General features: G+C 38.7%; 2 protein-coding genes and 2 long non-coding RNA genes across 11 annotated transcripts in view; 2 read left to right on the top strand and 2 right to left on the bottom strand.

Annotated features, from left to right (window-relative positions):
• Positions 1–43,784: 43,784 nt before the first annotated feature.
• On the bottom strand, positions 43,785–94,451 carry mettl15 (methyltransferase 15, mitochondrial 12S rRNA N4-cytidine). Of its 6 annotated transcripts, none has more exons than XM_005466931.4 (7): positions 94,342–94,451; positions 93,013–93,091; positions 92,198–92,446; positions 64,756–64,892; positions 52,786–52,977; positions 50,404–50,582; positions 43,785–44,550 (listed from the first exon to the last, which is right to left on the bottom strand). In XM_005466931.4, the coding sequence occupies exons 3-7, from the start codon at positions 92,435–92,437 to the stop codon at positions 44,129–44,131; spliced, it is 1,170 nt and encodes a 389-aa protein (XP_005466988.1). In that variant the 5' UTR covers positions 92,438–92,446; positions 93,013–93,091; positions 94,342–94,451; the 3' UTR covers positions 43,785–44,128. The 6 variants fall into 6 exon arrangements, with proteins under 6 accessions (XP_005466988.1, XP_005466987.1, XP_005466990.1 ...); XM_005466930.4 differs by having other exon boundaries at positions 93,013–93,096; positions 94,342–94,420; XM_005466933.4 differs by lacking the exon at positions 94,342–94,451 and adding an exon at positions 94,217–94,328 and having other exon boundaries at positions 93,013–93,096.
• On the bottom strand, positions 72,973–79,610 carry LOC112846428 (uncharacterized). The gene is made up of 3 exons (XR_003219369.1): positions 79,300–79,610; positions 78,534–78,608; positions 72,973–73,109 (listed from the first exon to the last, which is right to left on the bottom strand). It is a non-coding gene; the product is annotated as an uncharacterized LOC112846428 (long non-coding RNA).
• Positions 94,452–94,459: 8 nt separating the features above from the next.
• Positions 94,460–130,135, top strand: kif18a (kinesin family member 18A). 2 transcript variants are annotated; one of them, XM_005466937.4, is made up of 19 exons: positions 94,460–94,597; positions 95,130–95,168; positions 97,511–97,836; positions 102,559–102,716; positions 103,050–103,154; positions 104,173–104,283; positions 104,458–104,655; positions 111,864–112,040; positions 112,167–112,241; positions 112,348–112,448; positions 117,198–117,360; positions 117,821–117,985; positions 118,865–118,986; positions 119,084–119,373; positions 121,034–121,084; positions 126,247–126,613; positions 128,696–128,788; positions 128,967–129,055; positions 129,374–130,135. In XM_005466937.4, exons 3-19 carry the CDS (start codon positions 97,521–97,523, stop codon positions 129,505–129,507), a joined length of 2,715 nt encoding a protein of 904 aa, XP_005466994.1. In that variant the 5' UTR covers positions 94,460–94,597; positions 95,130–95,168; positions 97,511–97,520; the 3' UTR covers positions 129,508–130,135. The 2 variants fall into 2 exon arrangements, with proteins under 2 accessions (XP_005466994.1, XP_005466993.1); XM_005466936.4 differs by having other exon boundaries at positions 128,964–129,055.
• Positions 130,136–139,131: 8,996 nt separating this feature from the next.
• The window catches only part of LOC112846393 (uncharacterized), a 9,105-nt gene continuing 4,057 nt past the window's right edge, over positions 139,132–144,179 (top strand). For both annotated transcript variants that reach the window (XR_003219325.1, XR_003219326.1), the window contains exon 1: positions 139,132–139,256. This is a non-coding gene — a long non-coding RNA (uncharacterized LOC112846393). The remainder of the gene's footprint in view (positions 139,257–144,179) is intronic.

The following is a 144,179-nucleotide window of genomic DNA, read 5'->3' as shown; positions in this document are numbered from 1 at the left end:
CAGCAGTGTGAAAGAGACTTCGCATCAGATTGGCGCAGAGCACAACACAATGCACAGTTTGTGATTCTGTAACTTTGCAGCAATGCCTCATTCAGTGCACAGTAAACAAAAGCATAATGAAAATGTGACACTTCCAGCTGATTTTAAACCAAAAGTATGAACACATAACCTGCTCCGGATCAGGATAGTTACTATGGTAATCTATGTAGAAAGGTAAAAACACAATTAAAACTCAGACTTTAAAACTTTGACTTTCAGGTCATTGTACCTTCCTAGCCTAATAATCTTGCTTCCTAATAGTTTAGGATTTAGAAGTGGTCAACAGGAGATGATTTTACTCCTTGTGCCCTTTCCCATATTAACTAAAAAACAGATGCTGTGATCAAATTATATCTTTTTATGTCTCTGGTGATTCATAAAATGCGTGCCTTCAAAACCATTTACTTTCAGTTTAAAGTCTGTTTCACTGATCCGTCCATCTACTTTGTCTCCGAAGACATTGCTCTAATGTTGCCTGACCTTGGCTTCATAAATATAGCTGTCAAATCATCTTTTCTCCTCAAGGCGAACATATATGAATATATCTTCAGGCCACTTGATGAATTCCTCCTGTTTTTTTTTTAACTCCGGTTTGGTCTCTACCGACGTTTTAAAAAAATATCTGGGTCCCCAGGAAATGCCAGTTTCTATCTCATAGACAAGAATCTGAAAATAACATAGAATCACGTCATGAGCCCGCTGAGTAAACATATTTCATAAAGACTTATTGAGACCTATGACGCCAGTGCGACGTAAACAGAGGGTGTGTCTCTTGTGAGAGACACTTTGATTCTGGGAACACCTCTGGCTCCTCACATCTTTGCGTCTCAGTTATGATCTGAGTAACATAATCAACAGCCCCAAAATAGCAGCTCCCACCTCTTTCCAGGGTTTTCTGGAGCACTGATCCAACAACCTGCTTTAGCAGGATTTAGATACATTATTCTTCACGTCATCTGTGTGCTATGTTCAGCATATCTTTGCCGCAGGGAAACTGCACCTAACAGGTCGTCTCTTCCTCACACAAGACACTGACAAAGATCTTTTGGGCGCATAAACAGGAGCAGTTTATAATCAATTTGCTTCTACCTTTTGCAGTGACGTACCCATTTCATTATAAGGTGTGTGCAGTAAAGTAATCTTGTAGTCCGACGACGGAGAGTGAGTGCTGCTCTCTGTAATAAGGCAGTGGGGATGAGTCATCAGCGGAAGTGAAGCTGGGAAATAAGGAATGTGAAGACTGCGGCCTCTGGCTGAGATGAAAACCTCTGGTTCTAAAAGACAGACACACTTTACTCCTGTGCAGCAAATGTGACCCACAAAGTCCATATCAGTGAATCTCTATTCACTTACAATAAGTCGATACAGTTAAAAGTCCACATGGGTCCGACAGTGTGTTCACTGTCGGACCCATTTTAAATCATGGATGCAGAAGTGCAGATGACACTTTACTGACACTTATTTTCGCTGTTCATTGATAGGCTCTGTATGCTGTGTAGTTTTCAAAAGTATAAATGGAAATAAAAACTGCCAGCACAGCTGATGTGAAGTGAAATTCTTTGTTATATTTTCCACTGTATGTATCTTTTTTTTACCATTAGAAATTATTTTGATTGAACTCAAGGTGACAGCTACTATAATAAAGAAAATGAAACTGTGTAACAAATAAAATGTCACTTTATGAAGATGGCCATCTTACATTTGAAGAAGCAAAACCAAATAAACTTGGATTCAGAATATAAAAAAAATAAAATAAAATCAGGGCTAAAATTTTCATTTTACTAAAAAAAATGTCCCATAACTGAAACTGTATATACAGCTGACTTTCAGTTAAATTCTTTTAAAACAGTGGTTTGCACCAGATAGCATTGCCATCCATCTCAAATGGCAATAACTGCATGTAGACAGAAGCAGGTTTGTATCGATGTTATAAAATATTTACAAAGCAAGTAAATCATTAACTAAATAAGCAGTCTCTAAAACTGCAGAATATGTTTGTATAATCTGCATCTTTGTCTCCATTTTTGATCCTTGTATTATCCTGTTTAACTAATAGCCTTAAAAATAGTCTGAATAGTAGTTTGAGAAGTTTGACAAAAGCTGAAGTAACTACACCAATGAAAAGGTACAGCTGTTCATCCAGAAGTGAAGCTTGACCTTAGGATTAGACCTTACGACCTTAAGCATAAAAATCACATTATTCTTTCCCCTTATCCTTGTTGTGGGTTAGGGTCCTCACTTATATACAAAGGCTTTCACTAATAAATTAGAATTTGCAGTACATACATAGACTTTCCCTCTAAAGCATTTTTGTGCACAGACATACCAGTTCTCTGACAAAATGTTGCTCCATTCATTCTCAATAGTGTGACGTCAGTCTCTAAACATGCCTGTGCTCTGTCTCAGAGTTACTTCAGTCGACACCACAGCCCCGGCGAATATAAATAAAATTGAACTGGTTCTTTTCATACATCATGCTTGGAGTATCCATACTATGCACAGTATTTTGCCAATGAACAGGCTCCAAGTCCTGTGAATGTCATTTATAAGAAGAGAGTGAAATGATAAACAATGAGTGGCCGGGGGTTCGCCCTCCAACCTTTCAACATGACGATCAAGGTAATGTGATAAAGGTTTACTATGAGGATAGAGGGCCTGGTGAGTCATAGGTCAGCAGTAGGTGAGAACATCGCAAAGCCTCGGGCGTTTAGGGAGATAATGAGGCCTCATGCATCTCCCAGCTGACCAACATTAAGAGTTATTACTTCCTATCCTGCTGTAGCTTCAAGCCTCTCGTTTCATTCACCGTCTTGGTGCAACTGCTCTAATTGCATACACGTGTGCAAAACGTGCATGTCATCAAAATCAAACACAAATGCACCAGGCTACACACACAACCTGCTAAAACAGCCTGTAGTATTTACTTTGGTCTAATTTGATAAAGGGATTATTATTTTGTAACGTCAGTTCACTAAATCGCTCATGTCTCACGTTTATAAGCTTTATCCAAATGCAGGTCAAAGCAAAGCATGCTCTCGCGTTTCACAATCTGCCCTTCAGCCTGTTCGTTTTCACAGCTCCATGTGCTGCGAATAGTGTTTTAAAAAGATCTGAGCCAGAACAACCTTCTGCTTATCCGTATCTGACATTATACCAGCAATTAAAGAAACATAGAAGACCAGTCAGTACATACGTCATTACTCTGATGTAAGTTGCATCCAAGGCCATCTTTGCAATGAGGTGGTCCTTTAAAGGCGTCAGTGCACCACCCACTATTTCTTTGCTTCTGCTGCACTGCTTTAGCTCATATCATTTAGCATTTTATGAATATCACTTTTGTCTCATTTAGGAATACTGAGTTTTGTTTTGTGTTTTGTTTTTCATGATATCAGTGTCCTTACAGTGTTTTAGTAGATTAGTGTTTTAGTTGTAGTGTTTAGATTACAGTCTTTTACAGTAAAGGTCAAAGGCTGGTTAAAGTTAAATCAATTTAATTAATTATATTATAATGTTACATTTATCCATACTTTTGGAAATAATATTAATTTCTCTGTCCCTCTCTGTCTGTCTTTCTCTGTCTTTTTTATACTATGTATATTCATTGGAATTTTGTATTTATAGTGTAACTGAATGTTGTAAATCTTGTTTGTGTATTGTGAATGTAAGAACCCAACAAGGGACAAGGGTTGAAGTTCAACAATAATTATAACCTCTATGAATTACATTTAACAGTTTCACGCGCCACATCAGAACTGTGTTGAAATTCATTGTCCCTTTTAAATAATTAAATCTAAATTTAAATTTAAATTTGACCTTTTTGTCAGCTTGATCCGTTCACTAGACAATTTGGGATATCTAAAAAGGGTGGAGTGATACATTAATCAGCTAATGCTGGCTTGCATGGTCAGAAAGGTGCATCCAGCAGGTAAATGGGTGCACCACACTGAGTTGTGCAGACACAGATGCTTGCTCATAAGAATCTATGTAACAGAAATAGATGAATTTCACTCACCAAAACTAGTGCGCAAACTGCAAAAGGCACCAACACCACAAACATGGTCAAATAGTCCAGTTCAGCGACTCATATTAGCTGAAGTCAGCACTCACATAACACTCATAATATCCTGCATAACTTTAAGCACAAATACAAATAAATTGAGTGAGTAACATTAGATTTTCTGAACTGTGCAGCTGCAGTTCATGATTGTTGTTTCTTCTACCAGGTTGCAAATGTGTTTATTTCTCCTTTTAAAGTGGGCAATGTAGCATGGGGGCCAGCGTTGTGTGACTCACTTTTGCAGCCAGCCTCAAGTGGCGCCTCCAGAGCACTGCAGTTCACTTCTGCCTTGGCTTCATTTTCTAGCCTGCTGCTTAAAGACATCACAAAGAAACAGCAGAAAAATACCACAAAAGAAATATGACCAGCAGTCGTAGGATGAGCACGCAGTCTTAGGTGGGAGTGGGTGTGCTTGACATTTAGTGAGGCTTGTAAAACAAAAAAAAAAGTTACTGGAAAGTCCTTACTTACTGAAACTCGTCTGGCTTACAGTTTTATTGAAGTCAGTGAAATGCTCCACCGAGCACGCTCCGCTGTGATGTGTCCTTTTGACCCCGCTGATGTAAGATATTTATGTGAGAGTCACACGGAGATATGTTTCCAACAATCAAAATATGTAAACTGCCGTTTGCCATTGGTTTTGACTCCTGTTCCCACAGCAGTTCCTGACAAGTTTCAATATTTACATTTTTCTATGGCGTCAAAATGCAGCAGACTGAACAAAGGGAGGATGAATACGGTGCAGAGCTCTTGCTTTGTTCTTCAAAGGGAAACTGTTCCTCATCCCCAAAATATCTGAAGTGCTGTCACATGGACTCAATGGAATTTGAAGCATTTACAGGCTCCATCTTGTAACTGTCAAAACGCTAAGTGTTGAGGGTAAGTGTCGTTATTGTTTTGGAATGCCTGTTCTGCTATCATTGTCTCTTCCTGTATTTTCAGTTATGTAAAAAGTTAAATAAAATAAATTCAGGTGAATGGTGCTGCTCAACTGATCTAATTTCATATCCACTCATTTAATTCAAAGCCTTCTGAAGGTGTATTTGAATAACTGTTTGGTGCCTGTCCTGGTTTGGTGAAAAATAAAGCATCTTAGTTGATCTTAATAGAAAAACAGAGTCTGGTGGCACTTGGGGGACTATTCAAGTGGCTACAGGAAAAAAAAAAGAAAAAAAATGCCTTGAAAAAAAATAAATACAAAATAATAATATTTTTTTTCAGCATATATGAAGCAGACTTGCCTGCAGGGAAACTGGATATCGTGGGTCACAGAGAATTGTGTAATACTGGTGACAGGCTGAAGCAAAAGTTCTCGTGATTTCAAAATTGGTCTTACTTGATGGATGGTTGATAAATATTTAAGCAAGGGGCTTGTCTTTCCTCCTTTTGTAAGGCATACCCTCCCACAAATATTATATTTCCCAGGTCTTTCTCCAATTTTTGTAAAGTGTATCCACAGCCGGGAACTTCAGTCTTTTAGTAACAACTGTCACAACGACAGCGCAACTTTGTATATGTCACCACTTTTTTTGTTGCTGGTCTTGTTATTATTATTATTGCTATTATTATTATTATTATTATTATTATTATTAAAAGATGTTATTTAAAAGCAGGCATGAATAAAACATTCTGTGAGGGATTTAAAAGACACAGTTTAATAAACCTCAGTATTCTTTTTTAACTTTGAATCATTTACTAATAAAAATGGGTTAAGATTATATTTACCTACACCCACTTTATGCTGCATATGCACACAGATGTTTTCACCCCCAAACCACCACCATTTGCAAGCTACATGAAAAGCCAGCGGGGTCGCTCGGGTATAGCTGTGTGACTTCATCATTCCATTACTTCATCACATCATATCACACCTAAAGTAATACAGACATTTTTTTTCCTTAGTTGCTGCAGAGGGCCAAAGTGAAAGCAGGACTATGTAAAAGTTTTAGACCCGCTAGATGTTTTGGGTTTTTTGCACAGTACCATCAGGGAGGTCTGTGTGGTTCCAGATTAATTCTGCAGCATGACAACTACCCCAGAAACACACCGCCAAAGTCATAAAAAACTGTCTTCATCCACAAGGAAAACAAATAGTCCTGCAGCAGATGGTATGGCCCCAAAGAGCCCTGATTCTGAACATCACTGAGTGAGCCTGGGCTTGCATTAAGAGATAGAAATCCACAGAACAACAGTGGCTAGTTGTCTTAATATTTTTTGAAGAACTTGTGTGCAGATTATATTGAAAACTGTGTGCAAATGTATTTTATATAACTTATTTTATGTGGGATTTTTTTTTTCTGTTTACTACCTATTGTATTATGTTAATAGATAAATAAAAACAATTGAAACTATTAGTTTTCAAATCACACCAAGACTAAGTTCCAGAAAGATTTTTAAAAATCCATAAAACACAAAACTTGGAACAAACATGTTTTACTCTTCAGTTGTGTGGAAAGCAACTAATACCTAACTCTAGATTTGTTTCCCTCTCCGTGCTTTGTTTTGATTAGTTGTGAATTTCCGTGCCTTGTGGGTGTCCTGGTGGATGCTGATTCCTGGAGTGAAGTTTCAACAAGAAACAGACCATGAGTGGAATCATGTCCAAAGGCTGAGGATCACATCCTCTTGCTACAGGGAGGTATGACCTAATCTCTGTGGGTTTACTGCAGAGAAATTCCTCGGGGGGTGGGGGGGCAGGACAGCAGAGACGAGATGAGGTTCAGATATGAAGTTTGAGACACTGAAGGACTATTGTTGCATTAGAAATGTTAACTACACTTCCAGTTAAATTTTCAAACACTAAAAGAGAGTTTTGTTATAATATCCCCAGGGGAAGAATGAATCAAACAACTCTCAATAAATAAACTCAAATAATAGTCTTGGTGCAAGTTGCTGAAAAAAGAAAACACACCCACACCCACCACGGAGGGTTAATTTACCTGAAGCCAACTACAACATGATAAATGTACTAAGAACAGAGTGATAACAGAAGCATGTTAAAATCACCAGTTTGCTCTGTGTCTTACTTCAGTCATTTATCCTTTCTTCATCTCCTGATCAATTCTAAGTTACCATTCACAAGACTCAACACTTAAAAGCCTGTAAGTGAAATTTGATATGAAAATTGAGACAAATCGAGATTAACACTGTAATTAAATGGTTTGCACTGGTGTTGTCAGCCTCTGGGGTTTCAGTTGTTTTTCACCTGTTTCACTCAGTGTGAGAAAAAAACTCCATCTATCTATTCTAAGATACATTTAAAATTAATGAAATTATTAACATGAATTAAATTAGATCATATATATATATAATCATAATAAAAAAACTCATAATAAATAAAAACTTAATTAATAAAAAGATGGATAAATGATTTTTATGTTCTGTAAATTTATTTAAACAAAACATTTTTAAATAAATTAGTGTTGTGTTCATAAGTGAAATAGAATTTTTAATCCGCTCATTAATTTGCAGAATACAAATGTAAAAATAAATGACTGGTAATTCATCAATAAAATATGTTGTAATGATCCCTTTGGCATAACTCGGTCTCCATCACTAAAACTACATTTTATGTTGTGAAAAACATGTTATGTGATTAGATGTGTTGTGACTTTGTAAGCGAGGAGTTGTGTCGTGTGACGTGAATGAAAACCTTCCCTGATCTGTGTCACTGTTCCAATCAGTCTGTCTTTGCGTCATCTCTTTTCCAGCTCCACTCACAGCTTTATTCACTATTCTGTAGTATGTATTAAAAGTACCCAAATATTTTCTTTAATTAGTACCTCATTATCAGTCCACAGTTATTCATCCAGCAATTGAAAACATTTGTTTTTGTGGTAATAAAGAGTCAGTGTGTTAATGTGCCCTCCTACCATTCTAGACTATGACTCATATCTAATCCTCACTGCAGAGAGTTATATGTGAGGTGAATACTTATGAAGGCAACAATCCTAAACTTGTTTCTACACTTCAGCCTTGTAAATCTGTATGTCAGCAGCACGTAATGTTTGCCTTTCATATGTATATGAGCAAATGCGCATAATGCTACATATAACAGTTTAACGACACTGTCTTTAAAAGAAAAAAAATCTGTTTACAGAGAAATGAAACGGTTATTGGAAATGCTTTTTTTGGTCATGTCCATTTGGTTCTTATTTTTGCTGCATTCAAAATTGTATATTTACATAACTCCTTATGCACGGCAGGATTGTTAATATGAGGAACCATATTACATATTAATCTTATGTGTTTCTTGTTTGCTAAGAAATATCTTAATGCTTTATTCTTCTTTAAGCCTAAAAGTTATTGAGTGTGTTTTGAGAGGGGAGGGGGACTGTTAACTGACCAACTGAAATAACTGTTGTTTGACGTCATGATTTTATTTTTAGAAGGTAATATATGGGTGTGGAAGTGCCTTTTCATGTTAGAATGAAAATACAAACACGTAACATACACACGCTGATGTACCCATGTGCAGAGGGCAGACAGTGTGTGTGTGTGTGTGTGTGTGTGTGTGTGTGTGTGTGTGTGTGTGTGTGTATGCATTTGGATGAGAGTTTTGCTGCTAATACCAGAAATATGTATTCACACCTGCTGATGAGCTATATTTGTTTGCACATGTACTGGTCTGCACTGTCTCAAAGGGTGTTTGTGCTGTGTTTATTTGCGTAAGCCATGTCGAAAAAATATAAGACCTAAAACTCTGCAGAAACTTTGAAATGCATCAGATGAGGAAGGATTTCAGTTTAGTTTTTTTGCCTCTCACCTGAAATATCCTCACAGTGGGTGAAAGTATTAACTTGGATTATTCAGGATGATTCCTGGTTTGCCACTGATATCCAGATCTCTGTGCTCACTTGGACATGTGCAACATGGTAAAAAAAACAAAACAAACAAACAGTAAAGGTAAAGTGTGTGCAACAAGAACAACAACAACAAAAAAAATGTGGATGAAGGTGGACAGAATAATATTGGACAATTACTATAACTGTATAAAAATTTAAATCAGCAAAATCAAAATAGGGTATATATAAATGAGTAGAGTCAATAGAAGAAAAAATGAAAATATACCTATCAATAAGGCTACATATGAAATTCCAAATAGTTTATTTTAATTTATTTACTTTTTAAGCTGTTTCTTTGACAATTCAAGACATTTTTCATTGTTTCTTATGCAACCGGCATTTAGGATTTGATCAAATTGCCTTTCATTGAATGCTTTGAAGTAAGATATCTCAAGAATGCGTTCTGAAATTTTAAAGATTTTTTTAAATGACACAGTCATAAAAAGAAGTCGGTAAAATAAAAATTTAAAAAACTGTGTCCACAGACACAAGAAGGAAACTGAGAAAATCCACAATGTTAGATTATTATTAGCTTTACTTGGTTTTAAACTGTAAGGTTTTTGGAACTGTTCAGTCTGGGAATATTCATAACCTTATGACCAGCAGTCGTAGGATAATTTGAATGTATTTAATAAAACCCTAAGATAATATAGTCACTTTGGTTTACAGTCATTTATAGCTGAGTTTATTGGTTAAGAAACCATTTAAGATAAAAAAACAAAAAAAAAAAACAAGGACCCTTTAAATATATATTCTTGTTGTTGTTGTTGTTGTACATTAAATTAATATTAATATTAAATCATGCAATATCCTCACCCACTGTGAGGATATTGCCTCGTATCTTCAGACTTATCCAAAATGCCATTAAGTTGTTTGTACTCTAAAATGAAGTTAAATGTAATTACATTATCTGTGGTCATTCTGAATAGACATGATAGTTAAAGTCTTTCCTTAAGGTCAGACATGAGCTGATACACAGGCTGATTAAATATTACATAAGTTTGCATCCAGCATGGAAGCCCAGGACTGTCAGCATAAACTACTTGTTTTTTGAACGATATACAAGAAATTTAAATTTACAAATGTGACTATTTTTCAAATTGCATCAGTTTCCCCATAAATGTTTAGGTAGTCATAGGCCTTTAAAATAAATTTTTTTTTTAAAAAAAGTAAAGTAAGAAATAATTAGAATAAAAGATTTTGTAATGCTCTAAAGCTAAAATTTTAACAAAACTTATATACATCAACTTTAAAATGTTTTGTTTTTCTCTACAGTAAAGTAACATTTGTAAAGTAGGCTGCTTGACAGAATACCAAAATTAAGTTTCTATAAAGTATGTAGTCAGAAGATGTTTATATTTGGAACTTGGTCCAATTAAACTTTCATCCCTACAAAGAAAAGCTTGTCAGGTTAATAGTTCTAAATTAAGACCTCAAATAGTTGGAGTGAGTAACTAGAAAAAGTTAGTAGGATAAACCTACTTTTTGTTCCAGCACCTGCATTACTTAGCTACAAGCATGCTAGCAAGTCTAAAACTGTCCTAAAAACTGCAGCACCTAAATAAGCTAAATAAAATCTTGCTAGCATCCTGCCTGTTTCTGCTCCTCAGTTCGCTTGTCACCTGCCTGTTCCTGCCTCTGTCTTGGATAACCACAGGCCTGCTTGCAATGATCCTGACAGCCTTTAGCGACTTCTTTTCCTGAGTGAACTAGCCTCGTGCCTGGTTCCACCCTCAACGACTCCCACCCATCAACTATCCCAGGAACCCTGCTAGCACTTAAAATGACTCTCAGAGCATCTGAATGACATTGAAGGTCTTGCTTTCTCCTGCTGTCTGTCATCTAGCTCCTGGTCCTTTTTTGAGCTCTTGATGCATTTAGCTTCCAGCTAACCAGTACTCGCAATCTGTTGGTCTGTCTGTCTGTCTCCAGCCTGAATCAGTTTCTATGCCAGACAGGATGCTTCTCTCTGGTTGGCCAGTGCAATAGCACACAATCAGTGAACTTCCTGGTCCACCTATGGGGTTCCTTTCAGAGTAGCCCTCCAGAAGGTTATATAGCTTCCAGACTATAATCTGTTCAGATCCTCATTGATACTAGTCCCTAATGTCAAGGAAATCAGTCTGCTCAACACAAAAGCCAATGGTGTGGCTAGTGGCCCAGTCCATGTCTGGTTCATGCTTCCTGATCAAAAGTCTGCTGTCTCTCTTAAACTCATTTGCCCTGGTACCATGTTAGTGTCTGGATGCTTTGCACTGTGCTGCATGCTTTTTTGCTTATGGGCCGTTGTCTTTAGCTGCCTCATTGTCAACACAGCCTCTGGGTTGCTCTCTTGAGCAGTCCTGGCCAGGGACCAGAGGGTTTTCGGCCCGCACTTTCCCAGACTGTTGATCCTGCTTACTTGGTTCTTGCTGATGTTTCAGAACAGAAAAAGCATAATTACTAAAACCAATATTTGTCATGTCTTTGTTTTTCATTAAAAGCATCATGTCTGATAAAGACAAAACAAAAAGAAATTATGAACCCATTTAATCCCAAAATTTTTCCTTCCAAATTAAATGAATGCATTTTACTCCTTAGACTTCCCCTAAACACAATATGTTTAATTTTGTTAATGTAATAGGGGGTTAAAATGGCAACAATTGTTGCCAGTGGGGTTAAATGGGTTAATAAAGAAATTTTTAGTTAAAAAGTGCAAATCTGCATGAATGCTGGTCTTTGGAAGCATGTGAATCTATGTGAATTTCCTCTGAAAATATCAGAGCTTTTCAGTCAGCAGGGGGAGAAAACACTTCATCCCACTCTCAGTATTTCAATTCTTGGTCTCACTCTCTCTCTCTCTCTCTCTGCCGACTGAATCTCCCTCCCCCACTGTAGGCAACACCATGAGTCAGAGAATGGCACACTGGCATGAGTGCCATGGCCAGCTTCAAATATACTCAAAGATACACCTTGGACTTTTTTTCATTGTCCACATCCTGTGAAAATATGTTCTTCTTAAGCCTAAGTTATCTACTGAACAAACCTCCAGAACCCACCATAACTCAAAAACAGATTTATTGTTTGCAAGCAAAACCTGGATGCCATCAAAGTCTACGACAACAGCCTCAGGGACTTGATCAAGGCCACAAACTGAAAGATTTTCAGGTCAGATGAGCAATGTTTTGATTCTTTTGTTAAGTACTAAGAATCAAACAAGGGTCATATAGGTCACAGAGCTTACACACGTTTTCTTCTGAGTCTATTTACATCTGTGTGGACACAGCAAAGTGACATATTACACAGATTACTGACTAAAATTAGTTGCAACAGTGAAACGGGGATGGTTTGTCAAATAATTAAAGGTCGGGCTTAGTTAAAAGTCAGCTGAAAGTGAATATAATTAATTCTGACTAACTAACTATGCGTCACTCCAAATATATTTTATTCATGGGAAGAAATGTGCTAAATTCTAAAATAGTTATTCTGGATGCACCTGAACCTAATTACATGCCAAGCTCTGAATAGTTTGGAACCAATTTCTAAACTGCTGCTGCAACTTCTGTGCAGTACTAACATGTTGCAAAAGAAATAATACTATACAACATAATTTCTAGGTGATAATTAACACAAACCTGCTTTAAATTAATTTATCACTTGCAACTCCTGATCTGACTAAGGTATGGAGCATCACATTTAAACTCTATAGATATATATTTTTGTATATTATATACACTTCATCTCATTATTCCTATTGTAAGCCTGTTCTCTTTTAAATAAAGGTTAGTCCCAGATTCTAACCATAATATATAACATGCTCTTACCCCTCTCGAAGAGAATTCAGAAGTATCCTGGGAGGTCCAAAGGCTAAAGGCCAGGATGCAGCAACTGGCAAAGACATTGCTGAGGTCAGGTTAGGTCAGTGGCAGGCCAGCACGCAGGGTAAAAAGGGAAAACAGAGGACACGCTTGGCAAGTTAATGAAGTCAACATTCATATTGATTTGATGGTTCAAGGGTTTGCACTCATTAAAAAAACCTAAAACATTTAGCAGTACATGTCAGTTTTTTAATTTGTCATTTGTCATGCCCAGAAGTGATAGCTATGGTTGCTGCTGTCATTTGATATGTGTTAGTTTAGGGGTTTTTTGTTTTGTTTTTTTTTGTGGTTGTTCTTGGTCCCCCAGTGGGCCAGAGGCCATCACTAAGAGCTCTCCAGGCACATCCATCATGGACTAGTGTCTCTAGCTGTCCTCAGATATTCACAAATGTACATAGGATGTGCTAGAAATCCATCATGAGCATCATCGGTATAGTTTATCATCACCAGCAGTTGTTTTAGTCACTGCCAAATGTCTTGATGCTGTAAATGATCTCAGGCCACCAAATCTGAATAACATTAAAGAGGAAGGTACTGAGGAAATTATAGATTTTCTCGCCAATCTGAACTGTAATGTCGAGCAGTGTTAAGCACACTGACAAAAAATCTGCTTTACCTCCTTTTGCCTGCCTTGCTAATAGCTGGATATTTCATTGGCCATGCAGCCATTCATCACAGTGCTAGCGCTTTGCTTGGTACAATGCACGAAACTGGAAATAACAGGCGTCATAGTGCAAGGGTGCTGTTACTGTGTCCAATCTGAAAGAGTCTTTAGATGTTCAAAGTTCTCTGTCCTGTTAGTGCTTTACCTGAAGATAATGAAGACTGGTGATAGTGATCAATGGGGGCTCGCTCTTCCCCATGTGGATGTTGAGGTCAAAGACTGCTGAAGTTTTGGCTCATTGAATTACAAGCAGAAAAATATTGCAATCTTTAAAGCATTTTGGAGTAACGAGAACAGTTTTAAAGAATTCTGGGAAGTATCCTCATTTGCTTTATTGTTGTCTAAATATGAAACTACTGTTAGCATTTTACTTAGCTTAGTTTAGCATAAAGATGGCCTGTATTTATATAGCGCTTTTCTAGTCCCTAAGGACCCCAAAGCGCTTTACATATCCAGTCATTCACCCATTCACGCACACATTCACACACTGGTGATGGCAAGCTATGTTGTAGCCACAGCCACCCTGGGGCGCACTGACAGAGGTGAGGCTGCCGGACACTGGCGCCACCGGGCCCTCTGACCACCACCAGTAGGCAACGGGTGAAGTGTCTTGCCCAAGGACACAACGACCGAGACTGTCCGAGCCGGGGCTCGAACCTGCAACCTTCCGATTACAAGGCGAACTCCCAACTCTTAAGCCACGATCGCCCCTAGAGATGGGTGAACAACTGTTCAAAAGTAACAAAATCTTCTTAGCAGCACCCAGCGGTGACTCCAGGGTTTGTTGGGTCCCTTGGCAAAAAATTCCAAGAGGCGTCTCCAGCAGGTATTCATCATAATTACATTATAAATAATCTGACACCAACAAAAAAATTGGGTATTCAACTTACATCATGGCTAGCAGAGCTTGACACTTTGCTTGGTAGGTTACTTAATGTTAAACATGAACATAAACAACAGAATATAGAATACAGATTAAAAAATGGCATTATATTTAGCCATTTTTTAATATTCTCCACCCACCACTGTCTAGCTTTTTTTCTTATTTTCACTCCCACTGTGATATGTCCTCTATATTTTTGTGGATGGCTTCTTTTGTTGTCATTACATTTCTTTAAACTGAACCATGCTGACAGTTACTGTACGAGTGAATGGAGTCAGGTGGTCAGGACCCTGTAAAGAGGTCAGGTCACTCCTTGGGGCTTGGGGCCCCAAAGAGTTTCCTCCTTTGCCTGGTGGCAAGTGATGCCTCTGCCAGCACCACTCACTGATTAATACGTTAGAAGTAATATGTTTAATTTGTATTATAGACATTTTTTTCATCACTGCAGGTCAAAAAATTATGTTTGGGGTTGGGTTTTTTAGTTTATTGTTTGGTTTGGACTAAAGATTGGTAAAAACTGGCAAACTTTACAAATGCTGAGAGAAATAGGAAAGGAAATTCTTGATGCCAGAATAGCAGTCTAACCTAACCTGCCGCCTACAGCTGCATAATTACGCTACAGATTTCCACATCTCCCTCTATAGATCTACCTATTAACAACATGGGATATAAAAAGTGGAAGATTTTATACAGACACACTAACATATAGATAAAATGAGAAAAAATTAATAAGGTAAGGAGTAGTTTAATATTTTTTAAATAGTAATACCAATAGATAGATATAAGGAGTGAAACATTTAAAAATCAACAAGGCAAATGTTAATTTTAAAAAGTAATGAAAGGCAATACATACAATAAAACATATGTTACAAAATGTTATGTTATGTTCACTTATTATCAATATATAATCAGCTTATTTTTAGGACTACAGTGACTTCTTTTTTCTCTATCTATAATACACAAAGGCACAGAAAGAGACACTTTCCAGATGAAGACCTGATCTTAACATCTGGGATCTGTGCATAGTATGCTGAGCATGTTTGCTGTGATTAGTTATTTGGTCAATAAGAATGAATATTAACGACAGCACAAGCTTACCAGATCGTTTGACTTTTTTATGATAAATAAATGTATGAAACTAAAGTTCCCTTCTGCTTTACTCTTATCGATAGCTGTTTGTTTTTTGTGATTTACATGAATTCAAAAACATAACAAAAATGGGAATATTGTTAGCATTGGGGAACAGCAATAAATGAAAGAGAAATGAGGCAGTTCTCATGTTAAAGAATGATAGATGGGATGAATACAATAGCTGAATGCACCTCATAACCAATAAGAAAGAAAGGGCAGATGAGTCGGATTTTTTTAAAGAAATGAGTCACGATTTGTATTCCTGTCTTCGCCGTATATTGGGAAATGCATCCTAAATAACATAGAAGCTATATATAGCAAATGTGTAAATGGCATCACACGCAGATACACACACACAGACAGACACGTTGTGCATTTTAATTGTCTCACCGTTTGAAGTAACTCAAAGTGAATATGTGATTTGTCAATTGATTCTTTTTCTCCCAGGCTATGAATAAAATGCTTTAATTATTGATGTACTGACGTCAGATGTTCGCTTGAATGTTGTATGTGGTGCAGACCTCTTTCTCCGGGCAAGCTACTTCCCCCCACCCTGTTCTCAACCCAACAGCACCCCACCACCACCTCTGCCACCACCCCTCCCCGAGCAGACACCCTCATGCTCCCCCTAGCTGATGCCTCTACCTGGCAAGAGTGAAACTTGAACACGTTGCAGGCAGCTCGCAGACAGGTGTCAACCAATACAAAAAATTAAGTCAGCATCTCTATATCTGCCAGCCCTCCCCTGAATCTACTGCAGTCTTACCCACGAGAGGTTTGTGTGTGTGTGTGTGTGTGTGTGTGTGTGTGTGTGTGTGTGTGTGTGTGTGTGTGTGTGTGTGTGCCATGCAATCGGAGCACTGCTGCTCTGTAGAGCAACTGGTATATCTGGAAAACTGCATCCAAAAAGTGGAGGTGGACATGTGTGGAAATGCGAGGTGGAGAGGCTTAAAAAAGGTATTGTAAAAGTTAAAAATAAGTAAATACATAAATAGATCCAGATGAAATTCTGACAGTTGCTGATGTCAGAAATTAAGATCTCCGGCCCTTTTCAGAGTGTTTTTTCCTTCAGCAAAGAAAGTCCAATGATTTAACTCGGCTGGTTTTCCACACACCATGGAAAAAAATAAACAGCAGTAGCTGTATCAATATTTTTTTCTTTTCTGTCCTACAGTGTCAGGTGTATTTGTTTTTAAAAAACAGTAAGTATACAGGCAAAATGTACACCCTTTAATTAAGAATAATTTATTTAAGGTGATTGTTGTGAACAAATGAAAGGGATTAGAGTTGAAACTATTTTTTTCTTCATCAAATAAATTATCTGATTTAGTAAACATAAGAAAAAGATATCCCATCATGCCTGAATTGACATCTTCAAAATAACAAAGTCCATATAAACAAAAAAAACTGTATTAGATGAAAAAAAAAACTAGAACTAGAATGTCTGTCATTTTATAATTTATTGATTATTGATTAATTGACTGAGAGTTTTAGCTTTGTTGTGACCTGTTACCTTTCTATGCTTCCCTGTTAAATAAAAGCAGCCATTGGAAAACACAATTGCTATGGCAATACAAGCATTGTCATTTGTACTCATTTACAGACATTTATTTATTCTACAATATTATTTTTGCTGTTAGCTTTCATATTGTGACCTTTACATGTAATAGCTAACATGCCATTTAATGTCAGAGAAAGGTTCTAGCTTAAATGCTACTGAAGTGAGCCTAGAGGCATTAATGGTCTAATGTCTTGATGCATGCTCAATCATCCAGGTAAGTAAAGCCCCAAAAGTTGATTCTGTTCATATGGACGTAGCGTTTTCAGTGGGAGAATAATGATCTAATGTTTTGGGGGGGGGGTTTGTTTAAATCTATTTTTTACATTTATTCTTACATTTTACCTCCACTCAGCGATCCCTCACCAACTACTGTTAAGAAAAGGCTCGAGAGGTTTGTATCTTTGTATCTGAGCAGTTCAACGAAAATATTTTAAGTGTTTTTCTGCAAGTGATGGGTGAATCATCCCAGCTCTGATGTGGCAGCTCCTGTTCATCACAAACAGTTTTTTTTCTGCATTAATGAACTCCTTATAAGCATAAACCTTCACTGCAGAGCTACAGAAGCATTTGCTCTCTTAACCTGAACACTGTTAGGTCTGAAAGATATTACAGGCTGCTGGCCTCTTGTGCTGTTCTTTGTCTAGCAGTGCAGAGAAAAGGTGTGACTCACTGCGTTTCCACCACCAAACTGTGCTATTGTCTGAATATTATCAATACAAAGATATCACTTTCACATTGTCAAGATATGTAAAAGAAAAAGCAAATCCCTTTGTATCCAGCACAGGATGACAAACCCTGGAACTTCTCTTGAACGTCAACTCTTTTATTTATTATCCTGCATTTTTGACTATATATTTTTTTTTAAAAGCTTTTATCATAATTAGAAATAAAACATTTCATGCTTGATGAGCACCCACCCCAAAGGTGTGGAGAGAGACAAAGACAGACAAGCATAGCTAGGACTGGCGTATGCCATGGATGTGAAGAGATCCTCTTGAGGAGGCGGAGGGATGGAGGGAGGCAGAGGCACATTGAAGCAGATGCAGAGAAATGTGAGAGGGTGTCAGTGAGACTGGTGATGACGCGCTCATGGCTGCGGAGAGCTGGCGAGGCCGCGGCCCTGGCTCTGACTCACCTCATCCCCACGGGGCCTCCTGGTTGACGTCACTCAGTGTGCGCTGTGGCATTTCTCTGCTTCAACTTCTTTGTGTGCAGCAGCCACACTTGAGCCTTTCTCACATCTGAGAGACTCTGAAAATCTGCATTTGTCTGTGTTTACAGCATCATTTATCTATCTATTTATCTAGCTATCTATCTCTCTATCACTCCATCTGTCTGTCTGTCTGTCTGTCTGTCTATCTCTTTATCTATCTAAATACTCTACAAAAGCTTTTTATTTTGGGCAGTTTATTCTCCGTTAGTAAAGCTGAAAAACAGTAGCACACTTTATTAGCACTATTGATACTGCTACTTTTTACATATACTAGAAATATTCAAGAGGCATCATAGGATTGTTGATATAACAGAAAGTCCTATTGGTAATCTCTTCCTACAATCTACGAACCATATTAGTGTTCCTGGATACATACTGCAGTGTTTTTACTTTGAAAAGAATAAAAAAGAAAAAAAAAATCCTCACTAGGAGGAAGGTGGGGTGATGGAGACAACACTTGCTGTTTACTTTTGTTTTCACCTGCTGTTTGTGTATGATTAGACACAAAAATGACTTGGTTAAAACAATTTGACGACATGTCAGAAAGGAAATTGTTAAGGTTACTAATGTGCTGATTACAGCCCCAATAATGTGGACCACACTCTACATGCACTGATTAACATGCGCGTTAAACATCCCTTTACTTTAAAAAATAAGTATGGGCTATAATAACAGCATTTGTTTTATACAAACATCCATGTTTGCTCACTCCGGTCCTCCAGCATCGATCTGCCTTTTTTCAACCCCCCTTATTAATCTCTCTCACTCTCTTTCTTACCTTTTAATAGTGGCATGGCCATCCTCTGGTTCGCACACTCTGCCGACTGACACACCTGCAACCAATCTCCACTCAGCTCCTGCTCTTAAGCACCAGCTCATCCTCTTGTTCTCCATCACATCGTTCCATCTACTTGTGTGAAAATCTCACTCACACTCACAGTTACACTTAGTAAAACTCTAGTTCTTGTTACCTTAATGATCCTGCCTCAGACTTACCTTTGTCTCTCTCTCTCTTTTCACTGTTGCAGAGCCTCCCCTTATATTTGAGCCGGCATCTCAGTTCTCAAAGGTGGCTTTTTGGAGTCACTCTCACATACCTGTAAAGTGCTTACCTGAGTGCCGTTTTTGGATGCTTACCGCATATATGCCTTAATACATCTGCACTTTATATGCTAATTGTTTTCCGGTTGTCACATTCTCCTTTAAGGACAAAAACAAATAAGTGACAAGAAGAAATTAAGCTAAAAGTGTGGGGCAAGCAACGTGGCCTCTGAGTTGCTTTCAGACTTGGCTAGGTTTCACTACTACTGTGTGAATATTGAGTTTCATTCTGTTAAGAAGAGTACACTGAATGCTCTTCTGAACCAGTTTTATGCATCCAAGTGAAACTATAGCAGCAGCATGAGCTTCAAGCTGATTTATTAAATGAATGAGCCTCAATTAAGCTGCATATGCTGTTGCCCTGAAGACAGAACAACAGCACCTTGGGTTTGTACAGCCACAGTGCTAAATTGCCTTGTGTCATTTTAACCATGTACAGTATAACAAGCAGGAAATTTTTTATTTAAACCAAATATATAGATAGTTATCATCGGCATAGCAAGGGTATGTATTTTCCTGAAGACTTTGTGGCCAAATCTGTACATTAAAACAAGACGTGCAATTTTGGGGCTGTTACTCAACAAACTTGTATCCTAATGAGAACACACAAGATCTTTCTTTTAGTGTTTAAATTTTAATACAAAGCCGACAACACAAAGCACAGTTTAAAACCAGCCCAAAGGTACCTCAAAGGGATCGCCACACAGATTCTACTGTAGAAACATTTACAGGTAGAATTGGATGCTACAAATCACAGCTTTTGTCTCCTGCTATATATCGAGCTCTGGCTGATGGGCTCGGGTTGGTATACACTTAGGTTTAACATCACTCTAGGCTCTTAGCTAGTTTCGTGTTATTGTTGCATGTTGTTTGTGCAGATGTGTTAACTTTATAATGCAGTTGTTTCTGTCCTGGCCACAATTTGCACTTTTCCATTTAACTCTTGTTCTTTCCTGCAATAAAAATAAAAATAATGCCCATATATCCACTCCTCAAAACTTCTAGACCACGCTGCTGTTTTACTCCTCTCTACATATGAACTGAAATCAGCTGATTGTAGTCTAAGCGTGCAAGAAAAAAAATGCATGTTTGATGTTTTTTCTTTCTTACTGTCCTTATCTTGCAGATAAAGAAGCTTTGTTTGTAACTGTAATGTAGTTACGGTAATTAGTACACGAATACATTACATCACTGGATTACCAAAAAATGTGAAGTGATTTAGAAAATGTTACATCCAACACTGGGCATTAGTCAAATGAAGCATCAGCCCTTGTTATACAAGAACATGTTTTTCCCCCAACAGTTCCCCTGGCAACCATGTTTTTACTGCTTTAAAGGTGCACAAGATAAAATCGTTGAAGGTGGGTGATGTGATTTCAAAATTGCCATTAGGTCCAAACAAATTTTTTTTCAGCCATGTTGATGTTGTGATAAATGACAAGTTTTTTTACTTGACCTGAGCTTTTGACTTTTCAGTGCACATACAACTACTGCTGAATATTCACAGTTGATACAAATTGCACTCATGTCCTTGTTCATACAAACAGATGTAAAGTTGACACAGTAATATGAGACTTACAGCATGTTTGATTTGAAGGTAAGGAAAAGCTTTATTTTTTTTTATTGTATGTAAGATTAAATTGATCCTGATAAGTGAATAATGTATTGCAGCTTTTCAGGCATGAGGCCACATAAGAATGAATAATTATGATGTCTTTAAGATACTGGAGCAGGTTATAGTGATAATTAATGTCAACATGTAGAGGTTGAACCTTTAGCTACAAATGTTGCACAAAACTAAATGTCATCCAGACAATTTGAAAAAGAAGAACACTGCAAGAGTCATTTCAGCAAGTGCTCCAAAACTATATGTATTTATGTTCAAATACAAAGGGAGAAGGAAGAGTCAGCATGGGTCAAATACATGACTTTAAAATGACCTTCTTTCATAACTTTAAACTTTTACAGGTAGTTCACTAACCTTTGTGTATAGAGATTTTTAGCTTTTTTCATTTATGTATTGCTGATTCTTTGGTGGTTTTTGTTTATTTGTTCACATGAAGGAAGTGTTTTAAATCTGACATCATTAGTAATTTCTGGGTCCAGATGCTACTTTGGTTTCCAAAATCAAAGAAACAAAAAAGCACCACTGAGAGTCCTGATTATTTCAGCTCCAATAAAAAGATCCACGAAAAAGAGGATTTACTAGGTTTAGCTGAGTTGGAAATTAGCAGGAGGTTAGCTCGCTAGTGTTAAAAACAAAAAAAAAACAAAAAATGAACTTAAAACTTTTTGTCAGAGTTTCTACCAGAAAATGTGGCTGAAAGCTCCAGAAAAAAAATATTTAAATTTTATTCACCAGTCTGTGGGAGGGCTAAGACAGAAAGACATACAACCATTCATGCTTACATTCACATTTTGAGCCAGTTTAGAATCACCAGTTAACTTAACGTGCTTGTCTTCGAACGGCAGGAGGAAGCTGGAGTACCCAGTGATAACCAATGCAAAAGCTCCAGCCCAGATTCAAACCCAACACCTACTTGTTGTGAGGCAACAGTGCTAATCACCACATCACTGTGCTACCAGTACTAATAGTTGTGATATAAAATTAACTGTCATGCTCAACCTTACATAGGACTTATAATTGTTTTGTAATTGTTGGTATTTTCTGTAGGGAAATTGACTTCAATAAATGAACTGAGTTAATTGTTAGCAGCATGAAGTGTTCCATATTAAAGTATTGGCACACTGAAGGTTGAGATACTGAACCCCAAGTTGCCCCCAATATATCCATTGAAGCGTGAGAACATATGTGAATGTTAGATCAAGTGCTCTATGAATGAGTGGATGAGGTTTGTATGAAAGCGCTCTATAAGTACCAGTATTTATCATTTAAATTACCAAAATGTAATGAACCCTGAATTAACAAAGTGCTGTGTTTACATTGCTACAGCAGCACACTGATGATGTACCCATAAAAAATTGGAGGACACCCATTAAAGGCCTGAGTGAAGGTGTCCTGTGTTATGGAGTAATTTACACTTGCACAAACTCCATCATTTTAACCCCAGGGTGACTGTTCAGCGCGTGGCCTCGGTTTCTCTGTCAGTGTAGAAAGTGGTGCCTCAATAAGAGCCAAATGGACAACTGCTGGGAATATTGCAGGCTTGTAACCAGACAGGCAATTTTCCCTACGGTGGGATAATGGCAGAAAATGGGGGGGTGGAAAGATTTAGTCATATACTGTACACCTACTTGGAGGGTGGTGATTTTATTCCGCTGCCACCATCCAATATATCGCCTCATTGGTGTTGATTACAGACAGTTCCTGGTTTCTAGGTTTTGCCATCTCACCTCCTACAACCTGATTTAAAGGTAGTTGGGTTTTTTTGTTTTTTCCTTGCAGTGTGATTTTACCTCAGTCTTATTTTGTTATTTTACGGCAGTACAGAAAAAATGGCAGTTATTTTGCTGGAATGAAACACATTTCGGTGACAAGGTATGATCTAAATTTAGGACAAAGTGAACCATGTGTCAGAGCTTTATAACGAATATAGATTCAAGTCAAGTTGATTCTACACATAAAAAAAAAAAAAAAAAATCATTCTCGTATCACATCTTCGCTGGCATTCAGAGATGTAGCCATCATAAGATGTGCTCTGCATCTGGTTTTACTGTGTCTATAACAAAATCTGGTCTTGGGTCTTTGTATTCACACGTGGTGCTAATATGCATACACATTATCTCTGTTCTCTCCGCACTGTGACTCAACATGTAAATTAGACCGGCAGAACTGGCAGTGTTATTAGCAAACATAGAGCATGAAGGTCAACTTAACTGATGTGGGACAATCTTGAGGGACTATAATGGCCTGCAAGGGCGGGTGCCATGTGACAGACAGAGAGACAGCTGAAATCATCCCAAAACCACTTTTCAATTTGCTAAAGTTACTAATCCTGAAACAAGGTGATCAATGGTTTGTTTGCACCAAAGTTAAATGTCCTCCAGAGTGTCAGCTGCACAAAAGACGAAGCATAATGAAATATCTGTTAAACCTATCCTAAAAATCTCTATGATCCCTGGAATTGGTTATGTTCGGAGTCTTCTTAATTACTATATTTGAGTTTGACTTTGGTTTTTTTTCCCCCCCTTTTATTCCAGTGTTTATAATTTAGATTTCTGTGTTATTTTATTTATCTCTCTGTGTTTGGTTGGTTTCTTTTTGCAGTTTCCTGCAAACGCTAGCTGTCACTTGTGCTTTACTTCCTCCCCTGTGATTGTCTGGATTACCTGAGTCTTGTTTCCCCAGCTGCCTTCACTTCTCTAACCCTACTAGTACACACCCATGCTACTTTGTTAATTGGCCTGTTTAGGTGGTTGGCCATGAAAATAAAATGATACAATGATTTGATAAAATGTTATAGATTCACGGGGTTTGCTAGAAAACATGATGTCATAATATATGATATAGATTTTTTTTTAAACCTGAAAAGGCCTAAAATATACTTGAGGGCCATATTTGGTTCCTCCTTATTGTGTATCAGGAGTTGGCAAACAAAGAAACAAACACACAGATAGACAAATGTGTATAAATAGTCCAATCCTTTTTCTCAGTCTTTGTCATACCGTCTGTGTACTTCCTCCATGTGCTCCTCATTTTATCTTGCTCCCTGTGAGATTTTTTTTTAGGTATCTGTTGCTCTCCATGTTGGTCTTTACTCTTTGACTCTGTATTCAGACTAAATAAAGTTTTTTTGTTTTGCTGCAATCCCGCAATTTGGATCAATCACTTTACAACATAACAGAAATTTACATAATACCAAATAAATCACAATCATTATTATTATTATTGTCAGGTTTGCTGTAAGACTGCTGCACTGAAATATCAAAACAGATAATAGAAATGAGGTATGTCTGTGAAGGTTCTCAGTCATTCAGGTCTAGTGACAGTTTTTAGTTTTTTAGTGATCTAAAAAGAGCCGGAAATCCCATCACTATAACGCTAGAAATGTGTTTTGGAGTTTGTACGTGCTTTTTGGAATTTGTACATGCTTTTTGAAGTTTGTACGTGTTTTGTCTCTAGGGGCCACCACATATATTTATATATAAACATATATAAATAAAACCACTTTTTTTTTTTAACATTAGTAATTCCTTTTGTGCATAATTTTATATTATTGTTAATAATAAATTAATTAAAGCAACAAAACAACCTGAAGAGCCAGTTCGGAGCCGAAAGAGCCGGCTCTTTTTAGTGAGCCGAGCCGAAAGAGCCGGTTCTCTAAAAAGAGCCGGAAATCCCATCACTATGTGCTACTGCAAGTGTAACTACCGCCCCTCCCCCCTCTTCCCAGCGCAAAGCAAGTGCGGGTGAGAGAAAGAAAAAAAAAAAAAACACGGCTCGCGATAAGGAGCCGGCTTGCGTCGTTCACTTCAAAGATCCGGCTCTAAGAGCCGTTTCGTTCGCAACCGACACATCACTATTCAGGTCATCGTAGTCTAAGGAGCATGGAAGGAAAAGCGTCTGGACTTCTTTACGTTTCCTTGAAGATGTTTCACCTCTTAACCCGAGAAACTTCTTCAGTTCTAAGAGCAACTGGTGGAGAGTCCCAGATTTTAAGCCCTATGGGAGTGTCCCCCAAGAGGGTCATGGACCCTCTATTGATCCTCTACCTAATCACGCGAGCCAAGGTGTAAAAACGGGTGTGGGTCACAATCAGCCAAGGTTTCTGGTGAACCCATCGTGAAACCTAGCCCGACCTTATCATGTGATTTACTGAGGTCAAATGGCCCAGGATGTGAGTGGGCGTTAAGGCATCTGGGAAGGGATCTCAAAACTGGATTACAGTTACACTGAGGTGGCTCTTCTATGTTTTGCCATTAAGTAGCCGTTTGGTCTCGCCAGTGTAGAGGTCTGAGCATTCCTCACCACACTGTAAAGGATACACTAAGTTGTTAACCCTATAATGCCCTTTCTATCATATTTGATACATGAGTTTCCGAGACCTCTGTCTCATTCAACATGATCAATACTTGCCATAATTTCAAAATGTTATGGACAAAATGCTTTTTTTTTTTGTCTAAAATGAACATTGTTGTTAACAAAAAGTAGCCAAAAATGCCCAATTTATCAAATGTGATACAAAAAATATATAATAAATATTTATATAAAAAAATATCATACACAACATGATATAGCATTTTGTTAAAAGGGTTAATAAACATCTTAGTTCCAAAAAATCATAATTTTCTGGCTATTTTTTGATGGGTTGGGTGTTACAGGGTTTGTGTTTGTGAGTTTTGTCTTTGGGATGAACCAGTTTTTGTCTGAGTGTGTGGCTGGGTCTAAACTACACTGGGTTGTTGTGCTTGGAGAAGACTCTCCTGAGTTTCTCTGATAAACCTGCTACATAGGGGATGACAATATTTTAAGGTTTTTTTTTAATCTATTCAATTCAATTCAGTTCAGTTCAATTTTATTTATACAGCGCCAAATCACAACAAGAGTCGCCTCAAGGCACTTTATATTGTATGGTACAATAATACATACAGAGAAAAACCCAACAATCATATGACCCCCTATGAGCAAGCACTTTGGCGACAGTGGGAAGGAAAAACTCTCTTTTAACAGGACGAAAACTCCGGCTGAACCAGGCTCAGGGAAGGGTAGCAATATGCCGTGACCGGTTTAGGTGAGAGAAGGAAGACAGGACAAAAGACATGCTGTGCAAGAGAGCCAGACATTAATAACAAGTATGATTCAACGCAGAGAGGTCTATTAACACATAGTGAGCGAGAAACGTGACTGAAGAAAAAATACTCAATGCATCATGGGAATCCCCCAGCAGCCTGCACCTATTGCAGCATAACTAAGGGGGGATTCAGGGTCACCTGATCCAGCTCTAACTACAGTATCTCACAAAAGTGAGTACACCCCTCACATTTTTGTAAATATTTTATTAACTTCCATTTGAAGATGCACTGATGCTCAATAGGGTTTGAGTTTGGAGACATGCTTTGCAAGTCCAGTATATTTACCCTCAGTTTATTTAGCAAGGCACTGGTCTTTTTGGAGGTGTGTTTGGGGTTGTTATCACGTTGGAATATTGTCCTCTGGCCCAGTTTCTGAAGGGAGGGGATCATGCTCTGCTTTAGTATGTCACAGTATTTGTTGGCATTCATGGTTCCCTCAATTAACTGTAGCTCCCCAGTGCCAGCAGCACTCATGCAGCCCCAAACAATGACATCCCAACTCCATACTTGACTGTAGGCAAGACACACTTGTCTTTGTACTCCTCACCTGGCTGCTGCAACACACTCGTGACACCATCCGAACCAAATAAGTTTAATCTTGGTCTCATCAGACCACAGGTAATCCATGTCCTTAGTCTGCTTGTATTCAGCAAACTGTTTGTGGGCTTTCTTGTGCTTTATCTTTAGAAGAGGCTTCCTTCTAGGATGACAGCCATTCAGACCAATTTGATGCAGTAGGTGACTTACGGTCTGAGCACTGATGGGCTGACTCCCCACATCTTTAACCAATGCCAGCAATGCTGGCAGCACTCATACATCTATTTTCAAAAGACTACCTCTGGTTATGACGCTAAGCATGTGCAGTCAACTTCTTTGGTCGATCATGGCGAGGTTTGTTCTAAGTGGAACCTATCCTGTTAAACTCCTGTATGGTCTTGGCCACCATGTTGCAGCTCAGTTTCAGGGTGTTGGCAATATTTTTCAAAGCTTTGTTAGCTTCATGTCAAATAAGTTACAAACCGTAGGTAGATGTTGCGACTTTCTGTGCTTAGCCTTAAATAATCATCAGTGTTGGTTAGTTAACCTCTGAGTACAGGCTGTATGTAAAAGATGGGAGAGTTGTCCACAGTCTGGAGGTCCAGTTAATGTTTTGAATGAGTGGAGATGAGGATGGATGCACTGAGGGGGTGGACTTCAAAGAAGTATAATAAGAATGACTAATCAGTGTCTCCAGCAGACATCGAGGTTTTACAGTCCCACAGGCCTAGAGACCAGTTGGTGGGCACCTAGCACCAACGAAAGAAAAAATATTCCCAAACTGGTTGCAGTGTGGTTAGAGTGGGTTGGTTGCTGTCGCTAGGGGAAACTGGTCGCAAAGAGGTATATGGTGCTGCACCAAAATCCTTTTTGAGATTGCTTTTGTAGCTTGTAGACTGCTGATTTGTCTGCAAACACTCACCAACCTCACAGACCAATGGCCTTCAAAGAAAATTTGTGCCTTTTCAAATGTGTTGGTTTCAGTAGTAAGCCACAACTTTTACTTTGAAGGCAAACAGCTTACACTTCTGGTTTGTGTTTCCAGCCACTCAGTTAGCACTTGTCTTTAGACAGATTAGTGTCTTCCATGCAAACTACAGGCTACGACAGTTTTTGATGCCACATCTTCTTTGTGACCAGGTTCACCAAGTGACAGCCAACAACCTCCAGCACACCACTCGCCACACAGGTGGTGAATACTGGAGTTTATACTATCACTGAAGTTGCATTTTAACATGAGAGACTGTGGTGATAGATGCTCAAGAGAGTACGGACTAGCATTTTTATGTCGCTTTTCTAATCCTTCTGATCATGCAAAGCACTTTTAGACTCCAGGCCACACAGATCCATACAGTGCTTCATTTTCCACATTTTTATCTCTTTATCTACCTCACATCCATTTAGAGTCACCAATCACACTGCATGTCTTTGAACTGTGGGAAGAAACCCATGCAGGTACAGGGAGAACACACAATAAGACACTGTGTTGCTGCAAGGTGTCTAACCACTACACCATGGCCATGACGCGAAGTCTAGCTAAAATAAACTAATTGCTAAAAAAAACCTCGAAATTATTTAGATATTGATTAACATTATGCATGCTTTGCAAACATGTAAACATGTCAATTTGTTTTAAATATAAAAAGAACAAATGTATTTGTTGTATGTTACATATGCATTTGATGAATTTCATTTAAACTTTTCTTAGCAAACCTTTGTGATTAAGTTTTCCCTCAAGAAATTGAAGCCATAGCACACATACGGCTGAGGTTAAAAATCCTCTGTAACTATTATTATTACTATCAGCATTCACATCAGTCCTGAGAATGAGTCCTTACAGCATCTTATATGAGAAATTAATCAATCATGTAGTAAACTTTTAAAATGTGGCCCATCGATTTCAACCAAACATCTGTATTGTTTAAGACATGTTTAATCCCATTTAGGATGACAGAAGTAAAAATCATTATACTGTAAAATAATGGCAGGGTTTTTTTTATTATTATTATTTTTTAACATTAACAGGGACTTTGGACAGCACGACTGCGGCAGGGTTTGTTATAGCCAGACAGAAACGAGCAGGTGCAAAAATCCAATTGGCTGTTACAGGAGGCAAGAAAACTGGTGTTGTTGTCTCCTTCAGTTTGAGATTCTGGAGTATGTGAGCTGACATCAGGTCACTCTGTACACTACCTGACACAGCAAGTGGTAGTCTGGTGACGGGTGTAACATAATGAAGAGGCGGTGATCAGCTTAGGCTCATGGATGAACTACACACCCACCCAAAGGTGACAAATTTGAGTAAGTCTTAAAAAGGGTTTTTTTTTCAGTGCTGTGCAGAGTTCAAAACTGAACCTTAGTGGTTGGATCTCCTTCCCACGAGACCTTCAGGGATTGTGTCAATCATGAAAATGATTAAAACAGTTTTGACCTTAATATTTTGCCATAAGAAAAATCTTACAGTACATGGAGCAGCAAAGATGGGCATGCAGTGAGAGTAAGACAGAGGAGTAAAAATGTAAACAGAGGATTCTGAGACTGTCTTAGCCTCCAACACTGTGAAACACATACATTCTTCAGTCTGCCACACATGGAGCCACAGACCAGCTTATCTTTCTCCTCACACTGAAAGGTAATGGTCACAGGCCCAAGATTACTTCTCTCTGCCAGAGAAGGTGAAGAAACAAAAGCTACAATAAAAAAAAAGCTATTCTTTCAGTCTTCATATATTTAGCCTTGTCTCTTTTGATTATGCCCCTCACAAAGCTTCGGGCCACGGTGGCAGCCGTGTCTCTTCAAAGTTGTGAAAGCATGAATCTTCACTTTGACCTAGGAGACTCTCGCATTACAGGTGGTGCTAATGCAGATTAGTGTGGCACTAGTGACAGATCCTGGACACAAAATTTTAATATCCTGATTTATCTCTCTGACAATATCTTTTCAGCATCGGAATGTTTGATATGTGACTTAAGAAAAATGTGTCCATTATATAATGGATAGGACACTGAGGACCTGCTGTTAGAGTGCTACAGCGCCACTTAAGTGTATTTTTTACTTTTCAGGGTGAACTGATTACTGGATGGACTCAATGTCCCTTACACATGAAGTCAATGATTTTCATGCAATTTTTAAAAATTTGACACAAACGTTCACCTCAGCAAATTTGATGGTCTGAAGTTAAGGTCACATAGACCTCATATAGGAGTTTTTTTTCTCTATATTATGAAAATTCATGCTAAATTCCACACGAACATGATAAACTAATGCTATAATGTTACATTATGATAAGATTTATAAAATTTCTACCACTGAGCAGGCAGTCAGTCATGTCAGCTCCCAATTCAAGCATTTGAAATACTGCCACAACATTTCTGTTCAGCATCCCTTTGGGTGTATTTATAATGGATAAGATCCAACCAGCAAGTGTTGTTTATTCTTGTCAAATTACTTACTTTTTAATAAGCTATTAAAAATGTTTACAAGTTGTTGGGGTTTGGGGGGGTTTTCAGCATTAAATGAAAATAATTTGCTTTTATCTGTAAGTGGTACACTAACCCTTCATTGCTTCTCCGTCTTTTCTCCAACATTTTCTCTGTATTAACTGATTAATCCGTTATTTCAGCTAGACACAAAAAAGGTGTTGTACTGAAAACCCTCACAGGTGCACAAATCACAAAATAGAAATATTCAGTTTCAACAGACATATTCAAAGAACTTGCATATTGGCAAGACTAATGCATTTTAATGCTCAAACACTGACACTTTTCAAGATTAGAATAAAAATTATTATTAATAAATATTCTTCAACTATGTAGTTCCTCTAGAGGTTGGGTGTATCCACCTCAGACTGTGCGTCCACGTGCTTTTTTAAGTCCAGGCTCATATAGCTGCAATAAAGAGCACAGTAAATCTCATAGAACAGGCAATTTCTCATACTTTTCATCTTTATTCTGTTTTTTCTATACACACACTAAATTCACAAATTGGATATTTAAGGAAACCCTTAACTATTGGATTGATGGACCAAATACTGAAGTGTACCAACTTACATTCTGTAATTTGTTGAGAAAAAAATGACATAACAACACTAATGCGAAACCAAAATTGTCAGCCTTTTGAGGACTGGATTCAAATTCAGGCCAAAAATTAAAATTGAAATCAAAGACTGATCCAGCTACTGTTAAATCAAAATGGACTTCCTGTGCAGCATGTATGGGCTGCATGTACCGTCTCATGGTATGAGTAGTACCATGGACACTAGCAAATAGCAAAACTAGAGACCAATAGTTGTCTTCTTCTTTTCAAAATTTTATTAGGCCTCTTTAGTTTACGTGCACTCATCATGGGCATGAATGCCATGGTAATTTTTTGAACTGATCTTTTTCCAGTGTGGAATGATTGCACAGCGTGCTGGTTTTGTTTATCTAGCTCCCCTAGTTATATTTAGTATTCCTGATATGTAGTTCTTAGTTTTGTTATAGTACCTTCCCTGTGTTCTTGTGTCTCATTGTCTAAGTTATGTTTTCATGTCTGTGTCACCTGGGAACGCTGCTGAGCCATCTCATCCATCATTCTGCGCTGAGAGCTCAAGCAATTTGACCCGGCTGTTAGCTCAATCAGCTGCCCGGCCTGTAGCTCAGTCATTTACTCAACTCCACAACCGTCACTACAGTCAGCCACCCAGGCTTCTGCTCAATCACTCACTCAGCCTTTAGCTCAGTCTCCTGTTCAGTCGCTAGCTCAGCCCTCTGTTCAGCCATTAGCTAAGGCTTCTGTTCAGCCATCAGCTCAGGCATTAGCTCAGTTGCCAGTTCAGCCAGGGGTCTCCACACCTTCTGGCCCTGCATCTGCTCCCGCTGGAGGGTCCGAGGGGCCCGTTCAGCCATATTCTGTCCCTGCTGGAGGGTCCGAGGGGCCAGTTCAGCCGTCTGCCTCCGCTGGAGGGTCCGAGGGGGCCTTTCAGCCTTCTGTCTCTGCTGGAGGACCCGAGGAGCTGCTGTCGCCACTGCCGTCTTCCACAGGGCCGGACTCCGGACCTGCTCTGTCGCTGCCGCCGTCTTCCACGTGGCCAGCCTCTGGACCAGCTCTGTCGCCGCCGCCGTCCTCGCGGTCGGCCTCCTGAACTGCTTCGTCGCCGCCGTTGCCTTCCACGCGGTCGGCCTCCAGATCTGCTTCGTCTCTGTTGCTGGCCTCCGGGTCGGCTCGCTGATGCTCCGGTGCTGTAGCCCTCCTGGTCGACCCTGGAACTTCTGAACCGTGGACTGCTGGGCCGTTGGCCTCCAGGTTGGCCCCCAGGTTGGCCCCCTGAGCTGGTTATGAACTGTTTTCTGGGCCCAAGGGCCTTTCATGGACTTTGTGTTGGACTATTTCGTGGGTTCCAGTGTCTAATGGACTTTTTGTTTTGGACTCTGGGTCCTATTCCTGCCTGCCACACAGCTGTAACATGACACAGTTTGTGTTGTACCAGAAGTTTGTTGATGGTTACCAAAAAATATCAACTGTCGAGGTGACGCTTGCTAAGGGACATTTAAGTGAATATTAGTGAAAATGAAAATGTAGCTGCAACAGTACCTATGCAGTGGTACCTATGCAATGGTCATACATAAGGAAAGCTGGTCTGCCTGCATCCAAGAAACTACAACCTTTTGTTTTCCATCTCCACTAGCCCCCTTTGATCTGATAACCTCCACTAATTTTTCCATTGAGTGGTTTTCATTCTGCCCGTGACCCGAGAACTGAGATCACCAAATAAAAGCACAGTTCTTTTCTTTCCACCAAGTGTCTGTTTTCATTAAAAATAGTTTTGGTCTATTTAAAATGTCATCAAAAGGAGAAACAGAAATATCTGGGATGCCCTTTCATTAGTTGGTCTTTATGATACAGATTTTTTTAAAAGTACAAGGTTCAGTGCCGCCTAACAACAGTGGCAAGTGCCACTGTTTAAAATACTTTGTAAATGCAATAGTTGATAAAGTGTTCACTTCATACTGAAGAATAATTTATTTCATTAGAAGGATTTGTATTTAAAACATATTTAACTAAAACTATTGCAATGAAAATACACATGAAAGCAGAATGTGGACCTCAGAGAGTGTCATGTTGTTTATATTATCTAATGATGATGATGGAATAATGTATAAGTAGTATGTTACATTTTTGTCTTTCTGCCTACAACAACAGCTATTTATCTTTTTTTACTAATTTGCTTACTTTTTTTGTTTGTTTGTTTGTTTGTTTTTGGCCAAATCCTTGGTCAGCCTGGCTGTCATTTATGTTGTAACAACAAAGTAAATTCAATCGTAGAAATTACTGTGGGAAGGTGTGGCCAAGGATTACCTCTAATGTTAAGGTGTTGGTTGGCAATCACTGAAAGAATGATTCCAATTTTAAGGTAGAAACAAAGCAAAGCAAAAAGCTGCATGCGTTCAGCTATGACCAAAAATACAATATTCTGTTTATTTCTATTGCACCTTTTAAAAACAGTGTTACAAAGTATTTCACACATAGCAAACAAACAAAAACGGTGATACAAAATATAAAAATACTATGATAATGACAAAAATGAATGAAAGTACTCTTCATAAGTTAAGCGACTCAAATGTGATTAAAGAAGAAAAAGATGAAAGGTGATTTGGTGAGTTCAGGAAGATTATTCTAGGGTTTAGGTGTCACAGACACAGGAACAGCCAGGTTCTTCTTGCAGGCTGCTCTGAAGTAGGCTACATTCTGTAACATGGCCATTGAGGACTAAAATTAAAAAGTGGAATCTTAAAATCAATAATTTAACAAATCATTAGCCAGTGCAGTGATGCTATAAGTGGTGTGATCATTTTTAAACTCATTTATAACTTTACGAGTCCACCAGTAACCATACACAAGCTGGATTTGTTCCTGCAGCCTGCTGTCGTCACAGATTTCAAAGTTCTCTGTATTCACGTGTAACCATATGCACTGCAGATATGTATTCTCCTGTTAACATGTAACAATAAAGCCTAATAATGCAACACTATGCAGGATTGGGACTTAGGTGTAAAATCCTTGTCAGCACAGGTTTGTAAACAGGTAACTGTGTCCACCTGAGGCGTGATTCAATAACAGAAGCTATTAGATATCTACCTGACAGTCAATTTATAGAGTCCAAGTCTTTAATAACAGCATCATCTTACCATATATTTACTGTTATCTGAAGACACTGTTTCCATGGTAATGAAGAGTTTGCAGTCATAGATGACAGTAGTTTGTAATTAGTGCTCCTGTCTATCAGTCTCCTGCACTCAGTAATAAACACCTAGTGATGAATGTAACTTTAAAGAGTATTTTGTGCATTTATCTGCAATCACCCATCCTGAAACTGCTCACACTCAGTCTGAAAAAAAAAAAAAACCTCCATGAAAGTCCATGAAAACAGCAGATCTGAAATGATGAAAACTCACACTGTCTGAAGCATAAATTATAGGTTTGTGAATGATTGCAAAATAACAATGCAGAATATAGTTTTCTCTTATGTGAAACAACACATACACCCTAAAAATAGAAAACTTTGTCAGTGTCTAGTCTCAGTGTCCCTGCAAATTTTTATAAATAGCAAAGCCAACCTTACCCTGCGACAGATTGGCAACCTATCCAGGGTGTGCCCCACCTCTAACCCTATGGCAGCTGGGATTGCCTCCAGAGACCCTTATTTAATAAGCGGAAGGAAATGGATGGATTGGTGTGTGTGTGTGTGTGTGTGTGTGTGTGTGTGTGTGTGTGTGTGTGTGTGTGTGTGTGTGTGTGTGTGTGTGTGCGCAGCATGCACATGCAGATATCTGCTCATTAGACTTATGAAGTACTAGAATTTCACTCGCCAAACTAGAAGCACAAATTTCTTGGATGGTCAGATCATTTTATAAAATGCCGACATCATAGATTAAGAGATCACATGGAAGGCTGTGATGTTTAAATGCTGCTCAAAAACCACCACCACCACCAACATCCTGAACCACTGATAGCAGAGTCCATGCTCTGACCTTACCATTCAAATCATCAGACCAGGTGATTTTGTTCCAATCTTCTGTTGTCTCATTTTGGTGAGCCCTTTCAAACTGTTTCTTCAGTTTCCTGTTCTTATATAAGAGGAGTGGCACATGATGTGGCCTTGTGCTCCTGTAGCCCTTCTGCTTCAGGTTTGAGATGCTCTTCTGCATACCTCGGTTGTTACAAGTGCTTATTTGTGCTAATGTTGCATTCCTTTCAGCTCGAAGCAGTCTGGCTATTCTCCTCTGACCTCTAGGATCAACAATACTCAGACCAGGTTTGGCACCAACAACTATGCCACATTCAAAGTCACTTAAATCCCCTATCTTCCCCATTCTGATGCTCGGCTTGAACTTCAGCAGGTTGCCATGCCATGTGATTGGCTAGTTGGATATTTGCGTTAATGAACATTTACATATATTTACATGCTGCTAACGACCCCGCAAACTGCTAGTGAGTCCACATCTTTCATACTCCACACTTACATGATGTGTTTTCCCTTTTTTTCAAAACTGCAGCTTTAAAGTCAGTGTTAAATGTTGAGCTACTTATCAGACGAATTAGAAAATATTTCAAGTTCATCTTAATTTTAGTCATGCATCTATTTTCATTACTCTTGTAGCTAGACAACTTGTGGTGAGTATGATCCTCCAGTGATCTGTAGATGCAGAGCTAAGATTACAAATATGCTGAAAATAAGAACGCACACAATAACATGGCTCCATACTGGGTACAATGATAACAGAAGAAAAGACTGCTTTAAAAGGGGGGGGGAAAAAAAACACATCAGAAAAAGAGTACTATTATTACTGTTCAAGGAAGATGTTTACTCAGAAAAAAGTGCATCTCATCTCCCCTATCTGCTGCTTTCTTCATCCTTTTGCATTTATATGAACGCTGTCACGTGTCAGTGCGAAATGAAGTCGTGAGTCTAAGTTTCTTACCCGTGTTCACCTCCTGACACACGGTAAACAGTGTGATTCAGTAAAGAGTTTTTGGCCATAAAATAGAAACAAAGTATCCACGAGCTCAAATGTCAGGACATGTTCAGTCAGCAGGGATGGTGTTTTGACATTCACTGATGTCAAAAGGGAGGGACAATCAAACTCATGCAGCATCATTTCATATTAGATTAAAACAGCATATAATTTTAGACTCAGTTGAGTGTTACTTGCGCCATTTAGTTTCCAAGGTAACGAGAAGGGTATATTTAGAGAGCACTAAACTGAGACAGAAGAGAAAAAAAGTGTTAATAATCTTGACGGAGCAATTACAATTAGTCAAAGTCAAATAGTAAAGATCAAAACACCTCATCTGCTTACAGTTGAAGGTGAGAGAATGCTCAAGAACAACCACCCAGCTCATTCAGCACCACTTCTGACACTTGCGTCATTCAGTATTTTGTGGCGTTACTGATTCATGTGGTACAGTAGAGGTCTCACTCAGCCAGGGAGGTTCAGGGAAAATACAGACGTCAATGAGAGAAGGTGGGGTTTTTCTTTTTGTTTGTTTGTTTGTTTTATATGTTGAGCTACTTAGCTACGGTGACTATTTAACATGCTGTCAAACATGAGCAGTGTAAGAAAGTATATGCTAGATTAAAAAAAAAAATTGCCACAACATAAGACCTTCCTTCACTTCGAACACAGCATGGGATCATTACAGCACTGTTGAAATGAAAGGAATTAATCAATAAGGACAACAAATACAAAAACAGACAATAACTTTATTTGGGAATAAAACCTCAAAAATGGCCAGCTTCATACAAGTCTGTGCTCACTGTTTCATCTTCTATGTTAAGCACATTGAGTTTGTGTGTAATTAAACGTGTTGTTTATGTGCCATTGCCACTGTTGTAGCTTCTGTTTGATCTTGGTAAGAGGCCTGCACTAAGAAGTATCATTTAATCTTATCCAGGTATAACTTCAAGGTGAAACCTGGGGTTTTTGTATCACTTCTTACTGAGGTATACCAGTGGTAACTTATGCTACAGACCTAACCTGCACAGAGCAGGTTCAGGTATGGAATCATCACCTACTGACCAATAACATCTCTAGAATATGGCGTCACCATTCATGGAAGATTTTGCAGCATTGTTGCTGCAAAACTTATGCATAGGTTTTCAAAATTTACAATTTACATTTGCATTTGAAGTTATGAAAATGATTCGTTAAACATGTTTGTGGTTGTTACAGTAAAAATATAGCTTTTTCTACTAGGATGTTATGTTGTTTGTCTGATTTTAGATCAAATGTGTTAATACAGTATGCATTAAATGAAAAAATAAAGGAAAATTCAGACATGTGAGGTTGTGCTGAAAAGAATGATATAATATTGTAACTCAGTTACTAACTCAGTTACTTTTTCGAAGAGGTAACTAGTAACTATAACTAATTACTTTTTCAAAGTAACTTTCCCAAAACTGCTGGAACTGTTGTCCATTTTTGTTAACTTCCCTTGCCATCCATCCCCAAAAGTACTCAATTGGATTTATATCAGGGGAACACGCAGGATGGTCCAAACCAGGGCATTGTGTACTGCAGCATTGTCCTGTTGAAAAACCCAGTCGTTACCACACAGACGAGGGCCTTCAGTCATAATGAGGGATGCTCTCTGCAACATCTGGACATAGCCAGCGGCCGTTTGACGCCCCTGCACCTCCTGAAGCTCCATTGCTCCACTGAAGGAAAAAGCACCCCAGACCATTATGGCGTCCCCTCAGGTGGGATCTGCTTGTCATGCCAGTGACATTGGAAACCAGCGCCTTGAGGCAACTGTTGTTGTGATTTGGCGATGTATAAATAAAATTGAACTGAATTGAATTGAGTTCTTTTAACTCTAAGTATCAGAAAGTAATGTGGTAACATCTGGACTGATGTGTTTACAGACAGCGTTTTAATCACGAGTTTAAAGGCTGTAGGTTGCAGCCATTGCTCAAACACTGTATAAATGTAACAGGGCTCAGTGGCCGGTTATAATACTCTGAGCTGCTTCAAGCTTTATTTGTGAAGAGCACATAGGCTTACAAAAAAAACCTAGCTAGCTTGTACTGTAACGATGTAACATTTTCATAAGCTAAGATCGTCTTAAAATAACGGGGCTACATGCGGTGATTCTAGCGTTAGCTATGCTAGTACGTTAACTTGAACAGGTGGTCAGGCTGAGTCCCCAGGCCCACACTCGGAGCTTCAGCACTCCGTTTCACTGCAGAGCCCCTTCATTCTTCACATATCCGTGTCGGGCAGAATATAAATCCCGAGGCTGAATGGCCATTGTGCAAGCACACACACTACTTAGTGGCGCAAAGCTATGAGCACAAACAGCAGTATATAAAATTCCAGGCAGCCAGCCTGTGTCTGTCCAACCAATCAGGGAGCTCCTTACATTGCGCTTTGTGGCTAATTTGCATTGCTTCAGGATTTCGGAAATGAGATAGCTAATCTAATAGCTAATCTGACAGCTAATCCAGTAGTTAATCTCAAAGCTAATTCAACAGTAGAGTTAGGTGGATCAATCCAAATATCGATAGCATCGATACCAGCACTAGTATTGGTATCGGATAGATATTAGCACAATTGGATCGATACTTTGTTTTTATCCTTCAAGTTCAGTATGTAGCCCACTGTACTGTGTTAATTATATCTTTGGAAAAAACAAACATGCAGTATGAAAAATGTCTGAACCTTTTTGTGTGCTTTAGAGACAGAAAATTTTACACTCCAGGACTCCAAAAACCCAGTTTGAAAACACATGAAAAGCTAAAAGGTGTGTTTTATTGTGTTAACTAATTATTGTGGAAAGTAACAATCACAGTGATATAGTGGTGTTTAAAATGTGTTCAGAATTTGCAAATTGAATGAATGAATGTTGAACGTTTTTGTTGAAATGTCCAGGCAAGTATATACATGTTAAATGACAAGATATATGTGTTCAAATAGCGTCAATTAACATACAACTTCAGGTTTTTATTCCTATATAACAATTCTTCACAATTAAACAATAAGAATAAGCAGTCTGATATCCTGTAATCATTATGAAGGTATAATTTGAACTACAGTAACATATAAGTTCTTGTACAAAGTATTGGTATCGGATCAGTATCGTCGATACCAACCTGAATTTTACTTGGTATCGGATCAGAAAGGAAATCAGTGGTATCGCACATCACTATCCAATAGCTAATATAATAGCACATCCGTGAGCTAACAGGAAAGGAAAACTGAGAGAATGAGAAGTGGAATCGAGATTTTAAATTTCAAAAATAAATCTTTTATTTTTGAATCCATTTACTTATTTCTCTTTTTAAAATTGTGTTTAGAAAACAATGGTGAAAATCTCGTTTTTAATTTGGAATTCGTTTTGTTTTTTGAAATGAGGTTTTTATAGTTTAAAGCAGGAACTGCATACCTAATTCTTTTTTTGTGAAATTCATTTTCGATTTTAAGTATTTATTGATAGACTAATAATTCATTTTGAAAAATTGATTTAAAAATCATGTTTTTATTTTAAATAAAATTATTAAATAATAAATTACTTTGGTAATGTTTGAACAAATGAAATAACTCGTAAATGAATTTACAAATGCATTATTTATTGTACAATTCATTATTTAAGCACAGAGATGGGCAGTAACATGTAACTGTAATCCGATTATTTTTTTAAATAATGAGTAAAGTAAGGGATTACTATTGCAAAAAAAGTAATTAGATTACTGTTACTTTCCCATAAGCATGCTGCGTTACTGCGTTACTAAACTGTGATTTTGTTTGTGAAAGTGTCTCATGACCAGTGTGGTCAAGTTACTTGAAAATAGTAATTGGTTACTATTTCCTGATTACTTCTCCAAGAAAGTAATCCCATTACTTTACTGATTACTTATTTTCAAAAGTAATTAGTTACTTTTGAAAAACATGATGCACAACCTGAATACGTAATAAAGCAATAGACCTTTCAGCCTAATTCTATTTTTTCTGCATACCCAATTATATAAAATTAAATCAAATGAAATAGTCTCATTTTAAAACTTGTTTTGTTAGTTTTAATCTTTTAACTTTATGCAGATTGCATCAAGCGAAAATTTAATTATACGCAACATTCCCCCTGTCATGGTGGGGTATGCCACTGTGTTGTGAACAGGACCTAGAAGCAGATGCGGAGAGTGGAGTTGCAGGTAGAACAAAAAGCGAGCCTTTATTTGGCTGGAAGTCAGCAGTAAACATGAAACTAAGAAAACCTATGAACAACCATGACAACTATGAAACACAGTGTGAAACTACAACGAAGACTATGAAGACTGTGGAGATTGTGGTAAGTATAACAGATGACCTGACAACGAAACACAGAAAACAGAGGACTTAAATACACAGCAGGTGATCAGGAGAAGTGAGAACACATGGGGAAACAGCTGACTGAAATTAAACAATGAAGTCACAAGTGAAACTAAACACAATGACAAAAGAACACATGACTCTTTTAAAATAAAACCGGAAAACATGGAAACGTAGACATGATAACACCAGCTTGACAGACCTAAAATACTAACAAAAAAGAGTCAAAGGTACCAAATAAACTCAAAACGTTGGGTCAGAGACCCAGCCTGTGACACTCTGACTCTCTGATTGAAATTTGTTTAACATTTAAACCTATTTTCCGCATATTCCCCCCCAAAAAAAAAAAAGTGTTTACACTCTTTCAAATAGATGCAAATAAAGCACAGTGAAAAATAAATAAAATCAAAGATTCAGCAGCACTAAGTCCTGTCGCTCTTAAGTCTATTTTCACCTGTTTGGCAGGAACTTTGCCCGGTGCCACAGTGGTCAGGTTTCTCTTTTAATTTCACATTCCCAAGGTAGCGTGCCAGGTGCTTGCTCAGATTTGAAGTTTAATTTTTCACTGCAGAAAAAAGTTTTTTTCCCACACACAGTGTACAGCAAACGCTCATGTTTTTGTCACTTTTTACAGAATCAAACTACTACAAAGTACTTCCAAGCTTTAAACGCTGCACAGTCATATTCCCACACTCCACACACGTCTGAGCTACACACGTCTGTTGCTGCCACGGACGTCGTACGCTTGTATGTCATTGTTGTGAAACACTCTCACAGTAGTAATACAGTAACGCAGCGTGCTTATGGGAAAGTAACAGTAATTTAATTACTTTTTTTGCAATAGTTATCCCTTACTTTACTCGTTACTTGAAAAAAGTAATCGGATTACAATAATGCATTACTGCCCATCTCTGCCCATGACAATGACGTACGAGCGTGCAACATCTGTGGCAGCAACAGACGTTTATAGTACTGACCTTACTTTGAGTTCGATTCCATAAAAAGTGACAAAACCAGCGTCTGCTGTACACTGCGTGGGAAGAAAACTTCCTTCTACAGTGAAAAATTAAACTTCAAATCTGAGCAAGCAACCAGAACGCTGTAACAGGAATGTGAAATTCACACAGAAACCCCCAGATCCCCCGACTGACATGACCGCTGCGGTTACAACATCCACTTCCACCGGGCAAACCTCTGACAGACCCACTCCTGCTAAACAGGTGAAAATAGACTTAAGAGTGACAGGACTTAGTGCCGTTGAACCTTTAATTTTGTTTATTTTTTGCTGTGTTTTACTTGCATCTATTTGAAAGCGTGAGTGTAAACACGCACAAAAAAATTAATTTTAAAAAGAAACTAAGTAACTAATTACTTTTGAAAATAAGTAATCAGTAAGTAATGGGATTACTTTCTTGGAGAAGTAATCAGTAATTGGCAACTAATTTCTATTTCCAGGTAACTTGACCAACACAGTTTAAGCACAGAATTCTTTATTTCGATGTGTGTGGCTCTTGTGGTCCTCCATACTGACACGCATCTAATTAAAATTCTCTTGGCTGTTTCTCTATTCACACACAATCTTCTATTGTCCAGTATTGCAGAGCCCATGCACACTGTAGCTTCAGTTTCCTGTTTTTAGTTGACGGGAGTCATCTTCTGCTGCTGTGGCCCTTCTGCTTCAAGATTTGAGATGCTCTTCTGCACCTTGGGCCTTACACAGTGGGTGTAACGAGTGCTTATTTGTGTAAAGTTGCCTTCCTATCAGTTCAAAGCAGTCTCACTATTGTCCTCTGGCATCAACAATACTCAGACCAGTCTGTCTGACACCAACAATCATATCACGCTCGGTTTGAACTTCAGCCTATGTTTGAATTCTGTTTTTATATTTATTCTTTACTTGATGGATCCACTTTTTAAAAAAACACTGGGTACTCTTCCTAATGCAACGGTCCAGGATATTTGTGTCTATGATGAATGAAATCACAATCGCAATCAATCAGATTATCCTTTGTATTGAGAAATGGGAGAATATGATAGATTTCAAATGTTAGATGTGATTTTTGCAGGACTTCCTTGCTTCAAATAAACTAAAACATTATTAATATAGTAGGCATTTTTCATTTCCACAGACCAAGTGCTTTTACTATAGGCTACTGGTTTTCCTATAATAGACACTCAGCTGATTTCTCTGCAGAAGCTGGGTTGCTTTCAGCTTGTATTGCGTTTAACCTCTTCCTAATTTTTCTAATATTATAACTTTCTAATATTATAATAGCTTCATCCTCCTTTGTAAAATCATCTGATCTGCTGCCAGTAGACCTGTCCATGTTTCTGACTGTTCAGATGCTGACAACGCCGCCCGTTTCACATGAACCTCGACTGATAAACCCTGGATTAAATTTTGTGTGACCACCTGGCAATCAGGTTGACTGGGCTGACTGGTTAACACTGGCAGGGTAAGTGAAGCCAGATAACAGAAAGATATCCTGTTTATGCTGAACTTGCTTGGTAGTCTGTGTTGGGAAGGTTACTTTTAAAATGTATTCCACTATAGATCACAGAATACAAGCCCCCAAATGTATTTTGTAACGTATTCCGTTACGTTACTCAATGACAGTAACGTATGCTGAATACTTGGGATTATTTTATATATTATCAAGCTTTTAACCACTACATGAATGTACTATTGCTGTGTGATTTATTACTATTACTGAAGGATACTCGCCATACCAATACCAACTAGATTTTTAAATCTTAATATAAAATGAGTAACAGTAGGGTGGACATTAGGTAAGGCTGCACTTTTTGCAGCGATCTCGTATAGAAAATTATTCCGTGTGTATATAAAACAGGTCCGCGGCTCAGAACTGCAGTAAAGGGACCTCTGGCTAATATGGCGGGTTCCATGTCGGGCTCGTAGCCGAAAACTAGCTTTACTTTGTTGTCTGGGTCTTAATAGCTTACTTACAACTGGACTACACTGCCCTGCCCATGAGGCTACATTCTTTAGGGCTATGCCTGTAACACTCTGCCTATTGGCTTCATATTAAATAATTTTTTGAACAATAATTTTTTAAAATATTTTGTCACGTCATTATGTGGGCTGCAAGTAGGGGTGACATGGGCTGCGAGATTGAGACCCAGGCATTAGAGTGTCTTAATGCGTGTTTCCACCGGCGTGGAATTACCAAAAAAAGAAGGGACAGCCTAGCATATGAAACAGGAAAATACTGCCGTGTAATCCCTTTATTTCAACAAAGTAACTGTATTCGGAATACCACCTTTTTAAACGGTAACTGTAACAGAATACAGTTACTCATATTTTGTATTTTAAATATGTAACGGTGGTACATGTATTCTGTTACTCCCCAACACTGTTGGACACATGACTCCGGTAAGGCAGACTGAAGTAACAACAGTTGACTAAAATATAAAGGCTAAGCGCTTATCAAGTTCCCAACACACGGTTTACAAAGCGTCTTATTTTCCGCGACATCAAATGCGAAATGGCTCCATATGACTTCTCTTCCTCCCAAGCGTTGACATTTTGTCACATTTTCATGAGAAACAGAGAGCATGAGAAGCTAGCTGTACCATTTACCAAAAAAATCTCATCTTACTTCACAAGATTACTTTTGATTGGATCACTTCCCCTAACTCCTCCCACCTTCGTAACACGTTAATTCATTCTGATTGGACCTCGTCTCCCCAAAATATTTTCATCCATTTTTATTCATTTACCAAAATGTCACTACATTTCATCACAGTCTTTGTCCTCGTGCATTAGTTTTTCTTTACTTATCATCTTGTTTTTGTCAGGAAAAAAACAGATTGTTGACAACAACTAGGCCTATGAAATCAACACTGGTAAACATTTGTTCTATTTAATTCAAAATTTTAACTGTAAATGAGGTTTTTTTGTTCCTTACAAAGCAAATAGGAAACAGTACAATCACCTCATGTCTCAAGTCCACTTAGTAGCTTACAGTAACACACTGATCTCTGCTGAGCTCCTTTGTTACAAAGTGATACCAAATCTACTGAGATTTAACCCTGAGTCTTTGTAGAAGTTTAATTATGTTCAATGTAAAAAGCTTCAACTTTTTTTTTACAACTTCTATTGTCTTATATTTAATGTCCAATAGTTATCGTCTGAGTGCTGCCCTGAGTTTGGAGGAGCGTCCTCGAGGATTCTCCTTAACGTCGTCTTTTTCTGGGGTGATCACTTTTCTTCGCAGAGGAAGCCAACAGACACTTCCGTCTCTTTTTTCATGCGATAGGTTTTCCTTCTTGGTGCCTTGCTTCCTCTGGCTGAAGTGATCCAGATTAGATAAGTCATCTCCCCGCAGGAAACGTTTGACCAGTCTATCTTCTAGCGAATGAAAGGTGATAACACAGAGACGTCCGCTGGGTTTTAGCAACATCTGGGCAGCACACAGGCCAGCGTGAAGTTCATTCAGCTCGTCATTCACAAAGATACGCAAGGCCTGGAAAGTCTTAGTGGCCACGTGTGCAGGTCTGTTGAGCCGGTCTTTACGTGCATAGACAACTGCAGGAGGAAACGATCCTGGAAACAAGAATTGGTCAGAGTTAATCTTACAACTTTAATGGTCCAATAATGATTTATTATAGCATTATTGCATTTTAATTCCAAATAAAAACAGAACAAATTAAACTAATAGTTTTACTAACTTGGTGACAACTTAAAGGTAGAGTTACACTTCTATCCAGTCACAAATTTCACACATTTTTATGCAGTTGAGTCAACTCTTTTAGGAAATATTCCTGAAAGGTTATAACAATAAATGTTAAAAAAAAATAAAATAAAAAATTTATAATGACCAGTGGCAACCTTCAGAGCCATGCAGAAGTGGGGGGGAAAAAAAAAGCAGTTCCTCTGGGCCCCAATTGAGGCTACTTAGGCTACGTTCACACTGCAGGTCTTAATGCTCAATTCCAATTTTTTAATCAAATACAATTTTTTTGTCTGCTTGTTCACACTACAAATAAAATGAGACAGCAAACGCGCTCTAGTGTGAACCCTCAAAGCGGCCCGCATGCGCAAAAGGGTCTAAACACAACGCGCTCTGTTTAGACCCAGACCAAACAGTATTGTTTGACTGACGGCCCTTAATATAAAGACTTGTTTCGGACTTTACGTTTCCCAATTTAGCTTTAAGTTATAAAGTTATTTTGTTATTTACATATGGCCTAATAATTATCCTTACTGCTGTTTTAGAGAGGAGCGGTGCTTCAAAAGATAGTTGCAGATTTCTGTCAGAATCTGCAGATTATACAGTACAAATAAAATGTTCACGTTTCTCCAACGTTGTCTTCCAAACAGTTTCACTAACATCTACACGGCATGGCCAGGAAACGTTCACGATATCTTCTCCGGCGCTTCTCCGGCGCTGATAATTGGCGTCTGTCTTGTGTCAGTGACGTAAAAGACGGATTTAATGCGACATGACCATTCAAACAGCAGTCGCTTTCTAAAACATCAGATATGTATCAGATTCAGTACCACATACGAAAGTGACCCAGATCGGATTTGAAAATATCAGATTTGTGCTGTTCACACTGTCATACCATGATCAGATATGGGTCGCATAGGGTCAAAAAAGTCGGCACTTTCGCCTGCAGTGTGAACGTAGCCTTAGAGACTTACATGTCAAAGTGCCTAATTTTACTGCATAAAAAAAAAATCATACTGGTACAGATATAAAGAAAATATATATTTTAAACCAAAGGCACCCACGGTTGCCTTTGACGGTGCAAAACGTTTTGTCGACATTGTTGTGTTTGTTGGGGAGAAAACTTACAAACATACAGTACAGCACTTCAGAGTCACACTGCTAGCAATCGAAGATTTATGTAAATTTGACAAGCTGAATGCATTCTGTACTGTACAGGAGGCACGGCACGAGACTGATTGACAATGGTCTACAGCCAATCAGGAGGAAGGACAGAATGCGCTGTAAGAAAAATAAAAAGGATGCAAAATTGCACCAAAAAGAAACTGCGAAACAGCGAAGCGGCGAAAGGCGAACTGCGTTATAGCGAGGGACCACTGTATTTTATTAGTACACCACTAAGCACCAAAAAACCGTCTCTCTGTGTGGCACCCATATAGTATATGAATGCAGCTGCTGACCAGGCTAGCTAACATTAGCTGATAATTTGGCAGTACAGGTCAACAGTCTGGACTGACCAGACTGGACGACATGGTTTTGAAAATTTGTGAATGGTGCAAAACAGACGAGCAAAAAAATGCACATGGCAGCCAGTGCAACCCCACAGCCTCCAGGTTTGAAAATCATAGGCGTTTTTTATTCGTTCTGACGAATTATGCAACGTAATGCATAATCCACCAGAACTGACCATTTATCAGTACATATCCATACAGCGCTGTACACAACGGTAGACTAGTGCGTAATAAGCAAGCGAATAATACAGAAAACAGAGATTTGAGATGGGAAACTGTTCCTTAGTACACTGAGAGAGAGAAAGAGCTGTGCAGGAAGTGTGATTTTATCGTGGTGGAAGCAAAACAGCAAAAGTAAGCAGGAATTCATGACGATGTTTTTCAAACGTGGAGCATAGTTTTTATCTTCTTTTGCTGCTGTTTCAGTGAATTTTGGTTGGGGAGCGACAAAAGCTGCAGCATCAGAATCTGTGAGGTGTCGGCTTTCAGCCCCGACGGCATGTCTATGTACATGCTGTCGGGTGAACGATCGGCGCTTTGTGTTTGCATCTTTGTGTGGAATCCGTCTACCTGCTCTCATTTGCTGTTTTGTGGTTGTTGAAATAGTTTTGTGAACTTTAACCCGAGATTCTGGCATTTCTGGCAAAATATATTTAAAAATATATTCAGGATTTAATGAATCGACATTGTGTTATTTAAGCTAAAATCAGTTTGATTTGATTTGATATTTTAAACCCACCCTTACTAGTGACCAGTGGTTCTCAGTGGTCTTTAGGCCTGTGTGACTGGGAAGCTGAACAGACAAGAGAAATACTGACAGGTAAAGCAGATCAAGCATAGCATCTTAAAAAAAGACTGAGTTCATGCCATACTACTTATCTGCTAACACATTACCAATCTACACACTGATTGTTGTGACCTCAACAGCCCTCAGGCGTTATCCTTATGAGAATAACACTGAAAATGTTAAAATAACTCCCGGTATCCTCTCTCTTCAGGAAAATAAAAGAAACCCGTTGAATGAAAACATTTCCCAGAATAAAATAAATCAAGCTGCCTTAACATTTCTACACTCTTGAATAATTTGCACCTGACTTTCAGAGGAAGAAATCTTTTTCTTACAAAACTTCTTGCACCCCTTTAATTTATTTGAGCCTGCGGTCCGATAAAATGCATGTGCCGTAAACTGCAGACACTCACCAAATGTTTAAAGCTTCCAGAGCAACTGCACTTACCAAACTATGCACGAGTAACATACAGGGTGCAGAATGCACAGAGCTAATGTGCAAATCAGTCATGTTAAATCAATCAAATCATGTGGGTATTAAAGCAAAAACTAAAAACTGATTATTTGCTGCATATTAAAGTTTCAAAATCTTTCTTTTTGCATTAAAACAAGTGAAGAGCTTTTAGTGCCTCTGACCAACCACAACACAGAAGAGACAAGAACAATTAGACACTTACATAGACCAAAAAAGAAACCGCAATAAATAGAGAAGTGAGTGATGTGGCATTTCTCTCCTCCTGCACTGAACAGCCCAAGGTGTGACTCACACTGCAATCAATACAATGCCTGCACAGCAAGGACCAGCCCAGGGCTAGCCTCACCAAGCCATGTGCACCCTCTCTAATTCATCTTTCAAAAGGTCCTGAAGACAGATCCATTGAGAACAGAAGAGATTATGATGTGTACATGAAGGAGAATCAGGTAGTTAAGAATGAACCAAAGCAATGTTAATGTTTTGGCAGATTTTAAATCAAAAAATCAAAATGTGATTTAACTACAAATTATCGATTTCGATTTAAGAGGTTTATTAAAAGTATTGCATTAGGTAAAAAAATTATCATAGGCATTCTTATACACACTTTTATACACAGTGTTTTTTACAGTAAGCTGTTTATACAGTTTTGCAGCATTTGACTGAATCTGACCAGAGAGTGTAGCCCTCCACACACAGTTCATCCTGCCTCCTCTATCAGCAGTCACATCATCACTCGGTTTCATCGGCAGCCACACATGCCCGTGCTATAACATTGACTCCACCATGTTTGACAGATGATGTGATATGTTTCAGATCATGAGCTGCTCCTCTGGGAAACAAAGAATGGGAGCGATCACGCCCTGTAGCCATGTCGCAGCTCCAATACGACGCAGCCATGCCCGGTTTATTCCTGGGCTTTAAACGTCACTTAATGTTTCTTCTATCAGCTTGTGCCGCCTAATGGCCGATTTATGCTCATCACATTGGTCGTTTTGTGCACTGACACGATGCCATCACACAACCACATTTACACCTGTCATTACAGGAGCTTTGTCCATTTGCAATATTTTCTGGGAATCCCTGTGCTCTTACATACGTGTGGCATATCAATTCAATTCCATTCAACACAAATTAAATTTTAAATATACAGCACCAAATCACGACAACAGTTGCCTCAAGGTGCTTCATATTGTAAGGCAAAGACCCTACAATAATACAAAATGCCTGTACAGGTGGACTTTCTCACAAAGTCTTGGCTCCTGCTCTTCCGTTGTGAAAACACCTGTAGCAGCAAATGTGCAAGTTTACGAAAATCAAGAGGTTCATAACTGGCCAAGACGACACCAAAGGGTGGTCAGCAATGTGATGTCACTTTTGTCATGCGGCGCCATTCATGAGGGTGAGAACTGCAAGCATAAATGGGCCCCCCTATGTTTTTGACCCCCATTTTCCAGCCCCCCCGGTTTTGAGATTGTGCGCCCCCTACAGTTTTAGAGAGCATTTTTAAACATTTTTAAACCTCTGTCGTAAATACAACAACCAATCAACTCTTAGTCTAAAATTTAAAAAACAAAAAGCTTGTTGGAAAAATAAGGTTTGTAAATCAATTTATTAGTTAAAATAAATAAATTTCTAATTCAAAATTTATAAAGCTGAAAAGATCTTATGGTTCTGTTTGAAAAAGGAGGCACCCAACACACACACACACACACACACACACACACACACACACACGGATATGTTCACTTTGTTGATATATGTTTTAATTCAAACTTTGAAGCATTTTCTGTGTTTGAAAAAGTTCTATGCAAATAAAGTTATTATTATTATGCTTTTATTCAGTCATCCTATTTTCTTTTTATTTGTTTAATATTTATTTTTATGCAACTCAAAAATTGGACTTTTAGGGCATTTTTTGTTTGATTTTTTGATCTGTGTGGTTAAGCATTGGTCTTAAATGCTTCATCTATTGTAGATCATTTCTATTTGGACCCATTGGACCCATTAATGGATACAGATCCCAAATCCTGGTTCTTTATTTACCTATTGCTATAAAATTTCAGTAAATTAATGACTGAAAACAAATGAAAGTTAAAAACATTCTGCAGAACTTTTTTGTTGTGTCCATGTAAAAAAAAAAAACTTTAAATATATTTGTGTATTGCTGAGTAATGTCTCACATTACCCCTTCAAGAAGAAAAGCATAAGCCCCTTGTCATGTATTCTGAAAATGATGCCGAGTATCACTGTCACAACTGGTCATAGAGCTCCCCCTGGAACTTTCTTAAAAAACCAGACCTCTTAGATTGTTCCCAATAAACACTGGTGGCAGCTCGCTTTGCTCTTCAAAAAGCATCAAACAGCTGCTCTTACTCACACCTGTTCTCCCAGGGTGACACTGACGCACATACTGCTCTGTGCAATAACTGTTGCAACGACATCTCTCCCATTCAGCATCTCAAATGTGGAGTCATAAGGCTTAAGAGAAAAAAAAAAGGAAAAAAAACAATCATCGAAGACAAATAATCTAACCCCGGTTGTATGCAACTCGTGTGTCGTTTGTGAGTGCATGTGGGTGTTTGCATTTGTGTCAGGTGTATGTCTGTATTTGTGAGCAAAGAAAAGACGGGGAAAAAAGAGGGGGAAAGGAAACAAAAAAGGTAGGCAGTGTGGAAGGAGAGAGATGGGCTCCTGCGTGTGAGTTAGGCATACATTTTATTCCAGCCATCTACAACTCAGATTCTGCCTCATCTTTATCTCTCCAAGGATGGTGGAATAAAAACACCCAAAACAGAGGCAGAAGAGAGGATGATGACTGAGATCACAGTTCACGTAATTTTCTGAGACACACACGTCCCACTGGGAGACAGCCTTAATAACTCCACTCCTTTTTTATTTTCCCTTATAGCCTCCTGAATGCTGCAGGGAATTAATCAGGGTGGTGTCTATCTACCTGCAACCACACTGGCCAGCTGCTGTGTCCGGGTGATGGGGCTGACACGGCGTGCCTCCACAATGGCTGAAGCTATTTTCCTGGCGTGTCTTTCTTCCCCATATGCAGTGAGGATGGATGCAAGAGCCTGTTGATCTAAGGTATTCACAACGTCAGCGGCGCAGGGCATGTCGGGGTACCTACGCACAAAGAGAAGCCCAATTAAGTTGCTTGACGTCATGTCCTTGCTGACAGTGGTGAATCCTGACAACTCTGAGCTACAGCTGAAAACCTTTATGACAGTCATGAATAGAATGATTGTGAGGGAAGGAAAAGAGAAAAGCAGCTTTTGCATCAGCTTATAAAGGAGTTTCTTTGTGGATTACGCTGACATTTTAAAGTGATGCCGAAATGTTTCTGAAAATATTCGGGAAGGAATATGGATATTTCTATAAAATAATACATAAACACTGACACATTTTAGATAGATAAATGTTAAACATACTTTGTCTGCAATTAGGTTTCAGATCACAATGTAGTACATTTTACTACTTGGGAAATACATACTTTATTGGATAAGACCAAATGGGAGAAATTGATCTTTTGGTTTGGAAAATATCTCTTTGTGTAAGTTAAGAAAAACTGTCCCTCAATAGCACATTGGACAAAACACCCAATCATGCATCTGTTGTCTCCTGAAAGGTTTAGGCCCCAGTCACATGGACATAAAGACAGGTCAGTGGCCTACTGGTGACAACAATTCACTTAAGAAAAATGGAAACATTACATCTACGATATAAAAACGTCTATCGTTTCATTTTACGCTATCGTTTGTTTCGTGGTGTCGCAAAATAAACTGTTTACGGCAATATTTTTTCATCGTTTTGATGGTCACTGTAGTGGCTATATTAATTTCTTAAAGTTCTCTCTTTCTCTTATATTTAATATAACCACACTACAGACGGACAAGCGCCTGTTTTTATGCGTTGTCGTTAGCAACAACGACGGTAAAACCATCGCGTGTCCGCTTGTTTATTTTCCACATAAACCTTTCACAATAAAGCTCAAGGTCCTGTTGAGACTTTTCAAAATAAACTGAATCACGTGAAAGAGTATGCAGAGTATTTACGGATGAGAAGCGAGAAAGAGCCGGTGCTAAAAAATAAACCTTTGACTCAAACGTTAGAACAGGCTTTTCCCCGCAGCACGCTGTGTAATAAATACTCACAAAGAAAATGGCGGCCGTTACAACTTATGGCTAAAAATGTATCGTTTCATGCATCGGTTAAACCACTCGACTCCAGGTACACGACGCCCAGCTGGAAACACTTCACGCAAGTCGAGCTGCCCAAGATTCACAGAATTTACAGAAAATGTAAAATTTTTGTGATTTATATCGTTATCGGGATGATAGAGATCTTATATTGGGATATGAGATTTTGGTCATATCGCACAGCCCTACTTTTCACCACTGTAGCCAACACATTTTAACACGTTTTTGTGTGCCTCTGTTCACAGTTTCACTACAACTCAGAAAGTAGCAGAGTTTCCCATGCATTCTAGAGCCAACCATGGCAATCAGTGTGTAACCACAGCAATTGCACCATATACCTCTTTGGGACAAAATTTACCTCGTGACTGCCAGCAACCACTCGCCAATCAGTCAGGGAACTCAAATGTAGTTAGCCCAGTCGCTAAGCGTGACTGAGGCTTTAGTACACTGACGCTGACATCTGTGGAAGAATTGAATGTACGGTGGTTTTTTAGGTTAGCCCAATCACAATCTCAGTGAATGAGTTCTTTGCCGAGATTGTGTAAAATGGGTATGTTAATGTCTACTAATTACAGTAAATTATCTAAAGAGTATAACTACAAAATTACCTAATTAAATCACAATGCTAGCTCACTTTTTACATATACCATCAGTTTACTTTTTGCCCTGTTACTGTGTACAAGTCCCGAGCACATCTCAGATAAACAATATAAAAAGAATAGGACTTTTGTTATGCAAAGTGCTTTCATGCCTGGCATAGCCAGTTTCATTGATCCGATTGGAGGTTTAGTTTTGCTTCACAAACAGTCTGCAAATGTTTAATGTAGGGACATGACAAAAGTTTTCTGGTGAACGCTTTCTTTAACATAACCACTAGAGGTCGACGGAAAATGGGTTTGTTTTGATTGTTTAAAAAAAATTTAAAAAACATTTTTTCACACCTTCAGGTCATCACATATAGGAGAAACAAATAACATTAATTGGACCCATGCTGTTGGTAACCCATTTTACGTATGCCTTTTTGTACTATCTGCACTTTCACATTATTACATTGATTAACACTGCACAAGCGCTTCTGATTATCCAGCATATCACAATATGCCAATCAATGTATGTATCAAATCTTTTACCTGTCTCCATCCATTCTCATATCCAACGGTCCATCTTTGCTCAGGGAGAAGCCTCTTTCTGCCTCATCCATCTGCATGGAGGAACAGCCAGCATCCAACAGGACAGCATCAATGCTGCCTGGCTTAACGTCCATGTTTGACAGCAGGTCTTCAAGCTCACTGAACCGGCCAAGTATTGGTTTCACACGACCACTGAGAAAGAATTAGGGAACGAAATAGTGTATTTAGAGACAAAGACAACTGAAGACATGATGGCTATTAAAAGACTGGAGAATGTGTTTCAGCTACATATAAAACATATGTAGCTGAAATCTAGTGCTTTAAAAAAAATGCTAACATTTCATTTTCATTTAGCTCAACAGCATTTGCTCCAGATCAAGGAAACCAGATATTAAACTGCTTGTTGCTTGTTAACGCAAATATCTAATCACACAGCAGCATCTTAAAGGATTTATGCATGTAGACATGGACAAGACAACTTGCTTAAGTTCAAATTGAGCATCAGAATAGGAAAGAAATGTGATTTAATAAGTAATAAGTGTGCGTGAGTGTGTGAAAGGTTTACATAAACAGTTGTTACAGAAAAAAATATTTTATAGTGTAATACAAAGAGATTATATTTGTAACCAAAGAAAATCCATAGTAAAGTGAAGAAGACCTACCTTCACAAATGCTTACAATGTGGAGACACATGAGTATTAGACACAATAGTATTAGAATACTATTGTGAAATGTGTTCCATATTTTACAAAAAGAAGTTGTATTACATCAGTTTATATTCTAAAATGTGTCTATTAACTAGACGAAATGTATAGTTAATGAGTTCATTAACTGATACGTAAAATGTAAGAAATATTTGTGGCTAACAGAAGCAGCTTACTGTCATGTGCATAAAGAGGGTAAAAAATGGTTAATCGTGAACATTAAAAAAAAAAAAGTAGACCAAGAATACTTCCCTGAGGTACACCAATATCACAAACAGAGCAACAGTTTCAATGACCAGTTCTTACCATCTTTTCTAGAGTTCTTTTAACCCTCTGGAGTGTAAGCAGGCATTAGTATACTGCAACTGTAACCCAAACCCTAACTTTAAACTATCAGCATTTAAAATTTTTGTTTTAATTAAACTGTTTTCCTAAATCTCAGCAAGCAGAGAACAACTAAATTCTTCATTCTGACACCCATCAAAAACCATTGAAATTTTTTCCCCAAAAGTTCATTACTGCCTTCCAAAATTTAGGATTAAATTAGGTTTAGCACTAGGGTTATAAATTTTATTTTCTTACTTTTCTTACTTTTCATTTCTTTTCTGATTTTGTTTGTTTTTTGGGGGGTTTTGTCACACCTGTCAGAGGCTAGAGGTTGTACTTACCCTTAGTCTGGGCCACGACCAAAGTAAGCGGCACAAACAAACACTGCTCTCTTTTTCTCACTTTATCAGACCTTAATGGCACAACTTCATCTGGTAAGAATGGATAACAAACGAATCTTGCAAATCTTTGGGGCATAAACATGAATACATAAAATCTTAAAACAACCCCCACACACAACATCTGGAGAGTGGTCGTTTTAAGCTGCCGAGTTCAAGAGGAGTATGACATACCAGCGAGTCACTGGCAACACATAAAAGCTTGAGTAGTTTTTTGTGAACCTTTTAAAAAATGAATCAGTTATTTTTACCCCCTTGGAGGCCGACTGTCTTAGCTAGCCTACTGAGATCCTTCCCCTTGTCTGACAGAGGAGACTCCGTGTACCGACTTCCTCATGCACGAGTGGTAAGATGCTTAAGCCACCTTCATGCATTTTTCATGTGACCTTTTAACATTGTATGAACAAAGATGATGGCAGAAGAGAGCAACAGGAGTTAGCATCTATACATTAGGGGCAAAAGGTCGTATGCAGCCTTCCTCAGCTCCCAGATATATGAAAATACATTTCTAGTGAAGTTATTACTCATCAAAAAAAATGACCAAAATGTCAGATTGTCCTTTCCAAATGACAAAAAAACAATTTTGTAGGTTGCAGACTAACAGCAAAAAGCTAAGCAGCTCAAAATCTGAATTCATATGTTTCATACCACAAAAAGGGAACGGCTGCTCCACTTCTCTAAACCTCAACCAATAGTTTAGAATCAACATACTGCAATTGTTGCAACTGCATCTCTCCTTCTTGATTTAATTCCTTTAATGGTTTACATTTCCTCAGTTGTTTTTATTTATTACACTTGCCGCAGTTACATAAGCTACCAATGTCCATTTATTAATGTTTGGTTCAGCCTACATACTGCAGGGCATCACTTGTAAAACAAATGAAATTATCTGGAAAACTTTGTAGTTACTGAACTCTGTCTGTCTGCCTTTCTCTATTCCTTAAAAAGTATTGAGTATGAGCATTTACTGAAAAAAAAGAAAATATTTTGAAAACTCAGAAGAGAGAATGTTGGAATTATTGGCCCTTAGCAATCACACTGCAATAATATTTCAGTGTTTCAATGGTTGGGATAGCGTCAATAAGCTACGCTGCCCAGATTCTTTTTTTTTTGGGGGACAAGCCTTAATGTTAGCTAGTGAAGCAAGCCTCTGCTCTTAAATGCACGCAAAGCACTTTCAAATGCCTTGTTAAATCTGATGTCTCACCCATCTTTGAAAAAAATCAGCAACCTGTGCACAAAGACTGAGTCACTGCTCTCAACACATGAACCTCCATCTGGAGAAGGATGGTTAATTTCAGTCTATGCCTGCCGTGTGTAAGCTATACATCACAATAAGTGCTCACAGCTAATCAAAAACAACACGCTGCTACTAATTCTTACCCTCCCTCCATTTGTAAAGGACACATTTTCGACATGCATTGGTGCACTTAGGTATACATTTTAATCCACATAATAAAAATGCATGGTGATCAAAGCCTTGCAAGAGTGTTTTTTTGTCATTAGCTTCCCAACTGATGCTGCTGCTCTTTGGTTCCCTATAATTTTTATTCATTTTAGTTCATTTGCTTGATGTTTAAGAGACAGTACTCTTGCAACACCCATTCATTACCATTTATAAAAACGTTTATTTTTGATGACGATGATTATTAACAAATTTTTAAACAATCAAATCGTTGGACTATTTTCTATACAGGATAATCTGAGAGTGTTGTAAAAGTATGTATCAATAACATTATTCAAAATCTACATTGATGCAGTCGTGGTATTAATGACAATAACAGAAAGTCTGTATAAACAAAATGTAATTTGTTTTTGAACCGTCGCCAGCTCTGGTTGTGAGATTGTGATGAGTGTCAATAATAAATCAGATACTGCTGTAATCTGTGTAGTAACTGTTTATGTTTGCATGTATAGTATTGATTGATTGATTGATTGCAGTATTTTCACTACTACTGATTGCTGCCTATAAGCTAAATTGGCCCTGAGGGGGCAATAAACTCAAGTAAGATAGTTTACTCAATTAGAAACTTGCCCTTTTTAGGTACATTACAGACTCCACCTTCCTCGAGATTAACTAGGGGCATTAAAAGAAGGAACACAAATTGACAGGTCCTCTATTTCAAAACCCACTGAAGACAAAATGGCAAGGGAGCATCTCACCCACACAGTCAGGGCCTTTCTTTGCTTTGCTGTTGTTATTCACTATCCCGCACAGTGATTAATTTGTTGGAAAATCTATAGTAAAGGCTTTGTTGTTTTCCCCCATCACCTGCACAATCCCTTTTTTGTTCTGCCTCCTCAGTAGCACTCTACCCACCATCTCCAATTTCTACTTTTTTTTTTTTTCATTTTTTAAAGTTGCAGTGTAAAAGATTTGGCAAGAGTTTCGAAACTCTTACAGTTAAGTTCAGTGGAGAACAGTGTGGCACTGCTTCAAAGCTATTTGCTAAATTTATCTGCAAAGGCAGCATATTAGGTGGCCATTTTCTCCATATGTTTCTCCATATCTTTGAGTAACTACATTACAAAGTTACTTATCCATCCATCCATCATTTTTATTATTATTGTTACATATTATGTATGAGCAGCGACAAAGAAAGTAGTGGTTTAAAAAATATTAATATAGGATTGCAACATTTACCCATGACAACTATATTTGAGCTCGAGGTCAACATAACAAAATAATTTAGGCACATTTTATGTGACTATGTGACATGATTATGTAAGTTGCTAATGAAATGCAGTTGTTTAATTCAGGGGTCCCCAATCCCAGTCCACGAGGGCCGGTGTCCCTGCAGGATTTAGATGTGTCCTTGATCCATCACAGCTGATTTAAATGGATAAATTACCTTCTCAACATGTCTTGAAGTTCTCCGGAGGCCTGGTAATGAACTAATCATGTGATTCAGGTGTGTTGACCCAGGGTGAGATCTAAAACCTGCAGGGACACCAGCCCTCGTGGACTGGGACTGGGGACCCCTGGTTTAATTGATCATCAGCAAGTGTGCACAGCTCTATAACAACAGAAGTTTTGGTAGTTTGCAGGTCTGGAGCATTCAGGTGTGTGTCAACACAATGCCAAAATCTTGCCCAGAGTGGACATCCCAGCAAATTCACGCCAAGGCCAGTCAGTGCAGTGTTCAGCTACATCTAAGACTCTACAAGCCTTAGTTAGCATGTTAAAGTTCATGTCAGTAGAATTTGAACAACACTGAATAAGTATGGCTGGTTTGCTAGGGCTGCTAGTTTTTACAAAACTTTGACCTGAACAAACCACAAGGCATCTGGAACAGTATCCTCACAGATGAGACCAACAAAGACATATCTAGACATAATGTACAGTGGCACATTTGCTGAAAACCAATCGTGGCATATCAGCACAAACCACCATGCAGTCACTGAGTAGACCATGAAACCTTCTATATACCAGTCTACATTCTAGAGTCAAAATATGAGGCCATTTGAGAGCTTAACAGCGTCAACGCGTTAGCACAGTTAGCACGTTAATGCTTTAGCGCCATGCAGGACTCGCACGGGCCGATACGCGTTAACTCGCTAACGGGCATTTGCCGCGTTAATGCAGTTATGGCGTTAACGCCGTATTAACGAGATTAATGCTGACAGCACTAATGTATATATATGAAAAAGTTCGGTTTTTTGACTTAAAACCTAAAAGTTAACATAACATATCATAAACATAACCCTAAAAACATTTTCCCCTCCAGGTTTTACCTCCGCATCACATGCTCCTCGAGCCATGACAATATAAAATTTACAACTCACTCTTGGGTGACTACACAATCAAGATTTCTGGCTTATCCCACCAGAGCACTTGAACAAATGTCATGCTAATTCACATTATGGTTACAGTAAGCCAATAAAAACAGTACACTTGCCTACATCTTTACTATAACAGTAGATGTGGCTGTCATCACACAGTTGAAATTGTAGTGAACTTCAACTGTGTAATTCCATCAGTGCAACAACAAAGTTGACTCATATGTTTCCCGGGCTGGCTATTGATTGGCTCTTTAGCTTTCCCTGGGTTTTATTATGTTATAATGTTTTGCACAAAGTATTGAGAGCTGCTGAAAACTGTCTGATGTAAGTGCAGTTATATGTCTCTACCTCCTGCAGCTTCCTTTCCAGGTGAGTGGCACTTCATGTTAAGTGAGCCATTTACCTTTGTAACAGCTACCATGATTTCAGGTAAAATTCTCTGAACGATTGTCTTATTTTTCCCTTGCATGTTTTGAAAAAAGAAGAAGAAGAAGAAGAAATAAATACTGGACTGCTTAATAACTGCATGCTAGTTTGGAAAATTTTCACTTTATTAATTTCACTTTGCAGCTTATGTAACTGCATTAAATTCAGTTATACTGTGAAATAACTTGCATCATCTTGTGCAGCAGCAGTGCTTCCTCTAATCCCTGGGGGGGGAAAAGGCATGAACTAGATTAGAAATGTTGCAACTATTACCTAAGATGCATTTAAACCTAAGGTTTAACCTAAGTATGTATTCCCTGTCTCTCTATCTGTAAAGCAAAGTTATAAAGAAGCGCAGCATAAAGTAAAAGGATGACAGCAACGCTAACCTGCGCAGTGATGTGCAACGACATTCTGCATGATTTGATTAATGAAGAATGTGATTAGTGGTTTCATAGAAAATAAAATAAACATGAAATATTTGTTTGGCCAGTAATTAACTCTGCCCACAAGAGTAAGCTCAGTTTTTAATTGTTTTCTGTCTTTTATTAGGTTAAACGACTTGGTTATCAAACATAATTTGGTTAGTTAACAAAAATGAGCTATGGCTATATCCTATTCCATTGTACGTGTGTCAAGACAGCAAACTCTAACTGGAAAACTATGCTTTCTTTAACCCAGTTCAATTTTCTGTGCCAGATTAAAAAAAAAAAAAAAAAAAACTACAAAGAAAACTTGACCTATTTAGTCTTGCTCCTTAAATTAGGGCAGCAAGCACAAAGGTTGCAAATTGACAATAGGTCAAAAGGAGTGACATTTTCTCCCCCGAATGCAAATTCTATGTTGTGCTCTTGTTAGCCCAGCCCCTAACCTTTTTAGACCGCTGCCCCTGCAACCAGGTCCAGGATAAGCAACATAACATGGATGGATGGATGGATTTTAAGGTGTCATTTTTTAAAACTCTGTGTTTTATAATCAGTATACTCTAGGCCCACTAGGAGTGGATCTTTTTCTTTTTTCAAAAGAAGTATTTCAATGCCAATGTTTCCTTTTAAGTTCAAGGTTTGTTTTCAATGCCAATTTTTAGTTTCTGCACCAAAATTAACCATCACTGTGCTGTTGTTCTTTAACATGTTTTTATAAGCCAATGAAGGATTTAAAAATATGCAAAACAGTTACATAAGATTTCTAAATTATTAACTTCTTTATGTGGCTTAGACACAGAGTTGGAGACATAAATGCCTTATATAAGGTCTTTTATTATTAAAGAGGACAAGTTTCAGTGGTGTATGTGCTGAGGTTCAAGTGGGCTCATAATTGCTTAAGAGATCTGAACTATTTATAGCTGTAGCATCGTACAACATTGACATGCCTTTGTTTTTTGTTATTCTGGCATCTCAGTGGATCAACCTGAACCCATTATGCATCATTTTCAGTTTTACAGTAGTTTTGGATTATTGACAGTTCTAAAATTCTTTATTTATCTTATACGTGGTTGTAGTTCATATCTTCTGGTAATTCATTGCCTGAAACAAGCAGCTTAAGCGCCTCTCCTTTTAAGGGAACCATCCCTTTCACATTCTTATGAGTGGCTGCTGATTGTAAGCGAAAGGTTTGAAAATTAAGTGGGTGGGGTTGCTTTGTTCACTGCTAACCCCACATGCCTTGTGAAGATACATCCACTCACCAGCCACCTTATAAGCCCCACCTGTTCCAACTCATTGTTTATGTGAATATCTAGTCAGTCAGTGTGAAGCATTTAGGCATGTAGCCATGGTCAAGTTGATTTGCTGAAGTTGCTGATAATCAGAATGAATAAGAAAGGTGACTGAAGTGACTTTGAACATGTCATGGTTGTTCATGCCAGATGGCTGGTCTGAGTATTTTAGAAACTGCTGATCTACTGGAATGTTTTTTGCACATTCTACCACACAACCATCTCTAGAGTTCACACAGAATAGTCTGAAAAAAGGAAGGCAGCGGTAACTCAAATAACCACTTGTTACAGCCAAGGTATCCAGAAAAGCATCTCTGAATGTGCAAGACTGTGATCTTTGAAGCTGATGGGCTACAGCAGCAGAAGACCCTACTAAGGGCCACTCCAGTCAGTCTAAGCTTTCTGTTCTTAGCTAAGAGTAGCTAAGACTCAGCAATATTTGACAAGAGAAGATTGGAAAATTATTGCATAAACAATATAAAAGCATGGCTCCATCCTCGCTTGTGACAATGGCCGAGGCTGGTGCTGGTTATGTAATGGTGTGGAGGATATTTTCTTGGCACATTTTGAGCCAACTAAGCATTGTTTCAACGCCTACCTGAGTATTGTTGCTGACCATGTCCATCTCTTTAGAATCATCCTGCATTAACCAGGACAATGTGCCACCTCCCAAAGCTCAAATCAACTCAAACTGTTGACCAAAATCTAAATGTGGGCCAAAAAATAGTGGCTGGTGAGTGTATTTCACCTCCGGTCATACAGTAATAATATAACAGCCTTGTATGCATTCACACCATCTCCACATCTTCCTTGTGTTCTGCCTGAACACAAATGGGTCTAGATTAAATCCCCTTTAAGATCTTTTCATGTTGTATTTGATAAATATATACATTTCAGTGAAGAAAACACAAAAGTAATGCTATGGTGAAGCTGAATTTGAATTTAAAATTACTTTTAATTATCCACTTACTACTTTTATAAGCTCTAAAATGTTAGGGATGATATTAAGAGCACCTTATGAGTGAGTCATTTCCTTTAATTAATTGAAAAAAATAGGTATACTTTTCTAATATATTTAAGTCCTTTCATAAAATACTTTCTCAAAACAGCTTTATACTGTATCCATCAAACTGTCAAAATAGGTGACAATGATATTTTTCTTTCTGCCTTTTCTGAGGTCAGTACTGAATCTTTTTTTTTTTTCAGAAATCATTCCTTCACTAAATATTTTTCTCCCATTAGCTTCTTCCTGTCCATCTGCAGTAAGGCTACCATCGGTGAGGACATCAGCAGCCTTCACAGCACCCTCAGTTTGAGCGCATGCTCATTCAGCATCATGCTGCTTCTTCACAAATCAAGCCTGAAATATTCCCTTGTGTTGACCTGCTCAGTTCCTTTACCTGCGTCACTGAAGCCTAAGACAAGATGGTGATTGATTGCTTTCAGCAGGGGACCGGTGATGGAAATATCTACAGTCCAGTGGAGGAAAAAAACAGAAGAGGGATACAAACACAGAGAGGCTAGCCTTTAGAAATGACTCTTTTATTTTTAACTAAATTACCCCAGATGACCCAGAGATGGTTATAAAAGACCTCTCTCTGACTTATTTATGTACTGTTAAAGCCATGGGAAAATATTGAATCGTGAAGTTTCTCCTGCCCCCCTGCTTCCCCACTTTAATTTCATCGTCTTTACTTCCTGGCTGACAAGCTAATTTCTGCATAGTTAGGAAATGCGAACACGACATGAGTTTCTAAACATGGAAATCAGCACTTCCCTCCATGCCGTCTATGATGTACGACTGATTGATTGATTGAGGTTATCGCATGGCTACAGAGAACTCAGAGAACTGCCGACGTGTGGGCTATACTGAGCAATACAAACACTATTACACTTAGCTGGGAAGAGCAAAACAAGAGATGACATGCAAGAATGAAGAGAGAAATTAAAAAAGATTTTTTGCAGCAAAATAACAGCCATTATTATTATTATTATTATTATTATTATTATTAGCAGTGATACCAAACATCTTTTTTGGCATGGTTTGCTGATGGAGGTAAAAGTAGGTCTCTGTGGCAGTCACTCCTTGTATATCATAATCTAACTAACATTTCTTATTATAAGTAGCCTGGGAACATTTACATCATTTACATTTTTGAAACAGTTAACCAAACCGACAGCTTGGGTAGCTTAGAAGGACGTAAATTCAAGTTTGTGCATTTTATGAATTGTGAAGTGTTTTGGTGAGTTGTATGCATTTAAATGCATAGCACTAGTCCTTGCACTGTTTTAATGCAGGACTATTCTCCCAATAAGCTCTGGTTGACTTCACCCATGAAAAACAGCAACAAAAATGGCAAAATGCCTAGATGAAATCAATGTAGGTCTCCAAGGTGTTGCTAATTTTTTCAGTAGTAAAATAAACCAAACAAAAGTCAGCATCTTTTATATTGGTTAAAAATTACACCTACTACTTTATTTCTACTTTATTCCCAAAATGACCGCTAATATTTAAACTCAAGCACCGAGCTGACAGCACAACTAAAGCGGCTTGTGCCAAATACAAAATGCTGGGTCCGTTTTTTGGACACTTTTTGTAGTTTTAACGACCAAAAGTAATACTGCCGATCTGTTACAACACTAACGAACAAAAATATCCTGTCTGTGTGTGGGTTTGTGTGTACATATTCATTAATCCTAATTGAGGGAAAATGTTTCATGAATTGTCTTTTTTTTTTTACGTAAAGTCATATCACCCAGCCTTAACTGAAAACATCTGCACCAACCAGTACTGTTGTAACTATTGTTAAAAATGGATGCCTCTTAAATGATTGTTTTTAATTTCCCCCCCCATTGCATTGAAAATGGTATTAAGTATTGAGTATTTTCCAGGGTATCTCTACTGTTTGAAATTATAGTATTGTAAAAACCCTAATTCATCCACATATTAGTATAGGCTCACCTTTAACTGCAGATCTGACAAATCTCCAACGTAAAACCTTTAAATATAATTTCATTTAATGTGGCGATCTTCAAACAAACAACATATAAAAGTGAAAAGGAAAAACTGAAAGAAGAATCGACTGAATAACAAAAGCAGAAAAGAGCTACAGCCTTAGAGGAGGGAAACTGTTCTTATAAAAATATTTTAAATAAGCCAAATAAAGACAGAGAGTCAATAAGTGCAGGTAAACTCTAAGAAAATGGGCTTCATGTGTCAAAGCATTCAGAGCCTACTACCCATGATGTGACAGGCAACATGGCACTCGGTGTAAATCAACAAAGAGCACAGAGCATGCAAACAGTTCAGATCTCACTTCATATCAGTCTGTTTCACCATATATGTACATGTAAATCCAATGTTTGACTTTTCAATGACGTGCTGTGCCTTTTCAGATTTATAACATGTACTGTGGGCACAACTACTGCAGAGCTTCGAGCGGAGGGAAGTCATAGCAACAAGAAGAATGATGCAGAGAATAGCAAGGCTCAACATGCAGGAGACAAATCCCATTAAGTACACGGGTGAATATTATTCAGGGAAAAGAGATTTACCTTCATAAGCTGACGATTTTGAAATGTTTGGACTTGAAATTGTTCTCTCTGTGCTGTAAAACTGGGTTCAGACTGACACCGAAACTCAACAGTTTGCACTGAGGTTAGACTTTCCTCAAGAAACGGGAGTGCAGAGGAGAGAGAAAATCCTCTAACCCTGTTGTGTGGATGCACTGCGTGGGCTGCCAGGGTCTTTTACTCAGGCTTCCAATAATATTGGTTAATTGCTAGATTTCTCTAGCCTCTCTCAACTTGCATCACGAGTAGGCGTGGAAGAGTTTACAGCAGGGGTATATTGCTGCTGACAGAATACAGTGTTCTCATTCTCTCTCTCTCTCTTAATTGTCATTCCCCGCTCACAGGCACATTTCTCTGGCAGATTCCCTTGAGAGAGGTTTCCCCAGAATCTACGTAAAAGGATTCCTTCCCACGCCATGGTCTTAGGAACATCTTATTTTCATCCACCCGCGCTTTGCTCATGCACACACACACACTCCCTCTCACCCTGGCATTGTGTCCTCGTGTCTCCCTGCTCGCTCTTATATTTTCATTTTCTCTCTCTCTCTTGTTTTTTTTGCCTCTCTCTCTCTCTCTCTCTCTCTCTCCATTTTTAACCCCCACCCCCCACCAATAACTTATAGATCCTCTGTGGGAGGTAGCATCTCCCTCACACAGCAGGCGTGGGCCCTTACTCTGACAAATTACATGCTGGGCCCACCAGCTTTGCGTGGGGGGAGAAAAGCTTTAAGTTAAGAAGGAAGAATGGCTCTGATTGGACAGTGGAACTCAGGGGCTGTATCTTGGCAAGCAGTATTTGATCGGGCTCAGGGAAGAAGTGAGAAAGTACAGGGAGAGCTGCAACACCGTATATCAAACCCACAGTATCCTTTAAGAAATGACCACAAACCACACACTGCTTAAAATTGTCAAGCTGTCAGCTATAACAACAAAAACTGATGGCCAAACATTAGCCATGATAAGGTATAAACATCTGTCTCAACAGTGTGTAGCTTGAAGCTTCAACTTTGGTCTAGTTGATCTTTCTCAATAAATCACTTACAAGTGTTCCTTGGCTAACTGCTGGGCCAGAGAAATTGCTGTGGGATCTCGATCTAAGGCCAGGACCGTGACTTCGGGAACTGTGCTCAGAATTGCTTTGGTATGACCACCACCTCCAAATGTCATGTCCAGCACCACCTACATGTGAGAAAGCACAAGAACAGTTCTCACAACATGACTCCATATACATGAATCATCTTTTATCATCACAATGTTAGTTCATCATTTAAGTGTTTAACTCACTGTGGTGCACTGACATGTGTCATGCATAGGCACCCACATTTTCACACATTGTCACCTTCCATTGTAGTCTGTGACACCATCTAGATCTGTATGGTAAAAAAGTTCTGATTGGAGGAACTCCCCAGCCTCTTTATCAAGTTTAAAGTCTTTACCTCAAGAACTATGGTACCAACAACAATAGGTGAAAGAGTGTGTGTTTATCCACATCACTTTTGAAGCACTTACCTGATTTTTAAAAATGAGGTCCAGGTTTTATATCATCAAACACATTTTAATATTACACAAAGATTACCATGGTGAATACAAAATGCAGTTTTTTACATGATGATTTCATTAATTAATGGGGAAAAAAGTTAACCCACCTGGCTCTATGTGAAAAAAGTAATTGTCCCCAAAACCTAATAATGGGTTGTGCTAACCTCAGAGGCAAGAACTGCAATCAAAGAGTTGTTCATAATGTGCAATGAGTCATTGAGTTTGGCCCCATTATCCTTGCAAAATTGTTTGAATTCAGGGTGGAGGGAGGGTTTTCGATCAGGAATGGCCTGTTTAAATTCATGTCAAAACATCTCAACTTGATATAAGTCCGGACTTTGAATAGGCCACTCCAAAAACTTTATTTTGTGTTATTTTTCCATTGAGAGATGACTTGGTGGTATGTTTCCCTTCATTGTTCAGTTGCATAACCCAAGTGTGCTTGAGTTCATGAAACAAACTGATAGCTGGACATTCTCCTTCAGGATTTTCTGGTAGAAAGCAAAATTCATGGTTCCATTAATTACAATAAATCGTCCAGGTCCTGAAGCAGTAAAGCAGTCCCAGACCATCACACTACCATGTTTGACTGTTCAAGTTTTGCCTCATTGGTCCCAAGAGTATTTTCCCAAAAGTTTGGGTGATTAACATTTGGTAGGCTCCTGGGAAAGTTCAACACTGTTCCAAGTTTTCTCCATTTGTGTATAAGAGCTCTCACTGTGGTTCACTGGAGTTCCAAACCCTTAGAAATGACTTTGTAACTCTTTCCAGACTGATAGATGTCAGTGGCTTTGGTCCTTTTTTAACATCTTTTACCCTTCTTCACTTTGTCAGACAGCTTCTATTTAAGTGATTACTTGATCCAATAGGTCTGGCAGTAAGCAGGCATGGGTGTGGTAAGGGAAACTGAACTCCACTTTACAAAAATGTGATTAGTCACAGTTAATTCATAACTATAGGGGTCAATTACCTTTCACACAGGACTAGTTTGGATAATCGTTTCACCTTAATAAATGAAATTATCATTTTAAAAAACCTTTAAAAAAAAACAGGAAGGGGGAAAATACCTTTTAACAGCACTGCATGAATGCATTATAGCTCGGACCAAGCCTTCAAAAGAATTCATTTGAATTTTTCACATTCAGTTCGGGGCAATCAAATTTAGCAATAAAGACGTTAAAAAGGAAGTGATTTCACGACAATCACAACACACTGAGGTTTGTTGTAATTAATAAAAAAATATTTTTCCCCCATCATGGAATAACAACATTAAAGCTAAAATTTACATAAGCCGTAAGGTCAAGGTAAACATGCTCAGTATATACATATAAAACTAACATTTATCCGAGGTATCCTGGACTTGTTTCAAAGTAAGGTTGGGCGATATGTAAAAGTTTTCCAACCGACAATCGTCAGTCCAATAAATGACGATAAAGGCAATATACTCGTGCAGGCGCAGACTTTTTGATGGGTGGAGCAATGTAATCATGTGTGGACTGATTTGCGCATTTAGAATTTATACATTTTGTTTGGAGGGAATATTTTACCTTCTTTTCTTGTTTGTTTCAGTATTAATATAGCTACTTTTTGGATTCTTCATTTATTTATTTATTTATTTATTTGAGAAGCCAGTTTCTGTTTGTTTCCCTCCCCACCATTGTGGGTTTTTTTAAAAATTTAAATAAAATGTTTTTTGTTTTTTTCTGAACATTTAAACAGCAGGAGGTAGCTGTTTTCAGCAACAAAGCTCTGATAAACTGGATGTGACGATGTGCTAATGCAAATGTATTCATGTTAGCCTTAGCGTCTAAATTACACTGTAAGAACCTTTTGGAAAGCTCTTACGCATTTGACTTGATACTTGCAGTTATGGAAATGCCTGAAAACAAATATAAACACTTCACCAAATCCTGTAATTCAAGGTAACTGAACCAAAATTAATGGAAGTGCTGTTATTATGTTAATGCACACGACCTTAATCCTCACACAACAGACTCTTTCATCATACAACTGCCTTGATGAAGAGAACACTCCCAAGTCGCTCCCATAGGAATCTTTCTCATCTCTACCAACCTTCTTATCAATCCAATTCATGAGATTACCTGATTAAATAAAGAATCTATATGTACTGTTTATCAGTGGTGAAGCAAACTTGACATGCATCATAATTTGAGAAGCTATAGACACATTCAGCCTGCAGTTTCCAGTTAAAAGAGTTACTCACTGTTTTGTGTGTCCTAAAGAGACCTTAACCTCAGCCTTTTTTTTCAACTTATAAACCTCTTTGCTTTCTTTTCCCTCGATATTGCAATGTTCTGCTGATAGACAATAATTGTGTCATACACACACACACACACATACACACTAGTGCTCAGCATGCATGTACAAGACACCATCAGACAGGCCCTAATGGATCGTGTCTCATCGTCAATTTAGTTGTGAAGTCATGGCCTTAACAGTCAGCTCAATCGCTGTTAGTGCGCTCTTTGTTTCAAGTGCAGCAGGGAAGCACTATAGTAATAAGGCTGCAGGAATCCCTGTAAACCAGAAGAGTCAAACTCAGTTCTCAGGCTGCACGCAGGCTGATTCGATCTCCACCACTCCTTTACAGTATGAGCTGTTTTAACAAAAACTAGGTGCAGTTTCAACATTATGGCTATTCAGTCATTCTACTTTGATCACAAAGAAATGCTATAACGCATCAGCAGGACACAGTGGTTTAACCACCTTACTTTGGCGTGGTATGAAAAACTTCTTTGTCAGTAAGAAGACTGTAAAAGTGAGGATGATTCAGACCTCTGACTTGGATTAAATTAACAGTTCAGACAACTAATCTCATGATGTGATCCATTCTTAACAACTTATACCCTCCTTTCTGCAATTTTCACACTTTTCAGAGCCAGCCTGGGGACCAGATTGGACCTTTTGGCAGGCCAGAACTGCTGTGAAGTCACCATACACTACCTGCAAACCGTTTCATCGACGAACAGTGTCTTTCAGTTCTTGATGTAGAAAAAGACCAAGTCAGAAAGATGAGAAAGTGAAAAAACTATTGCCTTGATTTCATTGTGATAATGTTTCTCAGCTTTTTTAGCACACAAGTTTCTGTTTGCTCCATAAACCAACTCTTATTCTATTTCACTTTTTTTTAAAGGACTTTAAGAGAAGACAAACAAAGGGAAATTGTGTTTGAACGTTTGTTAAAAATATTAATCATCCACTTCAAAATAATCTCATATGTGGATGTCAGTGGGTTTTTTTTTAATTTTATTAATCAAGTACTGAGAGCGGGGCAGTCAGGAAATGTTTTACAAAGGATATATGTAACGCTTATCGACCATTCTGCGGGGTCTTTGCTGTTACCAGCTGTATCAACTAAATAAGACATGCAAAAAAAAGAAAAGCTCTCCTATCCAGACATTTTTCCTTATATATTCTTGACTGAGCCTGCTACAAAAAAAGGGAAAAAAAAGAAATCACAGCCTGTTCAATCAGTGTCTGAATGGTCTGAGACTGTCTGAATAATTTGCTGGATTATCTTTTACTTTTCATCTTCTACATGTCTGCTCAGTGATTTATTATAATGTCAGCAAATGGTGGGGAACAGATGTAAACGGACACAAAAGGAAATGCCAGCTATTTCCCACAAAAACATTAAACATGTCGATCGATAGTGACGTTGAAGGTGGGGTGTGTGCGTGCATGTGTGAGGGAAGAAGTGATCAATGGCGGTTCCCTCTCCTTTCCAGCGCACAGCAGCAGATGGGGAGGGGGTGTGGGCTAGTGGGATGAGTCACACGCATAATGAACTTGCCTGTTGTGCTATTCAATACAAAAAAGGAAAACGAAAACAGAAACACAAACAGCAAAAGTAGGCTGGCTTTTATCAAACAGTCGACACAAGCAACCGGGAGACAAACTGGTCCTCTGCTGGAGGGTGAGGCACTTGTCACAACAATCTTTTGTCACATCTTGAGGGAGCTGTGGCCAAAAGAACAAAGGTAACGCTGATCTATTTCACCAGTGGTTCAAATGACAGACAGACAGCTGATGCTCAATATTCTTAGAGGCGGTTAGCTGGAAATGCAAATGCTGAGTATTTATTCTTGTTTGTATAACTACTGCACCAAGCACAGACACTATCCATCTGTATAACGTTCAGGGAAAGTTTCGCCTCCTTCACACACACACACACACACACACACACACACACACACACACACACGCATGCACAAACCAAATAAAGTAACCTAAAAATTGAGTGCATGTCCAAAGGAAAAAAAAAGGAAGCCTTATGTTTGCAAGGTCATTTACAAGGTAAACTAAAAATTTGGTTCCTATGTTGGAGGGATAACAAGCTTCTTCAAACGACCTGAATGCTGCTGCAAAAAAGAAAGAAGGGGGAAAAAAAACTCCTCCCTCCCTTTAAAAAAAAAACCTGCTACTTCTGCCACCAGATGGACACAAGAACTTCTTGAAAAGATTTGGTGATAATAGGTTTGGCGTTTGCAATGATGATTAACACCAAACTTGGGAATGACTCATTCACAATATTTTATACCGAGGGGTTTTCAGCAAGGCTTTCACCGAGGCCATGCCTTTTCCAGAGAATGCGGCAGATTGGAATCAAACCAGAACAAGACACAGGTGATTCTCGGTAATGCAATGCCAAGGATGATCTTTAAAACAAAATTACTTACTCCAAGTCTGCGTTTTGTACTTCGTCTGGAGTGTGCAATATCTGCCTTTCCCAGCAGAGGGAACAGGAGAGTTAGGAGTGGCCGAGTGGTGCAGTCCAACAGTGAAGCAGCAAGGTGCTATAATGCAGGACACCTCAGCAGTCATCCCACAGCATTTTTAATGAGCACTTTTTTTCTCAAAGTAAAATGACAAATGCTTCATCAGTTCATATGTCAAGTCAAAAAGAGATATTTTACATATATATCTAAAAAATAAAGCTTTTGCATTAGGTAAACAAAAAACAAAAAACAGCTTGTGCACCAGTATATGATATCCTGGCCATGTGGAAAAAATGGGCCTCATCTGAAGCTTTCTTATGGCTGAATTCATTAGGAAAAGACAAACAGGAACCTGAGAGAAGCCTGAGTACTCACCTAAATCCTACTTGTGACTCCCCAGCCCAGGTCAGTTACAGTGGGGGATCTAAAATGTCATTGAGGGGAGTTTTTTCAGATCTTGTTACACTAACACACAGACCATTAGGGAGACAGATACACAGGTACAGGATCGCTTTTCTTGTCGCGTCCGTTGCCATGGCAAGAGTGGAGGTAACCGGTTTGCATTTCTTTCTCTGTCACACAAAGTTCATGGCGAGACACAAGTGTGCCCAGTTTTAGCAGGTTTGCAGGATGAGAGCACAGAATGATTCATGTGGAAACCCTGATATAATCAGTGGTAATAATGCGGGATTTAGTGGCTGTAGAGAATAGTGAGACGGCTACACATCTGGCCAATGTGCATTTGACTGGACATAAAATCTCACTGCTATGTTCCAACTGTATCTCACGCCCGAACCTCCGCAGCACAGCCTCAAACTGTCTGTTTCATTACTGCTTCCACACACGTTTCAACTTTAACTTCACCAGGTAGGAGGCAAATGTGTGCAACACAGATGGCCAGTGGAAGCAGACATGAGATTATGTTGATGGCAATCACTCATGTCTGACACACATACATGACTCGCCTACCTAAACTTAAAGTGGACTTAACATACGAGAAGTGGACTAAGAGGGAGTAAAAAAAAAAAAAAAATTTTTTTTAAAGTGTGGGTGAATGAGTGAGCGAGTGAGAATGAACAAGTGATAGGGAAGCACAAAACTGTTGACAAAACTCTTTGCCAGAGGGCTCCTGCCTCTGCCTCTGTGTATGTTGAATTAATCTCTCTTTTGTTAAAGGAATGCTGCAAAGTTACAACAAATACTTTCATTCCTCATCTATTCAGCACCGCTTGCCCTCTTTTGGCACAAGTTTAAATAAATGTGCTCGAGGAGGTATTTGAGCTAGTTAAGACAAGACACGTCTATGCGCGCAAAAACAGCAGTAGTTCATCTGCCAACAAAAACACCCGTCTCAAGTTTGTAGGTCATTTATAGCCTGAGAATGAGCAAATCATGTTAGAGGCACTTAGGAGATATCAAGAAGGCCAGACTTTTTCAGAAGTGCCTATGCAAGGTTAAGTATCCTTTTCAGAAACACAAATTAATGATGGGAATTTTGTAAAGAAAGGAGAAAAACAAAAGTGGCACAGCAGGGGACAAACTTTGTCAAAACTCAGGCAAGGACATTAACTCATGAAGCTATTCCAGTGGCATGAGGTTTGGGTTTTGCTCTTACTTTTAAAGGATTAAAAGCTAAAATATAAACTATTACAGTTCTCTGTTTGCTCCATTCCCTTGCTTATATCAAGCATCTAAAATGTGAGAGAAATTGGATCCTTAATAGATGACCTTTATGCACAGCTGTTCAAACCTGGTCTGGTCTAATCTATTGGCCAAACCCTCGGTTTTCCTGTGATCCACTTTGGCCCAAAGTTAAACGTCAAAATGAATAAACAGATTATCTCCAGTAAATCTTGCTGATAGTCCCGAAAGAATGAATTCTACTTATCTAAATGTCATCATTTGTAAATGTCTAGATAGTATACAAATAATAGAAAATGACTAACAAGGTGAAGAGCATGTAGAAGTACTACAGTAAAATATGCTCTTACACCGATCTTATTGTGACCATTATGACTATTCTAGGTTCTAAAATGACTACATGGTGTGTTTTTAAATACACTCATTTGCTATTTGATTAGATACACCTCTATCTAGGAGAACGGTCAGCCTGCTTTGAGCTGATAGAAAGGCAACAGTAAAGAACTACTCGTTACAAACCAGGTATGCAGAAGAACATCTCTGAGTACACAAACATCAAACCCATCAAACCCTACAACAGCAGAAGACCACATCGGGTCCTGCAAGCTAACAACAGAAAATCGATACTACTGATTTGTTCTGGCTCATCAAAACTGGACAATAGAAGATTGGAAAAAACATTACCTGGGGTGATGAGTCAATTTCTGCAGCCAGATTAAGATAGTAGAATTGTAGTGTAAACAACATGAAGGTCAAGGAAGGTCATTAATATATCCACCTTTGTATCAGTGATTCAGGCCGGTGGTGTAATGGTGTGGGACATATTTTCATGGCACACTTTGGTCCTGTTAATACCGACTGAACATTTTTTAAAATACACCACAGTCCAACTGAGTATTGCTGCTGACTATGTCCATTCCATTAGGACCACAGTGTCTGATTGCTGCTTCTAGCAGGATAGCGCAAAGCTCAGATCATCTCAAGCTGGTTTCCTGTACTCAAATGGCCTCCACAGACACTAGATCTAAGTCCAATAGAGCACCTGTGGGATGTGGTTGAGGAGGAGATTTGCATCAAATCTGTAGCAACTGTGTGATGCTGTCATGTCAATGTGAAGCAAAATCTCTGAGGAAAGTTTCCCTGTTTAATCTATGCACAAAGAATTAAGGCAGTTCTACAAGAAAAAGAGGGTGCAACCCAGTACTAGTACAGTGTACTTATTGAAGTGGTTGGTGAGTATATTATTTGAATATACTCAATCAATATTATTATTGACTCAAATTATAAAACAAACCCATAAATGGAAAAAAAAAAAGCAATAAAGACAAGAATGTTTATTACATTTTCTTAACTGTCACCATTCTACTTTTGTTTCCTCAGCACCAATCTGGATCCAATCAATAACACAATACTGCTGAAAAGATTTGTGCAGAAGTCGCAACATCAACTCGAAGATATTCCCCTGGGACAAATGTTACTGGGAAAAAGAAGAGATGAGGAGTCACACAGTATCAGAGATTAGCATTACCCTGCACTGCACAGACACAGTGCATGTGCTGTAGCATTCAGTGTCAGCCATGTATACTCAAAGTGAAGATAACTGAGTCAAAACCCACTATCAGAGTTTTAACATAAATAAAGTCTGAAAAAATAGCTTCACATGATAAATGTTGGACTTTTGTCAAATTCTTTCTTTCTTGGGAAAGTTGCCGACTAAGACATTAATAAAACAACATTCTTGGGTTGTTTTTTTAAGCCAATTTTGTAATTTTTTTTATAGACATCCCTCTTTGGAATAGCTGCTACAGGGCATGACTATTGGTCTACAAATGTGTGTAGTTGTTAGTGCTGCACAAGGCAGAGGACATACTGGAAAATTATCTAAACAATTTCAGGAAGCTGGCTAGTCTGTTTGTCATAGTGTCTCCCCACACCATATATAGCAAATTTTAGGCACAATCTGTCCCTGGATGGTTAAGTGGCTTTATGTTCTTCCTTATGTCACCTTGCTGTAAGGCTGGAAAACTGTCATTAATGTTCATAAAGCCATGAACACACAGCAGCTTATTTACGGAATCTGTAGAGAAAAATGAAATCCATGATACATTGACTCTGGAAAGTATTCATAGCGCTTCACTTATTCCACACTTTGTCATGTTACATTCTTATTCTAAAATGTATTCAATTCATTTTTCACCTCAAGATTATACACCCAATACCACATAGTGGCAAAGTTAATAAGGTTTACTTGAGATTCTTGCAAATTTATTAAAAATTAAAAAATTTAAAATATAACCTGTACATAAGTGTTTGTACATACATACAGTCTTTGCTCAATACTGTGTTTGGCTGCAATTACAGCCTCAAGTCTTTTTTAAGTATGATGCTACAAGCTTGGCACATTTTTGGGCAGTTTCTCCTATTCTTTTTTGCAGAACCTCTAAAGCTCCATCCCATTGGATGGGGGGTGTCAAGCCATTTTCAGATCTCTAGAGATGTTCAATCGGGTTCAAGTCTGGGCTCCGGCTGTGCCACTCAAGGACATTCATAGAGTGGTCCCTTTGTTATCTTGCCTGTGTGCTGTTGGAAGATGAACCTTTGCCTCAGTCAGAGGTCCAGAGAACTCTGGAGGAGGTTATCATGGAGGATGTCTCTTTATGTTTCTGCATCTTTTCTTCAATCCTGACTCCCAGTTTCTCTTGCCAAAAAACCCACAGCATGATGCTGTCACCACCATGCTACACTGTAGGGATGATATTGGACAGGTGATGAGCGGTGCCTGGTTTCCTCAAGACATGACACTTGACATTCAGGCCAAAGAGTTCTGTGTCTCATCAGACCAGAGAGTTTTGGTAACCAAGCTGTCATTTGATTTGATTTGATTTGATATACCTTTATTAGTCCCACAAGGGGAAATTTCATAAGGCTGCCGACCTATTGCACGCAATGGCGGCGCCATCTTACTGGTCGGATGGGTAAAACGGCGCTGGCACGGCTGGCAGCCTTAACCCAATTTCCCTCGGGATGAATAAAGTATAATCAATCAATCAATCAATCAATCAATCAATCAATCAATCAATCAAACCCTCCGACCATACATACATTACACAAAAACATCACATGGGGAAGACAGGTCAGAGAGGTATAACAATGGAAAATGCACCACATGAGGAAAGATAAGGAGAAAAAAAATAACTCCTCCCAGACTGAGTTCCAACAGGGAGATCAGTTTGAGAACAGAAAAAAAAAACAAAAACCCACCTCTGCACATAGCACATGAAAAAAAAACTCTTAATACACGTCATGTGCCGTTTTCTCATTTTAATATGTTTGTCTCCTTTCGCTTCTAAAGTACTTTGAATAGCTTGCCTTGCCTTTTACTGAGGACTGGCATCTATCTGGCCACTCTACCATACAGGCCTGATTGGTGGAGTAGTACAGTAGAAAACTGTTGTCCTTCTGGAAGGTTCTCCTCTCTGCAATGACCAACACTGGAGCTCTGTCAGACTCCCTGACTAAGACCCTTCTATCGCAATGGCTCAGATTGGCCAGGCAACCACATCTAGGACGATAACCGGTGGTTCCAAACTTTCCAAACTCCCATTTACAGAGAATGGTGGCCACCGTGTTCACTAAGACGTCAACGCTCCAAAAATATGTCTCTACTCTTCTCCATATCCGTACCTTGATACAATCCTGTCATGCACCTGAGCGCAATTCTTATGGCAAAGGCTGTGAATTTTATTAATTTTGCAATGTGACAAAATGTGGAACAACTGAAGCAGTGTGAATACTTTCCAAATGCACTATATTGATCAATATAAAATATTTTGATAAACACAGAATACAAAAATATCATGGATATATAAAGAAAAAAAAAATTTAACATTATTCCTGCAGTTTTTACACTCACACCTTTGAATTGGACATATAGAGCAACACACTGCACACTGTAGTATACAATAAAATGCAGTCAAATACAAAGACGAAGCTGAAGTAAAGAACAGACAAGTTGCCTCCTAATAGTAATGTATGCTTACTTAAAATGGGATAATCATTCCGAGGAGGAGAGTGAAGCTGGTGGGCTGATAAAGTCAAGAGGAATAACACTGATCTGCACTTCTAGAAGAGCGCCCTCGCAAAAAATCTCTAGACCAATGAGACTCTCAAATTTCAAAGTTTACAAACCAACAGAAGCAGCAGTTCTTTAGACATGTAAAGAGAAAAATCACACGATAATCTCAAATTTTCCATCAACTACAGCACAACTGCCAGGAAGAGAAAATTCCCATCCAATATAAGACTATAACACTTTCAAACAATTGAAAGTCTATATGTAATAAAAATTAAATAAAGTGAATATTTCATTTAATTAACAATTTAATTAGCTCACGGCAGCAGTGTACTCAAAAATTATGGGTGTCCCTGCAGCTTCCTTCACCAAATAAATCATCTCTACATTTGCTGTACCAGATCAATCATCATTAAAGTCAAAGCGAAACACACCAAATGATTATGTTGCTAATTTGCCAGTCAAAAAATAAGTTTGCAGGAAAAATTGAAAATTAGAATTGACAAACTGTCAGCAGCTTCTTGGAAAAAAACAAAAAGGGGCATTTCCTGAAAACATCCTGCAAACATCCTGCAAATGTATAACAACAAAAAAAAAAAATCAAAAACAAAACAAAAGAATAATTTGTTAGATTTTCTAAGACACAAGCAAAACCATCTTTTTTTAGGAAGAAACCACTACATAACATAGGTCTCAGTCACAAAACCCTAGACCCCCAGCAAATGTGTGCTTCCCAGCCAGTTGGTGAGTGGTTGACATAGGTTACTTGATGTCATCAGGGGAAACAGGTCAAAAAGAGGATACCTTCACTGAAAACCTTGCGATGTTTCTGTGGTCACCAGTTATTGGCAAGGAAGACGCTGACTTTCAGCAAATACTTGGCATTTACTCTCCAAGCTGTAGTGAAACTTGAAAAAGTGCAACAGAAACTAACAACACAAATATTTCTGCCTTTGGAAAGGCAGAAATGGAAAGCATTCACCTTCAAAGTAAAATTTGCACTTTCTGAAAAATGTTGGTTGCAGTGGTAAGGTACAACTTTTATACTGACAGCGAACATTTGGGTTCTGGTTTGTATCACACTCAAGTTTCAGTACCACTTGGCAAGCAGTTGGCAAGTGTTTGCAGACAAGTTGATGTCTTCTATACAAACCTCTAATGACTGTGGAAACCTGCTAGCAAACAAAGCCATTACAAGGTTTTTGGTGCAGCACCATTTATCTCTTTGTCACCAAGTTCATTCTAGTGACCACCTCTAGAAACTACTCGCCGCAGTTCATGGCTCCTCTAGTGCCTGGTAGTTACCAGGAGGGGTCACTGACTGGTCTCTAGATGTTCACTGTGACATCAAGCTACCATCAACAACCACTCCCAACCAGTCAGAGAATGCACACTTTTCCCTGGCAACCGGTTGTTGTCAGATGGCCAACGACAGGTCTGTGTCACTTAAGTATTTGAGAAATTTATAGTCATATTACTGAATAACATTAACTTAATAACATTTATTTTTTAATTCATATGACTTTTAATTTTTTTCCCGTTACGGTTTCAATAATGGGACCAGGGTTCATATGATTTTATGTGTCTTGAGTTCCATGATGATAATAAAATAATATTCTGATCAGCTGTGGTAAAGGTTCAGGTGTATTAATTGATCTTTGTGCTTCCTAACCACGTGGATAATAATTTTTTTAAATTTTATTTTACATTGTCTCCATAACTTTGTCATGATCGCTGTCCAAGGTGCTGATCCTGGGACCACCAGGAATGTCCCTTAGTTCAGGTAAACTAAACTGGTGGCAAAAATTGCTGTCAAGAAAGCATAATTTAGTATATTTATGAAAGGCAGGGCTCCGAGAGGCTGAGGACGTATTTGGAAATAGTGTGCAGAATCCTAATTACCCGATGGTGTTATCACCCAAAACTGCACTGCAGCAGGCCATGAGCACAGAGCTGGGATTAAGCACGACTATTTAGGGTCACAGTCACTTTGACATCACGTTGCTTCTTTTTTGGATCTCGTCTTTAGGGATTAATGGTTTTAACTAGAGTAGTTTTAAAGCTTCGTGTACAGCTGCCGATTTATGAAGGTTCTTGTAGTACTCTACCCACCTCGTCAAACACCATAACATTCCCAAAACCTGTCACAATCTCTTAATCTTCCCACTTTATTTGGTCTTTTTTTCCCTCACTATTACTTTCACATAATTCATGTAGAGTCTGCCTTTGTTCTGTATGTACATTTGTTACAATTTTCAATAAAAACTTGACTGGAAAGAGGAAAACCCCCAGTCCCTGTCCTCCTCTACATAAAGCTCATAAAGCCCATGTCAAGCATCCGCCCACTTCAAGGAGTCCCGAGACTGGCTCTTACACTACAGTTGTGCTGGGGAGCTCTCTGGAGAAATGGGGATAGCAGACACTTGTATCTTCTCTCAAACTATGAGACAATAACTCAATATTTACTGTACGTGGGCAACCCGGTGCAGCGATTAGTCTCTCTGTTGTGCTATATGCTGCTTATGTTTTGAAGAAGTAATCTGAAAGCAATTAAATTTTAAAAATGGCAAATTAATATAGCTTTTTTCCCAGTGTTTTTCAAATCAAAACATAGTTTTATATAAACATGTATATGTTTATGAAGTATCAATTTAAACTTTCATCCTGGAGCACAAGGAAATTTATTTATGGATTTTTGAGTCAAATTTTGTTGGCACAACATAAACAAAATGTCCAGGATTCACAGGATTATTACGTGTATTTCAGGACAATCATATTATTATGCTACAATCTGTGTAATAAAATGATGTGAGCTGCATTGTTTCTTACCTCAAATCTTCTAGACCTTGCAAATAAAGTACATAAGGCATTGTGAGGATCTGATTTGGAGGCAGTGAGTGACAGCTGTGAAAAAAATGACTGGACACTGAAAAAAGTGGAAAGGGAGGGACGTCTACTGCGTGCATGAGTCATCACTCTCCACCCCCCACCTCACCCCCAGCCAAAGTGTCTGGGTTTTTTTTTGGTTTTTTTCCCCTGCAGGTTGAAGATTTACTGAGCAACATTTTCTCAGCTGGTAAGATTCATTTTTACACTAAATTTATGGCAGGTCTTATGCAAATTAGTGAGAATAATATTGTGGGTCAAAACTGAACATAACAAGCTCAAGCGAGTGTTTAAAAAATTACTTCAGTAAAAAAGTGCAAAATTTCTCATACATAAGGAGATGTGTTTCTATTAGTTAAGTTAACAGAAACTGTTAATTCTCTAGCCAACTACCTATTCTTCTACACACTTAGCAGAGAGGCTCCATACAAAACAGCCTTACAGGCCGGCCTTACTTCTGTGCCATGTAGCTATGGGAGAGAGTGTTCATAATAATTAAATTAAAGCTTCTCACAGTCTGGCAGGTCAGTTTTGGGTTGAAAAAAAAGGGGCAAGAGGGTTGTAATGTGTAAAACACATTGTCACAACTCAGCTGTTATCTAAATATCCAAGAGGGCTATATCTCTATGTAATTGCACAGTTTTATCAACAAATTTTGTTGCTATTCATTTGTTCTATGAGTGTGCAAAACTCTTGAGCCAGCTCTTACTTCTTTATATTTTGCTAGGAAAATATAACGTTGGTTTGAAAGTTTGAGATCTTTGGATGTTGGCTGCCTTTTGTTCCATTCTCTCTCAATTTGATCCCAAAAAGCTTCAGTAATGAGGTCCAGGCTCTGGGACGCTTTAGGAATGAATTGACAGCCACTCTTTTGTGGCTTCAGTGAACAACAGATGGATCAACTGAAGGTCCAGCTAGGTCTTTTCTAGATTTTTTCCTGCTTCTTAAGATCATGAGTTCCAGATACTCTTCATCTGCTGTAGATAGTTTTTTAGGTCTGCCACTTCTTTGTTTGTCCTCCACTTGTCCACTTTTTTCCTTGATTCAAATAAAGAAATGGGAACAAATTGGTTTTTTTCATTTGGTTTTTTTGTTCTTTGTTTTGTTTTTTGAGACAGGCTGCTAGTAAGAAAGTGCCTAAAGAGACAATTTAAAACTGGTCTTTGCTAAGTTGTCTGTTATGCGTAGACACAACATTGATTCATCACTTGAGTTAGGCACCTTTTCTATGCTTGAATGATTCATAGGTTAGCGTTAAGTGGCTTAACAACAACAACAAAAAAACACTCCTCTGAAAATGATAGAAACAGAAGGAGTTAAAAGGTAGCCAACGAAAAACTCTGAAAGACCTTCAGAAATCCTGGAGAAACTACATTGTGAGTATACTTAAAAAAATTATAAGTCTTGGAATCTCTTCATATTTGCCATTTTGTTCAACATAATTGGTTACTGTGTGTGAATGTGTGTGTGAATGGGTGAATGACTGGATATGTAAAGCGCTTTGGGGTCCTTAGGGACTAGAAAAGTGCTATATAAAATACAGGCCATTTACCATTTATTCATTTTATCTATTGTAAGTTACAAGCCAAAGAAAAGCTTTGGTGGAATGTCTGATGCAACATCAAAGCTCCCCTCCACTCAAAATTGTCTTCTGCCTATTTTACTTCCCTTGAATATAAATAATGATGTATGCATAACTTGATACTAAGATAAGTTATACCCATATCTATCTGCCGATGACGAACATTTCCCTGTGCTCATTAAAATCAGAATTTAGCATGTGTATTTACACATAGGTGTCATCACAACAGATTGAAAATTGAGCCTTAATCCAATACACAGCTTAAACAAAAGTGATTCAAAAACACAAATGCATTGAGAATTCACTCTCAGTGATGCAGGAGACATTTAGTGTGCAGCAAATAAATGTTTGACATTAAAGATATTGCCATATTTGTATTTGTATTTGGATCAAGCATGGTCACCACATGACATATATAACCAGGAAGTCAATGACATAGTAGCTCATCCAGCTCACAGTCAAAGTCCACAGGTTTATGCAATGTGTGAGGTACAAGAATTGAAATTTTTGAGATTTAAAATCCTGTGAGAAGACATGGTCGGTAGCAACCACAGCAATGAAAACTCACCAACATGTCATAGCATTGACTATATTACTGATGATGTTATAATGTCGATAGGAAGGCCCAACCACGCCTTGCAAATCTGAGAGTCAACCAGTAGGAGAGCTCCCTCCAGCATTATGACCAATAAGATAAGGATCGCCAAATAGTAACTGTAATGGTTTTGTGCACAAAATGGAATAAATAAACCTAATCATGGTATTCATATAGAGATGGGTGAGGGCTACATCCATTTTGTGAACATTACAATCAGACCAATCCTCTTGCAATAGCAATTCTTGTGAATTGAGAACAGACATCCTATCATTGCATGAGCTTACAGATCCTTACCTGCATATGCTAAAAATATGTAAACAGATTTAATAAAAATCAGACCAGTTTGGACTTCTCCAGTACTAGGAATCCGTGAATGAGCTATACCAGCTATACCAAGTCTATATGTAAGACATTGCCATTGTGCTGCACTTTAGACAAGAAATCACAAAGCAGAGTATTGTGTAGCTTTAGTATCAGCAGCAAATCTGTTATTGATACTGGAGTAAGCAAAAAATTATCGGCTATTATTAACTAAAAAGCCATGGCAATAGACAGTGCCAATGTTATGGCTTAATTTAGGTACCTACTACAACTATAAATAGGTTGCGGAAAGATAACCATGACAAGTAATATAAATCATCATTGAGTGTGGGCTGAAGAGGAGGGGCAAACCCTGGTCTAAAGTATCGACAGAAACACGCCTCCCTTTGAGTGAGCTCGCCTTGTGTGTCAGTCTATCTGTACATGTGTCACTGAGACTAAACACTGGCAGTCTGAGCTGAAAAAAAAAACGATGTCTTCTTTTTCTCATCAGAATCAACTCAACTGAAAATGGAAACAGTTTTCAATCCTACGCTGACAAGCTTCTTTAGAGGTCATTCTCCTAGATTCTGGGGACTGGTGCCCATAAATACTGATTGTTAAGCAGTAAAATGTCTTCTAAGATATACAAACACACATGCACAAACATTCCAAACATCTTTTTCTGCTTAAATTTTAATAATAGCAACGAAGCTATCTGCCAAAGCTGATATATTTACAGTATATGTGATAGGCCAGTATTGGCCCTTAATATTTGAAGACTATATATCAGTCTGATTTAAAATACAAAGAACAGACTGCTAACTTCTGTTGGATGGTAAATACAAAAAACCCTGTAAAAAACAGAAACTGTAAATCTGTGTTTTGACAGGAAACGCGAAATAAGGTCAAATATGATGACCTGGATCTATTCAAAATGATTATGTGCTTCATTGGTGCCTGCTCTGAAAGATTTTTCTTAAGTGTGACACCACCATCAATGCAGTGTGCTAAGGAAACAATGCAAACTGCATAAAGCCCAAGAGTAAATACAAGTGGAACTGAAAAGAGGGGGTGGAATCATCTTAACTATATTCACAAAATGTAAAGAAGCATCAGGAAAGATGGCTTTCTCTCCTGAAGGTGAATTTCCTAGCACTAAAGGAAGACAAAAGAAGAACAGGGGCAAGTCCATTAGGGAGTGCAAGGAAGAATCGAGCTAAATGAAGGCTACATGGTGGCAGGCTTGGTAATAGGGAAAAGACATCTAGAGGCGTTTATGAAGATGCTTACTGTAGTTTCAAGACTGGGTTGACAATGTATGACATAAAAGGAACTAGGTAATAGGGTGGAGGAGGGCAGTGGAGGTAGCTTGATGGAAAGCTTTAGAAGGAAGCTTCATAGTGCAGCACACAGATTTTTGATAAAGTTGCCCTGGGCCGTTCCACGACTGCTACTATAATCTGTCCGCCAATGTTTGGTACCTATCGTGCCTATTAAAAACTGCATCACATTTCAATGTAGTTACCCTGAAAAAGTGACAACACATGTGACTGGACAATCTGTATTAATTCATTACCAATTCACCATTATTCTGTTTGGGATGGTGCATTAAGCCTAAACAAATAAGTAGTGACAACACGCTCGACAACATGCCGGCTCATTCTGACCTTAGTCTTGTGAACTGGATGAATATGCTCATTAACATGTTGCTGTATTGATCTCATCTCCATTTCTGGTTATTTTTGTGGCGATTTTTAGTGACTGATTCACCGATTCATCCAAATCAGATATCTGAAACCACTCTATCATGGTAATAACACTTCACGGCTGACAAATTTTAATTATCTTGCTGTCTATATGCTCATACTGTCTAAGCATATGGATATAAATGGCCAAAGTTCTGGGCGAGCTTTTGCCCTTCTGCTCCATGGGAGGTTACTGTCCTCCCTGAGCTCGTCTTAGAACGCATGCATTAAAGTTTGACAGGTGTACTGCTGCAGTCAAACTCCCCACCTTTCCTCAGAGAGTGATGTGCCCAGTGGGTGACACCAAAAGCTAGAAGCAGATTGGGGTTCCTGTCCCCACCTCATTGGGTTAGTAAAGAAATGGCAAGGTAAAAAGAAAAGAAAGAGAAGGTAGAACAGTGGCGCAGTGGTTAGCACAGGAAGAAGGTCCTGAGTTCAAATCCACTGGCTGACTGGGGCCTGTATGGAGTTTCTTCTCCCAAAGTTAGTCCAGGGTGTATCCCACCTTTGGTTCTGTGACAGCTGGGATACAATCCAGCACCCCCGCAACTCTGAACTGGACAAGCAGTTAAGAAAATGGATGGATGCTTTAAATCTGAGGCATGTAAGTCTTTTGGGGGGTAGTGGTCAGCATCACAAACCATAAGCTGCCCAGAGGGTACGTGTATGCTGCTGATATAGGGATGCTGAGATTTACTACAACTGGCTGTGGTGCCAGTGTAAATACATTTCCTTCGGGTACACATCAGCAAAAGGTGAGTGGAAAGCATAACTGGCCTCTAAAGCATTAAATTTAGAAGTTGCCCAATGTCAAGAGGATAGGGCGAGACTTGTGGGACTTAATGTTAGAACTGATGCAGTGGTCCTCAGAAAGGCCTTCCTACAAATATTTGAAATGTACTCGCTGTTGTGTTCATGAAGTAGGTATTTTTAAAACTGTGGAGGTAGATATGGCGGGGAAGTTGTGTGAGCGTAAGTGGGAAACCTCTGCTACTGGTTTAGGTCTGTAGTGTCATGTAGTGTCGAGCGGACATGGTCTTCCCTGCCAAATTAGTCAGGGAACAGGGTTTGCGAGGAGTAGGAGCACTCCAGCTGAGAACAACAGCACTTCATCTGGATGCTGTGGGAATATAGATAATGTTAGTTACACAGATAAGGTCACTGCAACTGACTTTTATCAGAAAAGGCACAACAGTAGTTTAATAAAGCTCATTTAAATGCAGGAACACATGCAGAGGAAGATCAGTAAAGGAGTACACAAAGAAAGCTGATTTAAATCATCCTCAGTCTGAATAGGCCACATGACCTAGGCTAATAATACTAACAGAGGGGATTCTACAACTAATGTCTTAATTATCAGCTTTCAGGTGAAGAGTAGAATTACCCCATTTAGGGTTCAAAGTAGTCTGTCCAAATTACAGGAATTATGTCTGCACATTTTGAAGCCCTGACAAAATAAAAACGATGGGAACAACTTCATTTAAGACAGATTAAAAAAAAAAAAAAAATCACAGTCAACAAAGAAAAGATAAATGAGCTAACCAAAGGCAAGCTATAATAATAGATTATAGATTCATACTGAACATATTTAAAAGAAAGACCATTCAGATAATGTACTTGGACCTCACACAAACACCATATGAAGATGTGTTGCAGGAATGAGTCATCTCAATCCAGCTGTCCACAGGGCATGTATCTGATTTGCATACCCACACTCACACACCAGGAACAAATGTAAATATTGCAATAAAACCTGCTATAATAGTATCAATTCGACATGAAGGAGGGTTTCCAGCGTATTTTTGCCAAGTTTAACAATATTTGATTCGTGTGAGTTATACAGTGTCAATAATTGTTATTAAAACTATATGCAAATACAACTCAGGAATTGATGTTGTAGCAGAGTACTCCTCTCCGATTTATACCGCTGTTCTGCGATGTTACGTGTGCGTGAGTTGTTGGGAGATTTCTCTCACACACCTTCTGCCTCTCCCCTTTCCCTTCACCCACTTGTATCCACACATACATGCGCACGCGCAGTTTAAATTGTCTTACCGTGGTAAAGCCAGTCAAATAATAATAAAGTCCAACAACTAGGAAAATGTTCACTTCGAAGGAAGTGTTCAGATTCAGGAGCATAGTGTGCTAAAAACTGTGAGATAGTTTTTTAAGCGATGCAGCAAAACTGGAAAAAAAAAGAGCACTTAGATTTTGGAGGTTGGGAGGAGGACGGTTTCATTAGCTAAGCTGTAACAGCGAGGCATGCTGAAGAGTCTTCTTTATTTGTTTGTTTATTGTTGTTAAAGTGAACCGGCGGCTGAAGAATGTGTAAGATGAAAGGGCGAAAACATGTCTACAGGACAGTGCGGTGCGGCACCCACAAAGGGGTTGTCTGCTCAGCAAGGCTGAACGATTTGGCGCTCTGTAGACTGAGGCACCCCATTTGGCTAATGAAGTCCCAGACTGTCTTCACACCACACCCCCACCCACCACTCCACTATGAAATGTTCTACTCATGAAAGTAATGAGGCAGGGAGGGAGAAAGACTCTTCTGGCCACTGATAACCTCAGACTAAACTTGCAACCTTACGAGACAAGGGCCTAATATCTGGCCGTCAATCAGCCCCAGCATCCCTGGCTGGAGTGTTTAATTACGAGGATCAATTATTTACCGGCCTCGTCTTTCACTACTCAGTGCTCCCAAAAAAGGAGTGTAAAGGAGAAAAAAAGAAAAAAGAACACCAGCATGACCCAGAAGACACTGTGGCAGCAAATTAAGTACAGATAAAATGGTAAGCTGACTTTGTTGTTGTTGTTGTTTTTAAATGAATGACTAAATGGGCACTTTAATAAGTGCTCACAGATTAATACACACCCAACTATAGAAAGTGATAAACTAAAAAAAAAAAAAGACAAAACTGCAGGGATACTGATAAAATGAACTTCTGACTAAAGTCAGGCACTGTCTTAGTGACAGAGCTACCTACTAATCAAACTCTTTTATAAAATTAATGAACCTTTAATAATATGTTTTGCATGTCCCAACTGTGTTCTAAGGTTAGTTACAAAAACAAAACAAAACAAAACAAAAAAAACATTTTCACCGTCTAACTTGTCTGACTTGGTGTACTTCATATTTATGTTGACTGCAACAGCAACTTCAATGGTTTTAACAAGATCATATTACCCCTTGCTTGTATGCTTGTGTTGACAACAGCAGTTCATCTTGACAAAAGACTGAATATACTGTATATATTTAAAAAAGAGATCGAAAGAGAGATTTCATATTAGTTTTAAAGTAAACTGTACTCTCTGTACTGTGGATTGGTCCACATGGGGATTTCTCTTTTTCCCTAAGGAGGTACAGAATTCATCTGCAAGACTTTAAACTAATTTAACGAGACAAGATCATATTAGCCTCAACTATGCCCTTCTTTCCAAGCTGGTACACTCAGTACCTAGTAAAAAAAAAAAGAAAAAAAAAGAAAAAAGGATTGTGATCTATCATTACCTTAAACTAGCATAAAGTATATACAGATCAGCCACACGTAATTCAAAACTACTAACAGGTGAGGTGTATTAACAGTGTTCATCATTACAGGAGTCCTTGCATTTTTGCGGATGTTTGTTTTGGCACGTACTACCACGCCACTCCCTGATGGGAACGCCCTCCCCCAGCAGGGTAAGGCGCCTAAGCATACCACAAAAACTGCACACGACTTGATGTCAGGAACTCGACAAAGAGCCCAGGCTCCAAATTCAGATTGCGATCTGACTTAGCATCCAAGGGATGCTCTAAAACAACCCACCTGAAACATTTACTGCCAATGTCCCACTGCCAGACACCGCAAGATACCCCAGAGGTGCTGTGTCCATGCCCCAACAGATTGGAGCTGTTTTTGGCTGCAAGACTTGGGACGTACACAGTATTAAGCAGGTAGTTATTATTCTTAAAGCTGCTCAGTGCAAATTCTACATGACATTTGGTTAAAAAATTATAGTAATATAATTTAACAGCTTGTTTTTAATCACACAGGGGCACACCATATTTTTTCTGTGTTCTGTTGTTCTTCATAAGAAACAGCTGGCAGTGTTTCGTGGTCACCTTTCCCGGAAAAGAGTGCCTCTTCATGTGTCCGAATTCTAGCAAGCTCAATAACCCAAATAACAAAGTGAAAAACGCAGCACTCAACAAAGTCTGCAACGATTCAGCGACTTAACAGCCACAACACCTGTGGTTTGCCTATTTTGTTGTATTTTTGTGCTACATTTCTATTGTCGTCATGAGTCTAGCCTAATCTGCGCTATTTATGGATCGCGAGTGCCACATCGGTGACCACCTGCTCTCTGCTCTTCTTTACAGTTGCCTAGAGTGGTTTAATGCACTTCTTTGGGACACTTGATCAAAGTTTTTATATTGATTATTTTTACTTATTGCTGCTGCCTTGGATTTGTGAAGTTTTAGAAGTATTAGTACTTCAGTCATGTTACAGCCGAACAGAAACTCTCAATAGGTTGAAAATTGTGTTAACTTAAACCCACCACCACCTAAATCCCTACACGTCTGATACAGTTTGATATTTAACCCTTTCTATAGATGACAAAAGCATAATGTTATGCGGTTTAGAGTTATTTTATGGTGAAATGGTGCTCAAAATGTAACTGATTGCTGAAAGACTGATACTGAGGCAAGGTTAACATGGCCTCGTTAATTCCACAAGGGGGAGTGTGTTGAGGCTGACATCTAAGAGTAGGCAGCTCGTTTCTCCTCCTGCAGCAGCTCAGGGTTTTTCTCCTGGACTCTCCGCTTATGGCTCATTAATCTATTCTAGAGGAGGACCCCTACTCCAGCAGATAGCCTGCGCAAGTGTACGACTCCATCCTTTTTAAACTTTTCTTAACCACCAAGAGACCATGTGAAAGCACTGTAACAAAGAAAAGTTTAAAAATTAGTACATTTGTTTTAATTAAATAAAATACAACTCCATCTCTGTCTGCACACAGTGGAGTTGAGTCACTCCAGCTCTCACTGGCCTCTCATGAAAAATCTGAGCAGTCATTCCCAACTCTTAGCTGCCAGAATCTCTATGATTGCAAATTCCCATGATAAACTCACTCGGCGCCGTCTCAGGAACAATACCGCAATCACAAAAATGAGTGGCAGTTACGGGTGTTCCTAGTGCCGAATTGTCTAGTCATTTACACTTTAAAAAGAATAAACAAATCTGTGACTCTAAAGTAGGAAACACTAAAAAAAACTGTACAAAAATGTACTGTACAAAAAAGTGTACTATGCCCCGCCCAGTGCACCGGCAACATCAGATTGGTATACGTCCCGCGGAATAGCTTATCAGCAGAAAACAAAGCAACAGAAAAGAAACATATGCAGTAAACTAACAGAAAAGTGTTTTGAAGGTAAAGACGCACATGACAAATATAATCCTCCGTGCTGAAAGTTGCAACACTGCATTCTTATAACTTTCAGATCTTAGTAGAGGTAAGTACTCCGGAGGGTGCAGTAGGAGGAACAAGAGGAAGCTGAAGACTAAACTTGAGCAGAAAAGCACAAGGGATGTTTCGAGTGGAAGGAAGAAAATCACTGGCCTCCACATCCCCCCACTACTGTCAGTGATTTTGCCCTTCTGGGCAGGTTAGGCATCAGCTGCAGAAAGTACATAATGGAAAAGGAGCGAAACCCGATAGTAACAGCACCTAAGTTCAGTTGACCTGTGCAGTTGTCTGTGATCCTGAGTCACATTTACAACCTGAGACTGAAGTAGAGGAAGGTACAGGTGTTGTAAAGAATTTCCTGTCTGGTTCCTGTAGCAAAGTCCAAACCATCAGAGCTTAATGAGCACCGATGATGAAGGTGCTGGAGAGACTAGTCTTAGCCCACCTGAGACCACAGGGAGACCCTCTGCAGTTAACAAATCAACATAATCTGGGAGTGGATGATGTAATCATCTACATTCTAGAGAGACTGCACTTCCGTAGATATAACAGCTGCACTGTGAGAATCATTGTCTTTGAATTTTCACATCCATTTAACATGATCCAGCTGCTGCTTCTCAGGGAGGAAATGGAAAAAGTCAGTAAGCAAGTGAACATGTCCACCATCTCATGGATTACTACCTGACAGACAGGTAGGTATGTGACACTGGACAGTGCTCTGTCTGATTTGGTGCTGTGCAGGAGCTCCATAAGGGACTGTGTTGTCTCCATTCCTGTTCAGCTTGTACACCTCAGACTTTCAGTACAACTCCAGGTCATGTCACCTACAGAAACACTCTGATGATTCTGCAGTGGTTGGATGTATTAGTGAAGGGCAGGAGGAGTGCAGAGCACTAGTGGGTGAATTTGACAGGATGTTGATGTGGTGGAGGAGTACAAGTACCTGGGCGTCCATGACAACAGGCTAAACTAGAAAACACAAATACAAATGCTGTATACAACAAGGGAATGAGCAGGCTCTAATTCAAATCAACTCAAATATGGGATAAATAAAGTACTTTATATCAGCTGACCATCGTGTCTAATTACGTCAGAAACATTATATGGGAGAAACAAAAAACTCAAAGAATACTGAACACAAATATCCCAGCCCTGCCCCCCAAAGAGCCAGTTAATAGCCAAATCGGGAAACATACAGTCCCATTTTTTTGTTGCACTGAACCATGCACACACGGTGCAAGGTTCAGTGCAAAGGTTTTTCTTAGCTTGCTGCATTCATAATGCAAATTAACATGGCATTTGTTCAAATGTTCTGCTGGGTTGAGCCAATGATGTTGATTGGAGTCACTGGAAGTGATAAATAAAGTCAAGTAACTTGTGCGGATATAAAAGCTTTTTAAAGTCAACTTTGGATAAAGTCATTAAACCTTTTAACCAGTTGTTATTAAATCTGACTGGTAGCTCCATACATGTAGTTAAAGTCATGGCCTCTATCTATTCAACTAGGTAGGGCCTTTAAAAAATTGACCAAATAACTGACCAGAGGTAATACCAAGATAGCTAAGGCTATCGCTATAGCTTGCTGTCAGGCCATCTAGAGTGGCCTACCTACCTTTAAATAAATAAATAAAAAAATACAACTGAAATCTTTAAGCTAAAAGTTAAAATGTTAAGTTATGTTAACCGTTGGCCACATAGCCATCACATCCCTCAGATACATCACATACCATATTTCAGCTTTCTCTGGTGAAAAAAAAGAAAAAAGAAAAAAGAAAAAAATCAAGTAACATAGAATTAACATTTGTGCCTCCATCTCTGTGATGGTGTCTGAGTCAGGTTACTGACTGTTACTGGTGATAGTTAACCTTATTTAATATGAGCTGGTTGGATGGACATAATTTTTCCACTCTATTGTATATTTTGTCTATTTTTTCCATTCTGTACAGCAAAGGCCATTGTAATTTATCGTGAGTGTACACAAATAATCTGTCTACTGAGATATTTCAGTCTATATCAAAGTGGAGGCCTGACACACCAATTTAAATATCCCTATAACAAAATAGTTAAAAGGGCAAACAAAATCCCCTCCTCTCCAGAGAAAAGAAAATATCTCCTTAGGTTTAGTCCTGTCCCAGCAAGCTATTTCATAACGACATGCATTAAACCAAGGAAGAAAAGCCATCACATGGGGCTTTGAAGGCAATTCATGGTGAGATACAGTGTTCTTCATTAAGCAAGGATACAATTTCAGACAAGAAATATGACAAACTATCAATCAAGACCCAACAAGCACGATGGCCATTTGTAAAACTGACAAAATAGAGCGCAGGCTACCACTGCAAATTAGATACCTGCATACAGATTTACAGCCAGACGTCCTGTGTGGGAGGCAGCAGGGCACTGAAAGCCTCCATTTACACACTTCAGTTTAACTGCAGTATTTGCTCTGACACCCATCATCGTGTAAGTACTCCATTCATACAGTCTTCTTCAGTCGACAACAGCAATTACGTATTAGTGATTATTTTTATGAAGCCCTTTTGATCTTTAATCGTTTGGACATTTGTCTGCAATTAAGGGTAGGTTTTCCTCCTCAAAGCAACTGATCTGTTAGTGACAACATCACACGCCCACCACAAATTTGAGTGCTTAAATGGCAGTTCTGTCAGAGCCATGACAGAATTCACATTTGATTGCCTGACTTAGTTATAGTTATATTTTTGTAGTTAAACAGTTACATTTAGCCCTGTAGATATATGAATATGAATGACTATGAGTCAGCACCCTGATAAGGTTGTAACATTGCTGTAGATAAAGACCAAGTTCATTTGTAACACTATGTTCTCACATGAAAGAACAAACATCTGCAGTGAAGGAACACTAAAAGACTTCTGAAGGTAATCACACATCATTTCCACAGAACGTCACACCAAGTGAGGTCCACAGCACATACTGTACAAAAAAAAAAAAAATCTATCAAACTGTTTTTAATAGCATCTGATTGGCAAGCTGTCTTGGGACAGTTGGCACATGGGCGGGTAGCGGAGGAGTTTAGAGGTGCTAAAGTTCAGGCAGGAGCGATGCAGCACCCTGTGTCCTGCCAACAGACTTACAGTGGCGCAATTCCTGACTAAGTTGTTGACCCATGGCCCCCACCTGCCTTGACCATGCATTATCTGAGGTGGAGGAGCCCATTTCTTTTCCCTCCTTTCCTGCCTGCCACGCCAGAAGGCTTTTGACTCATGCCCATCTGTCCTGGTAGTACATACATTAAGTGAAAGCCAAGATACTGACACCCTGTCCAACTCATGAATGCCTTTATAACAACAAGTCGTTATGTAGTGTGTGAACAGAATTTTACCTTAGCAACAAACATCTCTGTAAAGAGGATGGTTAATCAGGAAAGAGGGCATTTCACTCCTCAAATCACAATGAGAAGAGACCTTTTTCTAAACCCCAGTAGCCAACGCAATGCATGCAACAGCCTGGCAATAACTTCCTTCCAAAAGCTCTGACAGACATGAGAAAATCAAAATTTGGGGACATGAGAAACACCTCTCAGTATGAGTTTGCTTGCCTATGCTATTACCACAGCAACCGAGGCAGACCGGATAACAATGCCTGAAAACACAAATATGATCTAATCACTTGCAAATATCGTCGACAGTCAGTCTGGAGATTCAATTTAGTCCTGCGTCAGATTTGCCTACAGTCTGAGCACATTCCAGGGCCTTTTTAATATGGAAATATGCCAGGTGAAAAGGTTCAATTGGAAATAATGTTAATAAACACAAGTAAAAAATCAACCCACCGCTTCTTGAATACCCGCCTAAAGCCCTCATTTTGGCTGAATGAATATTTGACATATTTCTAAAAGAATCTTTAAACAAACAGACATGAACTGTATTAAGGAGACCAAAAATTGTACCTGAGCTGGTTGAATGTCTAAGTATTGAAGCACCTCTTTCAACATGACAGGCGTGTGAGGCGGCTTTTCAGCTGAAACAGCAGACGGGTCTTCGGATCCGTCCCCAGGACCAGGACCAGAAGATGCACCAACGAAAGAGGAGTAGAATCTCGGCCTTAGCCTTCTCCATGCTCTCCACGCAGCCAGATGTGTTTTTCGCATTGGGTAAGAGCGGACAGTCATGTGGAAAATCATGATCATTATAATGATCTGTGGAGAAGAAAATTAGCAAAGTTAAATGATGAGAAGAAAGATGGAAGGTTAAAGCTAATCAAGAGGAACTTAGTGTGTAGTACAATTTTAAAGTTGACACTCCATCATCATGAAGCTGTGCTCTGGAGAAGCTTATAGTATACTCCGGGGTTTATCCAGTTTAACAGCTGCAGTGAGACCAAACAGGTGGGAACAGGAACAATACAAAACTATGAATTAAAAGATCTTCTTACGTCATTTGGAAGAGGAGAAAATTACGGTTCCAAATTCAAGGCAGATGCAAAAACTGTTGACTGACTGAACCTTTCCAATAACATGCTTGACTTCGAATATATTTAAAGATGTGGCCATGATTCTCAGTTCATGACTACAGTAATGTTGGGAAGCATTCTTTATATGTCTATACATACTTTACAGCAGTGGCTTAGACACATGTGAGTTCATATGTGTGAAAAACCTGTATTCCATCCGACAGCAATACCTTTGTATTTGTATTACTGATTTGTTGCTTATTACTCCACACAAGAAATTATTTAAAAAAAACAAAGTCAAAACCATCTCACCTTTGCCTCTCTAATGTTGTCTCCAAGCACTCAACCAGAGCTGTCCCTCTGATATACTTCTTTCCAATCCTGTCCTGTCCTGTCCTGAGTGAAAGGGAAGTGAATCTGAGCATCTTTAACTTTGACGGGTCCAACTCAGCCTAATTTATTTGTGTTTGTTGCCACTTTCTCCAAACCACACATCATATCAAGGCCTACTATCACCTTTTACTCTTGCTGCTATCCTTCTCTTAAAAGTCACCCCCAACACTTGCCTGATGGGAGTCTATTCTTCATCTCTCTTGTGCACTTTCTATTGCCTTGATTTGCTGACACAGGTATTGAAACCCACCTTCTCTACCTCTGCAGCTTCACTGTTACACCTCTTTCCCTCTCATTCACACACATGAAATCTGTGTTGCTTCAACTGACTTTCATTCCTCTTTTCTCTACACCATACCTCCACCTCTCCTATCTCTCTTCCACCTGTTCCCTACTCTTACCATAGATCAAAGTGTCATCTGCAAACATAATAGGCCACAGAGACTTCTGTCTGACCTCATCTGTCAATCTGTCCATCACCACTGCAAACAAAAAGGGGCTTAGAGTTGATCCCTGATGTAATCCCACCCCCACCTTGAACCCATCTGTCATTCCTATCACACACCTCACCACTGTCCTCAAATGCCTGTGTATTTTTATTTTATAGCCTACAACTACAATAAGAGTTATATTCTAAAGAAAGACTGATGCGGACATTATTGTGTAGTTTAATAAGTAGGTAGGTACACCCCCACCTCTTCTTAATGTTTACTAAACGTTAGCTGTTATCTTTTAAGCTAGGAGTAGGAAGGTCGTACTAGCTTATCTGTAGGTTGTTAGAGATTAGTAGTTACCTTAAACAAAGATGTGCCATCATGTATGGCGATATTTAGTAGCAACTCCCCACACAAAAACAGTACTTTGGTGTAAAGGTTAGCTATCTACCTAGCTGTAAAAAAAACCTGAACGTGGAGCAGATACAAGAGGGCATGCATGTGTTTGATGTAGCTGTGGCTGTAAAGCTATTATCTATTAAATTTTGAAATGTTTAGCCCACCCTAATGCTCTGTAACACGTGTATACAGGCTATGATATCAGCAGAGGCTGGACATGTTACATCTAAATAAAGCAATGCAGAGGATACCGTTGCTATGCCACCATGTTGGATGACCGCGTCTCATACCTAGAGAGACTGTCAGCAAAATATACTGAAAAGGACCCGACGGTATACTCAGGTCCATTTAACCAAGTTTCACAAATGTTGAGCCAGAGAACCGTGCTTATGCACAGAAAGCGGCAGTAGCTTACCGTAGCACACCACGGAGTAGCTCCACCTTCCGCAGCGTGCACTGTGCGTCACGACGGCCCGCCTAGTGACGAGCGGCTCTGGACCTATCAGATGCCAAGAGGAAGACGACAGCTTTTTTGAAAATATTGGCGGCGGTCGTGCTAGCGACAACGTTAGCGAGTTTATTTGTTTAATTTGAGCTACTTTTTATTCGAGCGTTTGATCAGAAAGCGTCACCTTAGTAGGGATATGAAAGATACCCGTTACTAACTAAAGGTAAGACCGAAGTTTGCATCTGAGACGAAGTAAACAAAGTCATCTTAGCGTTAGTGACTGTACTACAGCTAGCTAGATGGCAGGGGTTGGCCAGTCCTGCTGTATTTACGTTGGCAGGATTGTGGTCACATTGTAACGAGTGCTCGACTTCGACTGTTTATTCCATTTAATATTACTGAGCAAACTGTAGCTATTTTGACTCCTTAAATTTTAAAATTATGTGTTAATGCCTGTTAGGAAGCATTTCATTATGTTATGCTGTTATTAAAGTGAATCACCGCCCTATATCACCATATATCACCTAGTTATCACCTAGTTAAAACGAATGCTAATGCATTCGTTGGACAATTATAGCCACCAAAAGCCGTGGTCTGACTCGCGGGGTGCAAGTCTCCAGTTTGCGCTGCGTGTGTGATTTGTTTTATTAAAGCTATTAAAGATTGAAGTTGGTTTCAGTTTTTATGATATGTAGCGAGCTTGATGCTCAGTGTCCTTTTATTCTTTAACGTGTTGTTCTGTGTTTTTATTTCAGTGAATAGAGGACGTGCCAGTGGCCCTGGGACCTCAAGTGGTGGGTCTTTTTCACAGTTTGAAATTCCCTTGGGTGCCGTTGTCATTTTATTAATTTTTATAACCCCGCCGACCACTTGGTCACATATGCATTAAATATTTCTTGAAATAAATCTTGTGCATTGTGAAAAAGTGTGCATGTTAATAGAGAACAAACTGCACATGCAGTCTTAATATTAGCGTGTTTTCTTTTTTACAAAATCTAATGTGACCTAATATAGCAGCTATAGTTCAATAATTAAATCCATTTATGTCACTGATTTATGTCACCATGAGCATCAATCCCTAACCCAAAATGTTTAAAATACAAGTTTGGGTTTTGTTGTATTTTTTTTTTTTTAAAGATTATTGTTATTATCAATTCGTGTTTTTGTCAAATTTTCAGTATCCAACTTTACCTCAAATTAACAATTAGATGGTTGAAACTTGGTCACATTTGGGTGTTCCAGCTGGACACTGAGGCCAAGCACACATCAAAACTGCTTTTGGAATAGATAAAGCAATAACCAGTAAGCTTGGAAATTACCTTCCCAAAGCCCCAACCTCAAACCTATTGATAATATGTGGAATAGGTTTAAAACCAAGTTTATGCCAGGAAACCATCTAATTTAAATTAACTTTGCCATTTCTGCCTAGAAGACTGATCAAATATCGAGCCATAATTATGCCAAAAGCTTGTTGATAGCTACAAAAATCATCTGGCTGAGGTGCAGTTTACTAAGGCTACGTTCACACTGCAGGTCTTAATGCTCAATTCCAATTTTTTGATCAAATACGATTTTTTTGTCTGCTTGTTCACACTACAAATAAAATGTGACAGCAAACGCGCTCTAGTGTGAACCCTCAAAGCAGCCCGCATGCGCAAAAGAAGACATCACACACAACACGTTGTTTAGACCCAGACCAAACAGTATTGTTTGACTGATGGCCCTTAATATAAAGACTTGTTTCGGACTTTACGTTTCCCAATTTTGCTTTAAGTTATAAAGTTATTTTGTTATTTACATATGGCCTAATAATTATCCTTATCGCTGTTTTAGAGAGGAGTGGTGCTTCAAAAGATAGTTGCAGATTTCTGTCAGAATCTGCAGATTATACAGTACAAATAAAATGTTCACGTTTCTCCAACGTTGTCTTCCAAACAGTTTCACTAACATCTACACGGCATGGCCAGGAAGCGTTCACGATGTCTTCTCGGGTGCTTCTCCGGCGCTGATAATTGGCGTCTGTCTTGTGTCAGTGACGTAAAAGATGGATTTAATATGACATGACCGTTCAAACAGCAGTCGCTTTCTAAAACATCAGATATGTATCGGATTCAGTACCACATACGAAAGTGACCCAGATCGGATTTGAAAATATCAGATTTGTGCCGTTCACACTGTCATACCATGATCGGATATGGGTCGCATAGGGTCAAAAAAGTCGGATTTGATGCGCTTTCGCCTGCAGTGTGAATGTAGCCTAACCGACATTTAACCAAATATTAGTGTAGGGGTGTTTTTATATATTTAAACCTGTATGTATACTTTCGACCCCGTTTGGATTCAAATAAATCCCAAATAAATTCAAACATGTGCACCCAATTCTTGCAGGTAAAGATGTATCCTGTACAATAATTTCACCCTAGAAAAAGAACAGTTCAAAGAAATCACTGAAAGCCCTAATTTACCATGATGAGTATATGTAAACCTCTGACAAGAACTGTGCACAACTTTGACTTGCTCTGAAATCAAATGTTGAAACCTTGCTCTACACAGAGTGCATATTGCTTGTCTGATAATTAACAGGTAAGCAATATTCTAAATTACAGTGAGACCTGACGTTAGTCTGCATGTCAGATATTAGCTGCAATTTCACAAGAATAACTCAAGAAAAATCCTTTAAGGAGGCTTACGAAAGGTATTAATTTTAGCTGAGAATTAGAATTGAGTCCAAAGGGTAGCGTCCTAAGGGTAGTACAACCTGAAAGGTAGCATAACTCTGCCTCCCTTTATAAAAAGCCAAGAGAATTTTTGGATTTTATGCTGTAGAATGCAAACATAAAAATATCTAAAGTGCATGTTAAGAGCAAACTTTCTATCAGGCATCTAATTAAAGCAGCACTTTGACACGATGGAACTGGAAGTTCAAAATGCCAAGTTGTTTCCAGTTTTTAGGACTGATTCCTGTGGCATTCTATATAAAAAACACTTTTAGTCCTTTCACTTACCATAAAACAAGTTCAACTCTGCTTTCAAAGTCCTCAGACCATGTTTGATTTTTATCAGCATATTTTCAAGATTGTGAAATCCAGTTAACATTTTATTTGTTTGTTGTTTTGTACTGCTTCATTCCTTGCAGGGAAACCAAGATGGCGAGTGATGTGTGCAGCCATGTAAAGGTTGTTGTTCGAGTGAGGCCGGCCAATGACAGTGAGAAGCGCGAAAACTGTCGGAATGTGGTCCAGGTCGTCGATAACCACATGCTCATATTTGACCCAAAAGAAGAGGACTTGTCGTGTTTTGGGTCACAAAGAGTACGAAACAGAAACATCAATAAGAGGGCTAACAAAGACCTGAAGTTTGTTTTTGACCAAGTCTTCGACGAGAACGCTACACAACTAGACATTTTTGAGAACACCACTAAAGGAGTGCTGGATGGGGTGATGAATGGATTCAACTGTACAGGTGACAAATTAATGAGTACAAGCTGCAGCTACAGTCTGTCTTCAGACTTTTTCTTTTTAGTTGGGACTGCATGGGCACGGATGCACTGCTCATGTTTTTGTTTTGTTTTGTTATGGTTATAGATGGGATGGGGGGTGAGGGTTGGGGCTCATACCTTGACTGCATAAGTATGGAGAGTACTAGATTTAAGCCGCCTTAACTTATTCAAATGCAAGACAATGGAAATGTAAATGAAAAGAAAGTGGATCTGACCTTTTGTACATGGAATGTCAAAGGTGTAAATGAGCCTGTTAAAAGAGGCAAGGTGTTATCACACTTGAAATCTCTTAAAGCGGATATTATGTTTTTACAAGAAACTCATCTGAAAAATGCTGCTCATAATAAACTTAGGTGTAGATGGATTAATCAGGTGTATTATTCAACATTTTCTGCTAAAACCAGAGGGGTAGCTATAGTAATTAAGAATGATATCCCGTTCAGGTATACCTCCACTATAGCTGATAAGAATGGTAGATATGTACTAGTGACCGGGGAGCTGCACGCCATTCCGATTATTCTACTGAACATTTATGGGCCTAACCATGATGATCCAGAATTTTATAGAAAGGTTTTTAGTTTGATTCCGGATATACCTAATGGTAATTTAATAATTGGAGGTGATTTTAATTTAGTGTTAGACCCATACTTAGATAAATTCCTGTCCAAAAAAACCACATTGTGTAAAGGTGGCAGCTTTAATAAAACGTATATGGACAATATGAATATTTGTGATGTGTGGAGAACTTTAAATCCATCAGGCAGAGAGTATTCTTTCCACTCTTCTGCACATAACGTTTATTCAAGGATTGACTATTTTCTGCTCCCCCTTGTTCGTAATGTAACCTATCACAATATTATTATTTCTGATCATTGTCCTGTCACCTGCTCCTTTGCACTTGGCAACTTCACTAAAGTACATAGGAGCTGGAGACTTGACCCACAACTACTGAATGACTCAAAATTTCAACAGTATACAAACTCTCAGACCTCTTTATTTTTTGATATAAACGATAATGCTGAAATTTCTCCTGATATATTATGGGAAACATTTAAAGCCTATATTATAGGGTGCATAATATCATATCAGGCCTCACGGAATAAAAATAATGAACTAGAAAAGTTTAAATTAGAAAAAATTATACATGATTTGGACGCCAACAATGCAAGGGCTCCCTCTTTAGATAAGTACAACACTATTTGTGCATTAAATACCATTATATACCATTTTATTACATTTAGTGTGTTTCTGCAAAAAAAATAGTAACTGATCAAAATGAATGTTGGTGCCAATCTTTGACCCATCTAAAGGCCTAATTATAATAACAGTCAAATATTACTTCAAATGTATTTTATGGAAAATATTTAAGTTTTTTGTTTAGGCTAAAAAAAACAGTGCGCTCATGAAAGGAAACTGGGATTTAAAGGGTTAAAACAACGAACATATAATTAATACTTGATATGAATATTTCAGGCAGAAGTAGTATCATGGTCCCGCCCCAAAAAGTGCTCTAAAAATGTTATATATTAATATTTTTTTCCACTTTAAATGAGTCAGCCTTTTAAAACTACTTCTGCTTAAAATATTCATATCAAGTTTTAATTATATTTTCGTTGTTTTAACCCTTTAAATCCCAGTTTGGGTACATGAGCGCACTGTTTTTTTTTTAATAGAAAAAAACGAAAAACTTAAATATTTTCCATCAAATACATTTGAAGTAATATTTGATTGTTATTATAATTAGGCCTTTAGATGGGCCAAAGATTGGCACTAACATTCATTTTGGTCCGCTAGTATTTTTTTGGCAGGAGCACATTAAATAAAAGACATCCACTTTTGATCCTAAGGGCAAAAAATGTCCACGCCCCAAAAACTGCTATAAAAATTTTATATATTAATATTTTTTTTCCACTTTAAATGAGTCAGTCTTTTAAAAGTACTTCTGCCTAAAATATTCATATCAAGTTTTAATTATTTTTTTCGTTGTTTTAACCCTTTAAATCCCAGTTTCTTTACATGAGCGCACTGTTTTTTTTAGCCGAAAAAAACCTGAAAAACTTACATATTTTCCATAAAATACATTTGAAGTAATATTTGATTGTTATTACAATTAGGCCTTTAGATGGGCCAAAGATTGCCACCGACATTAATTTTGATCCGCCATTATTATTTTTGCAGGGGCAGTAAATATAATACAATGGTATATCAAGTTTTTCACTTTTTTCCGCCACTAAATGCTCATTACCTTGTTGTTGTTTATTAAAAAAAATTTTTTTAAATAAAAATACAAGATCACTTTGAACTAGAAAAACATTTATTTTAGAAGGATAAACGTCAACATTTACGTTATTGGCACGTGAAGATTCCCCCATCTCTTCTGAACAAAACGGTCTAAGAATGACCGTTCTAGCCCCTACAGTTAGGAAATTATGGCCATTTGTTTGAGGGGAATCTACAATATGAGAAATAGACTGCAAAAAGCCTGTCTCTCTCTCTCTCTCTGTGTCTGTGTAAAAGGGCTGAAGCAGATGCAGCTGTTTTGGCGGGAAAAAGTACACGGCCTCTCTGATTGGTGGATTCAAATTGAGCAGCTCCAGGCTGTTTGATTGACCTAAAAACATACAGACAAAATATTAACAGCCCCTGTGTGTGTGTGTGTGTGTGTGTGTGTGTGTGTGTGTGTGTGTGTGTGTGTGAGAGAGAGAGAGAGAGAGACCCTTTTTAGGGCAACATCTCATTGGAACATTCAAATTGAATATTTAGACTGGTTGACTGACATAGATCCTGAGTGTGTGTCTCTCTGTGCATTTTTTGTTTCCATATGTGCCCATATTTCTAAATATGTTTGTCTGCTGGCTGTTCTTTTGTGCTTTTTTTAAAAAAATTTAAAGTTTTTTTTAAATTTTTCCAATTTTTGCGCTTAAGTTATTACTATTCTGCTAAATTATTGTATTTCTGCTAAATTATAGTATTTCTAATAAATATCTCCAAATCTTTGGGATCTCCAAAGAATCACAAAGCTTACAACATGCTCAAAAAAGTCTTATGCAAAGAAACTGATCCTGCAGCTTTGGAAAGGCAAAGAGGTTCCTGTGTTAAAGATGTGGTTCGCAGAGCTTACAAATACACTTCACCTTGAAAAAATAAGATATACCATGAATGGCAATGTGAAAGACTTTGAACTAATTTGGCTTCCTTTACTTGCATATCTTGGGAAAATGTAACTTTATGGCAGTCAGGGGATCGGGGTCCAGGGTGGGTTTTTTGTTTGTTTGTTTGTTTCGTTTTGTTTTGTTTTTTCTTTTTTTGTTTTGTTTTTTTCCCCTAAGACATGTTGGGTTCACTTCAACGGACTTGAAGTCTACTTTAGATGCCATCTAAATCATTGATTGGTGGATTTTTTGTTTTTTGTTCTGTTTATTTATGTATTATTTATTTAATCTTTTTTTTTTGTTGTTTTGTTTAGAGAAAAAGGGGCATAAGTCCTATTAACCCGTAACAACTGTGATACTTGCTTTTAATTAAAAAAAAAAATTGTTCTGTAGTGTGCTAGTTATTTATCTGTCTGCAGTGACAAGTTTTCCTCACTGCTGTGAAGGGAATAGACCTTCAAAGAGACGATTTTATTCCAGGGTTGGATAAATGGAGTGCAGAGTATTATTCTTTAAAGTATTACCTTGTATAGTTCCACTTTAGCCAAACTCTTATAAATGCAGTACTGTGCATAATATTTAAACCCTCTCTCATTCCTTTACACTTTGCTAAGAAAATGGGAAATATGTGCAGTGATTTATTGAAACATCTGTAAATATTTATTTTAAAAAAACAGTATACCAAGTTAAAGTGTTTTTTTTGTTGGTAGATTTTGTTTCATTTCCCATCAAGGGGATCTTATACTGCATTAATAATGTTGAGGTCCAGACTCTGGGGAGGCCAATCCATGACTGATGGTGTTCCGTGTGCTTTTAGATGCAGGTATACTTTTACAGAATTGACTGTAGGCTTGAGATTATTGTCATGCTGAAAACTGAAGCTGCTGCCAATGAAATGCTTTCCAGGTGGTTTTGCTTAGTAGATCGAAATTTGATGGTACTTTTCTGCGTTCATAATTCCATCACTTTTAACAAGATCCACAGCACCACTGGCTGAAATGCAGCCCCAAACCACGAGAGAGCCTCCAACATGTTTTACAGATGGTTGTACACGCTCAGTGTTGTCAAAGTGACAAAGTGCCTAAAGATACCATTTATAACTGTGCAAAGTTCTCTCTTATGTGTAGAGACAACACTTTCATCCCTTGGGTTAGGTGCACTTTTTATGAGTGAGTCATATATTGGTGTTAAGTGGCTTAACAACAAAAAAAACCATTCCTTTGAAAATTGTCATCTGGAAGGACTGGACGAAAAATAAAGGAAAAAGCAGTCAATGTCAAAAATTACAAAAAAGTCTGGCTCCTTGGAAGCCTGCAAGGAGCTTCCAATGTTTTAAAGAAAATTTTTAAACATTGGAAGCTAGCTTGAGACTTTTAAATAGTGTAAGTTCAGTCCTCCTTTTGAATATACTTGATGCTTCCATTGCTCACATTCTAAGTTTTTCACATTACATGTGTGGTTATGCTCTGTTCAAAGCAAGCTTTTGTTGAAAGTTTTGTCTTTCTGTAACTCCAATTACTTTTTCACTTGCAGTGTTTGCCTATGGTGCTACCGGAGCAGGCAAGACACATACCATGTTGGGTTCACAAAATGACCCTGGGGTCATGTACCGCACAATGAAAGAGCTCTTCAAACGCATGGAGGACGCCAAAGAGGAGAAGGAGTTTGCAGTTGCATTTTCATATCTTGAAGTGAGTGTTGGATTCTTTATTTTTACTTTGCTTTATTCTCTTTGTTTTTTATGGAATGTTGTTTCTTATGTTGTTTGTTTGTGGAACACATTAATCACCGTGTCAAGTCTGGATAGTTAGACTTGTACAGAAGACTTTCAGTTGTAAAATGTGTTCTTAACCCACACTGCTTGTATCTAAAGGTATTGCAGCAGGTAAACATTCATGATTTTCTCCATACTTTTCTACATCTTGCAGTGGCATTGTGTATCTGTTTGAAAGCTTTTACCTGACCATACATTTTTGTCTTTGTGTGGTTTCATAGTGTTTTGTTGTATTTGTACGTGTTCACAGGTTTACAATGAACAGATCAGAGACTTGTTGGCTAATGCAGGCCCTCTTGCAGTCAGGGAGGACAGTTCTAAAGGAGTGGTTGTGCAAGGCCTCACACTGCATAAGGTCAGTACTACCATCTATTTGAAAAAGGAGAGAAAAGAAAACCCCTCTAAAGTTTAAATCCCTTCCATGCATGCACTTCTATTGAAAAATGCCCGTCCTCCATCGAAAAACCGCATGAACGTGAGCAATATTTGGGTAAAAACAGGTGGTGCTAGCTCTTTGTATAATAAGCAGGAAACCTGAGTAGCTCATCTTGGACCGGGATACAGGAGCAGGTTGGAAAAAATAGTAATAATTGTCTCTTTTTTTTTTCTTCTTTTTTTTTGTCAAATGAAATAAAAGCTATATGGGACAAAACGAATTGAAATGTGCACTTTGTGATGTCAGCAGTTATAAAGATTAACTTTTGTTTGTTCGACTGTCTTTCCATTTACTGTAACCAAGAAACTTGCAAATCAGTAAAACTACTGCTTTCATTAAAATTGTTCCCCAGAATTGCTCTGTTGTGGTTCCATATAAGGAAATATATTTAATAGCTCTTGTTCTTGTAATGTATAATTATTTCATTGTGTTACACATTATATTATGTACCATAATATATTTTATATATTGTTTATTTGAGCAGGCTGGTGCGTTAAATAGATTCCTCTGCCAATGTGACTAACCAGAATCACTACTTCATGACTCCTTGTGATGGTGCTTATCAAATGAATGAGGAATTTAACTCACTTATGTTGCAGAAGAAGGAACTCACAGGGGATAAAGGCAGGGGAAAGCAACTCACGGAGCTAATTAAATGAATTGCCACATTATTAAGACTGAGAAATAATGATATTGCACAGAAACGCGTGGAAATGTAAATGTCTGAATAAAATGCTTAAAATTCCCGCTTTAAGCATGTTTAGATGTATGTTACAGATTATCTTGCAGTATTAGACTATGTTTGTTACTTAATTATTGTATCATGATTGCTACTGTGCAAAACGGATTTTGCTAGCAGTGCACTGTAAGTTATTTTCCCCTGTGTGGCGTTCTGTGTATGTTCACGTCTTTTTTTTGTTTTTGTTTTTACCGACAGCCCAAATCTGCAGAGCAGATTCTGGAGGCTTTGGATTCTGGCAATCGAAACAGGACACAGCACCCGACTGATATGAACGCCACCTCTTCTCGTTCCCATGCTGTATTTCAGGTAATCTAAATAACCAGAAATCATCAATAAATTAAGATAGAAATCCTACTGTTAAATTTAAATAGAAAAGTTACGTTTTCTTTAAGTCTCCTTATTGCTCTAATCATGTAACAGTGGATCAGACTTGAGTTCTGGATAACCTTGAATGAACTTTGTTCTGTTGTTTTCCTCCAGATATATTTGAGACAGCAGGACAAAACTGCCAGCCTCAATCACAATGTATGTGTTGCTAAAATGAGCCTGATTGACTTGGCAGGCTCAGAGAGAGCCAGTGCCACCAACGCCAAAGGGGCACGCTTACGAGAAGGCGCTAACATCAACCGTTCACTCCTCGCCCTGGGAAATGTCATCAATGCTCTTGCTGACCCAAAGGTGAGTGAAAGTGAATGTACAAGGGACTACTTTACAATTGCAGCTGTTTCTAAGAGATGTTTAAAAACACTGAAAAATATATATATATATGTGTGTATATATACATATATACATATATAACATTACTAATAAATGAAAATGTTAATCACATGTGGCTATTCTGCTTTTTCTGATAATTTAGTAGTTTAACTTTGCATTTTAAATACAATAATACTCTTGCATTTATTTCAACTAGAACTATAATTGTTAACATAGTTAAAATTAGGTAGTTAAAACAAGATGGAGCATGAGGTCTATTTAAAAACTAAGTAATAGCCCATATTACTCATATAGCTCAAAATTATATGAAGGTATTTGAGAAAAATTTCCAACAATGTCATTTCTGAGGATATAACCAAAACAAAAAACTAACATTGGACAACATTTTGTTGACGCTTACAACTGGGCAGGGAGCAGCATTTTTACATGTAAGTAAATAAAAGGTAGTTTACATTCTTCTTTCTGTCATTAATCACAAGCTATATTGCTGCTGCTGGTACCTTGTTTCAATAAATTCACACTTCAAAATAAGAAGTCTTGGTAGCAGATATTATATTATTATTATTATGATGTCACATTATTAAGCATTAGAAAGGTATTAGTAAGGTATTAGCAAGTGCTTAATTCATCACTTATATATCATTACTCCTCCTTAGTATTCCATTTATAAATACAGATATGTTTATCCATCTGTTACCGTTGCACCATGCATAGCTATCACTGCTGTAAGTGATGTAACCATGTACAGCTATCATTGCTACTACATCACTGCTAGTAATAATCATAAGCATAGTCATAATAATATATCTGTATTTACTAATATATCTGGCATACTAAGGAGGAGTAATACTATTTAAATGATGAATTAACCACTTGCTAATACCTTAATAATGCTTACTAGTGTGGCATTATTTCAAAGTCCAGTCACATCCAGTGACACAGCATAAGTCAAATGTAAGCACAAAAGTATTCCAGGTTATGTTTTCCCATTACCTGGAATTTGAAGTAAGTATAAAATGACAACTTAACACTTGAGTTTAACAATAATTAGAGTAACTTAATAACCATTTAACTCTGCAGGAGCTGCAGAATATTGTTGCATAATAAAACTGAAAATAATTTTCTACCTGGGATGTTGTCTCCTGGGTTGACCTTTTTAACCAGCTGCTTAAAGCCCTGCTTTCCCACCGTATAACTGCATTAGTAATTTCCATCCACCGTTTGCTCTTCGCGTTATATGCACTACAGCTAACGAGCCCTCAGGTGCAGTCATTTGTTTACATCTGGGTAGCACATCCCTACCTGCAAGTATCTCCTCTTTCAGAACCTGGTTGTACTGGACAGTGTGTTCTTTGTCTCAAGTGGTGAAACAAGTTTGCTGTTTCCACCTTTAGCAAGTATTGTGCTGCTTTGGAGGCTGTTGTAAAGGCATGGTGTTGCCATAGCAATGATATTGGGATATGACATTTTTATATCGCATAAAAGTTTATACTAGTATTATTGTGGACAATATAATATGCCATAGTCCATAGTGTAATTATAAAGCTGCATGGGCCACATTGAATCCTAACTTTATTTGTTACAAATCAGTTTAATAGCAGCTTATTCTGATACTAAACAAAGAAATTAATACCGCCTAACAAATGGTGCATGTGGCACAGGACACAGGATTGAGACCTTTGGCCTAGTGGAAAGAGAGGAACTGCTGAACAATTTTCAACTTATTTAAGTGAGCTATACCAGCATTAACAATTATGCTTATGATAGCTAGCAAGCTAACGTTTTTTATTTGTTCATTTTACAGGCATTTTTGTTACTTGTTGTTTATGGGTGTTAAATTGCCCTCTTCACTATACGAAAGTTAAGCATTATGTGTTCAGAGGCACGAAAAGTTGCATATGTTCACAAAACAACATAGTTGGCGCAACAGTCACAGACGAAAGTAACTTATGTTAAATGCTGTTTTAATTTACAGATAACACCAACCTGTTGAAGTGTGTGCACAACTGAGTATATAGTGTACAAAATGAAGGTGCGCTAATAGACTTCTCTAAACTAGAACCACTAAGAGTATTGCATTAGTTTTGTAACAAATTAATTTGTGAAACTGATATCTGGCAATTTTTTTTATTTTTTTTGAGAAATTTTGTGCAAGCGTTACATTTGATACTGGATCTACATCTCTTTGGTTTAGCATTTCAGATGAATATACTGAGAAAACACATACTTTTTAATGACTTACCAGATATAAAAAAAAGTTACATTAAGGGGTATTTATAAAAATGTCTTCATTTGGAAACTGTAAATACAAATAAATAATACAATACATTCAGTATTTTAAACAGTACTATAATAACTAGCAAGACTTTAAAAGAAAATGCAGTTTATCTTATGCATAGTTTCTTTTAAGAGTTTTACCTTCTGAGTTGGCTCTATTGACTTCATTTACTTAATCATCAACAACAGACCCTAATACAGCGTTTACAGGCGTATTTATTTGTAATGTTTAAAAGGTTTATATGTAGATGTCTCCATAAATATGAACAGATACAGTGAATATAAAATATATTACAGAAGGACAAACTTTTAACCTTATTATTCCTTTTCTGTTCTTTATTTATAAGTGAAAAAAGGGTTAGGTACATAAAGTTAACCAATAGTCTCTATATGAAACAGAGTGCCTGTGAAGTGGAGAGTCAACTGAGTATTTGGGTATTATTTCATTCCAGTTGCATACATTAACCTGTCAAGCAGTCTTCTCGTTTTACACACAGTCTCAAGGGACGAGGTGTAAGCAGGCCACATGCATTTAGGAAGCGCTGTGCAGATCTACCACAGCCATATTGAAACGTGATCCAACTTCAACAGGTTACTTCATACTTGAGTTAAAGCAGTGTCCTTTCATGGGCGCTGTCCAGTTAGAGTCATACCATCCCACCATTTTTGAGTGTTGCAGTCATGCCTACAATGCCCAGCATTCGTTTCACATCCTGTCGCCATGGTTATTGGTGTTTCACTGTCTGCTGCTGGCAGATCAAGAATTCATGTTGTGGCCATTGTTTACAGGAAAGAATGTCCTCACTTGTGTCTGGGATGACATGCCATTTGTTTGAGTGAGAAGAATGTGTGTACTTGCGTTTGGGCTGCTCAGTGTGTCATCTTCATGCTATGTTGCACAGAGGTTTTTGTTGTAAGTTGTTTGCCCTAGGCAATGTCCGAAGTAATTCAGATACATTTTACGATGCACCCTTCTCTCAAGCATGGCCTTCTATCTACACAAGGCCACTGTTTCGTGGTCATGAAAGGGGGACTTTCTGAAACTGTTCTAGAATATAGATATATTTGAAAGTTCATTTTGCGTAGAAGGGCAAAGCTGGGCTTTATGAAAGTGTTGACATGAGCCAGTCAGGGTATGTTGTAGCGGAGTACCTTACTATGAACCCTAACTTTTTTTTCGTTTAAATTTTTATTTGTTTTTGCTTTGGGTTTTTATTTTTATTACAGAGAAGGCACATCCTTTGTCAATTTTTAGCTTTTACATATAAAGATATAATCAAATATGATCTAGTCCGTATCATGTCTTTTAAAATTAGTTAAATGCAGTCAGAGACAAACAGAAGTATATGATATTATTGCACCGTGCCATTATTTATTTAGCTAAACTGAAACTAGTATAGTGTATGAAAAACTTAGTGCACCCCATATATACTATATTGCCAAAAGTATTCACTCACCTGTCCAATTTACTTCCAAGGCCACAGGTAATAAAATCAAGCACCTAGGCTGCTTCTACAAACATTTTTGAAAAAATGGGTCCAGTGAATTTCCTCGCTACTAAATTTTTCACTGTCAACTGTTAACGGTATTATAACAAAGGGAAGAGATTAGGAATGACAGCAACTCAGCCACAGAGTGGTAGTCAATGTAAATTCATAGAGAGGGGTCAATGAATCCTGAGGCACATGGTGCTCAGAGGTCGCCAACTTTCTACAGAATCAATCACACAGACCTTTAAACTTCATATGGCCTTTAGATTAGCTCAAGAACAGATCATAGAGAACTTCATGAAATGGGTTTCCAGGTCTGAGCAGCTGCATCCAAGCCTTAAATCACCAAATGCAACGCAAACCGTCAATGCGGTGATGTAAAGCATGCCGCCACTGGACTCTAGAGTGGTACAAATGTGATCTCTATAGTGATAAATAAGGCTTCTGCGTCTGGCAATCTGATAGACGACACTAGGTATGGTGGTTGGCAGGAGAACGGTACTTGTCTGACTGCACTATGCCAAATTTAAAGTTTTGTGGACAAGGGATTATGCTATGGGGCAGGAACTGGGCTAAGTCATTTAGTTCTAATGAAAGGAACTCGTAATGCTTCGGCACATCAAGACATTTTGGATAATTTCTTGCTCCCAACTTTGTCGGAAAATTTTGTGGATGGTCCGTTCCTGTTTCAACATGACTGTGCACCAGTGTACTGACCAGTGGTCAGTAAAGACATGGATGACTGAGTTTGGTGTGGAAGAACTTGACTGGCCTGCACAGAGTCCTGACCTCAGCCTAATAGAACACCTTTGGGATTAATAAGAGCGGAGGCATGCAACATCTGACCTCACAAACATACTTCTTGAAGAACAGTCAAAAATTCCCATAAAAACATTTCTAAACCTTGTGGAAAACCTTCCCAGAAGAGTTCAAGGTGTAGCTGCAAAGACTGCGCCAACATATCATATTAAACCTTATGTTTTCTATACAACTTTATCGGTCTCGCGTTATTTTGGAGGAATTTCGGTCCACTTGGCTTTTACGATATCATTTCAGTTCATTGAGGTTTGCAGACATTCATTTGTGCACAACTCTCATAAGGTCATGTCACAGCATTTCAGTCAGGTTAAGGTCTGGACTTTGACTGGGCCACTGCAATAACTTTTGATTCTTTTATTTTTTCCGTCATTCTCTTGTAGATTTGCTTTTGTACTTAGTTGTATGACCCAGTTTGGGCCAACCTGTGGACAGGTGGCTTCACATTTGATTCAAGAATACTTTAGTATACAGAAGTGTTCATATTCGACTCAATGACTGCAGGGTGCCCAGGTCCTGTGGCAGCAAAACAATGCTGGACAGTTGGTATGAAATATTTGTGCTGATATGCCTTGACTCTGTGTATTATGGCCAAACATCTCCACTTTAATATCGTCTATTCAGTTTTGTGGTGTGATCAGATGGGACTTTGCAAGCTTAATTGTGCTACCAAGAGAGAAGATTCTTTCTCTTGGTAACTCTTCCAAATAAGCAGTATTTTATTGTATTTTTCAGATTGTACCTGACATGCATGTTAAATTTTAACATTTAACATGCATGTCAGGTCTCTGACCTGAGTTAGCTTGTTAAATGTCTGATTGGGAAATATCTTGAGTGTTTTCAGTGGATTGTTCGGAAATGTTCTTATAACACTTCCCAGTTTTATTGGCAGCAACAGTTGCTTCTTTAATGTCATTACTGAAGTTTTTCCTCCTTGGCATTGTGTTAAGAAACACCTCATCTGCTAAGAAGACTTAAAACTTTTGCTATTAGAGAGGTGCTCACATTTGCTGATGGTCATTCAATCAAATGCATTTGACTGGCAGCACCTAGCTGCTACTTTCCGTTTTAATTCATATGGAAGCTGTAAGGGTGGACTGTTTTTCGCACACTGCTGCGGCATTTGAGTTTAGCTTTAGCTTTAAGTAAATAATGGTAAAGTAAATAATATGTCATGTGTTCTTGTTTATATGAGGTTGTTATTAGCCAGTTTTAAGACCTAACAAGAACCAGATGATTTTTCTTTAGTTATGTGGCTGTACTTTTGTTGAACAATAACTATAATACCATTTTACCTTTGTGGCACACCCAGGTGTAGTGGATGGGTAGCTCTCTATCAGTTGAGTCCGAAAGTAACAGCTGCCCCCAGCTTTCTGGTGGAAACATGCAATAGGTTGTTCTTCTTGTGTCACTATTGTGCACACATTCTACTTTGCATTACACTTTACTTTGATGCAACTTCATTTAACCGACCTCCACATATGGGATATGGATCATCTCCACATATCCCATGTTGGCAAACTTTTTCTTCAACTGTGTTTGTATCTGTTAAAGAAAAAAGATGGATCAATAGAGCAACTGGACCATGACTTTTTCTGAAGGATATTGTATTTTTAACAAGAAGAGCCTCGGTTAACTTTCCTGTTGTTTTGATATGTAAAAGGTGTTGGCTTGTTTGAAGAAAAACATCCAGTCCTGTGGATTTGGTGTTGTTTCCTAGCTAACTGCAGTGTTTAGATGAGTTCAGATTCTTATATTCACCTATAAGTTGTGGTGATCATTTGCACAGACTTTGTGACAGAGTCTCCGTGACACACCACAGTAATGAAATCAAAACAAATGGTTGGAGTTTGCTGACGTATTGCCTTCTCGATACTGGCTTTGGAACAACTTTGAACTCCTGATCTTATTAAAACCGTGATTGCCCCCCAAAAGGCACAAAAGGTTATCCTTAAACTCCCAAGACCTAACATGAAAAATGGTTGAATCCAGATGTTGTCTTTTTTTTCTTCCCAAAGAGAAGTGGAGGCACAGCTGTGGTCCCTAAAAGGGATCATTTTACAATCCTTTTGCTAACTCGTCTTTAATGTGACTTTCTGCAGTCCCAATGCTCACGAGACTCTGACTCACCTAAGCAGCTGTAGTTTATCTGCTGCCATTATTAAGACTTGAGCTATGTTCACAGACCAGCTGAGAAAGATTTCAAATCTAAAATGAACACCCTGTGCTGAATTTTGTTCCCTTTTAGGTTTATTGGTCCCCACCAGAGAGTGAAATGTCAATAGGATTTTCTTGTGGCGGGTGTTTAGATGGAGATGCATCCTAGGGCACTTCCCGTGGTTATTACTCTGCATAAAGTATCAATAAGGTTCAGTCAGGTTTATTTTTTGTGCTGATTTGTGTGTTGTTTTGTCGACCTAGTGAAAATCTCAATTTTGAGTTTGTTCTTCTTCTTTTTTTAAAATTATTTTTTAAAGTAAGCACAAGCCTGGAGAGTTTTCTGTGTTTTCTGGATACTTGACTATCTACATTGTAAAGAAACCTAACCCTTTTTGTGCTAACCCTGATTTTTCTCATGTGTTTCAGAGTAAAAAGGCTCATATACCGTACAGAGACAGCAAGCTGACGCGGATACTTAAAGATTCCTTGGGAGGCAACTGCAGGACAGTTATGATTGCCAATGTTAGCCCCTCTTCCAAATCATATGATGACACCCATAATACCCTGAAGTATGCCAACAGGGCTAAGGAGATCAAGTCCTCGGTTAGTGTTCAATTCATATTGTTTTATAGTTTTATAGTTGTAGTCCCAGCTGTGATTCTTGGACCATAAATATACAAAATGATATTATATCAGCCATCAGTTTTTCTCTCTACCTTTACCCGACAGCTGAAGAGTAATGTTGTCAGCTTGGACAGTCACATTGGCCAGTATGCTGTGGTCTGTGAGAAGCAGCGGCAGGAGGTAAGACAAAATAACAAACAGGACAACTAATTACTTTGTATTTGAACAATCGGACATGGACATCATAAGTCCTGACTGATATCCATGTTCTATTTAATCCCTAAAGATCATGCAGTTGAAGCAGAAACTAAAAGAATATGAGGCGAAGAGCACGGGGGCTGGGGCTTTTAGCACAATCTCTTCCCAGAAGCAAGAAGAGTTCAAAAGGTAAGCAAGTCCATGAGCGTGACTCAGAGTGTAACTTGTTACTTTATGTGTCATAACCACTTTTATTGTAAAGCGTGTAACTGGAATGAAGACAATGATTCAGGCCTCTGCCTGCTTGTGGCCTGCATTTGCTAATGTATCGGACAATAATGACGCATTATGTGGTTTTGTAAATGGTTCTGGTGGCTGTAGATCCATTAGATTCTATAAAGAAGTGGAACAGGGAACGTAAGGTGTAATTGGGCGTAGTGGGTCAGGTTGTATAATCAAGAATGATATCCCAATTTACAGCATTTTTAATGTGGCCCTTTGTCTTTGTTCATTGGCATTTGTGGTAGATTAAATATTATGAAATTAGCTTTTAGCAATGAGCCTTTTATTAAATCTGCTCAGCACCTTGAGAATATATTGAGCTGCTTGATTCAAGATTTATACTAAAACCATCACTTGATGGAATAAAATGAGGTCAGTGGCATAAATATGCTGTCTTGAATTGGTATGCATCGTACAAAGCCTTTATATGAGTTGCTAGATCTGCGTTATTTAATGTTTACATTCACTCAACTTTTAATCAGCGTTGGCTCCAAACTTATTGACAGCCTGTTAAAGAAGTCTCCAAGAAGGCATTCTGAAAACTTTGCAGGCAGCACCCCACAATTCAAGAACCAACGTGGCGTGTTATTTAAAAACAGCACCAGGATGTTCCAGTTTTTGTGTTTAACGAGTCTGGCTTTGAGTGTGGGCATATTTCAGTATCTTTGATCTAATGGCCAAATATAATAGCAGGCATGTTCAGCCATAACCCTGATGCCTTTGGCCTCTTTGAGTAGCTATGAAGTCTCCTCTGTGTTCAAAATGAAACCATGGTATCATTATTATAGACTTGTGAAATTTATTGCTCAGGACATGAGACTCATCACTGTTATTCTCCCATAGGGTGCAGTTCTATTTTAAGAAGTCTTCTAGAAATGATGGTGCATGCTGGTCGTTATTTTATTATTTAATAAATAATAATAAAATATTTTGTTTATTAGGCTATTAGGGCGGGCAGGTGTAGTGTACTCAGGTGGGTTTAGCTAATCTAGAGCTTTAAAAACAAAGCAAACCACAAAAAAACATCTTTAAATAGCACGCAGCGTTGTTCAAAGATGAGGTATGAGTTAAGATGACTACATCCCTACTAAATAGGCTTTTAAATGACATGTAACGAGGATGGTCATTTCCACCTCCATGTGGGTTTTTTGTTTTTCTTGGACTCTACTAGAGTAGTTTTGCATCACCTACAGGCCTCCCTTTAAGCTCACTGTCTTCTGATTGGCTACTCCTGTCAAACAGAAGATTTTAACAATAGATAGGGATTCAGGTGCTCATAGTCAGGTAGGTGGGATGACCGTATGAAGGAAGCTCTTTTTGACGTCAGAAATATCCAGGAGTAGAAAAAATGTGAAACAAGTATTAGTCTGAAGCCTGAGCTTTTTAACGCAGGGGTTGCTTGCACATGCACTGACTTTGGCCATCCACCATTAGCTCCACTTTAAAGACAGCCACTTTACAAAAGGTACATTTGAACACCAGATCTCAGAATCACAGTTCTGCATGAACAGTCGAGCAGTTTTTATGTAGCTGTTGTCTTGCGGCCTGTTTTGCTCTGTGCATTTTCTGATAATTAATCTGGAGTTTTGTAGCTGATTAAGAAAAGTGGTGTTTAGTTGCGAGACATCCCTATCACTGTCACCTTTCTCCAGTACTTCTGGAGGGTTTCTCAAGGCATTCCCAGTCCACACAAGATTATCTAGAATTCCTTAAGCTTTGTTTGGGTTTGCCTTTGGATTTAATCAGAGACCCGAACAACCTCCACAGGCCCCCTTTTTTAAGGAAAAGTGGCTGGTATTTAACTGCAGATGCATTCTGAATGTCTCCATCCCTCATCCCGTTCTTAAAGGAAGAACCATGTGACGAAAACTCCTTCTGGCACTTTGCATCTGTAATATCATTCATAGTGTCAGCACTTGGAGCTCCTAACAGTCAATTGCAAGACTCGTGTTACTTTATCTAACATACCAATCTACCTGCCAGTCTCCCAAGCAAAATTCACCTCAGTGATAAACAAGAGCTAAAGATATTTGATTTCCTTCTTTTGGAGAAGCAAGTAGTTCCTAAATAAATCTGTGCTGTCTATCTTTTCCCAGCAGAGTGTAGAGGAACACACCCGAACTACTGTGAATGAAGCTAGTAAAATCCACATTTTAATTGTCTTTCAACGGTCACCAGTGACAATTTGTGAAATGATACAGGATGGATTTGTGATGGCAGAAAGTCTATGAAGAGCTTGTCCTCAAGTTTTTCCTAAACATTATCCCAAAGCTCAAATGCACTCTTAAACCAGGAGCGGCACTTTTCATGTATCGCACATGAAAACTGTTGCTAAAATAGGAGCAAAGTGACTTTGTTTGGCCCAAGGCAGTCCTACACGCTTTGTATGCCGACATAATGTTGGTGTGCAGTGGCAAACACCAGCTGCTGTTTATTTATTTGTATGTGCCTCCATGCGTATATAATCACACTTAGGCCTTTAACAGAGTTTTTGAAAGCTGACCTGTCCACAATGTACTGAAAACAAAGTGTGTGAGCCAATGATAGCAATCCTGCTACATTCCTAATGAAATGAGTCCAGCCCACCTCGTTTCCCCGATCATTTTTACTTTTAAGCAGCTTGTTTTTGTTACTCCCATGAAATGCTGTCCCTTGAAATCTGCGCTTAGGCCTCCTGGAAAACTGTTACTTCCTGGAAAACAACGCGTCTTCAGTGATGACCTCATGCTGCACTAGTGGGTATAACAAGTCCCATTAAAAAAACATTCCACCCAAATAGCCTTTTTTCCCTCCTCTTTACTGATATACCACTGGTTTAATTGTTGGGATTAAATGTATAATGTGTAATGTATAGTGTAGGAAATGCATCAGAAAAAGACACAAATACACTTTCTCACAACATTTAGAGAGAGTTCTCTGTTTATTTTTTATGGGCTTTTCCCCCCTTTGGATTAAATCTGAAAGATTAATTAAATATTGTACTAGCAGATACAAGCAAATTTAACACCTGCAACATTTCCTCATGATTATTTACCTTTACTCATCCTTGAGCTACACTCAGTGCAAATGATATGCATTTTAATAATAATAATAATAATGATGATAATAATAATAATAGTGATTGACAGTGTGACAGCAATTAACTGAACTTTCAAAAGAGAGCAGAATAAGTAAAGGGCTCACTTAGCTCTACATTTAAAGTAACTAAATATTTGTTATTATGTGAATTATGATCATTTCTATGCAGACATTTTATCTGTCGGGATTTGAAACTTTTGGCACTGGACAGTTTTGTATTCTGAAACACAGATAAAATTACACAAATATGCAGTTAGTTGGTGTCTCCTGGGACCAAGTTATGCTAGCGCTGATTAAAATTGCTATAATCCACATTAGATTTCTTCTTGAATCTCGAAGGACAGTCGTGCCTCCAAAGCCTTTTAAAAAAAAAAAATGAAATTATATATGCACATTTATTTATTTTAATTTGGAAAAAAAAATTCACATCATCACCATCATTGCATCTAGTCATCTTTCAGGCATTAAGCGGCATCTGTTGGGGTATTTGAGTTAGGGGTAGGGAGGGGGGCAAGGAAAAGCTGAATGAGTCTCACTCCCACACATTTCATTCACTGGCATCAGAATTCACAACTCGCACAGTGAGAGGCTCTGAATAGAGGCTGCACGCTTCTCACACTATTAAAAATTCAGCAGTCTAGCAAGGCCACGACGTCTCCTACGTCACTGGAGTTGCATTGAAGAGTGCAGTCACATTTCAGCGACAGCTCTCCAGCCTTATTTACCTGCATACCTCTGCTCTCTCTCCTCCTGAACTAGACAGCCCTTTGAATCCAACCTGGACATCACCTCAGCTCTAGTCCAGGAAGAAGCTAAGAATATCTTACGGTCGCAGTGCGAACAGAAGTGGCATGTTGTGAAAGTTAATGATTCGGGTTAACATTATAAAAGATGGCTGTCATCAGATCATATACTTTCACACTTTATTAGCTGTATTACTGCATTTGCTAATGTATCGGACAATAATGACGCAGATTAGATGTGTTGTGAAAATATTACATATCTCATGGCCTTTTAAGGAGCTATTAAAAACTTTGCAAAGAGCTTTTGGCACTGCAGTGTATCAGATTTGCCCCTTTACATGTTGCACACACAGCAGCTATTAATCACATTTGGCTCCAAACCCTGTGGTGGTGTTGTTTTATTGCACTGGATTATACTAAGAAGTGTTTCTAGTATTTTGCCCCCATTCGTCTATGTGAATCGGAGGGAACCAAAGCAACTTGCAGTGTAATATTTTCCCAAAGCTGCAGCGCCACGGCCTCAAAAATCATGAGCGTCTCTTTGACATTACCGGCAAATCTAAAAGCTTTTAGCTTCACACTTGCATTGCAAACTGTTATCACTCCTGTTATTGATTTTTTCTTTTCTTTTTCTTTTAAAGGGCAAATCCACATTTTGCCCATTAAAAGTATACATTTGTTTATATAGGTTTGTCAGATGATTGAATGAGGGAGACTGACCTGCTCTGTCTTTATGTAATTACACACCGAGTGGGTCAATTCATATTGCTTTTAAAAAAAAAAAAAGTTTGGCATTTTAAGGCAAAGCTTCTAATGAAAAAGTCTCTGTCTCCAGGGTGTCAGAAGCGCTGCGGCGAATCTTCTCGAGCCGAGCCCAAATCAGGCAAGAACAGCTGGATTTGGAGAGACAGCTGAAGGAGAATGAGCTGCGCCAGCGCTACAGTGAGGAGGACAACCTGCAGGTCCAATACCTCTGTGCCAAGGAAAAGACTGAGAAGGTAGCTGATGCTTACTCTGCTATCCACAGTTTTCATCATCCCTGCAGAAAAACAGCTGCTGACTCATCGTTTCACTTCTCCGCTCCCTATAGTTGTCTCAGTCTCTCATTTACGCCACTACGGGAAAGGGTCACTGCTCATCAGTCCCTGGCTCTTTTCTGTCGTGTGTGTGTCCCAGTGTTAGTCTCAGCTGTGATAGCATTTAAAATAGAAAAGAAAATTCCTGAGAAATGTTTAGTACCACACCTGTGTACTTGACTATGTGCGTATGTTTTCAGTCTTTTGTTTTATTCAAATTGTTGACCCAACTCGTTTCAGACATTGGCACAAAACCAGAAACCCTCCAAAAAACAGCTTGTTTGCAGCTTTAATTATTCAGACCACGTTCACAGTTAATGGTGTGTAATTCTAATACGAGCACAACACAATCCATGTTACCGTTTGATGTGTTTTTCAACAGGCCACTTGTAAGCACGAGCGGAAGATTGCCAGCTTACGGACTCAGCAGCAACACATTTGCAAGCGTTTGAAGGAGGCAGAAGCGCGTTTCCTGGAAAACGACGGCTTGCTTCACCGCGTCGAGAATGAAATTAGGTTGTTGAAGTCGAACGATCAAACCTCAGAGGTGAGTTGAACTCGTTGGCCCGTTCATTTTTTATTTTTTTTTACTGCCGGTACAAGCAGAGCGATTCACTGGCAAACATGAATCAACTTCTATCCTTCTTCAATTTTTTTATTTTTTAAGTATTTCTGATCATTTTACTCGATCAAGATTGTTAATACTTGTCAGTCTTTGATCAGTAGGTCAGTAGAGCCAAATAGTAAGTAACACTACCTAATTACATAACTTGGAAGACAAGTGAGCACGATTATATGAAGAGAAAAACTTTACAATGTGGGTTACATCCGTCAAAACTCACTGCTTGGTGTTTTTTGTTTGTTTATTTTGGAAGGTGGGCTGTGTCTCTACTGGTGTCGTGACTGTCTTTGTTTTCTTCCCATCTGTTCTCCCAGTAATTAGAACCGTGCTCATTTTATTTCTCTAGCTCACTCGTGGATCACTGAAGAGAATAAATCAATACCCTTTACTCATCCCTCACACAGCAGCCAGTTACCTAAAACCATGTCCATGTTATTTTTTTTCTGCTTTATCCTTTCTTCCAGGAACTGACCCAGAACTATGACGCACCCACCCGGTCAAATGTTCTCTCTGCTGTTGTTTCGTAGTTTCTTTACGTCAGAGTTCCTTTTTCTTTTCTTTTTTTTTAAATCCCCCATCTTTTTTCCCCTCCCCTTCCTTACCCCGAGTTGACAGCTTTTCTGGTGAAACATGGATGAACTTTGTGTCTTTTCCCTAGTATCCTAACCCCCCTGCCACCTTTCTTTTTTTTCTTGGTTCTTCTTCTTTTTTCTTCTTCTAATTCTGCCCTCCAGAGTACTTATGTTAGAATGGCTTTTGACTTGTCACTTCTGCTGTCTGACCTCAATTCTCCCCTTGGTTTAGGTGTTAGAGAAGGAGCTACACTGCCACAGATTGGAGCTGCAGGTAAATGATCTCAAACAACACATCAAGCAGATGGTCAAGCTCACCAATCTGCAGGATCAGGAGAACAAGCGCATGCAAAAGTAGGTTGGGCCAGAGTGAATTCACTCTGAATTAAGTGAACTCTTACTGCAGCGCACCCGGCGAAGTTTGAACGATCGTTTTCCTGCTTCTTTTCAGAATGGTGAACATCTTGCTGCCAGCTTATAGTCGCCACTATTCTGCGCTGCGTGGAGCCGGGCTGACCACAGATTCCGACGAGACGGACAACCAAGAACTCGAACACCTTGTGCTGAGGGAGAGGGGCGTGGTCTGGGCTGACCAGGAAGGGGCGGGGCCACGGCAGAAAGGTGGAGGGATTGGTGTGGAGTCACAGGAGACAAATGAGGCAGGAAAAATTGGACTCTGCAGCGATCTGGCACCTGTCCTCTCTTTCACACATCTGCAATACCACCAGAATAGCCCCTGCAGTAAGTCATCACACTTTTACCACCCTATTCACTCTTTGGCTATTAGGTTGCATACATGAAGAGGAGGGCAAGTAATGCTAATGAACGTTAAATATGTTTGTTTTTAGTTCACCAGGGAATACAGAAATTATGAACAGCACAAAATCCAGTTGGAGAAATAAGGGGAGATACATTTACCCAGTTCTTTAGGTGTATTTAACACTCTCACTTCTACCAGAAGCAATCAAAGAGCAAGAGAGAAATAAAGAAAAGGGTTTTGATGCTAAATGAGCCTGTGTCAGTCATTTATGGGAGGAAAAGTTTTGTGTTATGAAAAGGAAGCTTCTGGGGTTTTTTTTTTTCATCCCCATCTTCTTGTTGGGGAAGAAACAGGAGTTTTTCCTTTCTTTCTTTCTTTTTTTATGACAGAAGAGTGTTGGGGTATCTCAAGCTGGATTTACTCTAATCAATCAAATAGCCAGTATTAGTTTATTGGCTTAAGATACTAAGATAAGTGCGCACATGTAACATCTGTGTGAAAGGTTTCCAGTTCAGTGCATATCATTATATTACTACTAACCTTTAAAGAATTCAGGATATTGTTATTTTTAACGTAACATTGTCATTGTTTAGTGTAACACATTTTGAAAATGGGATGTAAGGTTCACATATGTTAATGCTTATCCCGTACCTCACCAGTTTGTCTTACAATTGAGCGTATCCAGTGTTCGGATCACAAGTTCTTCTGACACCAAGTCTACATGTGTGACACCTAGAAGCAAGTTTTTATTACAGCATTAAATATAAAAATTCAGTTGTGCTATAAGGTAGGTAGGCGGAGTGTATATGGCATTAGTCCAGGTCTATTGTGTATGGTGGGACCCATGAGACGGCACAGTTCATTTTTAACTGTCATCTCTGCATGACCTAGCAGCACCGGGCCCTCGTGACATATAAGCCATGACAGACAGTGGAGCATGAACTGAAGCCGGCCAACAATATTCACTTACTTTGATGGTTGTCTGTTGTTTGTCAGGCAGTAAATTTTCACTTGGCTGTCTGCGCCGCTGCTTGCATGTTCAGTATCATATTACTTTTCGTTTTTGGTGACTTTTAATGAAATACGCTGACAGTAAAAGGAGGAATCCGATCACTCGTGAATAGTGGCGTTGCAGCCTCTCTTGGGTTATAGTTTCGGTTGTAAATGATTATTAGACGTTTTTCTACACACGCCAAAACACTTGAAGTTGTTCTTTGGGGAATTCATTATGAATAAAAGTTGGAGGTTTCTGCCGCTAATGTTTTCCTGACTTCACATCTCTGCCACATTCGTGCATCATGCATTGGCTTTGACGAAGCTGTTTTTTAAAATTTTGTTTTGCCTGCACATTTTACGTTAGCCAGATTGCCTTTTTTTTTCCATGATAGAATCACGATTTGTTACTGACTGAACATCTGCGCTGCCTTCACAGAGAAAATTGGATAAGAAGCGCTCACAAATGTTTCACCTTCGTATTCTTCTTTGTCACGAATGCATTCAGTGAATCATCTCAGTCAATTTTAAAATATATATCCAGGTGATGTTACCAAAAAACTTTTGAAAATGTTACATTGTATGAAAGAAAATCTAAGAAAATTGATCCTTTAGTGTTTTAATGACACTTGAAAGTTTTATTCACAGGTTCAGAGAGGCACGCGAAAAGATTGTGCAATCCTTCTCCATCACCAAAAGGTAAGTCAGCTCTGCTCTTTGTTTAGTCATTACTCTAAAGCCCCTGCGTACTTGTTAATCCTACTCACCTTTAGTCATTCACCTATTTGTGCTCCCCCTCATCACCTTTTTACCATCAATTACTCAAACACAAATTAACAGACAGTTTTATTTATAACGGAAGCAGAAACCAGTTCGTAAAGTGTTTGTTTTTTTAGTTTTAAATTTTTTTTTAATTACCATGTAAACTGGAAATTGATATGTGTTCGCCTTCATTTTTACCCTGCCGTGTTTTATTTACCAGACATGTTTTTAGCCGTTTAGCTGCGAAGAACTTGTTCAGAGCCGTAAAATACACAATAAAAATCAGATGCGTAATATAATGTGATTTATAGTTGCACCGCTGACCCTCTGTCCCGGCCAAAAGTTGAATAATGAAATGAGGTGAATGCTCACAAGCAGTTTTCTAGAGGGAACTCTGTACATGCAGAGCCTTTAGGGAAAAGTCACACAAAAATCTTTGTGAAATATGGCTGTTCAAATTGCCTGTAATGATATTTACTGCAGGTGGTCTACATTTCATCGAAACTTATTGTGGGAAATGTTACGTCTGAAGAAAATACTTCTGCCAGATGACCAGAGTTTCTTGAATGGAAATGAAATATGAAGGCATCAGGGAGTTTGTCACCACCTCTATTAAATTTCCCTGCAATATATTGTAATAAGCGAGCTCTGATAGAGCACAGAGTTGTTTTTCTGATATAAAAAGCTCCACTCTCTGCATGGTCTGTCTGACCATGACCAGTCTTTATACTTTGCTGGTCAAACAAGGTTTTATTGTTCTTTTTTCCATTTGTTCTTATTAGTTCCACATAGCAGCACCTTTTCCTGGACTAATGTCTGCACACATGCTGTATTTGTTTGACTTAAATGGACAACGTTTGCCTTTTAATTCTGTGTTAGACACACCCAGAAAACTGTGGGTACATCTAATGGAAAAACTCCAATGGATACAGTTATTTTTCTTAATTGAGCATATAACGATGCACATAGCAATGAACAAAAAACAGGAATTTTAGGTACATTAAAGTATCTCGAACCACTAAAGTCACTAACCCGTCAGTGCATAGTCGCCTGGTCCTTTGGGGCGTGGCTTGTTCTGGTGCATTACACAAACGGCCGATGGGATCATGGTTTCGGGAGTCCCAGAGAATACTTGGACACTGTGTTGCATGTCTTCGGCTTCTCCTGATGTGGCAGGCTGTATTATTTTCCAGTACGCAGCGATCATCTGGGAGCATCGCTGCAAAGGGAGGCGATTGAGCTGGGCCTGCAGCAGTGTTTGGTTTGGTCCACCAAGTAGTAACCTCTGAGGCAGAAAATGTGAACACCAACACAATCATAGTAACAGATACAGGAAGTTTTTAGACTTAACCTCGACTACTGCGAGTTAGTAAAGTGGACGTCACTGCTGTGTTTGTGTCTTTCTGAAGAATTTTAGTAGTATCCAAGTAATGTTATGGCTTACATCCATCCACTAAAACCAGCATCAACCCCAAAACCCAGGTTTCTCGGCAGCACATTGCTTTGCAAAGAGATGATCAGTGGGATCTACGTCACCTGCCAGTGGATTTAATGTTCTGACCGACAAGTAGAGGTGTGCATGCAAGCCTTTTTGAGACTAACCAACAGCTTGATTAGCACCACTCATATGACACATCATATGAGTGGTGTAATTTGGGTGCTTAGTAACTGCATCACTATTTTTCTTTCATTTGTATCATGTACAGTTTGCAATTTCATCTCAGTTAACTTGCACTCACTGACTCACACTTGCATCCTTCAAAAACAACTCTGCCCATCTTGGATTCAGTCCAGAGGCAACAGTCTTACATGCATGTGATATATGCACGCAGACACACACGTGTTATATACACACAAGTGCTGCGGTGTTAATCAGCTGTGCAAAAATCATTTTTCCTGTTTACAAACATAATGAGACAGATGAAATGGCACAGGTTTTTAAGTTAAGGTGGCTTATTTTTAGCATTCAGACAAAGTGCTCTGATCTTCTCATGGTGCTGTTTGTCAGTCCCTCACTGCTTCCTCGGCTCTTAATGGAAGTCACTGCAGCATGTTATGAAAAATAGCTCCACCCTGCAGCTCACAAAGCCAATCAAATTTCATTGGTTTTAGAGAGGGTTGTGGTTTCAAAGGAGCGTTAACTCTTTGTGGAGTGCTTTATAGCAGCAAATTACACAAACGTGATCACAGTAAAAGAGACTTTCAGCCTTTCAGTGTTAATAATTACAAGACCACAGATGCATTTATTAATAGTTCTGTGATTTTTCATTCAGCTATCTCCCACTGCCTCCCACAGGCTGTTCTTTTTATATCTTTCTGTTCGATCTTGTTTCTAAATTCTCCCATCTACTCTTTTTTTTTTTTACTTTTACCCCACTCGTTAGATTCTTGATGTCCTTTTTTCTTCAAACATCTTTCAGTGTGCGCCCCCACCACCACCACCACCATTCTACCTTTCTTTCCCTCCTACCCTGAAATGTTTTTCTGTTTCTGTCTAGCATCTAACCCTCCCAATCCCTCTTGAGCTTCATTCATGAAAATGCAGATCCACAGCAGGGCAGGAAAAAACGTCAACAGACGTAAACTCCCCTGCTCCACCAACCAGAAAAGGCGCACTATAAAAAACAGGCAGCAGCAACCAGGCGACCCTAATTCAGTGCAGCCTCCACCAGAAATAGCAACTCATGCATGTATTAATCCCCTACAAGCCAAAAATATGTGATTGAAGGAACTCTGCTGCCATTTATTGCTGGGGACAACTCCTCTGCCACAGGAAAGGGCTATTTATCACCGTTTCCTCACTCTGTGTGGTGTCTGAAGTCTGACTCACATTTACTAAATATTGCATTTGATATTTAGGGGAATGTATAAATCAGTCATTCACCTTTGCATTTAGTGTTCTCGCTTCCTTTATGTGCTGGCTTCTTTCCCTTTTAGCCTCCTCCCTCGCCCCCACCACACCTCTACAGGAAATGCCATGAGTGTAACTACTGCTAATGGGATGCAGACACCTTGATTTAACCTCATTCTGCGATGGAGCCTGTAAAAGTTGTTGTTCCTGCTGCTGTGCTTAAATGCACCACTGCAACATGGATATACATCAATGTGACAAAAAAGTGCTGCATAAAATATTGTCCATATAGGCATACCTGATATAAAATAATATACAACGGGGGGTGACCATATTTGGATAAAAAGGTGGACATGTGTTAATAATCAGTCGAATTCACATCAGCATTCATTTCAAGTTTGATTTTCACAGTGAGGGAAATACTACACAATAATAGTTAATATAACAGCAAGTAAACACCTGCAACCACTCACTAACTGGTCAGGGAATGCACGTTTTTCTCCCTAAACAGTCTCTAGGCCCGCATTGGCTAAGGTTTTAGCAGTCACCCTGCCAGCGAGCACCATCAGCCATCCTGAGAGGGCTAATTTCTGGTTGACAGCTGGTCTCTAAACCCAATTGACCAGAATCTGACATATTTAACCCTTTTTATTACCCAAGTATCATACAGGCCACTTCAACTGTTAGGAAGACCCTAATGGGCTTTCACCTGAAATTGTGTTCAAGGTGAGGTCATTTGCATACTTTTTGACAAAAATCGGAGCTCCTCTTAGAGCATTGGTCAGATTTTCTCACAAAATACTACATTTTTTCTCCGAATGTAACCTTAAATCAATTTGTTAAAAATGAAGCAGAACAACACCAGCAGTTGTAGCTACTGTTATGTGTTTGAGCTCCACGTTTTTAATAATAATGCACGCCTCAGTTTTGACTTTGTAGAGTTAATGTTTACAGGGTGGGAACTGTGCATAATGGCGCCAACACCAGTGATCACATTTTTAGTGTAACTTAAGGGAACAGTCTAATTTCTCTGTTGTGACATTATTTAAATTGCACTCTTTAGCTCAGGGCTGACTCTTAAGCGCGTATAACTGATGGATTATTGGGGACTGCATCATTTGGGAAGAAATGTGTTTACCGTTAAAGTGGTTTAATTTGCTTTCACTTCCAAGGCCTGCAGTTGTGAGGAACACATTGATAAGAAAGGTCGAAATAATGTCAGCTTATTAGTTGTTGCCAATCATTTCTCAAGGACCAAATGTGGGACAGGCCACAGGCTTGAATTATTGTCTAAGAAGTGATACAAAGGTCTATTGACAAAACACTCAACAAACACAGTAATTGTCAAAGGTACACTCAGTTGCTAAGTGTCGATCAAGTCCATACAGGGGGATAACCTTTCCGTGCGCTTCCACGTGTGGAAAACGGACGAATGACGCTGCAAAATGTTCTGTTCTAAAGATAAAAATGACCTATTGTAGAGGTGGTTTTAATACTGTTAGCAAACATTGTAGTCATGGAGTAAAATGGGGACATTGCTGACATACATCCTCTTCCATCATGTGACCTGCTGACGACACATACGGCATCTAGAGCAATAAACTCTGGATACACAGTGTGTGCATAGGAAATGAATTCAGGAAACAGGAAGCAGTATACAGGGGCATTCCACTTTCATTTTTTCCACTTTCCCAGTCCAGGTTTGACCATCTGTGACTGTTCAAATATTAGTTTTTTTGATAAGAATCCATATATGAAATGTGTTGGTCTTAACAGTTCCCTGTTAAAGCCCCCAGAGACTAAATGAATTTTGAGAAATGTTTTGTAAAAAATTGGACCAAATAAGCAACAAAGTTAAAGTTTTTAAAAATTATTTTCATTAACAGTTCCAACAGTATAAAAAAAAAAAATCAATCTGATTTCAAAGGGCTGTGTGGGTGTGTTTTGATTAGCACTGACAGTGCCATGCATAAGCAACCAACCCGCAGTTTTCATCAGAATCTGATCAGATATTTGCTGAGTTAATAGATTGGTGCAACACGCCTTTTTTGTTTTCTTTACCGAGTCTGGATATCAGTAAAACAGAAAAAACAAATATATAAATAATTAGATTTGTTTTAAGAAAATGTTAGACCCCTGATAAAAATAAGAAGAGCAGCCATTATCTTTCCCGTTGGTGGAAAAAAGGGTGTTTATTATTGTGTCTTCTGATTTGGACTGATTTTGCTGCTGCTGTTTGGTTTTCCAGGCAAAGGAAATCAAACAGATGTGGCACAGGAATCACTTCCCAGAATGCCCATCAGGAGAAATTTATCTGCGTTACTCCCACCGCAAAGCCCCCGAACAGTTGCTGCTACCCAAGCATTCGAAGAGGACATGTTTCCTCTCCAGTGCACGCCAGAACCAGGTCAAAAAAACACCCGGGCCCAGACGCCAAGCTCCTCCAGTGCCATGGATCCAAACATGACCTTTGAAGTTATAGACAATGAAGACCAAACTGCAAGTAACGCAACCATCATAATAAGCAGCAGTAGTCCGTGTCAAGCATCAACGTCCACAGACGTCTTGAGTCAACCTAACAAGGCCATGGAGGGGAACCAGATGACTACCAAACGGTAAAATTAAAAAAATTTAAAAAAACATTTCACTTGATTTTAACTGAAAATGTTTGTTTCAGCTGTTATCTATGCTTTCAGTGAGTATATCTTACAGTAGAGCTTCATTTTTTATTTTGTAAGACAGCAAAACAACTTCTGCGTTCGTGCTATGGCAACTCCCTGGTGCAGCATTCAGGCACTTTTCCACATTGGGTTTTTGCACAGTTTGCACACGATTTCTCCTGCTAGTCTTGAGAGAGCTGTCGGAGAAAATACTTGATCTATAACCTCTTTATTCATCCAGCAAACAGGTTTTTGTCAACACGAGCTGGTAATGTTACAAAAACAGAAGCAAAAGCACACTGGGTTAAACTGTATGAGTTAGACTCTTAACAGAATTGGTTAAACAAATTACATTTTTAAAAGCTGGTTTAGAAGTACTAATGCAGCCTTTTAATTCTTTCCACAAGATCTTTAAAATCATCCACTAAATGTTTCAAAGCACACGGTAACTAAACAAGCCACAAGTGGTAAATCCTTCAAACTTTAATCAAAACAAGATGGAGAGTAGAGTTATTCTCACCAGCAAGTCTTCAGAGTGGAACATTGGGCAGAGAGGCTTAAGTCAACTGAGCTGAGCAGTGACCTTGTGTCTTCGGCTGGAAGTGCCAAACGAAATGAGAATCGTTCTTATTTGTTGGATAAATTTGTTCCTAACCAACCTCAAAAGCAAAACGCATCACCTCAAACAATGAAACGGCTCCACAAACAAACTGCATGGTTTCAAAACATCTTCACTACAGCACAAATACACTGCATCATGACAAGCCGTTTTTCCTCAAATAATAAATATCAGAGCTAATCCAGCCTTTAAGAGAGCACTTACCCTCCAGCTGCTGCTTGTCCAGAAACCTCAAAGGAAAATGACAGCAAGAAAAACAGGCAAACTAGATGGAGGAAAAAAGACCAGAGCTTTACGTATGGTTAATGCAACATCCACAATTGATTCACCATGTATGAGCACCTTAATAAAAGCAGTGCATTCCGGTATGCATTAACACAACATCACAAGTGGACCTCGTCGCAAATTCACCCCAACGTCAGGCTGTGCAGTGTTTAGTAAAACTGCTATGTGTCAGACTCTACAGGCCTCAGTTAGCATGTTAGATGTTAAAGATCATGACAGTACAATTAGAAAAATACTGAACAAACATTACTTGTTTGGAAGGATTGCCAAGAGCACAACTTGGGTTTGTAACTTTTGACCGGAACAAACCACAAGACTTGTGGAACAATGTACTTAGGACCACATTATACAGGAAGCTACATTTGGTGAAAAACAAACACAGCATATTGGCACAAACACCTTGTACCAGCTGACGGAGGGGTAATGATTCGGGTTTGTTTTGAAGCCACATGACCTGTTTAACTTGCAGTCACCGAGTCGACCATGAACTTCAAAATATTCTTGAGTTAAATGTGAGGACATCAATCTGTCAACTGAAGCTTGGCCTAAACTGGTTTAAGCAACAGGACAATGATCCCAAGCACAACAGCTAATCTACAGCAGAATGACTGAAAAAGAGAAAAATCACAGTGTCGCAATGGCCCAGTCAAAGTCAAGACCTCAACCTGAAATGATGCAGAAAGACCTTAAGAGAGCTGTGCATAAATGAAAATCTGCAAACCTCAATGAACTGATGTCGTAAAGAAGAGAGGGCCAAATTCCTCCAGAACAATGTGAGAGACTGAAGTTGTACAGAAAACAATGAATTCATGTTAATTCTGCTAAATCATGTGCTGTAATCAGTTTGCCACAGGATTACAGAGTCCTGTTTAAAAAATTAGCCACACCCAACCAAAAATCATTGATTTACTGTTGAAAATGAGGTAGGATGCTGCTTTAGCATAAGCCAACTTTTTGACAGCAAAGTTGGTATATCCACATTCTGATTGTATCTGATTGCATGCACATCAGATATCAAGCTGAGAAATACACTGCAAAAGTTAAGATAGGTGAGGTGGATTTGAAGGAAAATGTGCCAAACAGTAAAGTCCAAACAGCAGACATGTCATGTAACATGAACCTTTGCTCTACAGACAACAGATCGCACCGCTCCAAGAAGCGAGACGCACCAACCCGACCTACATGAGTATGACGTCTGCTGCACAAGGGAAGCGAAAGTTTAACTGGTAATGTACCTCTCCGTGTTTTTGGCCAAGAAAGCTCTTAAAGCTGTTTAAAATGGCCACAAAAGTGACAAGTTAACAGACATTTCTGACTGGATGGTGCTGTGCTTCTCGTTCTGATTACATTTTCTTTTTTTCTTTCTTTTTTTCTCTCTTTTCTTGTTTTTTTGTGCTGTAGCAGCTTCAGACAAGAGTTAACACAAGCAGCAAAGCGCGTAAAGAAAGACCCCTCGGTGACCCAGAGGCCACTCAGAGTGCATCGTTTTGTTGGTAAGTGTCAAAACGGGACATCCACAAACACACACTGTAAAACCAGAACACTGAATACCTGACCCAGCAAACGGTCACAGTGTATATTGACACCAGATATCGTTTTGAAAGACCAAACACATTTATTGACTTGTGCATCTCTCTCATAACTCCAGAATTAATTCTGCTCTACATGTGAACCAGAAGGATGCTTTGATTTCATCACATTACATATGAATTTAGTGATCAGTAACCAAATGCTACTGAGACCCATCGGGAATAGAGGAGTAGAGTTCATTTATTCTTGACCCTATCCTCTGTTTGTTGTCTCGTCTTCAGATTCAGAGAACAAGCCTCGGAGAGTTGTGAGGAGTGTTTCTGAAGGATATCTTAACCTCATCGAACCGCAGAAACCCAAGTCCATTTTCTATAAAACATCTCAGCAGCTGAAACGAGTGGCTAAACGCATGTGAGGCAGCACTGAGCTCAAGTCATATCGCCTATAAAAACACTTTCAACCCTGCACCTTTTCCATCCTCATTGGCGTTTTTAGAAGATCTTTTTTTTCTCCAAACCTTAGAAAAAAGTGCTCGATCGTGCAGAAATGTTCAATGTAATTGGATAAAAGTTCTTCTGAGTCGCGTTTTATTTCCTTTCAGCCTTGCATTGAAGTTAACTTTTACTTGTACATAAGCATTGTATAGGTGGTTGTAGAATATTCAGATTATTCTTGATTTGTATTAGTTTGGAGCCTTCCTTTGGATTTTAACCTGTAGTATTAAAGTTATGTACACACTAACAGCAAAAAGAAAAAAAATGGATAAATCACTGTGTGTCCTGTGGATGTTTTGCGTTTTGTACATTATATACTTTGATCTGTTTTGAAATGGTGATCACCTTTTAGGTGACCACAATACCCAGGGCAGCTAATAACATCGAAACTGCTCGACTCTGAGCTGTTTGTGTTTCTTATTTTTATCCTGTACAGGTAATAACATGGGCTTATAGATATTTCATAATAAAAGTGCTTGTAAGAGAATCTGCGGTTTTTCAATAAAAAGATCCTTTTCACCAAAAAAAGTAAAAAAGAAAGTAATATCTGCTTTTTGTGCCATTGGTGCTGCGCTTGAATGTGGTTCTCAATGACGTTTCAGTTACGAGATGTTCCAACGCTAAGTAAGTGACATCAGACGGCCTCAGAGAAGGTGAAAAATACAATGGCAGGCAAAATTGAACTGAGCTAGGAGTGAGTCACACATAACTCTTATTGTCTTCCTATAAGTAACTTTCATATGCTTTTAAGAAAGAGATCGTGATTCCAGCGATGCTATCTTTACAGATGAAAGTACTTTGGTGTTTTTTGTTTTGTTTTTCTCATTTTTGTTCAATTGCCAAAAATATGTTTGAAAAGAACACATGGAAAAGGGGGAGACTGCCAGACTATTTACAAGTAAATTGTCCTTCAAAGCGTAACACAATAGTCACATTGTTGCTGTTGGGAGTATTGGCTGTAAGGAGGAACAACGCACAAAATTAGGCTGCACTCCAACACCAATGAAGGCAACTTAATTCAGGCTCCATACAAGTAAGGCAAATATGTCAAAGTGCCTCTCATATGGGGTTTAAGGACCACTTGCAGCAAGATAAGGCATTCAACCATATGCACAGGGAGCATGGGCACAGAAAGGCCCTAGCCTGGATTTGAACAAGGAACCTTTGTGCTGTAAGGGTTAGGGTTAAATCACAGGATCAGAGAATTAAGTTTCCTTACTGAAGAGGTCTCTCTGGAGCATTTATAAATAAATAAACCTAACAGCTGCAAATAGGCATGTAAAGCAAAGCTGTCTGTAAATGTTGATATATGACTACTTTTTCTTTCATATTTGGGCAATCAAGCTTTCTGGTTATGTCAGTATAGCTGTTGATTTTCTTTATACTGAGCAAAAGTTCCCCAGGAGGAGATACAAATCACTTTGGTGTTGCCTCATACATAAAAAGTCTTTTTCTTATACAAAAGGTATGTTAGAGTGATAGTGGTCAATGAAGGAATCATTGTGGACTGCACTGAAAAGAAAACTAGTTATCAGTTTACTGTGAGGCACTAATTCATTGCAGGCCTCTCTTTTGTGAAACCAGCTCCCAGTTTGGATTCGGGACAGACACCCTCTCTACTTTTAGGATAAGACTTAAAACTACTATTTTGATCAAGCTTATAGATAAGGTGACCCTGAATTCTCCCTTAGTTACACTGTAATTGGAAATGCAATAGGTTTCTTCTTGACTCACTACGTTAGTGCTATCAGCGTTAATCTCGTTAAAATGACGTTAACGCCATAACCGCATTAACGCAGCAAATCTCCGTTAGCGAGTTAACGCGGCTCGCCCCATGCGTGGGGCTGCATGGCGTCAATGCGTTAGCGCCGTGCAGCCCCAATGCACGGGGACACCTGCGGTTATGGCGTTAATGTTAACGTTAAAATGGCGTCATTTTAACGAGATTAACGCTGACAGCACTCTGCATACAATCATTAGTTATTCATCTTTTCTGCTCTTCCACAGTTTGTCCTTTATGTCAGATGGCGGCCTCTCCCTGACCCTGCTTCTGCTTGAGGTTTCTTCCTGTTAAAACAGTTTTTCCTTCCCACTGCAAGTGCTTGTTCATAGGAGGTTGTCTGATTATTGGGGTTTTTGCTCTAATATTGTTGGGTCTTTAGCTTACAATATGAAATGTTGTTGTGATTTGGTGATATATAAATAAAACTGAATAGGAGAATACATATAAAAATATCTGTTGTAGGCCAATGCATTAGGGTATATTGTTATTTTTGACTGACATGTTTTAATTACACAATATGGAAAATGATCTTTTTATGAAACTTGCAGGTACCTTTGTATTGCATCAACCTTTAAGTAATTACCTCTGATTGTTAGTGACCTGGACTATACACAGACTGTAGGCTATTTTCAGCTTGGTTATTTTCTCACTTTTTAAAATGATGCACATGTTTTGTGAAACCTGTGAAATCGTTTCCTAAATTGCTTGTGTTTTCTTTATTTGTATCGAGCTCTCTGGGGCACAGCTCTTTTAAACAACTACAACTAATGAATAAATTGTTTAGCTAAGAATAACAGATAAATGAGCTTAAAGTCATAAAAAAAACAAATGGCTGAAAAAGATATGTAACAGAGAGACCCAGGATTAAAGTAAAAACGAAATAATGAGTATCCAATGTTTGGCACACCAGTTTTTTTAAGCTAAATACTGCACTTATATATATAGATAGATCTTTATTTATTTTTTTAATTAGGAGGCATACATTGCAATATACTTGAGCATGGTCTTATAAGATGGTACTTGGATTTTTTCTTTTTTTTTTAAGTTTGGAAAGTACTGCTAAACGGCACATTAAAGTTGTGCCTTGAAGATATTTTGGGCTTCCCTGTGTTACATTTTTAGACTGATGAAATGTGGTGAATCACTGGGAACAGGCTTCTGTTAGAAATCTATACTAAAAACCAAAGACGAAAAAAACCCAAAAACTGCTGGATCTATTATGAGGGTGGGACCTCATTGCTCTGTCTGGAGAGAACTAGACTTGTCACTTTGAATTCAGTCTTGCAACTTTCAGTGGCACAGCATTCGGTGTGATCTTTATTTTTAGCTCAGGAGCTCAATGCATATATCAGCACTGTACTGCGCAAGCACTGACACCCTCTCATGCTCTCATTCACAAGAATCTCTTCATTGTGTGTGTGTGAGAGAGAGAGGGAGAGAGAGAGAGCGTGTGCGCACACAGGGAGGCAGGTCTTGGCTAAAGTTTATTAACTTTCTCTTAGCCAATGGGACGCCTTGTGCGTTTTTCCTGCTGACCAATGGGACAGATTGAGAGGTTGGAGGTGGGTGTTGCTTAGCAACTGCAGGTAGAATCTCAGATCATGTCGGACCCATTGTTTTATCTCGCCTCCCTGAGAGACATTACATGCTATGTGTTGTCATTTGTTAGTAAAAGACACCCCTGTGCAAATGCGTCACAAAGTTGTTAACTCTATTTTTGTTACTGTTAAACAAAGATGGCAGGGACTTTAATAGCATTTTGCCCTCAAGAAGGATTGCGTTCTTTTCTTTTCTTTCTTTCTTTTTTTTTGTTGATTGATTGCCATCATGTTACCACCAGTACCTGTCTTAGTTTCATCACCAGACTGACTGGAGCACATACAGAGGAATTTAGATTCTACTCCTTTATTCATTGCTCCTCATTACAGGCATAATAACCTTCAGTGAACCTCATGCAGAGTCAGAGGTGAGTGATTAAAAGCAGACAACAGACAGGGCTGCTCAAAGCAAAGATGCTGGCTGTCCATGAAACATTTGCCTGTGAAGCATTTGCCACATTTAACCTGCAAATCCCCCCTCCTCCCCCAGATACCATCTCACACACACAAATCACTGATGCATTTAATATTATCCTTAATACATTTCTGATTGGAAACCTGTTTTGTTTTCGTTGCCATTATATGAGCAGCAGAGAGAGATGCAGACCGCTCGGTATAAAAGCAAACCGTATGATCTCTCCTGCAATGTTCCTGACTCCCACAAGGCCGCACGTCACAGCTGTGAACTTTTCGCCCCCTGTCTAATTAGATGACCTGATATCTTAAAGCAATATGTCAGAGTGGAGCGCTGACCACCAGTACTGTCTGTCCTGTTTTGTTTTGTTTTGTTTTGTTTTTGTTTCCTTTAGTTTTTTTTTACCACTAATCTTTTTTTTGGCTTTTGTTTTTCCTCTGTTGGCCTCGAATCACATGGCTGTGACACCTAAAAGCAGGTACAGGTGCTTGACGTGCGCTCACCACTTCATGTGCATATGATGAAAAAGTGAAGAATGAATATTTCTGCTCCACAGCGGGCTAAATAACTGCTGAGAGCAGCCTTGGTATTCATTTTTTATTTGCCTACGATTTTTTTTGGGGGGGGGGGAAATCTGTGACCTCTTAGTCATATATAGCATAAAGGAAAATTTCATTATTTCATTTTTTTTATTTCTTTTTTTGAGACAAAAACATAGCATACGAAAAGCACTAGAGGTTTGCTTTTGCTCGTTGGCCCGTCCCGTGATGCCTAATGCAAATATTTAAATGGGGTTTATGGAAATTCCTGGGATGCACCCAGGTTTGGCATGTAAAACAGGGATGTGAAGATGGTTGTTTACACCGTGCACATTTGTGTCCAGTAAATCCCACTGTGGGAAGCAAAGGAACAGAGCTTTAACAACACAATAAACTCGCCTGTATTGTTTGTTGAAGTGTAGCACATTTGGAGACGTGCTTCGGTTCAAAAGGTGGTTGGGTGTAGTACTCTAGACAAGGTAAGAGTTTATAAATATATTCATTAGGTGCTCTGAAAATTGTGAATTTGATCATTTGTTTAGGTTGTTTATCCAAGACTGCACTCTGGCTACTCCAGTGTGAGCGTTTAGTGCTCTTCTCTCTTTCATTTGAATGGGTCCTCTTGGTTTAATTGTAGGCACTATTGCACTATTTTAAAACATTTTAGGGTCTAAGCAAGTTCATAAACGGAACATTGCGCTGGGCACATTACAAACAAAGTGCTGGTGTTTGAGAGCTGCTGATTTTGTTGACTTTGTAAAGCCTGTCGATTGATCATGTTGGAGCACAGAGAGGATGATGGTGGTGGTGATAAGTGCAGCAGAGATTTATCTGATTTTATTTATATATGGTTATGTGTTTGTCATCCTCGCTGATCACACATCAGTTGCAGAACCGTTTCATTTCTGACTGCATTTGATTCAGCCAGCGTATTTTAAGAGGAAAAGAGAGAAGAAAGAAAAGATGTGGCAGCAAATATCTGGCTCTCTTTATCAATACCCATCTGACTGTTGACAGGACCTTGTGCGGTGGTAATCGTGAGGGAAGGGGAGGGGGAGGATGGGTGAGATTTACAGTTTCCTTTACCAGGTAATGTCTCCTGTTGTGAAACAATGTGACAGAAAATCAGTACATCTGTGATGGCTCAGCAGTGTTCTTTGCCCCTCTACATTCTGCTCCAGGAGCTTATCCAAAGCTCACCTCAAATGTACTGTATGTAGCCTGTGGATGACTCATCCTCGGGAGAATGAGCTGCAAGGTGCAGGTAGCCTTGCAAATAAACATTTCACGATTTGCAGTCTTCTGAAGTACTTTGCTGACTTAAAGTCTGATCCTGCAGACTGCAAATACAAACTCTGACAAACCAATTCTGCTTCATTCTGTCTGTGAGGCACACTGTGTAAAATGTCCTATGGTGTTGATGTGCCCCTTCAGTGTAACACATGTGACGTGTGCATCAGTGAAATACTGACACACACACGCGCGCAGAGTTAGGGATTTTTTTCTTTTTTTGCCATTTTGTTTATTGAAACAGAAAATTTGTCATCATTGCAGCAATTGCCATGGAGACAGGGTTTAAATCCCAAACCTAGTGGTATTATACACTGCATGAGTGTATGCTCGTTACTGTTTACCGCAACTTCCAGGAAGACTGCACGCTGGGTGGATGGGTGACTCCGCCTCTTTTGGATGGTTGTGGAACATACGTCCATTCAAATGATCCTCGATTCCCGGCAGCCTTTCGCACCTGTTCTCCTAAAACATGTAAAATCCTCCCTTGTTTATCGTTTACTCTGCAGCATCCTGTTTTTCTGTCATATTAGCGGATACGGTTCGTACCATAAAGTTTATCACTGATGACAAAGCAACGGGAGCCACTTTGCTGTGATTTAATTGTACTTTATAAATTACCTGTGGTGAAATTGGATTGAAGTGGTTAGGGGGAAGTTCCTGGTTCACCTGGAGTCTTTCTGTCTGCTTCTGTGGGTTTTTCCACCTTCCTGCTACAGGTCAACCATTCAGGTTAGATTAATTGGTGATTCTAAACTGGCTGTAGTTTTGCTTGTATGTGTGTATTTTTTCCTGTGATAGGCTGGCACGCTATCCAAAGAGTACGCTGCTTTTCCCCCGGTGTTAGCTGGGATAGCTCCCAGTCAAGAAAATGGATGGCACGTGGCTTCTTCTTGGGGGTAAAATGAAAAGAACGGTGTTTTCTAACATTATTGGTCAACAAAATTGACACTATATCCATATTAAGATGTTTGTCACCAAATGAGTACGTAAAGGGGTTATAACCAGGTGATCCAAAGGGCAGTAAAACATCGTAGACTGCTTTAGGCTTTGCCCAGATTAGTCCAGATTAATTAACATTAGGCTGTGCCGTCCAAGAGTATGAATGCGCCACCCAACAGCTAGCCAGCATTCACTTTTAATGTTTTGGACCTGTTATGTTTATGTGTATGAGCATGTTTGAAATGTTGATTCTAAAGCCAAGACCAGGTCTGCCATGTCTGATGGCAATAAAACAGAACAATAAGATGGAGTTAGTCTGCTATCAGTTTGCAGTTGACTGGGATTAAGTTGTCTGTTTGTGATAATATTAGCTGTGAGAAATCAGTGAAAAGGTGTTGCCATCTGTTGTCATCTACATACATATATAGAGTCTAGCCAGAACTTCATATTCCTCCAGAAATACTGATGTAGTTGCTGCAGGACAGCAATTTAACCGCAAATTGTCATAGGAGCTCAGAAACCTGGTTTATATAGGAATATAACCAGGACAAAACCAGTTTGCAACCGAATTGACTTCCCTGCTGCAAAGAGACGCATTGCAGACAATTTGTGCTCATTCGCGGAGACTGACTGTAACGTGTTGACAGTCTGTTTGTATTTATAAATTGGACTGCAATTATTTCCAAAAATTCACCAATCTGTCTGAGGCTATGTCCACACGTACCCGGGTATTTTTGAAAACGGAGATTTTCCGTTTTCGTTTTAAAAAATAATCCCGTCCACACGTAAAGGCAGAAATGAAGGAAAACGCTGCTAGGAACATGCCAAAGCAGCAGGTGGCGCTATATTCCTAACCGTGTAGAAATGTTGGCCAATCAGAAGTCTAGAAGACTCGGTGGGAAAAAGTAAACAAAGATGGGGCATAGAAGCAGAACCGAGTCGTATATATGAAGGGACAGTAACTGTGTGTGTATATGTAAGCATTTAAACACTGCAGAGAGTACAATTAACAGTAACAGTATTGTAGAAATTCATTTCACCGAAACAACAACGTGGCGCACACTGTGACGTCAAAAAAGGCGCACACCTTTGACACTGCGTTTTCTCCGTTTTTCTCGTCCACACGTAAATGCAAAAACGGAGTTTTAGAAAATATCCACCCTGGCCGGAGTTTTTAGAAATCTCCGTTTTCAGTGACCGAAAACGCCGTTTACGTGTGGACGAAAGGTGCAAACGCATAGAAAAATCTGCGTTTTCAAAAATACCCGGGTACGTGTGGACATAGCCTGAGAGCGATTGCGGTCACACCATGATTGTGTGACTAGGAATGACCTGTGCAATCAAAATGGGATCAAAAGTGCTCACCAAATGTGAAAAAATTTAAAGCAATCACAGGACAGCCACCAATTTTTCTAAGCAGGCTGCCATCTTATTTTCACTCTAGTATGACTGAGCTAATATTTACTGCATCTAGTACACACAATGTGGGCCTGACACTTTTATATACTCATAAATTATCCTGTAATCTACAATGTAAAGCAAATATTTGAAGAAAAAGTCCTGCTAGCCATTTTTAATGCACTCCCAACACGGAGCTGGGAAAGCCTGTATAGAGCAGATAACTTTAATCTTAACCGAGAATCCCCCGTCTGTGGAGTATCACCAGTAAACACTCAACAGCCACACTGCCCATTTAGTAAAAAATGTATGTGCTCACACAGGCTGGTTAAAACAAGCTTGTGTTAAGATTACACTGGCCTTCCCCCTGTAGGTGGTTCTTGCAGGGGAAAGCCAGTAGCCTATAGTCTCAACACAACACCATGGACCATTTACACTTCCTGACATCCTTTTTATCGAACAACGGAGCAACTTTTTATTCGGGTTTAATTGGTTTTGTTTCAAATAAAGTTAGAGCCACATCTATGTTACACCCACACAGGTGTTTTCACTTTCTTTGCCTGATTAGAACTCCTCTCAGGACTGTGTGGGTGTGTACAAACTGCTCGATTCACATTCGTATCACTCTGCTGTTAGTTTCCTTGCACCTGTTAAGATAGTACAACTTAATACTCCTTCAGTATTAGGGTGCACATGACTGTGGCAATGTTTTAATTATATTTCATCTGCATTTCCTAGAAATACGAGACACATTATTATTGGGAACATAATATCTCACCAGTTGAATCCCAAATGACAATCTGACTGTTATTTGGAGTAAACCGATGAAGGTTTTGTCAGGTTTATCTTTGGCTGGAGGGCTGCAACAAAATCATAGGCGCTTCCTTATTGAAATTTAAAGTTGTTATGTAAACAGCTAATAACAAATCTATAAATATATGTTTTAAGACCTTCTGCTGATGATTCCAATCTTCCTGAGGTTATCTTGATGCAAGAAAAAGATCAATATTGGTTTTGAAGCTTCAGTGTAAGCTTTTTGGCTGCCTTCGTGTTTTGTGTTTTTTTTAAAGCCGTAAGTTACCATGTTTGGATGAGAAGGTGGATTGCTAAGTGTTCAGCTAACTAGCTGGCTTGGTTGGCAGCTCTATGCATAAACTGCACAGATGTGATCCACCTGCTAATTGGTGCTAAGGTAACAGGTTTGTAAAATAGAGGAACTTTGACTCACCACAAATGAAGCACAGATTTCTTGGATGTCTGTACCACATAGAAAGCGATAATATAAGTTCGGCAAATCTTTATAGTGAACCAAAAGCACATTCACTTACATGAGGTATAAAATAATTTACTCCACTCTGAGTTTTTATGAGTTAGGGGCTGCCATCCACAGACATAAAATTCTTTTATTGATTGATTTTTTTTTTTATTGTGTGCCAGGCTTTAAAATGTGCTTTTTAATCCCATTAAGTTGGGCATTTGAACATGGTAGTCCTCTTAGAACCAGCCTAGTGGGAGGTAGAGGAACAGCAGTTTTGGGGACTTTTGGTTTCATTTTTGAGGTCTGAAGGTAACTTCTTGATCAATCTTTGTCAGTCCCCATAGACCGCTATGTTATAGTGTTAAATGCTAAATTAATTCAGACACCTGTTTGTTGGTGTACACCTGTCCAGGCTGCACTCACTCTCAAAGTGGACCTCTCCAGCAGGTTTGTGTTGTTAGTGCCTTTTGTTGCATTTTTCGCACTGATGTCTGACAAACATTTTTGCTTGCTGTGTGGCACAGCTTGTGAAAAAAGTGCTAAAGTTTTGTTGAGTGAAATTGTAGCACCTTTTTTGCCTGTGACCTCAGCTCTAATTCATAGATGAGTGTCAGTGTGTTGTAATTGTATAGCCAATGAATGCAGCTTGCTAACCAGCTAGCTAGCGTTAATTGGTACCATAACACTTTAGCCTCTTGAGAGCTTGTTTCTGCTCCTGAATTGAAAAAAAAATGCAATGCAAATTGCCAGACAGATCAATATGTCAAAAGTTTTTTCAAGTTAGAAAATTAAATTAAATGTAATTTTAAGATAGTTACCTGAAAATTTGGTAAAATGGTAATGCTGAGTCCGAAACCCAATGGATGACATCATGGTGACTATGTTCCTCTTTTAAGCTACATACTGTTTATGCCTGTGTCATGTACTTCCGCGCATAGCTTATGCTATAAACTGAACCCCATTTTAACGTTGACCCGCAACCTTCTACATAACCTGATGCGCACCTCCCGAGAAATGTAACTACACGTCAGGTCAACACGGACGCAACGACTTTAATGGCATGGAAGGTTGAAGTGTACGGATAAAAGGAGTTTCTGGTTACTATGCAAGTTAGGACGTAGCTTTCCTGCAGAAGTCTAAATCAAGCTTTACAGTATTTTGACTTACAGTAATTTGATTGAATCGGTGCATTTGCAATGAGAAATGTGGTTACACGCAGTCATAAAAGTAAGAATTTGTGTGTGGAAGATGTTGTTAACCACATTAAAGAAGGCTCTGTGCTTAAGTAGAACAAAAATCTTCATTAATACTACTAACCAATATATTTGCCTACTATTTTATGTCAAAATGGCTGCTATGAAATTGTTTTTTAGTTGCCATTTTGGCTATGTGGAGCCATATCTTAAGGTTCAGAGAGTAGAATGATGTGTAGTCATTTATACCAATGCTAGCTAATATTTTTAATATTACAGTGTGATGTGGTGTTGGTGTTGCATTGTTGAGATTTTGTGTTGTCAGAGGCTCTAAAATTTTCATTTTTTTCCCCCCTTTGTTTGTTTACATAGCATTAATTTAACACAAAGTCTGGGAGCTGATCCAGAATATTGCCACACAATACACATGTAACCCAAAACCTATTGAGCCTATTAAGCAAACTACATTAATCCAAGCAAATGTGCACTTACTGAGTTGCTCTTACTAACTTGTTCTCACTACTAACCCTTGATAATGCTTTGGCAAGACCCATGGCATCACATTTTAACCCCATTTGGGTAGATGGAAGACTGTTGTGGTTAACAATGAAAAAACTGTGAAATTTAACCAATATCATGACCTCTTCCTAAACCTAACCAAACGGTTTTATTGTGTAAACTTAACCAAGCATAAATGACAGCAATGACAGATCAGCATTCTGGAAATCAGTGAAAGCTTTGAAGACCATGCTGTTTATATTTTTATTTATTTGGAAGCATGAGTTTATTGTGAAGAAAAGTAAAATTTAACAATCAAATTTTTCTTTACAGTTGCCTGCAGATCACAAAAACCTTAGTCCTCACATCCTGCATTAAACCTTTCTAATGGCCGTTATGGCAGTGGATGAACAAAATGAACTGCTCATCTGAAACTACCCTCCTCTTCTAAATGAAAATATACTACAAAATACTAAAGAATATCACCATTTTAAAATCATATAAAGCTCCACTTTTAAATAGAGATGCTGTTGGGACGGTTGTGTATGCACAGGTTGTGTATAAATGGGACTTAAGCATGAAATTTATGACAGGAGTTATTGTGTACCATCATTTACAGCCTTTGCATACCTTCATATTGCTATGGTTGCTCCAAGTGGATCAGCTTTACCCTGTTCACCTTAATGGTGGTGTGATGTGGTATTTATGTATATGGAAATGTTGTTGTCCGCTTTCTTTAGTTAGCTATTTTCCAGATATTTGAAGGCTGTGTTGCTTTGGGGTGTTTGTGGTGTTTCTCAAGCTCTGTCTGGATTGTTTTTGTAGTTGTTACATGTGGACATGAATGCCAAAACCTGAAGCTTCCCAGAGTAATAGTTAATTGTACTGAGGTGATCAGGACTATTTAGTATAGCCGACCCTAGATTTAATAGCACAATGGGTGAAGTGTCACTCATGCTTTATAGGCTTCTTCACTGTCAAAAACTGTTCTCCAACTGACCCAAAGTTTTAGAAAAATGTTATCGTTGGACTTAGCATTTGACCAATTAAGGTGACATTTCTGAATTAAATGGCACTAGCAGCAATCATAAAGTTAAATTCATGATCATGTTTCCATGAAAGTGTAATGCCAGCCTTATCCACACCCTTTCAAATGAAGTGTTACCATGGATATAATTCTAGCTGTATGTGGGCTGGATTTCTGCAGACAGAGGTTAATTAAATTTTCTCCTGTCTACCTTCGCCTTTAATTTAAAAAAAAAAAAAAATTGCATCTGCTTTGTAGAGATGAAAAATTCTTACTTAAAACCACCCCGCCATGTCTCCTCCCACTTTCTGCACGTTCCTCCCTCAAATGCATGTTAGGTCTGAGAGGCGTACTTCACTGCTGACACACACAGGGCTTCTCTGTCAGTTGACAGGAAGCTGCACTTCCAGGCCAAAGCGCCTGTTTGATAAATAACACGCGTGTCTCCGGGCGCACAATGTATCTCAAAGACTCTAAATGTGGCCCTCAGTCTTTGTCTCTCTGACACACATATTGCACAAAGCCACACACACACTCATGCTTCTGCACTCTTTCATGCATACTGTACACAAAAGCACTAGGTCTCTCTTTCTTACCCTTTCTTTCTCTCTCTTTGCTGATTAGAAAACAATATCCAGCTTATGACTGCAAGTTAGGCAGACACCCACACTCATTTGCAGTGAAAGGCAAATGACCCTGATGATGAGTCATTGCATTCACTCAGAATTCTTTTTATTCAACACACTGAAGTGAAATCTCTTAAGGCAGAGTTAAACACTGGTCCTTGCCATTATTTCTCCGAGTGAGCTCAGCTGTACTTTTGTGTTTTTCTCAAATATATATACATGAGTAAAGGTCAACTAGAAATAGTACATAACATCTTTAAATTTCAGTGCATTTTTTCCAACCATACACACACACACACACACACACACACACACATCTTATCTTTGTAAAATCATTAATCAGTGTTCCTCTAAAATGATTTTCCTTTCTTTGTAATGAAAGGAATCAGGAATTAGTTCTTTTTATTGCATGTACAATGAAAAGAAAACTGCAAAGGCTTTGCTGGGAACGCTCAATAATTAAAGCAAATGTACTATTAGATTCAATTAAAGATTTAAAAATCACATTTTTTTTAGTAAATAAAGTACTGTGCAAAGATCTCAAGTCACTCCTCATTTCTTTATGTTTTCCTAGGAAAATTGGAAATAGTTGGAGTGAAAATGTGCAAATGTGCATGAGAACACTGTATGATACGTGTAATTCTAACAAGCTTTAAAGTCAATATTTGGTATGACCACATTTATTCTTATTCTGAACTCTCTCTCTCAAATATTCAAATCTCTTCTTTAGATGTTGGCTGCATTTTGTTCTGTATATCAAGATGATCCCACACAGTCTAAATAATGTTGTGATCTGTGCACTGAGGAGGCCAATCCATGACTGGTAGTGCACCATTGAGTGCTCTTCTAATCTATCTAGCTTTTACTGCATTGGCAGTGTGTTTGGGATCACTGTCATGCTGAAAAATTCCAGATCTTGTGTAGTTTGGCAAACCTCGGCCTTTTCTCCCTGTTTCCCTTCCTCAAGAATGACTTCTTGACAGCCATCCTTCCACTGAGACCATTTCTGATGAGGCTTCAGTAAAGAGCATCAGGATCAACTGAAGGGCCTGATGGATCTCTCATGCCCTAGATAGATTTTTTTTCAGATACTGTTCATCAGCTGTAGATTTTTAGGGTTGCCACTTCTTCTTTTAACCTCCACTTGTCCAGTTTTCTAATGACAAATGGCTCTTTGGGAATCATCTTGGTGTGCAAAAATACTATATTGTGACTGTCAAACTGTACTATCTTTTGCATTTTTTTATGGATTCAGCTGAAGAAAATTGAATAAAATGTGTGTTTTGTGATAGACTGAATGTAACAAAGTGCCTAAAGATATCATTTAAAATTGGTTCTTTGCTAAGTCTGTTATGTGTAGGCACAATGCTGGTTCATCCCTTGAGTTAGGTGTCTTTTTATGGTTGAATGATTTATAGGTCAGTGTTAACAAACCAACAAACAAAACACACACAAAAAAAATTCCTCTGAAAATGGCCAGGTACAAGAACTGGACTGAAAATGAGTGAAAAAGCAACCAGTCCAAAGAAGACCTTGAGAAAGCCTGAAGGACTAGTGCAAGAGCACTTGGAAAATTAATTAGTCTGTCTCCTTGTAAGCAAGTATAAAGAAATAAGGGGTGACTCAAGACTTTTGCACAGTACTGTAAATTTCTTTCTTTCTTTCTTGTTAGATCTTAAATTAAAGCAACGTCTTTTAGGTTCAATCAAGACACATCAGTAACATTTCTACCAAAAAGTGATTTTTCCCTTTACTGTTTTTGTTTGTTTGTTTGTTTGTTTGTTTGTTTGTTTGTTTGTTTGTTTGTGTTCTTTTTAAACTATCATCAAGGCATGAAGAGGCAACACTCATTTGATCAGTATTTTGAAATACAAAGGTTACATACAAAGGTTTTATAAACATAACTTTAGGTTAACAGTGCAGCTTCTTCTGTCCAGTTAATTATGGATTACCTGGATGATACAGGGTGGTGTAAGACGTGGGTTTTAATCCCATTTAATTGAAGCACTGTAAGGGAAAAATAACA

This window comes from Oreochromis niloticus, linkage group LG1, assembly GCF_001858045.2.
Source record: "Oreochromis niloticus isolate F11D_XX linkage group LG1, O_niloticus_UMD_NMBU, whole genome shotgun sequence".
In the NCBI taxonomy this organism is placed as follows: Eukaryota; Metazoa; Chordata; class Actinopteri; order Cichliformes; family Cichlidae; genus Oreochromis; species Oreochromis niloticus.
The sequence above is the reverse complement of the archived record's forward strand: the minus strand, read 5'-3'. Positions and strand labels throughout refer to the sequence as shown.

Bases quoted from the DNA above. Each gene is read 5' to 3' on its own strand.
- mettl15 (XM_005466931.4), bottom strand. From the start codon at position 92,437: ATGATCATGATTTTCCACATGACTGTCCGCTCTTACCCAATGCGAAAA. The intron at 52,978-64,755 runs GTAAGTGATTTA...ATTCTTTCTCAG, and splicing joins CAGTTAGCCAAGGAACACTT to TGGTCGTGTGAAACCAATAC. The intron at 50,583-52,785 runs GTAAAAGATTTG...CTTTGTGCGTAG, and splicing joins ATGAGAATGGATGGAGACAG to GTACCCCGACATGCCCTGCG.
- kif18a (XM_005466936.4), top strand. From the start codon at position 97,521: ATGGCGAGTGATGTGTGCAGCCATGTAAAGGTTGTTGTTCGAGTGAGG. The intron at 103,155-104,172 runs GTCAGTACTACC...TTTTACCGACAG, and splicing joins AAGGCCTCACACTGCATAAG to CCCAAATCTGCAGAGCAGAT. The intron at 112,242-112,347 runs GTAAGACAAAAT...TAATCCCTAAAG, and splicing joins GTGAGAAGCAGCGGCAGGAG to ATCATGCAGTTGAAGCAGAA.